The 144,179-nt window shown below is 44.4% G+C and overlaps 2 protein-coding genes across 2 annotated transcripts; one reads left to right on the top strand and one right to left on the bottom strand.

The window, feature by feature from the left end:
• The first annotated feature begins 798 nt into the window (after positions 1-798).
• On the top strand, positions 799-1,647 carry LOC133088646 (serine palmitoyltransferase 1-like). The gene has a single exon (XM_061186661.1). It carries the CDS (start codon positions 832-834, stop codon positions 1,645-1,647), a length of 816 nt encoding a protein of 271 aa, XP_061042644.1. The 5' UTR covers positions 799-831.
• A 23,828-nt stretch (positions 1,648-25,475) lies between these two features.
• On the bottom strand, positions 25,476-114,949 carry TNR (tenascin R). The gene is made up of 21 exons (XM_061183081.1): positions 114,451-114,949; positions 112,083-112,559; positions 103,989-104,252; positions 100,565-100,680; positions 98,205-98,355; positions 92,739-93,008; positions 87,102-87,287; positions 75,143-75,232; positions 73,783-74,046; positions 72,905-73,174; positions 71,596-71,715; positions 70,537-70,683; positions 67,856-67,975; positions 65,048-65,191; positions 64,247-64,377; positions 63,218-63,350; positions 37,956-38,107; positions 36,431-36,527; positions 31,314-31,475; positions 26,545-26,708; positions 25,476-25,595 (listed from the first exon to the last, which is right to left on the bottom strand). The coding sequence occupies exons 1-21, from the start codon at positions 114,947-114,949 to the stop codon at positions 25,476-25,478; spliced, it is 4,077 nt and encodes a 1,358-aa protein (XP_061039064.1).
• Between the last annotated feature and the right edge of the window lie 29,230 nt (positions 114,950-144,179).

Below are 144,179 nucleotides of genomic sequence, written 5' to 3'. Positions count from 1 at the left end.
CTGGCTATTGTAAACAGAGCTGCAATGAATATTTTGGTACATGACTCTTTCTGAATTATGGTTTTCTCAGGGTATATGCCCAGTAGTGGGATTGCTGGGTCGTATGGTAGTTCTATTTTTAGTTTTTTAAGGAACCTCCATACTGGTGAGATGTGACAGGGTGAGAGAGTGTCATGGACATATATACACTACCAAATGTAAAATAGATAGCTAGTGGGAAGCAGCCGCATAGCACAGGGAGATCAGCTTGGTGCTTTGTGACCACCTAGAGGGGTGGGATAGGGAGGGTGGGAGGGAGGGAGATGCAAGAGGGAAGAGATATGGGAACATATGTATATGTATAACTGATTCACTTTGTTATAAAGCAGAAGCTAACACACCATTGTAAAGCAATTATACTTCAATAAAGATGTTTAAAAAAAAAAAAAAAAAGACCATCCTGCTCTCAACTACAACATCGTTTCAGGCCCACCAAGCCATAACATTGTGGTGAATGGAAAAGAATGTATAAACTTTGCCTCATTCAATTTTCTTGGATTGTTGGATAACCCTAGGCTCAAGAGGCAGCAGCTTTGGCATCTCTAAAGAAGTATGGTGTGGGAACCTGTGGACCTAGAGGATTTTATGGCACATTTGAGTTCCTCGTTTCTCCCGTGAAGCTCCAAGGCTGGAGGGGCCTGGCTACAGAAACTCAGTACTGCAGAGTGATGGCAGGTGCCGCAACTAAGTGCTGATACAAACTGTTAGAGGAGTGACCACCACAACTGAAAAAGTTCCTGTCTCTTGATGCAGAATGTGCACTTGGATTTGGAAGACCGCCTGGCAAAATTTATGAACACAGAAGAAGCCATTATATACTCATATGGATTTGCCACCATAGCCAGTGCTATTCCTGCTTACTCTAAGAGAGGGGACATTGTGTTTGTAGATAAAGCTGCCTGCTTTGCTATTCAGAAGGGATTACAGGCATCACGTAGTGACATTAAGCTATTTAACCATAATGATATGGATGACCTTGAGCGACTATTGAAAGAACAAGAGATTGAAGATCAAAAGAATCCTCGCAAGGCTCGTGTAACTCGACGTTTCATTGTAGTCGAGGGGTTATATATGAATACTGGAACTATTTGCCCTCTTCCAGAATTGGTTAAGTTAAAATACAGATATAAAGCAAGGATCTTTCTGGAGGAAAGCCTTTCGTTTGGAGTCCTGGGGGAGCATGGCCGAGGAGTCACTGAACATTTTGGAATCGATATTGATGATATTGACCTTATCAGTGCCAACATGGAGAATTCACTTGCTTCTATTGGGGGTTTCTGCTGTGGCAGGTCTTTCGTAATTGACCATCAGCGACTTTCCGGCCAGGGATACTGCTTTTCAGCTTCATTACCTCCCCTCTTAGCTGCTGCTGCAATTGAGGCCCTCAACATCATGGAAGAAAATCCAGGTATTTTTGCAGTGTTGAAGGAAAAGTGCAAACGAATTCATAAAGCTTTACAAGGGCAGCTGTCCTGGTTAGGATCTGGCCACACATTCCAGCCTGCCCTCCATGCATGGTCCATGGCTCCTATGGCTGTCCAGTTTTCAAAGCTTTTGCAGTACTATTCAGCTCTGCCTCACTTTTGCACCACTCAGTGGCCAGTCTGAGTCCTGGATGGTAGCCTCTTCAGTTCTCAACTTTGGTCTATAATTAGGACCAGATCCAGGCACGTGTAGCTCTGAGGTGAACCCAGGACTTCATAGACAACTTGTGGCATCTCTCTCTTGAACTCTTCCCTCTCTGTGCTCTTCCAGATACTTTCCAGTTCCCTGCAGCTCCCTTTTCAATCATACAACCAGAAAACTAAGGCTCTATTCAGCCTGCTTTATTGTGCTTTCCTATTCACTCCTGCACCTGTACATATGTCCATTGCCTAGTGATGGGTGAACCGAGAAAGAAAACAAAAGTAACATGAGTCTGCCACTGTCATAGAGTCAGGGCTCCCCCGTCCAGAGCAGAAGATGCCTTTCCTCGGAATTCTGGCTCTTGTGTGTTTCTGAGGCAGCTTCTACCACTATTGCCATGGGGCTGCCTGGGAACTGGAAACTCAGAAAACAGAGAGAAGGGGAGAAATGAGACTACTGTGCTCTCTCACAGTTAGGAGTTCCCTGTCCCCTCCTCCAACCAGGACTAGAGGACTTCTCCTGGGACTCTCTCCATCTGGGACCCAGCGGCTGAGAGATACTGGAGGAAAAAATAAATGGTGAATTTTGAAAAAAAATTAAAAATAAAAAAAAAATAAAATTATGTGTACCTTAATAACAAAACTTCTAAATATTCAAGCAAGTAATAATAACCATAAGGAGAAATAGACAAATCCACAATCATAGTGGGTCATTTTAATTCCCCTTTCTCAGTAATTGATTGAACAAGCAGATAAAAACATCAGTAGGAATATAGAATATTTGAACAACGTGATGAAAAAAATTTGATTTAATGGACACATATAATTGACTTGCCTGGGATATGCATTTTTTCAAAATATACAGAATATTTACCAAAAAATTGGCTGTATGCTGAGCCATAAAGCAAACCCTAACAAATTTAAAAAGGCTGAATAACGTAGATTGGGTCTTCTCAGTTCAATCCAATTAAGAAGGAATCAATGATAAAATGGTAATTTTAAAAGTATGTTTGGAATTGGAAAACACACTGCTAAATAATTGGTTCAAAGAAGAAATGTTTATAGAAATTAGAGAATATTTTATACTGAATGGTAATAAAAAGTACTGCCAATCAAAATGTGTGAGGTGAAGCTAAAGCAGTACTCGGAGAGTTTATACTTCAAATGCCAACATAAGCAAAAAGAAAGGCTAATCAAATTTAACAGTGTATAAAAATGATAATATATAAAGACAAAGTTGAGTTTATCTCAATAAAGCAAGGTTTTAACATTAGAAAATTAAATTTGTTATAACATTACTAGATGAGTGGAGGGAAATCATGCAATAATTTTAATAGATGCAGAAAATTGTTATCCATTTATTATAAATGCTCAGCAGCCTGGAAATAGAAAGGAATTACTTAATTTAATAAAGGATATTGGCAGAAATAGGGGAAGAGGACTAGAGAGAGCATCACTTATAATGGTAAAACATTAAAAGCTTTGTCTTTGAGATAAAGAATGAGATAAGAGTACCATCATCACTTCTCTCAACATCACTCTAGTTTAGCCAGTGAAACATTTTAGCCAGTGAAATACAGCAGGAAAAAAGAAAAGAATAAAAGATACAAAGTTTGAATCAAAAGAAAACATTTCATTATTCAAACGTACTATGATTTTATTTGTAAAAATCCTTTAGAATCCAAGGATAAGTTATTAGAATTAATGAGTTTAGTAAGACTGTTAGATAGTAAATTAATGTGCAAAATTCAATTATATTTCTATCAGCCACAGATGAAAAATGAAATTTTTACAAGGTTATGGGAAATACTGTTGTGAGATCCTCCTCCAGGAGTCTTTCATACTCCTGCATGTTTTGTTGGATATGTCAAGAATGCATTGTCCTAACAACTCTTACATGAGCCTGATCTTAAGGTTGTTTTTGCATCGAGAGTTTTTGAGGGATGAAATAATGTCTTCCTTTGGGACAAAGAGCAAGCTTGCTTATTGCTTACAATAAAATAATGGGTTTCTCAAACTCAGTGATCCTTAACCATAAGGCAAACCCACTGCATGGATGGACTGTATGGGCTCCTTCATGGGACTTGGATTAAGGAAAACCAATTCACATGCTTCTTGTTGGGAGTAATAGAAGTTTTCATTTCTACAGGAGTCTCCTGTCTTCTACCAGCATTCATGAAACAATAATAGGCCAACATTAGCTTGTAAGTACAGTGAAATGAAACCTCAGAGCCAAAAAGTACCTGGCAGTAAATCCAATGAAAGATGTGTAAAACCTCTTCAGAAGAAAATTATAATCCTTTACTGACAGACATTAAAGAAGATATAATAAGTTGAGAGATATTCTGTGTCCACTGGCTAGAGAACTCAACCTGTGAAGAGGCCCATTCTTCCAAATTAATGTGTAGAGTCAATGTAATTCCAAGAAAAATATCGGTTTTTTGGTGGAAGTTGACAAACTGATCCTAAAGTTTACTTGGAAGTGCAAAAAGTCAAGAATAACCAAAGTCTGTTGAAGAAAAGGAACAAGGTGAGAGGTCTTACCCTACAGATATCAAGTTATTTTAAAGCCATAATAATTGAGATGATGTGGTATTGGGTCTGGGATAGACAAAAAGTCCTATATTAGAAAGGTGGCATTGCAGATCAGTGGGCAAGGATAGACTTTTAAATACATAGTACTGGGAAAATTTTTATTCATATGGAAAAAAATGAAAATATACCCCTGCCTCATATCATATATTGTGTTGAGCCATAGAGAACTATTATTTTGTAGGTGAAAAACAGTCAAACATAGTCAATTTCATATAATTCTACCTAATAAAAAATTCCAGGTAGATTGAAAACCTAAATGTAAAAGATAAAACCACAGATAACACAGGAGAATATATTCATGTCTCAGAAAACAAGACCAACAACCATTAACTATTAAGGGAAAGTGATAAATCCGATTACATTGAAATCAGAAACTCTCTTTATCAAAGGCACCATAAATGAGTGGAAAAACAAGCAATGGAGTGCAAGAAGACGTTTGAAATGCACGTAACTGACAAATGCTTACTATCTAGAATACATAAAAATAACTTCTAAGATCAATAGGAAAATAACATAATAGAAAACATAAATATAATAGAAAAACCATTCAATGAGTTATGGAGATATTTCAAATTTGACATATTTTATTATACAAAATCAAACAATCACATTTTTAAACATCACTGCTGAGCTCATCTGCAATGTTCTTAGGTATTGGGAAGCTGTCAAGCTCAGCATGGTGGATACAGGTTTTTCAAAATTCTAATTTTCTCTTGAGAGCTCAATTTTTATCACTAGCTACAAATACTGTCAATTGTTTTCCTCAAAATGACAGGCTCCCTTGGCTCATTTTTAAGTAAAGTTCTGCCAAAGTCTGAAATTCTGTAGTTGGTCTGTCAGATGTTCTTTCAAGTAAAAATGGCATTCCGTGAAAAAAACAACTAGTTCAGCTGGTGACTCAAACAATTGCACAAGTTCTTTTCTTTGAGGCAGTTATTGTACTTGGGTGTGCTGCAGAAGTGCTTTAAGAATTCTTCCCATTTAGTCACACAGAATTAAAAAGACATGCACTGAGGATCAAGGTGCAATAAAATTAATAATTTTTATTTTTTCGTCAAGGACAATCTTAAGTGAAAGTGACTTTTCTTTTTTTTACTGTGAGGGAAAAATACAGCTATGAGTATAGTTTGTTGCCATTGCCTTGATTTGTGCTAAGGCACCTGCAGTTTTACCACCATTAGTGCAAATGTCAGTGCAATGAAAAAGGTAAATATTATCTTATTTTCTTATAAAAAGAGTTTGGAGTTTTAGGGTCCCCTGAAAAGGTCTCATGGACACTTGAGGATCTGTGGACTACAGTTTTTGACAACAGTTGCCCTGGATGGGTGATTTCCCCAATGTCAACAGCAAGGCAATAGTATAAACATCTAGAATTTAAGTGTCCAGTTGTCTTTCTTTTCTGCTATATGGGGGTCTCTCAGGACCATCTGGATGAGCTGGGAATCCAGGACACTTTGATGGAGGCTATCTGATGGAACTCTTTTGACATTATCCATTTGAGTATACAACTGACATGACTTTGGGGATGGAGGTAGTTGAGGTCAAAGATGGAAAGAGGCAATTTCAACTTTTCTTAATTTTTTTTCAAAACTAGAAGTGATTGTAGGTATTTTTTAGACTGAGTCAAAAATTTGCTGGGGGCTTCCCTGGTGGCACAGTGGTTAAGAATCCACCTGCCAATGCACAGTACACAGTTCGAGCCCTGGTCTGGGAAGATCCCACATGCCGCAGAGCAACTAAGCCCGTGCGCCACAACTACTGAACCCGTGTGCCACAACTGCTGAAGCCCGCGCACCTAGAGCCCATGCTCCGCAACAAGAGAAGCCACTGCAATGAGAAGCCTGCGCACCTCAATGAAGGGTGGCCCCCACTCACCGCAACTAGAGAAAGCCCGTGCACAGCAACGAAGACCCAACGCAGCCAAAAATCAATAAGTTAAAAAAAAATTTGCTGGGGCCTAAATGTCATGAACCTACTTACCATATTTTATAGGTTAAGATTCTTTTAGTATCAAATAACAGAAAACCCAAGTGAAACTGAAAAAAAAAAGAGGATGTATTCACAAATCCAGGTCAGACTGGATTCTGAAACTTAACTGTGTCATCAGAACCCAGTTTCTTTCAGTGTCTGTTTAGCCTCATGTGGTGTTAGGTTCATTCTGAGCCTGACTTTTTTCATGGAGAGAAAAAGGATGCACTGGTCCCAAGAATTTCATCCATATACCCCATAATTCAGAGGGAGTGAGAGTTTTATTCCAGGAAGCTGCCAAAAAATGTTTGTCCCAATTTTCTGGAACTGAATTGGGACTGTGTTCACCATGAACCACTAACTGTGGGCCGGGATAGGGTTGTGCTGCTTGGCTTAGGCCTGAACCACTGTGCCCTGTCCTTAGAGCAGTGATTTTCAAGGGGCAGGGGATGATTTTGCCCCCAGGGGACAGTTTTGGTTGTCAAAACTGGGGTGTGTGCGTGTGTGTATGTGCACAACTGGTATCTAGTGGGTAGAGGCCAGGGCTGGTGCTAAATATCCCAAAATGCTGCAATGCACAGGACAGCCTGCCCCCTCTCCCCGCCCTAACAAGTACTGGTGGTTAGGGCTTCAACATATGAATTTTGGGGGAATATAATTCAGCCCATAACACAGGTTAAGTATGCCGGATGGAAATTTAGCATCCAAACTGAGATGTGCTATAAGTGTAAAATATGTACCAGAGTTTGGAGATAAGAGTAGAAAAAGGAATCGAACATCTTTTTAATAAATTCTTTTAGCTTACGTGTTGAAAAATAGTATTTTGGATATATTGGTTTAAGTAATATATTGTTAAATCTATTTTACCTTTCTAGGCCACTAGAAAGTTGAAAACTATATATGTGGCTCTCATCCTATTTCTCTTGGCCAGGGCTGTTCTCTAAATGGCCTCCCACTGCTGAGCTGATCTCATTTCCTGCTACTCTCCATCAGCCTCACTGGTGCATCTAGAACGTGAGCAAAGACCTCAGGGTCTTTGTACTTGCCACTCTTTCCGCTTGGAACACTTTATTTCCAGATATCCTCATGGCTTGCTCCCTCACCTTCTTCATGGGACGTTATTCAAATGTCATTTTCTCATTGAGGCTTTCCCCAGCCTTATATATTTATTTTTTAGTGGAAAATAAATTTCTGTTATTTAAGCCACCCAGCCTGTGATATTTTGCTATGGCAGTGTGAGAAGACTAATACATCCCCCTTATTTATTTCTTTATCTTCAGAGGCTTATTACCATTTCACATGCTATGTATTATACTAATTTATCTTATTTGCTGATTTTCTCCATCTACCATGCTATAAGGTCCAGGAGGGCAGACATTTTTTGTCTCTTTTGTTCTCTGCTGTATCCCCAGTGCACAGGACAATACCTGGAACACACTGAGTTCTCAATACATATTTGTGCAATGAACAAATGAATCCATGTCTGCAGCTTCAATTACTCTCAGTATCCTTCTTGATATCATGATACATGTTCAGGACCAACTCTACAATTTGTTGGACTTTATGCAAAATAAAAATGTGGATCCCCTTGTTCAAAATTTCAAGATGATGACAGCAGAGCATTAGACCAAGAGTGGAGCTCTTCTAAGTGTAGGGCCTTGTGTGACTGCATAGGTCACATGTGCATGAAGCTGGCCCCGAATATGTGATCCCCAAATATCTCTAAATCAGGCGTCTCCTTGAACTGTGGGCCTATACATGCTGCTGCCCTCTTGCTTGGATATCTCAGAGCGCCTCTATCTGACATGCAAAATGGAGTTCCTGCCTTTGGCTCTCACCTGGTGCCTTCTCCCTTCCTGCGTGGCCACTGCCCATCCAGTCATGCCATCCAGAATCTTATAGGCCATCTTTGTGACCTCAGTGTCCCTCATCCACATGTTTGAGTTCTGTCCATTTACGCCCTAAACATCTCTTGAATATGTCTATCTCCCCAACTCTGCTAAAGCCACATGAGCCCAAGCTATCCTAATTTCTCATCTGAACCACTCCTGACTTCCCCCCCCCCCAGATCTTGTGCATCCCCTGTCATTTATATGACAGCCACAGCCAACTCTTTTATGTATTTTTTTGTCTTGAGCTGATTTATTAAGTAGAGAAACAGGCTTCTGAATCAAACAACTTGGTCAAGACACTTTTCTACCTTAAAAGACTTAGGAATTGGCACAATAAAATAGAAAAGGAAGATAAATGATTGGCAAAACAACCAAGTTCAGAAGAAAGCTGAAAGCTGTTTTGCAGGAATGGCTTATAGAATAGACTTGACCATCATTCGGGGACCAGTTAGGTTGTATTTTGGTGGTCACCTATACCCAGCGCATAATGAAGGCTCTCTTTTTCTGAAGAACTAGAGCACTTATAGGCTGAACCATTCATTTATTTTATTTTTTTAAATAAATTTATTTATTTGTTTTTAACTGCGTTGGGTCTTTGTTGCTGCACGTGGGCTTTCTCTAGTTACGGCAAGCGGGGGCTACTCTTCGTTGCAGTGTGCAGGCTTCTCATTGCAGTGGCTTCTCTTGTTGCTGAGCACGGCCTCTAAGTGCGCGGGCTTCGGTAATTGTGGCTCACAGGCTCTAGAACGCAGGCTCAGTAGATGCACGGGCTTAGTTGCTCCGCAGCATGTGAGATCTTCACGGACCAGGGATCGAAAGCGTGTCCCCTGCATTGGCAGGCGGATTCTTAACCACTGTGCCACCAGGGAAGTCCCCCATTCATTTATTTATTCAACAAATATCTATTGAGAGCCTTCATTGGGTCAGGTAGTGTTTTTCTTTGCTGTTCAGCACAGCCTCCGACCTCAGAGGATTGTGAAGGAGACTGCGATGAGTTCCATACGAGGAAAGAAAAGCTGTTGACAGGAAAAGCTTCTGACGGGCAAGGGGCTTTTTCAAGTGTTCTCAAAGGAGACAGTTGCTTCAAGCAGGCTGAGGCAGGGATGCCAGGGCTCTGAGAGAGAAGGGGCAGGCTGGCCCGGCTGGAGTGTCTCGGCTCCATCCCTGCCTGGCCCCCGAGCTCTGGGAACTGGGTGGGGGAAAAGTGAGAGTTGGGAAGCCCACAGCCAACTCTTTTAAATGCATGTATGATCATCTCACTCTCCTGTTTAGAATTCCGCCCCCCCCCGTGGCTTCCCACTACTCATAAAATAATAAAATAGATCATAATTCCTGTGTGTCTTGCAAGGCTCTGTCTGGTGAGGTCCTGCCCTCCTTCACAGCTGCATCTGTGTTACCCACTCACCACCCATCTGAGCTCCAGCGGCCCTGGCTTTCCACCAGTTCCTTGCACAGTGAGGGCAGACAGGGGGTGTTCAGTGACTCTTTGTTGAATGAGTGAATGAATGAATACACAAACAAGTGAAAGAACGAGGAATGAATGCTCTAGGTGAGGCATGCTTGGGAGGGCTCAGATGAGAAACTGCACTGAAGGACACGGTCTTCCTCTCTGCCCTGTGGGGTCTCTTGGGCAGCGGGCTCTCTGCCTGGGGAGACGTGCTCTTCCTATCAGCATGCAGTCCCGTGCCTTGACGGGGGAACACGGCAGCCGAGAGGCTCCAGTGCCTCAGCATATCTGTCACAGTCCATGTGACACCACCAGAGTGAAGACAACTGGCTTGATGAACTACAGATTTGTCTGTGCCCCTGGGTGTAAGCAGAAACTGAGGACTCAGCGTGACCGTGGTAATTTCTGTTCCTCTTCTTTTTTTAAGTCAGGACCTGGGACAGATGAGTGGCTCTGAAGGTGGCTCTGAGCCCTTTGCCCCCTATAGCAGGGGTCCCCAACCCCCGGGGCCACGGACCGGTACTGGTCCTTGGCCTGTTAGGAACCGGGCTGCACAGCAGTAGGTGAGCAGCGGGCAAGCGAGCGAAGCTTCATCTGCGGCTCCCCATCGTTTGTGGAAAAATTGTCTTCCATGAAACCGGTCCCTGGTGCCAAAAAGGTTGGGGACCGCTGCCCTATAGCACCAGGCAGAATCAGAGCTGGGTTGTGACAAGCCGTGGTCCCCATTCCATAGCTGGAGGGGGAAGTGGGGGAGAGATGAGTGCCCAGCTCCTGGGGTGGGTGGGAACAGGGGTCAGGCAAGGGCCTGCTCTGAGAGACCAAGCTTCTGTCAGTGGGAAGTTTGGGGTCCATTCTGAGGAGCAGAAACAGATACTTTTTCCTATGTGGGGTTTCTTTCTTTTCTTTTTTTTTTTGTGCTGCGCCGTGCGGCATGTGGAACTTCCCCGACCAGGGATTGAACCTATGCCCCCTGCATTGGAAGCGCGGAGTCTTAACCACTGGACCACCAGGGAAGTCCTATGTGAGGTTTCTTAGCAAAGTTTGAGGGCAAGGCTGGGTTGAGACGTGGGCATCCAGAATAATGGCCTTTTCAAGTGAATATTCTTCAAACATGTGTTTCATGTTTATGTAGGAGCAGGGCTAAGGGTCTGACCCGTGTGTCGGGGGAACGTAGTGGGGCTGACGGCAGTGCTCAGCCTCTCCGTCCCTTGAGTATTTCAGCTCTAGCCCCAGACTCCTCACTCAATGAAACTGAAGTCCACAGCTCCTCAGAAGCCAGACAGGAGCCCCCCTCCCTAGAAGTCATCATCTGTGCTAGTGAAGCATGCCCTTTGGGGGGCTAATGCTGGAGCCCAGCAGGTTTCAACCACAGCCAGGTGTGGTCTCCTGGGAGGAGTTTTGATAAATACAGGGTCTCAGTGAGGAGCCCTCACCCACACATCCAAAAGAGTGCTATTAAGCATCTCTGGTGACTGCTGAGTGCCTGCTAGGGTCTCCCTGGTCCTGATTCTATGTCCCAGGGTAGCGTCTGGTGGGGGAATGAGATGGAACCAGACTGTCCTTAGGCAGTAGCTCTGGAACATACTGGGTTGGCTTTCAACGTAGCCTGGTCCTCTTCACCTCTCTCCACCCGAAGAGTCAGCAGTGGGGCTGACCTCAGCTGTGGCTGCTTTGTTCCACTCTTGTGTCCTCTGTTCCTTGTTCTCTGGCTTTTCATCTTTTTGCCCCCTCCTGTTCTCAGGTGGCCATCGGCTCGCCCATGATAGCAAGCTGATGCTCTTATTTTTCCCAGGGCATTTTTTTAAGGCAATAAGTTGCTTTAGGGAACTAGGTTAGTGAAAGTTTAGATCATAACGCTGCTGGGAAGATATTTGAGGTTTAAGCATGATTTTCAACATTGTTATACCTTCACCAAGTTATCGCATTTCCAGTAGTGAGGATACCTACTTGAAAGCATTTTCTGCACATTTTAAAGTTTGCCTCTCACAGTAGTCTGTTGAAGTAGGAAGGACAGCTATTCTTGTTCCCATTTTAGAGATAAGGACACTAAGCTTCAGAGAGGCAAAGGGACTTACCCTAGGGCATGTTACCAGTAAGTGGCAGAAATGGTTCGATCACATAGGCCTCTGACCTAATATCCAGCATTCTTTCCTCTGTTCCTCAAATAGCCTCAAAGTATGCTATTTTAGGGATCTATCCTGAATTTTAACATAATTAAAGCTGTTAATTGAGTCTCTTTTATAGACATAAGATAGGATTGATTCGATTCTGTTTACGTCAATTCTATGTTGAGTCCATACAGAGGGCTGGGCTAAATTCTGGGAATAGAAATGGAAAACCCAGGCTCTTCCCTCAAGGAGCTCACAGATGAGGGGGATACTCTTCTCACTGGTACTTTCCCAATCCCTTCCCAATCCCCTCCAAGCCTTTGGAAAGAAAATACGCTTTCTACTTCACCAAACTGGAGGGCTGACTCTTCAGAGTGGCTTGGTCTTGGAAGAGAAACAAATGGTCTGGCAATCTGATAAAGCCAGACCCTAGTGGGAGAAGCACTTTTTGAGCTGCTTCAGTGGCTCTTGATCTGGAAGAAAACTCTGTGGTGGAAAAGACCATGATGGAGAGCAGCACATCTCCTTTGGTACCAAGATGTGAACCCCACATTTTCCTCCCTTGCTGCAAGCTCTGTGGCTGTGCCCATCCCTGTAGGAAAGGGACCTCATCAGAATCTCTTGAGAGACTGAACAAGACCTGTCCCATTTGACCAAAAGAGCTGTTAGTCACACTTGCATGTTGATACTCTCCTGAGCCCAGATGACCTTTACAAGTAACATAACATTACAGAGATCTACCATGGTGGCTGCTTTTTCTAAGCACAAAACTAGGCCAAGTGTCTCTACGGGCATGGCTGGGACACTAGGAAAGAAAAATCAACACAGTGACTCCTCTGAAAAATCTGGAAGTAAAAATGACATCCCTCCTTGCATCCACCTTCCTGTTCTGGAGGAGCTTGTTTGGGAGGGTGAGCTGGGGAAAGGGTTTAATGGTAGGTGTGCTTCTCTGCCACGTGCTACAGTAGATTTCTTTCATGGACAGCTATCTATTTTTCCCTTTTGCTCCATTTCTATTCTTGTGACACAATTAAAGTTCTCCCTTGCTGGGGGTCTCAGCCTTTTGCTTTCCCTAACAAACATCACAGAGCACCCTCTTAGGCAAGTGATTTTGATATACACATTCTTCTGGGGAACATAGGCAGTGATACTGTCCTTCCTTGCTTATTTGACCAGAATCCTACACCTAAGTAGAATTTGGGGACAAAGCCTTCCCTCCTGCTGTCTTTGCTGCCCAACTCTCCTTTGATTTCTTTTTTCTTAAGAAACCTTCAGGACATATGAGATTGAGAAGTATCTGGGGATCTTAGACAATCAATACCATTTATTATTGTCCTTCATGTGGAGCAACAGAGCCATAGGTCTAATTTCCTAGTGACCCTAGATTTGAAACTTAATTGAGCCCTGGAGAGCCATGACAGATTGAACCATTTGTAAGTCATACTATCATTTTCAGCAAGCACCATCTTATAAATTCTACTTGCTGCCTTGGAATCTAATCTTATACCACAAAAATTCCCAGAGTAATTACAACAAAATGAAACTAAAACACAGATATATGCTTTTCAAACATTTATAAATTATATAAAAAGAAATTCAATAGACATCTACAGCAGTGTTCAATTTGGGTGACTCTTTTGTCTTTTGGACTGAAATGGACTGGCTGAAGCTTCTGAAAATGTTGCTTCAACGAAGCTGGGATTGAAGTCATCTTCTTTTGTGATAAATCTCCCTAGACAGTGGCTGTCAACTGAAGGTGATGTTTTGCTCCTGAGGGGGCATTTGGCAATGTCTGGAGATATTTTTGGAGGGGGTGGTGGTCCTACTGGAGTTTGGTGAGTGGAGACCACGGATACTGCTAAATATTCTACAATGCACAAGACAGTTCCCTGCAACAAAGAATTATCTGACCAAAATGTCAGTCGCACTGCTGTATTGAAACCCTGCCCTATAGCAAGCATGGGCATTTCAAACTGAGTTAAAATTCAGGTCATTTCTTTGGGGGAAAAAAAAGGGTCAAAGGTAGATTTATATAAATGTCTCTCAGAGTCTCTAAATGGTACATGATGGGGCTGGGGGAGGGCAGGTGGTTCCACCTTGACCTCTTCAGTGATCCCTTGCTCATCTAAGTCTGTAAGTCAGCTGAGTTGCCTTTAATAGCAATCCATGTTGTCATTGCTGCTCATTGTTTCAGTGTAGCTTTGGTTGTAAATACAAGTTTTTGTTATTACTCTGTGGGTTTTATTTATGTGGGGGAAAAAGTCGTAAAAAGTGAGTGTGGGTCACAAATCACACCAGGTATTGCCTACACACAGACATAATTTACACATTCCCTCAGAGTTCTCTCTGTTTTCCTTGGATCTTTAAATTTCCTGTACAGCTAGCATATTGAATTTTCATAATTGCCACTGCATTTCTTGTGATTTATACTCATTTCCCAGAAACCTCTAAAGGGCTTATTGTTTGTCAGGAAGAACAGACCCAAAGCTTTTACACAAGCTATGAATGAGTGCTTAGTAGTCATCTCTGAGCATAGCAATTCTTACTTAAGGCATTAAAGGGCATCCACATCCGAAAGTACCAGAACATTTTCTGATGCCCTTTTCCCCCTTCCCCCTCCCAAGGAAGATTCTATAGTAATCAGTCCTTTGAGAAGGTTCTGTTAGCTTTTTGGATTCAAGAAGTTTCCTTAATTGCCACATTTCTTAGTGTTTGAAATGTGTCTGAGTTAAAAAAAAAATTGTCAGTTTTGAAATGACAACCCTCATCCTAATTGACTGAATTCTATTACTGTATATCTCTTTCCAATTCCTCATGAACACATAAACATAAATTTGGAAAACTTACTGTATTTTATTTTAAAACCTTTGAATCGAGGGTCTTCACTCACATATGTGTGGAACATTGATTGGGGAGTAGGGAGTTTGGTACCAGTGGACAGAAGCAGAAAGAGGCAAAAAGAGGCGAAACCTCTTCAAGGCAGAGGCGGCCCTTTCATCTCTGCACATGCAGGGCCAGCGTTGGGTCTGGTCCATAGCAGGTGCCCATTGAACGCAGATGGTGAGATGAGGGAAGAGGAATAAGAGATGAAGTTATGTGTAGATTTACGAGTCCAATGCATGTTCCTTGAAAGCCTGGGCAATGGAGACTATTGTACATATCACATGAGAGGAGAGATACAGGCCCCATGGGCTCTTACTCTGCGATGATGTCTTACTGCTAACTGGCAAAGAAGCCACTGCTGGGAGTGAAGAGAAGGGAGAGAAGACGCTACTGTGTTTAGGTCGGGTTCTTGGTAATCGCACTGATTGTTAATGCTGTTAACATTTCACTTGCTTAATAATCCACTTTTAATTTTACCCGTGGCAGTTCTTCGTTCCCACAACACAGCAATGATTAAATCTGTGTTCAGATGGTTGTAAATGCACCCAAAGGTCTTAAGCAATGGGTGAATTATACTCATTTAAGTTAGAACATAACATTAGCATTCAGGCACCTCAGGAATAAATACTAATTCCTGAAATACCTTTGAGTTCCATTATATCCCTTTAGTTTCCTTTTCCCAGATACACGCAGGACGAGATTCAGGGGATGGGTTTTATCTGAATATTATAAAGGTCACTCCTCTGGTAACATAATCCTGACATATGGGTTTCCAGGGTGGCTTATTTAAAATGGGACCAGGAAATGTGATTTTTTAAAAAAAGGGCCTCTCTTGTCTGATATTACAGAAATCTGCTTTTTAGGAAAAGAGGCACAGGGAAAGGCTAAGAAAAGTGTTCTGCCCCCTTTCGAGTAGGGTGCCTTCTGTGGAGATTGTCACGTGATTGGAAGCTGGGATTTTTGTCCGTGTTTCTCACACAGCCACAGGATTGAGGAGAGGCCTGCTGGTGCTTAGAAAAGGTTTATTCCTAAGAGGAATAAACCTTTAAAAAATTTATTTCCAAGGCTGGGAATCTGTCCCTTTTTAAAAGTACGCTCTATGTCTCCCTTTTAATATGGGGATGTGGAGAAAAGTCTGTCCCTGTTGGCTTCGGATTTCACAGTGCTCAGTCTGTCCCTGTGAGCGGCTCTGTCGTCAAACTCCCGTTCAGGGCCCCAGGGAGCCAGGCCAACATGAATACTCACCACTCCTGGCCCTGCTGTTTCATGCCCTCTGACTCTCATTCATGCCCTCTGACTCTCATTCATGCCCTCTGACTCTCATTCATGCTGTTCCCTCATCTTTCCCTCGGCTAATGCCTATTGTCGTGAGACCCAGCCAGGTTGACCTCCTCAGGTAGTCTCCCCCATGTCCCTGCCCCAGCCAGCTGGGGAAGAGCCTTTCTGGGTTTATGGCGCCTACTGTGTTCTGTCACAGTCATCTCTGTACTTCCTGGCTCTGCATGCCTGTAGAACTGAACTGCATGGAAGTTTCCCTCATGACCCCCCTCTTGGGGCTGTTACCTTGCTGGGTCTCACCTAATGTTACCTGGAGGTTAGAGTTGATCTGACAGTGTGTGCTGGGACTAGTTTCAAGGGAGAGAAAGAGACAGTGTTATCCCAGGTAACCAAGTCTGAGAGGCAGGTGGTCACAAGGAGCTGGAGACTGACTGAGCCAATGGGAGGCAGGCTCAGCGAGTTGGGCCTGTTAGATGTTCTCCACCAGTGCCCATAGATGGCACTAGAGCCTTGGCGATCTGGCTACCACTGGGCACTGCAGGCTTGAGGGAGCTGGATAATGAGTCAGTCTTTGTGGCTGATCAAGGGCTCAAAATCATAGACAGGACCAGTCGGGGTGATGCTGGGGCATCCAGCAGAGGCTGCCACCCAGCAGTGACATTTCCTGATGATAAATGCAAAGGGTGAGATGGAGAATTCAAAGTGAGTGGGAGATAGCGAAGGAAGAAAGAGAGAGAGACGAAGAAAGGATAGAGGAGGAGGAGGAGGTGGGGAGAAGGAGGTAGAGATAACGAGGCTATAATGAGAGAATAGGAACAGGGGAGGCAAGAAACACAGATGGAGTAGCAAGACATTGGGAATGAGATCAGCCTACCTGTGTTATTGTGATTTATAGTAAATACATAGTTGTCTTCATCCACCGTTCCTGGCTCACAGCTCCCAAAACCCTTGGGATTTCCTAAAAGTTGAGAAGTGATAAAGCTGTCTTTCGTTATGTGAATGAGGTGACTTTTGGAAGCACCTAAGGATGGGGGCTGGTTGCCAAGAGAACCAACCACACGATTAGAGTGTTGGAAATTTCAGTCCCACCCCCTGACCTCCAGGGAGGGGAGAGAGAGAGGCTGGAGGTTGGAACAGTTACCAATGACCAATGATTTAATCAATCATACCTATGTAATAAAAAGCTAAAAGGACAGGGTTCGGAGAGCTTCCAGTTGGTGAACAGGTGGAGATTTGGGGAGAGCGGTGTGCCTGGGGAGGGCATGAAAACTCCGTGCCCCTTTCCCCATGACTTGTCCTATGCATCTCTTCCATCTGGCTGTTTCTGAGTTATATCCTATTATAATAAACCAGTGATCTAGTAAGGAAAATGTTTCTCTGAGTTCTGTGAGCCGCTCTGGCAAATTAGTCAAACCCAAGGAGAAGGTCTTGGAACCTCCAATTTGTAGCTGCCAACCAGAGGCACAGATCACAACCTGGTCTTGAGACTGGTGTCTGAAGCGGAGGGCGGTCTCCCGGGACTGAGCCCTTTACCTGATTCTATTCCAGGTCGATAGTGTTTGAGAATCATTTTTTGGTGTGCGGAAGACTCCACATACACGATGGGATTGGGTCCAGGACCCCCTTCACTACCCAAGAGGGTGATGCAAAGAAGATACTTTGGCGGAAGTGATGGATGAACACTGAGGGGCGGGGGAGGGGCCGGAGCAGAGGAGAAGGCTGGCCTGTCGGGAAGAAAGGTGCACCTCCGAGATTCCCCACAGGACTCAGCAGAAGCACGTCATTCCTTCAGGATCTTTTATTAACGTATAGAAAATGTGTTTAAAAAAGGAACTATACAGAGGCTAAAAGCAACCAGGACTAAAAATACTAGTTAACAATGGTTAACAAGTGGAGATTCCAGTCTTTGAGCTACAGTGCCACGGAAAGATGGGGGAAATGGGTTAGTCCTCTCCCTTCCTCTGTCTGTTTTTAACGTTATTTTAGTTCATTTACGTGTGCATTGCCTGGGGAGTGTGTACTCCATTTCTTCTTGTTGTTTTCTTCCTTCCAGTCTTTCTTTTAAGGAAATGCTTTTCCAGGCACATTGTAGCTACAAAGTGAGTAAACCGGTCTTTGTTATTTTTACCTGAAAAGGCTTGTTAAAAGTTAAAACGACAAACTCAAATTTGGAGGGACTGGAGGATTTGGTGTTTATGATTTCTCAGAACAACAGTCTAGAGACCACCAGGGTGGGTTCCAGCTGCCGAGCCCCAGGTAACAGCTCCCTCAAAGTCACGGTGACTTGCTTCTGGTACCTGGGAATTCCTGTGGGCCTGGAGTGTCTTTGAGGTTGGAATGATGGGATGGATGTGTGGAATGAGAGGAAGGGGGAGTCTGTGTGTTAGCAATAGCTTGTGAACCTTGGTCTATGGGGCCGTGGTGCGAGTCTAGGCGTCAGGGAGGTCATGAGTGGGGACGGAGAGTTGGCAGGGGAGCACTTTCTTGACTGACATGTTTTTGGAACCTGTGGTGTCTGCTGCATCTAACACAGAGGTCGCTGCTGCCCAAGCAGCCCATACATGGGAGAGGACCATAAAATGCAGAGATCTCCCCCAGGACACGTATTCCTTTACATATAAATGTTGTTCAAATAAGAGACAGGGGCTGGTTTCTGGAGTTTGGGCCAGGCAGTGAAAAAATACAAGTTACCAAGTACCAAGTGCCTTCTAAGTTCCCCAAAGTAGCAAAGAGAGCTGAGATTATAGTTCCTGTCCTCTGAGCCCCCTGCCCCCTGGGAGGTGGGAGCAGGAAGGGAGAAGGGTAAAGAAACCAGGGAATGAACAAGATTAATTTGTCTCCTGCCTTCTTCTAGCCTCATTCCTCAAAAGTTTCCGCTGACATGTCCCTGCAAAGAACCATGAAGGTCCTAGTACCCCTGAGAGTCTAGAAGGAGGGAGCCCAAGTCAGTCTATAACTTACAGGTTTTAGCCTAAAAATTCTTGGCATTTCTGCATTTGATGCCATATGCATTGCTTTGAATACATGAATAATATAATCCTTTTCCTCCCAAATTCAAGAGTAAAACTGACACTCCAGGAACACGTGCCATGCTTATTCTGGGGGCATCCCCCTCCTCAATCCTGGCCACGTCTTCTGCCTCAGTTTGAGAAGAATGACTCTGGAATTTCCCACTCTTCTAATGTTGGATGAGACAGAGGCTGCATATTCTCCAAGAAGTGGGGTGGGGGAAATAGTGTTTGTGTTCTGGTCTTTACCTTCCTCTCCCAACCCACTGTGACCCTCTTCTTCACCTCCCAAATTAAAAAAAAAGGAAAAGGAAAAAGTTGCCAGGATGTTTCTTACTTCTGATGGTGAGGTTGAAGGTCCCCTGGAGTATGTGGCAAAGACTATGCAAGAACTCCCTTAAAAGACAGAGAGGAGAGAGGAAGTGGCGTTAGAAGCCCCTTTGTGAGAATATTAGTAAATCCAAGATGGTGGCCACTTGGCTAAATAAATTTAAAGGGCTGCAGCCTCATGAAGCAGCAAAAGCATGGACTTTAGTTAGAGAGCTTCCAATTATGGCTCTACTTAGCAGCTGTGTGACTTTGGGCATGTTACTTAACCTTCCCGTTCTTCTATTCTCTCATCTGTAAAATGATTAAACTTGAGCCAGGGTGTGGTGAAGATTTAACAGTGTGGTGAAGATTTAACAAAGTAATAGATGTCAAGCTCCTAGCACAGTATCTGGAAAATAGTAGGTATGCAATAAATACCATTTCTCTTAGTCTTCATTTGGGGAGAGAAAAATGAAAAAGCCTATGCCAGATCTGATCTCAGCTCTGTTACTAGTTAGCTGGGTGAACTTGGGCAAGTTGCCTAACCTTTCTGGGCCTCAGTTACCTGGAGAATGAAATGAGGGGGATGGGTTAGATGATTTTCAGAGTCCCTTCCAGCTCTGAAGGTTTCCATATTTGCCTTTTGGAGGCTGTGTTGAGCTTATTAGTGTCAAGGACAAGATGTTAATAAAGAACGCAGGGTCTTCCTGGGGGCTGCCAAACCAGTGATGGGAAGAAAACAATAGTTTTCATCCATGCATTTGCCTCCTGGCCATGCACCTGGGCCCACACCCTCTCTCGTGGCTTCAGTGTTCCAGGCCTCCTGAGATGTTTGCACTGCCTCCCATGATCCCCTGATGCCAATGAGCCAGTGCCAGTACCTGGGAGAGCTGAGCCCGTGAGACCAGAAGGCTTAAACGAACTGGAAATTTAGCATCAGCCCAGCTTCACAGTCGACAATGAGTAGCTGTTTTATGAAGTTAACAGTGGACAGGGGTTTTCTGAGGAACAAGAGCTGTGTTATTTGGATGCTCTGCAATAGCCTTATTAAGCTTGGGGAAGGAGGGAGGATTTCCGGTGGGGAGAAAATGCAACACTGTCCAAACACTGCAAGGTTTGCCGAGGACATTTGGACAATGAAGTGCTGCAGGTGCAGTGAAGTCATGCTTCAGGCAAGGGGTGATCTTGAAAAAGGAATCAGAAATGCTGGAGATGGCAAATCGGGCTTGTGGCTGCTGTGAAGAAAAAGCGAGGTCCGGGCAGATTGGTGGAGCAAGCAAAGAAAGCCCTTCTGCTTCTCATTTCTGTGCTGTGAAGGCCTCTGGTGCCTTCGTTTGGTGAAGTGGGTGAACTGACAGGAGGTCTGTGGGGAGGTTGGGGGCTAGAACTCAAGGAACTAATGCTGGTCCCTTTACCAGGGCTCCTCACGCCTGGTCTCTGTATTTTTTTTTTTTTTTTTTTTACTGTGGGACCATCTGTAGAAAGCTTGCTTTTTGTCTCCAATGACCGATCAGCTTCTTTTTTATGTTATTTTGTATTTTACATTTAATTTTTTTCTTCCCAGCTGTTTCTCAAAGCTTGAAGAGCCCAGAATGGACATAAGTAAATCCAGTGTGGATACCATTAGGATGAACCAGACCCATTCTTTCAAATTGGACCTGAATCTACACCAACACATTCTTTATCCTAGAGTTTTTCCCTTACTTGTTTTTAGAGGTTTCTATTTGGCCTGTGAGTACTCCTTTGGCCTGGTAGTGCCAGAATGTTCCAGTTTTGCTGAGGGAAACCTTATCCCATCTGTGTGGGGTTGGGTTATGGAAGAAACAAAGGTTTAGGGAAGCATTTAGTCAAAGATCTTCAGGGTCTTGGCCAAGGGACCCTAAGGTAGAGCCAGAGAGAGGCTATAGGTACAGTGCAGAAGCCAGCCCCGTGACTCACCTTTCCTCAGAGCAAAGAACCTCTCTGTTATTGTTGCTGGGAGGAAAACAGACCACCCAGGGAGGCTAAGCAGAACTGAGTCAGCAGCTCTTGGTATCTGGAGCTTTGTGCAAGAGGCAGACTCCTAAACTTCACAGATTCACTCCAGCCCTCTGAGGTCCCAAGGCCCTTCTTGCAGCCATGGCAAGTTTGAGGCAAGTGAAAACAGATTACCCCACCCTCTTGGGATTATTGAAACTGAAGTGCGAATCTTTCTGAGGTTCCTTATCAAAGTTTTAAGAATGGACAGTGAGATGCAAGTATAGGGCCCCCTTTGGAGGGAAAGAAGTGGAAGTAAGGGATTAGATTGAGTAGGAGTCTGGTGATAAGAAAGCAAGTGTAGAAAATCACATATCTTGAGTTAAGTGGCTCCACCTTTCCTGAAATTCTGGGTGGAGGTTAAAGAAGAAAAAGAAAAATGTTTTCATGCCCAAGGGGTATTTGCAAATCCAGGCCACCAGCTAGTCTATTTCAACCCCCTCAGCTTGGTGCACCCACTGTTCTCACAGGTTCCATTTATCTTCTAGAGGAGAGGACAAAGGGGAACTCATAAACCCTCTCTCAACTGATGCTTTTAAAAGGGCTCTTTGAAAAAATTCCATAATGACCTTTTGTCCCTTAACCTACAGCTCAGTTCTAGGACTGGATTTTGAAGGTGTAAATGTGATTAAGGATTGTTTGATTTGGCATTGAGCTCATTGGCAACCTTGGTTCTTCAGGTTTGTCTTTGAAATAACAGCTTCACTGTGCAGAGAGCTGGTTGCTTCCCAGGTGGGAGGGCACAGGTGTTGGGTGTCTTGCTACTCCATGAGTAGTGGAGTGGGAGCTGGTAGGTGAAGGGTAGGGTGGATTTAACTATTTCTGGAAGTTTGCTTTGCATTTCCTTGCTGCCATTTTTGTTGTTGTTTCTTTTACAAATCTGTTGGCCAGTTTTCCTGGGTCCTGGTTTGGTATGAGTTCTCCTGAAAACCTGGAGGCACTGGGTATCCTCAACCCCACTGTCAGTAGGTGACTGGGGGTTGTAAATGCCCCAGTGGTCACACTTAGCAAGTCTCCCTCCTCCAGTTAAATCTGTCTAAAGGCCAGCAGGAATTTTCCACAGATTTGTCATCTCCCCCCTACCCCCGCCCCTTCACCTTCCAGATATAATCCTGGAGAATGTGAGTTTACTGGGTTGGAAATTATCTGATGGGGAAATGCAAAAAGAAGAAACTGTCTGGATCTTAGGTCTAGGCAGTGAGTGTATTGCAGTCATTGGTGGTAGGGTTGTTTTTTTTTTTTCTAAATACGCATCCTGATGTGTCTGCAGTTTAACTGCCTCTGACCAGGGTCCACTTCTATTCCCTCTGAGTCCCTTGAGGGAAACTTTGGTGTGTGAGGGTGAGTGCTTTGTGAGTATTGCTTACTGGATCCACCCTTGGGAAGAGCACGGGTACTTGGAGGAACAGGATAAGCAGGAATGCATGAGTCTAGTTATGAAGCTTTGAGTCAAGTTGACCATGGGCCTTGGGGAGGTAATGGGGCACAGTGTCTTTTAAAAATGGTGAAAATTTGTGAGAAAATCACTCTACTTAATAAAAGGAATCTATAAATCCTTTTATAGAATGTTGGGTGAGCTAATCTTTGAAGTTCCTTTCTAGCCTTAAAAGTCTTTAACATGAATCTAGGCAATGCTGCTGATACTATTTATAAAAATGTTCCATAGGGTAAAATGATTCCAATAAAAGACAGATTTTGGTTTCCACTGATGTTTCTTGGCTTTCACCTGAATTGACAACATGGAGACTCATAATCTTTTTCCGTTTCAGTTCCCTTGATGAGGTGGGCTGTACTGGCACTAGGTCCCTGGGTTCTGCTTTTATGGACAAAATGAGTTCAGCCACTTATTTGGCACAGTCTTTTCTGCAATGTTTTCTTGTGTGTGTGTGTGTGTGTGTGTGCGCGTGTGCCGTACACTTGTGTGTATATTTGACTGATGACTTCTGATTCTTTCTTTCTTTCTTTTTCTTTCTTTCTTTCTTTCCTTCTTTCTTTCCTTCTTTCTTCCTTCCTTCCTCCTTCCTCCTTCCTTCCTTCCTTCCTTTTTCTTTCTTTCTCTCTTTCTTTCTTTCTTTCCTTCCTTCCTTCCTTCCTTCTCTCTGTCTGTCTCTCTCTTCCTGTCTTTCATAAAGCAGGGCTTCTGGTGAATTTTCATTACTTGATTGTGCTCTCTCACCAATGCAAATTTCCATTTTCAGATCAAAGACTAGCCTTTCTGACTGTCAAAACTGAAAGGGAAACCATTCTAGTCTAAACTTTCTTTCAACAGGTGAGGAAACTGAGGCCCTGAGAGGTGAAACAACTGTCCTGATGTCATAGTGCCAACAAAGTGGCAGAGCTGGGCCTATTCCTGAGACGCCAGGTTCCTCCTTCAACATGCTTCCTACTGTTCATTGGTGTCCCACTCCCTATCTAAATCTTATTTAATTAACGGGTTTCTTGAAAGGATTGTTTCTGTCTCTTCTTCCTTCCCCTAGTTTTTTGAAGCCCATGGTGAACTGAGAAATGGAACCTCCGTTTCCAACACTGGTCCGGCAGTCACATCCACACCATGGCAGTGAACAAGGCCTTGAGGGTCTGCTAAAGGGAGAGTGCAAGTGGCAGCTGACTCCATCCTCATAACCTCAGAAGTGTGGTTGTCAGTCTGAGGGACTCTCCTTTCCTGGTTAAGAGAGCTTGGTTAGATTGTGGATGTTTCCATTAGAAAATTTCCAACTCTCAGGCTCATCCCGTGATTGGTTGGGAAAGGCCCAGGATGCCCCAGTTTGACTAAATGTGGGCATTACGAAAAACAGAACTGGGGCCTTAAGGAAAAGGAGAGGAAAGGGAAAAGGCAGCTGGGGAGACCGGGCATGGATTTTAGCAGATGCTGCAGGGATGCCTGCAGCTGGCATTTGATTGGAGAAGTTGAAGGGTCATGGCTTTTAGAGCCTCCAGCTCTCTTGGGTTTAAAAATCAAATCATGCCAGTGAAGAGAGCACATCTCATAAAATGGGAGGTAGGCCCGCACTCCTCCCCTCTTCACCTTTGGATTTCTAGATGTTATTTCCGCTGGCACTTTTCATTTTTCCTCTCAAAGGCAGAATAATAAAAGAAGATGGAGAAAGGCTTCTCATGAGCTCACCTCATTAAGGAGGTCATTCCTGTTTCTCACAGGACCAAAAAAGAGGAGAAAACTGAAACCAAAACCCTAAAATTCCACCTCTTCCCAAGGATTGTCAGTCAGGGGAATGGCTGGCTGGTCATATAACTTCTTCTGACTCTTATTAAGCACCCCCCCCCGCCCCCCAAGGAGAGCCTGGCTGAAGACAGGAATGAGGCCTTACGTTTGCAATTCAGGAAAAAAAAAATCCATGACAAATAGGACCAGAAATAGAGGAAATGGAGCTAAGTGCGATCTGTGTTCCCCGTGGAACTGGTCATCTCAGTGGCGGGGGCCCTGATTTCTATTTCTTCTGTCCTTTCCTCCATGCCTGACCCCAAAGTGCTACAAACCACAACTGTCTCCCCCTCCCATCTTCAAAGAAAGTTGCTGTCTGTGACCCGAGGGAGGGGCAGGGACTTATGACCCCTAGGTACACAACTGCTATGCAGCCCAGGCCAGGGGCAGGCAACACCTTGGGAGCTAGAATCCAAAACAGTGGTTGCGCTTGTGGGGCCATAGGGGGTCTAAGGGTTAGGATGGAAGTGGGCAAAGGATAGGTTGGCTGGAAAAGAGGCCACTACTCTTGAAAGGTGACAGAGGACACTTGGCTGGTAAGAGTAAGAGTGTCAGATGATAATCTTTGGCCGGTTAGAAAGGCCTTGGGTTATTGGGACAGGGTGAGGTTAATCTGTTTCCTTTTAAGGGGACTTGTTGGCAAAGCTTTCTTGCTGAGGCCTCTTCTCTGGGCTGAGGTGAGAACCTGGCCATCCAAGGCAGTGACCAGAGCACAATACCTGGAAGTGAAGGGCATCTCAGAAGGAGGGCAGCAAAGAAGGCACATGCCTGTCACCGTCACAGAGTCTGACTCCAGGATTTGCCTTTGAATTGGTCTTTTAAGAAAACGTCTCACTTTTCCTCCTTGGTGGGAAAAGAGAGGCAGGTTAAGGATGACTGGGTAGGAGGGAGCATGGAGACAGAGGTCAGGCCCAGGGGCAGCAGAAACCATGAGCTGCTGATTCTCAGCTGATTCCTGCTACATCCTGCTTCCTTCAAACGCTCTTAATATGTTGCAAAGCATTACTATGTCCCCCACCCCTTGTTTCATATTATAAAATACAAACAAATGACAGAAAAGGTCAGTTGGCTTGCAGCCGCCCACTGCTTAGAACTGCGAGGACCGCCGTTTCCTCCCCGCCATGAGACGGTGGCTGTAGGGGCGCATCTTCATTTCCACGAAGGGGATGGAGAACTCGTGGCCTTTCCAATGGTACCAGTTGATCCCCTGGGAAGGAGAAAGATAAGCATGTCAGATCACCCCTACCCCCTCAACGGAACTGCCAGCTTGAAAAGATAGGGGATGATGAGAGTGGAGAATCCAAGATGTGCATTTAGTCATTTTCCATTAACATGAAGCTTGTGGCTGAGTTCCCAAAAAGGGCAAAAGAGCAGAGATTTTTTTCTAGCTTTTCTCTTTAGACATTGCCAGTGGCCTGGGTCTATAGTGGGAATGTGTTGCAGGTCATTCCTTATTGCTGGCTTTCTGGTTTTGGCTTTCAGGATTTGCACGCACCAGTAACTAGTGTTGAATTTCAAATTCCCAACAGTATAGAAGCATTTCGAAGAGCATAACTGTGTTTGACTGCTCACTCCTGATGGGAGAGTCAGGTGGTTTCCACCTATCAGGTGACCAACCATCTGGGTTTGCCCAGGACTAAGGGGTGCCCTGGCTGCTAGCCTTTCAGTGCTAAAATTGGAGAGGTCCCAGTTGGCCCAGTTGGTCACCCTATCACCCAACCCAGCCTATGGACTTGTGGTCTCTAATGGGGAAAGACAGTCCCGTTTACACTGCTATTTCTGATCTCTCCCTTCCTAGGACACTTCTTTGGATGAAGCTGAGCCTCTGAAGCTGTCCCTGAACTTGATGAGCTTTTCATGGGATATGCTAGATGAGAAAATGAAATGGGACTTGACTGGTTGTCAAGGGCATCTCTGGGGTGAGTTCCAGCTCCTGAGTCCAGGTGCCTCCCTTTTCGTCCTCTGGCTTCGACTCTGTCCTGCTCTTATCCCAGTGTCTGCATTACTTTCCTCTTTATGAGAGTCCTTTCTCAACACTCTGAGTGTATCTTTTTAAAAGGGAAATATAAGACCCACCTGTGTACTTAGAACATAAAGCCAAGGGACGTGGGCTGCACGGCTCTGGGTCATTCATGCAGCGGCAGAGCTTCACCCACCTGGCTGTGCCTGGACTCCCCGTATTTCCCATTGAGGTTGGTCCGGTGGCAGTTCTTATACCACCAAGCCCCCTTGTATGACATGGCACAGTTGGTAACTGCAACATCATTGTCTCTGTCCTCTGTGGAGAAAGGGCGGCCCTGATGATAGCTGAGGGAGTCCCCTGGAAAAAAGACACATTCATGAGGCCGTCCAACCTGTTGTTCTTTTGTCAGGATGTTCTGGACATTTGACCCATGTCCAACAAACCTGGCGTCTGCTTAAGAGACCTTCCACTCACCTCTCTGTTCCTCTCTGGCTCCTCAGCCTGGCTGCACTGAGCTCTTACTCCACCTACCCCTTGGGTCCACTACTTCCGGGCTGCTCTCCCCAGCTCATTACAGTAAGTCCTCTACATATGAACCTTCAAGTTGCAGACTTTCAAAGATGCGAACGTGTGTTTGCACGTCCAGTCACATAAGTTAGTTCACATGTCTGGCGTACATTGTCACGTGCGTGCATCCTCTCCAAGTAGTTGTGCTTTTGTGTACTTTACTGCACAGTACTGTATAGAGTACAGTAGCATAGTATCTTTATTTCTTGCCTGTTCACTCGATGCCAGCCCCTGTATGCCAGCTGTTGTACTGTACTACTGTACTTGTCAAGGTACTGTACTATAAAATTAAAAATGTTTATTTTTGTGTGTGTTTGTTTTTTATGTATTATTTGTGTGAAAAGTATTATAAACCTGTTATAGTACAGTACTATGTAGCCGACTGTGTTAGTTGGGTACCTAGGCTAACTTTGTTGGACTTAACGAACAAATGGGAGTTACGAATGCGCTCTCGGAATGGAACTCGTTTGTATGTAGCGGACTTACTGTGCCTCATTCCCCTGGCCTTCTGCTCAGAACTCTGTCCACTCAGCTCCACCCCACCATCCCCGTCTGTTTCTTTCATGCCAGCACTGGGACACAGACATTCACGGCTCCTTTTGTCTCAGAGGAGACAGAGATGAACCATGGCGACCTGGGCCAGTCCGGGTCACCACCGTACAGCCTGGCTTTCTCCATGGCTCATCAGGCCCAGTCAGCTCACACCCAATATCCCCCTGTTCAGAACTTGGGGCCACATGTGAAGAGGGGCATTAGCTAACTAGAGTTCCTGTCCATAGGAAACAGGATGATAAGAAAATCCTAACCATGTCGGAGGAGAAGTGGTTGGGGAAACCAGGGCTGTATCTTGGGGAAGAGCAGGCTTGAAGGGGGAGACAGTGTCCATTATCACTGACTCCAAATATTTGATGGACTATTGAGTAAACAAACAAACAATCCCCCCCAAAACAAAAACTCTTTGGGAAAGTATGAGGATCAGTAGGCAGAGACTGCAAGGTGGCATATTTGGGCTAAATATATGAGGAGAAATTAGCTAAATATTAGAGCTGTTTATAAATGGTATATACTATTTGGAGATATGGAGAGATCTCTGTTTTTAGAGGCTGGGTGTTCTCTTGTTGGGATTTTATGCAGGGGACTCATATGAATTGAGTATTTGAGGTGAGTGAGGTATCAAACTGTAATTAATTTATACCTACTGGCCAAACTTTTGGCAGGATTTGTGGTTAGAAATGTTGTGAAGGGGCTCACGCTACTGAATGAGTGTTGTCTTAGATGCTTCTGAGGTCACTTTAAGCCAGGATAGGTCATAGTTGTGATCCTGTGGCTTCCGAGTCCACACTCACAGTGGCCACTCAATGCCTCCAAGTGCTTCTGGCCACAACTTAACTCTTAGGAAGATGATCTTTGTTTTATGGGGAAGCCTGATTCCTTCAGGCCAGTTGGGTCCCTAAGTCCATATGTCATGATTTCTATCCCATCTTTTTCATTTCCCCCTCCTAGTCTCTAAAAACCCAGGCTTTGTGTCCACCCAGAGCTAATCCCACTACCTGCAACTCATGCTTTCCCATGTCTTCCAGGTCCTGGAGAAGGCAGAAAAGATTTCTTATTTTTTCCTTTTTTCATATATATATATATATATATATACACACATACATACATACATATATATATATATATATATATATATATATATTAGGGTTTTCATCTCCTCTCACCCTAACTCATAATCATATCCTTTGCCTTAAAAAATCTTGAATTAATCCTACTCTCTAAAGACCCTTTCTTTACCATCAATTCCCTATGTTGTCTCTACCCACGTTCCTACCTTCTCATCTCCTGCTTGTCTCCCTGTAATCTAGAAGCTGCCCTCATTACTCCCTTGGAACAGTTCTCTCCCACTTCCACTCTGTTGTGCTTTCTGCACATCAGTACATTATCTAAGTCTTGGTTTTTCTCTCTCAAACTGCTATTCAGATTTGTACTTTTCTCTTAATTTCTAACATCAGTCAAGTCTCCTATGATCTCCTACCAGGATTAATGCAGCAGCTCCAGCTGTTCTCTGTCCTTCACTCAGATTTACTTTATCCTATTTATGGCTGTCACTTTGATCTTTCTAAAACCCCACATCCATTGTGTCACTCAGGACCCACCGTGGCTCTCCACTGCCCACCATATTAAGACAGAACTCCTCTGCCCCCTCGGTTTTAAGGCTCTCCAGGGCCTGGCTCCACCCACTTTCTTTTTTATTCTTTCTGAACTCACACCCTGTCCTGGACAGCCAGGCCCTTTGCACTTTCCCTCCCTCCACAGTAACTGCTCCTTTTGTGATTTTTCTCCCAGGATTTTCCTTCCCTGGAATGTTTCCTTTACCATCAGGATCCCAGTCAAACGCCACTGCCTTCACGAAGCCTTTTTCAACCACCCAGAGCCCCCTTCTCTGAATGCCCAGTAAACTGGGAGTGAGTACCATTCATTTTGTGATGAGTTGCTTCTTAATGGTCTGTTTTTGTAAATGGATGTTTAGTTCTTGCAGAGGTCATGTCTTATGCTTCTTCTGAGTCCTCACAATTCACACAATGAACTTTTAGGGGTTGCTCAACAACCTTTTATTGATAACTTGACTTGGAATTTTCAGTTCTAATCCAATTAGAATCCTGGTTAGAGACTTGGATTTTTGTAGCCTTGAGAACAACGGAGATGGGAGAAGGGGCTGAACTTGGAATTGGAGGCCATGGGTATGGATTGTTGCCAGAAGGGCCAGTAAAAATGAGCAACATATAAGATAAAGGCCAGGGAACTTGGGCAATAGTAAATGCCAGAGAGAGGATGGGCTTTTCCTCCCTGGAGACCTTCCAATCTGGAAAGAACAACCTTTGTGTGAAGTTGCCCAGAGAAGGGGGCAGCCTACATAAGCCTAGTTTCTCATCTTTTGAAGAAGATGAACTGAATATATGACATAAGAGGTCAGACTGCAATTACTTTATGATGATTGGCCAAATTGTTGGTGGGACTTGCCTCTGAGACATGACAGTAGAACGCAGTCCAACAGTTATGACCTCCATGGGGCCCGGTAGCGAGATAGAGCTGCAACAGAGGCTGCAGCAGCTGGGCCCAAGTTAGACAGGTAAGAGCATAGGCCTGGAGCAGGTGAGGTGGAGGGAGGGAGGGAGGCCATGTAAGGAAGTGGGAGGGCTTGCTTCTCTTTCTGTGGGAGAACTAAGAACTGCTTTTCTGCAGGCACGATTCTAATCTTAGGGAGTGGTTGGTATCAGGTTATTTTTGCAATGATTTAGTCTGATATTTTGTTTAATACACTCCATTTCAATGGCTATTTTATGCCCAAAGTGTGGTAAATTGGATCTTTTGTTGGGGCACTTCGGGCAGGTCTGATTGCCATTGGGAATGATCTCCCATATGAAAAAGAACAAGGGAAAGTGTGTCTTCTCTTTGGAGTAACAGTACCTGGCTGAGCAGAGAAATAACTGAGCAGATGCAGTCGTTGGAGAGGCAACACTTGGATGATCTTCTGAATTCCAAGAGTTATAAAAATGTTGCTAAATTTATATCCTAGCATTTAGCCCTATAATTGGAGTTAATGAAAGGACCAATAACTCCATGTACCAGATAGTGGAATATTTGGCAAAACAGGTTTTAGGAAATGTGCTATAAGAGAACCCTGAAAATGGACTGGCAAAGCCTAAGAAGCAGACTGGATGTTATGTTCTGATAAAACTATTAATGCAACAGAGCTTATAGAGATGGTTTTGGTCTACTTAGTGGAAGTGCCATAAAAATCTGTACAGAAAACATGACCATGTATGGGGTTCTCGTGGAGGAATGAAAAGGAATGTGGCCCATGGGGAACATTTAGAGCTGCTGTGTGCTCCTTGATGGAGGTGTTATGGTGACTGCTGATGGAGGGGAGTAGAGCTCAGAATGGGGGGATCTGTCTTATTTTTATTAGTTCAAAGATGGTTTTCCTAGATGTCATTACAGGGGAGATTTCTACCAGACAATAGATGATTATGCTGTCACTGGATACGAGCCTATATTGATTAATCTAGACGAGAAAAATAATCCTTCACCCTCACATTGTACTTTTTTTTGTTAACTTTAAAAGCACTTTCGCTCTATTTATCACATTTTTTCCTGACTGCTCTGTGAACTAGGACAGGCATCATTATTAAGATTTTCCAGATGAGGAAACTGAAGTCCTGAGAAATTGATTTCAGGTCACCTGAGTGGTGAGGGGCAGTGTGGACCAGAGGCAGTGCGCCAGCCCTCCGCCCTCCTCCTTGGCTAGCGGGGAATTCTGAAGCTCAGGCCTAGAACATGGGGGCCCGGTCCTGCTGCAGGCCCACTGCCCTCGGGGGCTGCTCGGGGCCAAGGTACCTGCGGTGCCATTGTAGCCTCCTATGCGGAGTTTGTACAGGCTTCTGCTGCCCTCGACCGAGAACTTGTCATAGTAGGCGAAGGCGGCGTCCTGGCCGTCACGCATGTCCACGCGCAGCTCATAGCGGCCCTGGGACGTGATCCCGTGTATGTTGTCCAGCCCTGTGGAGAAGCGCAGAGAACGCAGTCAGCCTGGCCTCAGTGGCTTTGGAAATGGGAGGCAAAATGCGACTGTGGCCTCAAAACAGATGTTCTGGGAAAGAGGAGGGGTACTGGGATTGCTTTTGCCTTCAGTCCTTCCCAGGTTGTTATCAAACAGACCCTACCAGACTGAATTTCCTCCTGCAAAAAGACCAGACCAGTTCTGCTGATGAGTTCCCACCGCAGGTCAGCTCAGGGGTCCTACCATCTAGTCATGACCCAGTACCGGACAAGCCCCGAGCCTCAGGATTCCGGGCCCTGTCCCCCGCCACCTCCCACTGCAAACCATGGTGTTAGTTGAAGATGACAAGAGGCATCACATGGCTGTGAATTCTTTGGTGTGAGTGATAGGAAGCAAGAGGTAGAAAGACTGATCAGAGTAATTCACAGTAGGCCCTCGGGGTCCAGGATATCCTACCATCTCCTAGTAGCCTGGGAGGGGGTTCCGTCCACGTTTAATTACACTGCCCCTTGTTCTCTCAGCCTCCAGCCCTCCTGAGGCTCCCATAACTGGGTCAGAGAATATTGTCACCTGTCTCCTAACTCCAGTTCTTTTCTCTCTAGTCTACTTGCTATATCTTGCACTGCTACGTCTTCACTCGTCTTTCTGGGCAGTTACCCTCCCTCACCCACTCTCTCCTTGGCCTCTAAGCTTCCCAGGCCTTGGTCTAATAGATTCTTGTAAGGTGCAGACCCCGTGAGTCCAGAGTTAGGCAGAGCCCAGATCTTCCTTGGTGATATTTTCTCATATGTATTTTCTTGTCTCTTTGCCCTGGATGGCTGTGCTCTGGGACTTTCTGATTTTGACTACCTGCCCAGACTTTGAACCACACGCCTCGCATTGCTGGTGATCTTTGAGTCCTCCTAATTTCTACCTGCTTACTGAACTGGGGTCCTCTTGCTTTACTGTGACACTTGATATCTATCAGAGTATACCATGACTTAGAATAAAAAAATTTGCAGAGATGGAAGGGAATCTAGAGATTACTTAGGCTAGTCTCTTTGTGTTGTGGAAAAGGAGGCTGAAGTCCAGAGAAGTGAAATGACTGGCTGAGGGTCTCCTCAATCTTTCTGTTTCCCTGTCCTGTTTGAGAGTTCAAGCTTTATGTTAAGTTATATGTTGAAAGCTGTTTGCTATTTGCTATGTGCCAGGTTGTTGTTACCCTAGACTTGTGCTTGTGTGGATATGGTGGATCCTGGTGGTGCCCTGCCCGGATGCCCTTTATTTTTTTATTTTGTACTGTTTTTATTTTGAAGAAGGGAGATGTTACAGCATGTTTTCTAGTATAAGATGCATAGGGGAAAATTCAATGAAGAAGTAGAGAGAAGAGAGAATTGTAAGAGGGGGAAAAATGGTCCTTCGAAGGCAAGTGGAAATAGGAGCCAACACACATCTGGAGAGTTTGGTTAGATCACAGACAGTCCAGATGCCCTTTAATTGGACAGTGGACATAGCCCCCAGCTGCTAACAACTCACAGCTGCCTCCTTCTTGGATCATTGCCCTTGACCAGACAGGAGTTGCTCTACTCTGGAAGTTACCTGCTCCCTCCCCCATGCCTTGGGGCAAACCTCCATCAATACCTGATGTGGAGGTACCAAATCCCAGCCCCCTTGCCCCATTGGGGACCAACTCTGAGGAGCAATTCATGATCCAGAGCTTCCCTGAGGATCATACTGAAGCTAGTCTCCCACCAAGATCACACTGTTGAACATTTCCCCCTGCTCTATGCTACTTCCCTCATTCCCCGTCTGAGAGCACTCCTCTGATAAATCACTTGAACAAGAATCCCTGTCTCAGGCTTTGCTTCTAGGGAACCCAACTTACAACATAAACCATGGGTCAGAGTGTTACCCCTAACCTGAGTATTGTCACCGAACTACACATCACCAGGCCGTGCTTCTATTTAAGAGCCCTCCCCGGCTCCCTATTACATATGGCGTTGAGTCAAACCTTCTCTTCCCCACTTTAGGTACCACAACGTGCCTTTGTTCAACCCATCTTACCTCATTTTCTTCTTTCCCTGAGCTGCATCTTTGCTCTGGTTGGATGGATTTTCCATTGTCCCGTTTGCACATGTCAAAAGGATCCCTGCCTTCCCTCTTTTCTTGTGTGCTTCCCTCCTGCATTCTTCTTACTCATCCCTCAATGCCTTCTCCAGGAAGCTGACTCTTCCTTCTCTGAGTATCTGCAGCCTTCTTGTCAGTAGCTCATAGATTAGTACAGTGTTTCCCAATGTGGGAGGGCATCTCTGATGATATGAGAAGTAGTTGGGGAATAAGGACTAAATAACTTTGAACATGTAGGGAGAAAGATATTTCCAAATTCTCTCTTTTTCTTAATAGATTAAGGGGAAACTTTAACCCTGATCCTAACGGTAACTCTCAGTCTCAGTTTGGATCTTGTACTTTGTGGTTTACACCCAACACTTTCTAATCTCCATTTTTAGTACCACCAACACAGCAACAACTGGCATTTAATAATATATATACTGTTTTCTTTTCATTGAGTTTATTTTTGAGACTCCCTTTTATTTATGGCACATGATGACTAGCTTTCCATTTTTGGCACTGCTGTAAAGTTTCTTTCACAAAACAGTAGATTTCTTTAAAAAAACAAGCGAGATATAGAAAATTCAAGTGCGTGGTAGTTCAGATATTTCCCAGATATGGTAAAAATTGTGAACGTGGTGTACCGTAGCTGAGGTTTGGGAAACATGAGCACTGTCTGCTATCGGTGCATTGATTCCTGTGCTTTATACTTATCTCCCAAGCTGTTTGTAAACTCTTAGAAGGTAAGGATATTTTCTGATTTACTTGATTTCTCTTTCAATGTTTTTTTTTTTTTTTTTTTTTTTAAAGGGAACGCTATTTATTTATTTATTTATTCTGGCTGTGTTGGGTCTTCGTTTCTGTGCGAGGGCTTTCTCTAGTTGCGGCGAGCGGGGGCCACTCCTCATCGCGGTGCGCGGGCCTCTCACCGCCGCGGCCTCTCTTGTTGCGGAGCACAAGCTCCAGACGCGCAGGCTCAGTAGTTGTGGCTCACGGGCCCAGCTGCTCCGCGGCACGTGGGATCCTCCCAGACCAGGGCTCGAACCCATGTCCTCTGCATTGGCAGGCAGATTCTCAACCACTGCACCACCAGGGAAGCCCTCTTTCAATGTTTTTATGTGATTTTTACCTTATATTTTTTATTATGTTCAACAGCAAATACAGATCTGGGCATCTAATAGGCACTCAATAAATTCTTATCAAGTGATTGATTGATTGATTGTTATCTACTCTTTAGGTACCTACTATCCCCAGCCACTGTGATAAGTAATGAGGTTAGAAATGAATATGGTTTGGTCCCAGCCCTGAAAGAAGTTTACATAGTATAGTCAAGAGAGACAGAAAGGAAAATGGACGCTGATTTGGACCACAAAAGAGAAAGTAGCTAATTCTCCCACAGGCAAAGGGTGAGAAAAATGGGTAGGATAGGTCCTATGGAGGAAGAAGAGGTTAGCTGGGACTTTGAATATGCACAGAGCACAGCAAGGTGTATGGGGGAGGGGGAGAGTTGGATGGCAGAGCGTTCCTTGCAGAGGAAACATTAGTGATTCTAAGGGTTTGGAGTTTGGGGTGGGGAGGGATAAATTGGGAATTTGGGATTAACAGATACACACTACTATATATAAATAGATAAACAACAGGACCTACTTATAGCACAGGGAACTATATTCAATATCTTGTAATAACCTATAATGGAAAAGAATCTTAAAAAGTATGTGTGTGTGTGTGTGTGTGTGTGTATATATATATATATATATATATATATATATATATATATATATATATATATATATATATAACTGAGTCACTTTGCTCTACACCTGAAACATTGTAAATCAACTATACTTCCATAAAAAAAGCGTTTGGAGTTTGGTGTTGGTTGGGAGGTGTAGGGAAGAGGAGCAGGGCTCTTGGTGGTGGGGAGCAGGCCCAAGAGGAGGGCCTTGTACCATAGCTAAGGTGTTTAGTCTTCACGTGCTGGTGATGGGGAGTGGTTTAAAAGTTCTACAAATGGGGTTAGCCGTTGCTCAGATTTTGGCGTGAGGGAGATGATTCTCCTGGCCATGTGGACAATGGGTGGTCCAGGAGGCAGGAAGGCCAGTTAGGGGTTGTTATATGAGCGTCCAGGAGAAAGACGTTGAGGCTAAGTGGGATAGTGACAGGGGAGAGAGAGAGGAGACCACGAATACAGAACACAATTATCCGCCTTTCCCCTGCCTCCCTTTATAATCACTGTGAAAATCCAACCAAGAGGGAGATGCAGGGAAAAATAAATTTACTACTTTCTGGGATTGGCTCCACTGCCATCTGCCTGGGTCAGGTGCGTGTTTATCTTCTCACACCAGTTCAGTTCTCAATCTACACCTCCTGCTTGTGTCAGACCTCTAGGAAATTGCTGGTCACCTCTAATGTCATTTTCATTTTTTCCCTTCCCGTCCCAAGTCAGTAATAACATTCTTCCAAGGAACTAGAGCTGAGTGACTGCCTCATTTCTCTTCTGACCTGCAGGCTGCCTGGCTGGTGCCTGGCTTCTGAGAGATGACCAGCCATCCTGTTGCCCCCTCTGCCCCCTTCCCTCACCAGGCAGCTCTCCCCGTTTGTAAAAGTTGCCTCATGTCAAGACCCATCAGCATAAGAGACTATTAATGAGGATGGGAAGAGACAGAGCAAAGAGGAAAACACCACACCATGATAGAAACAGATCAATAGTGGAGCCTAACAGAGCAAGAGGTACTGAAAGCAATTCACGAGCTGTCAGCTTCTCAACGGACACAGGGTTTCTGATAATCCCAGGTGGACACAGAAAGGAGAGAGATGGACAAAGAGCCCGAGCTGCATTCCAAGGGAATCAAAAAAGAGGCGTTACCCAGCCAAAACTCATCCTCCAGGTTCCCGAAGCCAACGCGGTACTCAGCCCATTTCCGGAAAAAATCAGTTTGGCCATTCTGCCGCCTCTGGAATACCTGTGAAGAGAAAGAGGGGGAATGAAGAAAATGCTAAGGAAAGTAAACTCTAACGAGTAAAACTGCTATAACTGGGTTTTATATCTGCAGTGACAAAGATTCTCAGATAAGCGCCACTGCAGTACGGAGCTCGGTATTTGCACAGCAGTCGTAGGAGATGCTCAGAGCCCTTCTGTGAAGCGCAGGGGCGCTTGATGAATAGGCCAGGGTGTAATGTTGACACTTATTTGCACCCCTGCAATGTAGAAAGGATATGAAGCCCCCAACTAGTCAAGGGAAATAGGCTTGGCTCTCAAATTAATCTTTTTGCACCACAGAATGCACTAGAAAGCATTTCTCACCAAAAGAATGGGACCAACTTCAGATCAGCTAGGAACTGTCATCATCCTATTTCAGGCAAAGCAATTGCATATCATTCACTTTCCGAGCTGTTTAAGTGCTAATTTCATTTACCCTCCAATACATCAGCCTCGACTTCAATCTCCAATTATGCTTTAAGAAGAAGGCACAAATATGTCAGAAACATAAAAGAAAATGCTTCCCAAGAGTGGCTGTTATGAGCACAGCCACCATTTAACTCCATTCAACAGCTATCCATTTTGCACTGTGAAAAATCCAGCGCTGTGTGTTGGTGCTAGAGGAGGGATCTGCAGGAGGAGGGTGGGTGGAGGGGCTGGGTTTCCATCTGCACTGCCTGAGCTAATGCTGCTCTGCTTGCAGGCCAGGCTGCCGGAACTCGCCCATCTGCGTAGTGGCCTGTACTGATGTGTGAGGCCATTCGCCAGGCTGCCCTTCCGCTTCTTTCTGTACTGCCCTATCAGACATGGGAGGAGGGTGGTGACAGGAAATGGTGTCTCTCTTTTCCCCACCGCTTCTCCTCCCTGAAGGCTATGACAGCTCTGGGGAGAACCAGAGAGGCCAGGGAAGGATGGGGACAGGGGTGGCCTTTGTAACTAGAGGGGGCTATCCGGGTTCTGCCCCTCATCTGCTCCGCCATATGCAATTCTCCAATAGAAAGATCCTAATCATCTCCCCATGGAGACTCACCTCCTCCTGCAGGGGACTCATCTCCTCTATTTCTTTATTATTTCCGCAGTCTTCATCAGGCAAGACCCCTGGGCCTCTCTGAGCCACTACTCCCTTTCCCTCCTGCATGAACTATCCCCACAGAAGGAGCCGTTTTCCTGGGGCTTCCTCACTGGGCTAGGCCACTGCAGCCTCGATATTCTTATTCCTTCCTGTGCTTCACCAAACCTATGGGCTGCTGAGCAAGGCCCTGAGGACAATGCAAAGCCCCAGGTTGGGCATGAGGGGAGTGGGTGAAAGGATGGCCAGAGGATGGTGAAGTGTGGATGGATGGGTGCTGAGCCAGGTGGACTGAAGCATCAATGATGCTGGTGGGCATGGAGAACAGCCGCAGGTACTTACAATCCAGCCACCCCCGTCGGTCGTCATGTCGCAGTACACCTGTAACTTCCGGCTTAGCTCTCCATTGAGGAAGATGGTGTAAACCCCGCTCAGAGTGTCTCCGTTCATCAAATGCTGGGCACAGTCTTGAGGATGAGGGAAGACCCGGCCCCCTGCACAAGAAAAGAAGCAATTTCCAGAAAGGGTCCTTCCTCCCACTATGCATAAGGGCCCCTTGGATCAGAGAACAGTTTAGAAGGTCTCACGGTACTTCATCAAGAGCTGTAAGGAATCCTCACTGAATCTGTGTATGAATCCTGCATCATCTTGCATTCCCTCTTTTCATCTGATGTTGGGTTTATCAGACAGTACACAGTTTTACGGGATCTGAGGACCAAAGAGCTGGGTTCGCTGTGTGGCTCCCCCATATTCACCTACTTGTTTAGCTTCGGCAAATAGCCTGACTTCCTGGCATCATCTTTTTATCAGAAAGATGGGGATAATAAAAATATTCCTCCACCAAGGGTGAAGGTATGTTAATGTACCTAGTAATTGGTTACTTAGGCGATGATTACAGAAGCATGGAGAACAATAAAACACCGCGGAGTCCACCTTTCAAAAGAACAAGAGGGATTAAGCACAGCTGTCCGCCGTCTTCACAGCAGCCAGTAAGGAATGCCTGAACAAGCTTAGCGTTAGCAAGAAGATGGATATCTGTTCCTCCTGCAGAATAATCTCCTGATTGCACTAAACAATCAAATGGCCATGTTTTACAGTTCAGTTTAAGTTTAAGGAGAGGGCAGAGGAAATAAATTGCTGCTCATCTTTCAGAGAGAACAGCCCTATTTGTAGAACAATATCTAATTACCTGAAAGAAAAGCTTAAATCATGTGTCTTGAAGAGCTTAGCCTCAGGGCAGATTTTAATGTTTAACAGGCAAGCCAGAAAGCAGAGGTCCCATGGGAGGAGCTGTACTGTACTGCAGGAGCTGATGGAGCAAGTTAAAGGCAGAGCTTGGCACCGGAGGAAAAGTGGTTTGGGTGCTCTATAAATATATGATCTCTGGGTCACTGGAAAGTGTGGTGCCGTTGATGTGGTTCTGCATCCTTGAAGGGTAGCTAGGAAGAGAGGTGGGGTAGGGACTTCATGGGACCTACAGTGCCCCCTAGTGGCGGAACTCGTGCACTGCAGGTGTGACAGAGGGCCCCTTGGAGAGTCAGCCGGAGGGCCAGAGCAAGTGGCAGCATAATGCCACACAAGGGAGGTAACGTAGCAACCTCACTGAAGCATCCTGTGTTAGGGAGAGGTTGTAGGGGTTCGGTAGACTTTATGCAAGGCCCCTCTTGGAGATGTGTTAACTCCTCTTGCACAAGGACTGTCCAGCTTGCTTCCACACCACGGTCAAGGGTCGCTCGCATTTAAGGTAGTTTAGAACAAGGCACCGCCTGCTTCAGGCATACACCAGGGAATAACAGTATATTCCTATAGAACTAGTATTTTACCAAGTGTGCTTTTATTTCCATTTAATTCTTGCAAGAAACACAAGAGGAAGGCAGAATTGTTATAGATTGAAGTCTTATTTTACAAGGAAGGAAACTGTACTCAGAAAGATCGCATGACTTCCTGCATTCACTTGAACTCAAGTTTTCAGACCCCGAGTCAAGTGCTCCTTGAACTCTACTAAAACAGGGGATATAACATATGATACAGTTTACTGGATCTATATCTGTCCAGATAGCAAATGATTAACTAAAATCTATATTTATCTTATAAGCATATGAAGCCCCAGAAGTTAAAGTTACCTCAAAAAGTTCTATGTTCACATTAAATATCTTAACCCTCTCAAAACGTATTTCCTTAATAGCTGCAGAAAAGCTCTCAACTTTCATCTCCAGCCTGTCCTAGAGCTCAGTAGAGTTCCTGATCCCACCTATTCCTAGAGGGTCCAATTACGTTTCAGGGGTAGGTGTGGGTGAGTGCCTTCTCTCTCCCTGTTGCTTTGGGAGCACAGTTATTATTTCATGGCTTCCAGGCCATTCTCTAGCGGATCTTTGGAGCAACTATCCTGTCTGCCTTCCTTTCTCCCCTCTTTTCTCACTGCCTGAGTTTCTCATTTTAGATCAATACAAAACATGCTTGGTCTTCAGCTCACTCCTACCTTATGTGCTAATAGCCCTTTCTCCTGAATCAACTCAGTGCCTTAAAGGGGCCAGAACCCCAAATTTCTTCCCAATATCCAACATATCCCCCACAGAACATCTTCTCCCAAACCTCAAAACGACAGCCTCATCCAAATACACATATAAAACCAAACGAAACTTTAGAACAGACAAATAAATAATCTTATACAGGCTTCTTCACATTGATAAGATCAATTATTTAATTTTTCTATTACAGATACTTTCAAAAGGCTCAAACGTATTAGTTGCTTTAAAGGTAGAACTACCAAAAACAAATATAGGAAAATGAGATGATTTGCTGTGGAGGAGAGAAGTTTTCAAATATCTGAAGGGTGGTCATATGCCATGTGTAAAATAGGTAGCCAGTGGGAACCTGCTGTATAGCACAGGGAGCTCAGCTCTGTGCTCTGTGGTGACCGAGATGGGTGGGATGGCTGGGGAGGGAGGTCCAAGAGGGAGGGACACATATAGCTGATTCACTTCACTCTACAGCAGAAACTAACACAACATTGTAAAGCAACTGTATCTCAATAAAAAAAAATTTTTTTTAAAAGGATCCATTTTTATAAAGTCAGAAAACGGGAGAACTAGCTGCTGGACAATCATCGACAGGAAGACGCTGGAACTCACCAAAAGAGATACCCCACATCCAAAGACAAAGGAGAAGCCACAATGAGACGGTAGGAGGGGCGCAATCACAGTAAAATCAAATCCCATAACTAGTGGGTGGGTGACTCACAGACTGGCGAACACTTATACCACAGAAGTCCACCCACTGAAGTGAAGGTTCTGAGCCTCGCGTCAGGCTTCCCAACCTGGGGGTCCGGCAACGGGAGGAGGAATTCATAGAGAATCAGACTTTGAAGCCTAGTGGGAATTGATTGCAGGACTTCGACAGGACTGGGGGAAACAGAGACCCCACTCTTGGAGGGCGCACACAAAATAGTGTGCGCACCAGGACCCAGGGGAAGGAGCAGTGACGCCGGGGGAGACTGAACCAGACCTACCTGCTAGTGTTGGAAGGTCTCTTGCAGAGGCAGGGGGTGGCTCTGTTTCACCGTGGGGACAAGGACTGGCAGCAGAAGTTCTGGGAAGTACTCCTTGGCTTGAGCCCTCCCAGAGTCTGTCATTAGCCCCACCAAAGAGCCCAGGTAGGCTCCAGTGTTGGGTTGCCTCAGGCAAAACAACCAACAGGGAAGGAACCCAGCCCCACGCATCAACAGTCAAGTGGATTAAAGTTTTACTGAGCTCTGACCACCACAGCAACAGTCAGTTCTACCCACCACCAGAGCCTCCCATCAAGCCTCTTAGATAGCCTCAACCACCAGAGGGCAGACAGCAGAAGCAAGAAAAACTACAATCCTGCAGCCTGTGGAACAAAAACCACATTCACAGAAAGATAGACAAGATGAAAAGGCAGAGGGCTATATACCAGATGAAGGAACAAGATAAAACCCCAGAAAAACAACTAAATGAAGTGGAGATAGGCAACCTTCCAGAAAAAGAATTCAGAATAATGATAGTGAAGATGATCCAGAACCTTGGAATAAGAATGGAGGCAAAGATTGAGAAGATGCAAGAAATGTTTAACAAATATCTAGAAGAATTAAAGAACAAACAAACAGAGATGAACAATACAATAACTGAAAAAAACTACACTAGAAGGAATCAATAGCAGAATAACTGAGGCAGAAGAACGGATAAGTGACCTGGAAGACAGAATGGTGGAATTCACTGCTGCAGAACAGACTAAAGAAAAAAGAATGAAAAGAAATGAAGACAGCCTAAGAGACCTCTGGGACAACATTAAATGCAACAACATTTGTATTATAGGGGTCCCAGAAGGAGAAGAGACAGAGAAAGGACCAGAGAAAATATTTGAAGAGATTATAGTTGAAAACTTCCCTAACATTGGAAAGGAAATAGCCACCCAAGTCCAGGAAGCGCAGAGAGTCCCATACTGGATAAACCCAAAGAGAAACACGCCGAGACACATAGTAATCAAATTGGCAAAAATTAAAGACAAAGAAAAATTATTGAAAGCAACAAGGGAAAAACGACAAATAACATACAAGGGAACTCCCATAACGTTGACAGCTGATTTCTCAGCAGAAGCTCTACAAGCCAGAAGGGAGTGGCATGATATACTTAAAGTGATGAAAGGGAAGAACCTACAACCAAGATTACTCTACCCGGCAAGGATCTCATTTAGATTTGACGGAGAAATCAAAAGCTTTACAGACAAGCAAAAGCTAAGAGAATTCAGCACCACCAAACCAGCTCTACAACAAATGCTAAAGGAACTTCTCTAAGTGGGAAACACAAGAGAAGAAAAGGACCTACAAAAACAAACCCAAAACAATTAAGAAAATGGTAATAGGAACATACATATTGATAATTACCTTAAATGTGAATGGATTAAATGCTCCAACCAAAAGACACAGGCTTGCTGAATGGATACAAAAACAAGATCCATATATATGCTGTCTACAAGAGACCCACTTCAGACCTAGGGACACATACAGACTGAAAGTGAGGGGATGGAAAAAGATATTCCATGCAAATGGAAATCAAAAGAAAGCTGGAGCAGCAATACTCATATCAGACAAAATAGACTTTAAAATAAAGAATGTTACAAAAGACAAGGAAGGACACTACGTAATGTTCAAGGGATCAATCCAAGAAGAAGATATAACAATTACAAATATATATGCACCCAACATAGGAGCACCTCAATACCTAAGGCAACTGCTAACAGCTATAAAAGAGGAAATCGACAGTAACACAACAATAGTGGGGTACTTTAACACCTCACTTACACCAATGGACAGATCGTCCAAAATGAAAATAAATAAGGAAACAGAAGCTTTAAATGACACAATAGACCAGATAGATTTAATTGATATTTATAGGACATTCCATCCAAAAACAGCAGATTACACTTTCTTCTCAAGTACGCACGGAATATTCTCCAGGATAGATCACATCTTGGGTCACAAATCAAGCCTCAGTAAATTTAAGAAAATTGAAATCATATCAAGGATCTTTTCTGACCACAATGCTATGTGATTAGAAATGAACTAAAGGGAAAAAAACGTAAAAAACACAAACACATGGAAGCTAAACAATACGTTACTAAATAACCAAGAGATCACTGAAGAAATCAAAGAGGAAATCAAAAAATACCTAGAGACAAATGACAATGAAAACACGACGATCCAAAACCTATGGGATGCAGCAAAAGCAGTTCTAAGAGGGAAGTTTATAGCTATACAAGCCTACCTAAAGAAACAAGAAAAATCTCAAGTGAACAGTCTAACCTTACACCTAAAGGAACTAGAGAAAGAAGAACAAACAAAACCCAAAGTTAGCAGAAGGAAAGAAATCATAAAGATCAGAGTGGAAATAAATGAAATAGAAACAATAGCAAAGATCAATAAAACTAAAAGCTGGTTCTTTGAGAAGATAAACAAAATTGATAAGCCATTAGCCAGACTCATCAAGAAAAAGAGGGAGAGGACTCAAATCAATAAAATTAGAAATGAAAAAGGAGAAGTTACAACGGACACCTCCGAAATACAAAGCATCCTAAGAGACTACTACAAGCAACTCTATGCCAATAAAATGGACAACATGGAAGAAATGGAAAAATTCTTAGAAAGGTATAACCTTCCAAGACTGAACCAGGAAGAAACAGAAAATTTGAACAGACCAATCACAAGTAATGAAATTGAAACTGTGATTAAAAATCTTCCAACAAACAAAAGTCCAGGACCAGATGGCTTCACAGGTGAATTCTATCAAACATTTAGAGAAGAGCTAACACCCATCCTTCTCAAACTCTTCCAAAAAATTGCAGAGGAAGGAACACTCCCAAACTCATTCTATGAGGCCACCATCACCCTGATACCAAAACCAGACAAAGACACTACAAAAAAAGAAAATTACAGACCAATATCAGTGATGAATATAGATGCAAAAATCCTCAACAAAATACTAGCAAACAGAATCCAACAACACATTAAAAGGATCATACACCACGATCAAGTGGGATTTATCCCAGGGATGCAAGGATTCTTCAATATACGCAAATCAATCAATGTGATACACCATATTAACAAATTGAAGAATAAAAACCATATGATCATCTCAATAGATGCAGAAAAAGCTTTTGACAAAATTCAACACCCATTTATGATAAAAAGTCTCCAGAAAGTGGACACAGAGGGAATCTACCTCAACATAATGAAGGCCATATGTGACAAACCCACAGCAAATATCATTCTCAACAGTGAAAAACTGAAAGCATTTCCTCTAAGATAGGAATGAGACAAGGATGTCCACTCTCACCACTATTATTCAACATAGTTTTGGAAGCCCTAGCCACGGCAATCAGAGAAGAAAAAGAAATACAAATTGGAAAAGAAGAAGTAAAACTGTCACTGTTTGCAGATGACGTGATACTATACATAGAGAATCCTAAAAATGCCACCAGAAAACGACTAGAGCTAATCAATGAATTTGGTAAAGTTGCAGGATACAAAATTAATGCACAGAAATCTCTTGCATTCCTATACACTAATGATGAAAAATCTGAAAGTGAAATTAAGGAAACACTCCCATTTACCATTGCAACAAAAAGAATAAAATACCTAGGAATAAATTTACCTAAGGAGACAAATGACCTGTATGTAGACAACTATAAGACACTGATGAAAGAAATTAAAGATGATACCAAGAGATGGAGAGATATACCATGTTCTTGGATTGGAAGAATCAACATTGTGAAAATGACTATACTACCCAAAGCAACCTACAGATTCAATGCAATCCCTATCAAATTACCAATGGCATTTTTTACGGAACTAGAACAAATCATCTTAAAATTTGTGTGGAGACACAAAAGACCCCAAATAGCCAAAGCAGTCTTGAGGGAAAAAAACGGAGCTGGAGGAATCAGACTCCCTGACTTCAGACTATACTACAAAGCTACAGTAATCAAGACAATATGGTACTGGCATAAAAACAGAAACATAGATCAATGGAACAAGATAGAAAGCCCAGAGATAAACCCATGCACCTATGGTCAACTAATCTATGACAAAGGAGGCAAAGATATACAATGGAGAAAAGACAGTCTCTTCAATAAGTGGTGCTGGAAAAACTGGACAGCTACATGTAAAAGAATGAAATTAGAACACTCCCTAACACCATACACAAAAATAAACTCAAAATGGATTCGAGCCCTAAATGTAAGACTGGACACTGTAAAACTCTTAGAGGAAAATATAGGAAGAACACTCTTTGACATAAATCACAGCAAGATCTTTTTTGACCCACCTCCTAGAGTAATGGAAATAAAAACAAAAATAAACAAATGGGACTTAATGAAACAAAAGCTTTTGCACAGCAAAGGAAACTATAAACAAGACGAAAAGACAACTCTCAGAATGGGAGAAAATATTTGCAAACAAATCAACAAAGGATTAATCTCCAAAATATACAAGCAGCTCATGCAGCTCAATATTAAAAAAACAAACAACCCAATCAAAAAATGGGCAGAAGACCTAAATAGACATTTCTCTAAGGAAGACATACAGATGGCCAAGAGGTACAAGAAAAGCTGCTCAACATCACCAATTATTAGAGAAATGCAGATCAAAACTACAATGAGGTATCACCTCACACCAGTTAGAATGGGCATCATCAGAAAATCTACAAACAACAAATGCTGGAGAGGGTGTGGAGAAAAGGGAACCCTCCTGCACTGTTGGTGGGAATGTAAATTGATACAGCCACTGTGGAGAACAGTATGGAGGTTCCTTAAAAAACTAAAAATAGAATTACCATATGACCCAGCAATCCCACTACTGGGCATATACCCAGAGAAAACCATAATTCCAAAAGACACATGCACCCCAAGGTTCATTGCAGCACTATTTACCATAGCCAGGTCATGGAAGCAACCTAAATGCCCATCGACAGATGAATGGATAAAGACGAAGTGGTACATATATACAATGGAATATTACTCAGCCATAAAAAGGAACGAAATTGAGTCATTTGTTGAGACGTGGATGGATCTAGAGACTGTCATACAGAGTGAAGTAAGTCAGAAAGAGGAAAACAAATATCGTATATTAACGCATGTATGTGGAACCTAGAAAAATGGTACAGATGAACCGGTTTTCAGGGCAGAAGTTGAGACACAGTTGTAGAGAACAAACATATGGACACCAAGAGGGGAAAACCGTGGTGGGGTGGGGATGGTGGTGTGCTGAATTGGGCGATTGGGATTGACATGTATACACTGATGTGTATAAAATTGATGACTGATAAGAACCTGCAGTACAAACAAACAAACAAAACAACTAATACTAAAAAAAAAAAAAAAAAAGGAATGAAATACTGACACACACTATAGCATGGCTGAACCTTGAAAGCATGGTCTCACTGAAAGAAGCGAGACACGACAGGCCACATATTGAATGACTCCATTTCTATGCAATGACCCAAAGAGGTAAATCCATGGAGACAGAAAGCAGAGCAGTGGTGACCAGGGACTGGGGTGACAGGAGTGAGGAATGACTGCTTATGGGGGGGGTGGGATTATCCCTTGTGTTGATGAAAATGTTCTAAAATTGGTTCTGGTGTTGGTTGCACAAGTCTGTGAATATACTAAAAACCATTGAATTGTGTACTTTAAATGGGAGAATTGTGTGATATATTATCTCAATAAAGTGGTTTATTAAAAAAAAAAAAAGAAAACGGGAATAAAATCAACTTAAGAAAAAAGTGTGACCTAAGGAGTGTCAAAAGTTCTGATCGGATGAAGGTCTCAGACTGCACCTTGGGAGAGGAGGGGTCGTGTTTTCTTCCTTCTGGGCCTTCACGTTGGACTGGTCGGTGGAGGCACTCACCAGATATATGTGGGACTGATGCATAGTTGCTGGGTGTGCTTGCCTTACCTTTGACAAATGGCAAGGCCACCTGGTGGTTTAGAGATTCCACTTATCATAATTTAGTCTGTGGCATTAATGGAAAGATAATCAAAAGCATTTTTCTTATGCAGAATATCTGCAGCGGCAATATTCACATCTTGGGAACAACATTTACCGTGAAACCACTCTTCTCCACCCGCCTCCGACCCTCAAGACTGTAAAAGTTTTACCTCATACCACCAGTCCATGATCAAATTATTATTCCTTTTCACCTGATGAGAGGAAGTAGGCTCACTAATTGTTCCCAAGCCAGGGACTATTAAAATTCAGGTTCCTGGGTTCTGCAGCAGATCTGCTGAATCAGAATGCTGGGGGGTAAGTGTCAGGAATCAGTGTTTCACCAGAGCTCTTCAGATGAGCCTGAAGACCAGCTGGACTTGAACTCCACTCTTTCTCCAGTATGTTTCCCTCTCCTCAGAGAGTGCAGAGGTGGAACTGGTTAGCTAGACTGTGCCCCAAGGGGTGTGATGGTCTGCTTTCTCTGCTGAGATCCATATGGCAGGGTGGATAAATAGACCGAGTGTCTGTCTGTCTGTCTCTCACCCTCCTTCCCCTCTTTCCTTATTTTCTTTCCCTTTCTCCCTTTCCTTCTCTCTCCCTTTCCTTCCCTCTCTCTTTCCCAGTAAGCATGTCTTGAGTGGGCTGGTCCCAAGATGTAAATTGAGTGAGAAGGGATACGAGACTCTATCCTTGAGTTTAAGCCTTGTGTTCCAGTTTTTAACATTAGGTTGTCCTCTGGGGTGGACTCAGGCTTAGCTAATAATAAAGAATACACTGATTCCCAATCTGCTTTGTTCATTGTGTATATACTGTGGCTTCACACATTTTTAAGAGATAGGGCAGTTTTCAGGCATCCCTAGCTCTCTGGATGTTATACCATCTAATATCATCAAAAACTCACCTTTAATCCTAACAAAGATCATCCCAGTAATTTTTCCCAAGGCAGAAATTTTAGGATGAAGAGAAAAACTGGAAGGCTTTTCTTCCCTTCCCCTTTGATACAATTACTAGGGTCTGGCCTGACAAAGAGGCTTCTTTCCCCCCGCCCCCCGCTTTTTTTTTTTTTAATGCAGGCTGTGGTGATTACCAAGTTAACAGGAAAGCAATGCCAAGTGATCGGTACACTGAAATGTCTCATGGTTAAGCATCTCTAGATATAATTGGGAGTGCAACAGGGCCGGGGCACTCACTGGAAGAATTGCTCAGAAATTGGTTTGGGTTGGGCATCCGGAGGCTGAATGCTGAGTAGAGGGAAGTGAGCTATATGACACACAGTGCAAATGGAGAGCCCCCAGCCAGCTGGGAGTGAAGGGAGAGACTCTTTCTGTCCCTTACTTGCTTTGTGTTCTTGAATGTGGTCTTTAAAGTGGTCAGAGTTAATGGCTTTGGAAAGTGTCTGCCCACTGCCCACTCTTAATGGCCTTAGCATCAGGACCAAAACCATGATATCAGTGTTTCTCTCTGAGAACAACCTCAGCAAGTCTCTCTGCAACTGCAGAGAAAAGGGTGCTGCTCCATACTAGCACAGGTGAGACCACCTCTGGCCACCCACACTTACATTTTTTTCACAGAAGTGAGTTTGTGGGTAGCAGGGTTTTGGGAGTCAGTCTGAGGCTGTGGACAGGGAAAAGTTATCTGTTTAGTCCACATGGGCTGTCAAACCTACCACCTTAGCCTCCTTCACAGCATCTTCCAATTCATTTACCTGTTCATTCTTTTGTGTATTTATTCAACAAACATATAAGAAGTGTCTGTTGGGGGTCTAAATACTGGGCTAACAGATTGGAATACAAGGAAGAAAAAGACACAGTTCCATCTTTCAGGTTGCTCACACTCTGGTGGAAGAAATAGAACAATATAATCCCAAGTTCTAAGTACTCTGGAAAAGAGATAAACATAGGGAGCTATCAAAACATGGAAGTGGGCATGCAATGAATTCTGGGGCTGGTGAGGGTAGGGTGAGTGGTGGAGCCTGGTATGGGGCAGAGATGAGCAAATACTAATCAGAAAGTGCTTCTTAATTTAGGAACTGATGTAGAAGTTAACCACAAATTGGTGGAAGAGAGGTGTTCTAGGTCTGTGCAAAAAATGGCCTATGTAGGAAACTGCAGGTTTAGCCAGAAAACAAGAGGAAGAGCTGGGTTGGATGGATAAGGGAGAGTTTTGGGGAGATAAGAGGGACTGGATCATGCCATTTAAGGAGGTGGACCTTCTCCTGAAGGAAACAGGATGAAGAGTCCTGATGGACTTTAAGCTCAAGTTTTTAGAAAGATCATTCTCACTGTAGTGTAGAGAACGAATTAGATGAGGGTGAGAGTGGAGGTAAGACCCCATTCAGGAGGTAGCAGTGGGAATCAAGGTAGAGAGGTAACAACAGTCTTTAAGGAGTCAATGGAAACATAGAATTAACTGAGCAGTAGACAGCTTGAGTGTCTCTATCTTAAGCAGAGTTGCTGAGGAAGGTCTTAAGCACGGCAGACCACCTGCCTTCTACCCACAAAGGACAAATGCAACAGGCTTCCAAATCTTTCCTTCGAATTTACTTGACTATTCCTTGGATTTACTTATATCAGGAGACCCAAATGCATGGCAGATTAATTGATCACAGACTGGTAGCTTCCAGCCTGGCCCCTCTCTGTGGCTCTTGATTTAATATGGCAAGGAGAGGGTTGGGTTATGGTAAAGCCTCTTACTTGGTCTCTTCTTGCTATTCTGGCTCCACTTGCATCTATTCTCCATATTTTAACCAGAGTAATCTTTTAATAATGTACATGTGATACTATCTCATCCTTTTTCTCACTTGATGGAAACCCTCCAATAGCTTCTCCAGTGCAACAGCTCTGATTGCAATGGCCTCCTGCAATTAGAATAAAAACTAAAGTCCTGAACACATCCTATAACTTCCTGCATGCTCTGACTCTGCCTTGCACTCGTCCCACTTTCTCATTGGCTTTCTTTTATTTCTTAAATTTATTTTTTATTTTTTATTTTTTTGGGTAATTTTGCCAATATTTTTTTAAATTTTATTTTTTTTATATGGCAGGTTCTTATTAGTTATCTATTTTATACATATTAGTGTATATATGTCAGTCTCAATCTCCCACTTCATCCCACCACCACCACCACCACCCCCTGCCCTGCTTTCCCCCCATGGTGTCCGTACGTTTGTTCTCTACAACTGTGTCTCTATTTCTGCCTTGCAAACCGGTTCATCTGTACCATTTTTCTAGATTCCACATATATGCGTTAATATACGAAATTTGTTTTTCTCTTTCTGACTTACTTCACTCTGTATGACAGTCTCTAGGTCCATCCACCTCACTACAAATGACCCAATTTTGTTCCTTTATATGGCTGAGTAGTATTCCATTCTATATATGTACCACATCTTCTTTATCCATTTGACTGTCTGTCGATGGGCATTTAGGCTGCTTCCATGACCTGGCTATTGTAAATAGTGCTGCAACGAACCTTGGGGTGCATGTGTCTTTTGGAATTATGGTTTTCTCTGGGTATATGCCCAGTAGTGGGATTGCTGGGTCATATGGTAATTCTATTTTTAGTTTTTTAAGGAACCTCCATACTGTTCTCCATAGTGGCTGTATCAATTTACATTCCCACCAACAGTGCAGGAGGGTTCCCTTTTCTCCACACCCTCTCCAGCATTTGTTGTTTGTAGATTTTCTGATGATGCCCATTCTAACTGGTGTGAGGTGATACCTCACTGTAGTTTTGATCTGCATTTCTCTAATAATTGGTGATGTTGAGCAGTTTTCTTGTACCTCTTGGCCATCTGTATGTCTTCTTTAGAGAAATGTCTATTTAGGTCTTCTGCCCATTTTTTGATTGGGTTGTTTGTTTTCTTAATATTGAGCTGCATGAGCTGCTTGTATATTTTGGAGATTAATCCTTTGTTGATTTGTTTGCAAATATTTTCTCCCATTCTGAGAGTTGTCTTGTTTATAGTTTCCTTTGCTGTGCAAAAGCTTTTGTTTCATTAAGTCCCATTTGTTTATTTTTGTTTTTATTTCCATTACTCTAGGAGGTGGGTCAAAAAAGATCTTGCTGTGATTTATGTCAAAGAGTGTTCTTCCTATGTTTTCCTCTAAGAGTTTTATAATGTCTGGGCTTACATTTAGGTCTTTAATCCATTTTGAGTTTATATTTGTGTATGGTGTTAGGGAGTGTTCTAATTTCATCCTTTTACATGTAGCTGTCCAGTTTTCCCAGCACCACTTATGGAAGAGACTGTCTTTTCTCCATTGTATATCCTTCCCTCCTTTGTCATAGATTAGTTGACCATAGGTGTGTGGGTTTATCTCTGAGCTTTCTATCCTGTACAATTGATCCATATTTCTGTTTTTGTGCCAGTACCATATTGTCTTGATTACTGTAGCTTTGTAGTATAGTTTGAAGCCAGGGAGTCTGATTCCTCCAGCTCTGTTTTTTTCCCTCAAGACTGCTTTGGCTATTCGGGGTCTTTTGTGTCTCCATACAAATTTTAAGATTTTTTGTTCTAGTTCTGTAAAAAATGCCATTGGTAATTTGATAGGGATTGCATTGAATCTGTAGATTGCTTTGGGTAGTATAGTCATTTTCCCAATATTGATTCTTCCAGTCCAAGAACAAGGTATATCTCTCCATTTGTTTGTGTCATCTTTGATTTCTTTCATCAGTGTCTTACAGTTTTCTGAGTACAGGTCTCTTACCTCCTTAGGTAGGTTTATTCCTAGGTATTTTATTCTTTTTGTTACAATGGTGAGTGGGATTGTTTCCTTAGTTTCTCTTTCTGATCTTTCATTGTTAGTGTATAGGAATGCAAGAGATTTCTGTGCATTAATTTTGTATCCTGCAACTTTACCAAATTCCTTGATTAGCTCTAGTAGTTTTCTGGTGGCATCTTTAGGGTTATCTATGTATCTGCAAACAGTGATAGTTTGACTTCTTCTTTTCCAATTTGTATTATTTTTATTTCTTTTTCTTCTCTGATTGCTGTGGCTAGGACTTCCAGAACTATGTTGAATAATAATGGCTAGACTGGATATCCTTGTCTTGTTCCTGATCTTAGAGGAAATGCTTTCAGTTTTTCACCTTTGAGAATGATGTTTGCTGTGGGTTTGTCATATATGGCCTTTATTATGTTGAGGTAGCTTCCCTCTATGCCCACTTTCTGGAGAGTTTTTATCATAAATGAGTGTTGAATTTTGTCAAAAGTTTTTTCTGCATTTATGGAGATGATCATATGGTTTTTTTTCTTCAATTTGTTAATATGGTGTATCACATTGATTGATTTGTGTATATTGAAGAAGGCTTGCATCCCTGGGATAAATCCCACTTGATCATGGTGTATGATCCTTTTAATGTGTTGTTGGATTTGGTTTGCTAGTATTTTGTTGAGGATTTTTGCATCTATATTCATCAGTGATATTGGTCTGTAATTTTTTTTTTTGTAGTATCTCTGTCTGGTTTTGGTATCAGGGTGATGGTGGCCTCGTAGAATGAGTTTAGGAGTATTCCTTCCTCTGCATTTTTTTGGAAGAGTTTGAGAAGGATGGGTGTGTTAGCTCTTCTCTAAATGTTTGATAGAATTCACCTGTGAAGCCATCTGGTCCTAGACTTTTCTTTGTTGGAAGATTTTTTTTTAAATTTATTCATTTTTATTTGTTTTTGGCTGCATTGGGTCTTTGTTGCTGTGTGCGGGCTTCTCATTGCTGTGGCTTCTCTTGTGGCAGAGCACGGGCTCTAGGCGCACGGGCTCAGTAGTTGTGCCTCACAGGCTCTAGAGCGCAGGCTCAGTAGTTGTGGTGCACGGGCTTAGTTGCTCCGTGGCATGTGGGATCTTCCCAGACCAGGGCTCAAACCCGTGTCCCCTGCATTGGCAGGCAGATTCTTAACCACTGCGCCACCAGGGAAGCCCATGTTAGAAGATTTTTAATCACAGTTTCAATTTCATTACTTGTGTTTGGTCTGTTCATATTTTCTATTTCTTCCTGGTTCAGTCTTGGAAGGTTATACCTTTCTAAGAATTTGTCCATTTCTTCCAGGTGTCCATTTTATTGGCATGGAGTTGTTTGTAGTAGTCTCTTATGATGCTTTGTATTTCTGTGGTGTCCGTTGTAACTTCTCCTTTTTCATTTCTAATTTTATTGATTTGAGTCCTCTCCTTCTTTTTCTTGATGAGTCTGGCTAAAGGTTTATCAATTTTGTTTATCTTCTCAAAGAACCAGCTTTTAGTTATATTGATCTTTACTATTGTTTTCTTTGTTTCTATTTCATTTATTTCTGCTCTGATCTTTATGATTTCTTTCCTTCTACTAACTTTGGGTTTTGTTTGTTCTTCTTTCCCTAGTTTCTTAGGTGTAAGGTTAGATTGTTTATTTGAGATGTTTCTTGTTTCTTGAGGTAGGATTGTATTGCTATAAACTTCCCCTTTGAACTGCTTTTGCTGCATCCCATAGGTTTTTGGATCATTGTGTTTTCATTGTCATTTGTCTCTAGGTATGTTTTGATTTCCTCTTTGATTTCTTCAGTGATCTCTTGGTTATTTAGTAATGTATTGTTTAGCCTCCATGTGTTTGTGTTTTTTACGTTTTTATCCCTGTAATTTATTTCTAATGTCATAGCATTGTGGTTGGAAAAGATCCTTGATATGATGTCAAGTTTCTTAATTTTACCAAGGCTTGATTTGTGACCCAAGATGTGATCTATCCTGGAGAATGCTACGTGTGCACTTGAGAAGAAAGTGTAATCTGCTGTGTTTGGATGGAATGTCCTATAAATATCAATTAAATCTATCTGGTCTATTGTGTCATTTAAAGCTTGTGTTTCCTTATTAATTTTCTGTCTGGATGATCTGTCCATTGGTGTAAGTGAGGTGTTAAAGTACCCCACTATTGTTGTGTTACTGTCGATTTCCTCTTTTATAGCTGTTAGCAGTTGCCTTAGGTATTGAGGTGCTCCTAATTTGGGTGTATATATATATATATTTATAATTATTATATCTTCTTGGATTGATCCCTTGATCATTATGTAGTATCCTTCCTTGTCTCTTGTAACAGTATTTTAAAGTCTATTTTATCTGATATGAGTATTGCTGCTCCAGCTTTCTTTTGATTTCCATTTGCATGGAATATCTTTTTCCATCCCCTCACTTTCAGTCTGTATGTGTCCCTAGGTCTGAAGTGGGTCTCTTGTAGACAGCATATATATGGGTCTTGTTTTTGTATCCATTCAGCAAGCCTGTGTCTTTTGGTTGGAGCATTTAATCCATTCACATTTAAGGTAATTATCAATATGTATGTTCCTATTACCATTTTCTTAATTGTTTTGGGTTTGTTTTTGTAGGTCCTTTTCTTCTCTTGTGTTTCCCACTTAGAGAAGTTCCTTTACCATTTGTCGTAGAGCTGGTTTGGTGGTGCTGAATTCTCTTAGCTTTTGCTTGTCTGTAAAGCTTTTGATTTCTCTGTCAAATCTGAATGAGATCCTTGCCAGGTAGAGTAATTTTGGTTGTAGCTTCTTCCCTTTCATCACTTTAAATGTATCATGCCATTCCCTTCTGTCTTGGAGAGTTTCTGCTGAGAAATCAGCTGTCATCATTATGGGAGTTCCCTTGTATGTTATTTGTTGTTTTTCCCTTGTTGCTTTTAATAATTTTTCTTTGTCTTTAATTTTGTTCAATTTGATTACTGTGTGTCTCGGCATGTTTCTCCTTGGGTTTTCCCGCCTGGGACTCTCTGTGCTTCCTGGACTTGGGTGGCTATTTCCTTTCCCATGTTAGGGAAGTTTTCAACTATAATCTCTTCAGATATTTTCTTGGGTCCTTTCTCTCTTTTCCTTCTGGGATACCTATAATGCGAATGTTGGTGCGTTTAATGTTGTCCCAGAGGTCTCTTATGCTGTCTTCACTTCTTTTCATTCTGTTTTCTTTATTTTGTTCTGCTGCAGTGAATTTCGCCATTCTGTCTTCCAGGTCACTTACCTGTTCTTCTGCCTCAGTTATTCTGCTATTGATTCCTTCTAGTGTATTTTTCATTTCATTTATTGTATTGTTCATCTCTGTTTGTTTGTTGTTTAATTCTTCTAGGTGTTTCTTCTTTAATTCTTCTAGGTCTTTGTTAAACATTTCTTGCATCTTCTCAATCTTTGCGTCCATTCTTTTTCCGAGGTCCTGGATCATCTTCACTATCATTATTCTGAATTCGTTTTCTGGAAGGCTGCCTACCTCCACTTCATTTAGTTCTTTTTTTCTGGGGTTTTACCTTGTTCCTTCATCTAGTACATAGTCCTCTGCCTTTTCATTTTGTCTATATTTCTGTGAATGTGGTTTTCATTCCACAGACTGCAGGATTGTAGTTCTTCTTGCTTCTGCTGTCTGCCCTCTGGTGGATGAGGCTATTTAAGAGGCTTATGCAAGCTTCCTGATGGGAGGTACTGGTGGTGGGTAGAGCTGGGTGTTGCTCTGGTAGACAGAGCTCAGTAAAACTTTAATCTGCTTGTCTGCTGATGGGTGGGGCTGAGTTCCCTCCCTGTTGGTTGTTTGGCCTGAGGCGACCCAGCACTGGAGGCTACAGGCTGTTTGGTGGGACTAATGGTGGAGTACAGGAGGGCTCATGCCAAGGAGTACTTCCCAGAGCTTCTGCTGCCAGTGTCCTTGTCCCTGTGGTGAGCCACAGCCAACCCCTGCTTCTGCAGGAGACCCTCCAACACAAGCTGGTAGATCTGGTTCAGTCTCCTATGGGGTCACTGCTCCTTCCCCCTTGGTCCTGATGTGCACACTACTTTGAGTGTGCCCTCCAAGAGGGGAGTCTCTGTTTCCCCAAGTCCTGCAAGCAAATCCCACTAGCCTTCAAAGTCTGATTCTCTGGGAATTCCTCCTCCCATTGCCAGAACCCGAGATTGGGAAGCCTGACGTGGGGCTCAGAACCTTCAATCCAGTGGGTGGGCTTCTGTGGTAAAATTGTTCTCCAGTTTGTGAGTCACCCACCCAGCAGTTATGGGATTTGATTTTATTGTGATTGCGCCCCTCCTACCATCTCATTGCGGCTTCTCCTTTGTGTTTGGATGTGGGGTATCTTTTGTGGTGAGTTCCAGTGTCTTCCTGTAGATGATTGTTCAGCAGTTAGTTGTGATTCCGCTGCTCTCAAGAGGGACTGAGAGCACGTCCTTCTACTCCGCCATCTTGAACCAATTTCCTGGCTTTCTTTTAATCTGTTGAACATGGCAAAGTTATTCCTCCCTCGAGTTGTAGTAATTACTCTTCCCTAGGCTTGGAATGCTTTTCTTGTGTGATTCACTCTCATCTTGCAACTCCTGGCTGAAATGTCTCAGCTCAAAGAGAGGCCTTTCCTGACCACCCTAGTTGAGGCCAGGGTCTGGGATGGGGGGAGATAGTGGCAAGTGAGTCCCAGTGCAGAGGCAGGAATTTGAATGAAGCCTGGATCAGACCCACTTGCTTATCTTGGAGAGCCTCCCAAAGAGGCAGGAGGCAACTGGGATGCCCACTGGGGACATAGATGTTGGTGGCAGGCATTTTGGGGAGCTTGTCCTACAACAAGGACACTGGTGCTGGCAAGTGCCATTTTGGAATCCTCCTTGTAGCCTTAGCACCAGGGGCTTACCCACCCACCAGTGGTCTGGCACTAGCCTCGGATCCCCTGGACTACACAGCTAGCCTCGCCAGAACCTGGCCCTGCCCACCATGGGCCAGCAACCGCCACATGGGTCAGGGCCAGGCAGCCAACCAGGCCAGAGGCCAGTCCCACCTACAGGCATACCCACAATAGTCAGCCCTGCCACAACAGAAGGGCCCACACAGCCCACGTAGGGAGAGCTTCTAGAGTGTATAGCTCTGGTGACCAGAGAGCAGTGTGCTGCTGGGCCCCATAGGACGTCTCCTACATAAGGCTACCAATCCGAGATGAGGAAACATAACTGACCTACTTAATATGTAGAAATAAAAATAGAGAATGAGGCAAAATGAGAAGACATAGGAATATGTTCCAATGAAAGAACAAGACAAAAACCTCAAAAGAACTAAACAAAGTGGAGATAAGCAATCTACCCAATAGAGTTCAAGGTAACAATCAAAAAGATGGTTGATGAACTCAGGAGAAGAATGAATGAATACAGTGAAGAGTTTGACAAAGAGTTAGAAAATATAAAGAAGACCCAAACAGAGCTAAAGAATACAATAACTGAATTAAAAAAAAAAATACACTAAAAGAAATCAACAGTGGATTAGATGATACAGAGGAACAGATCAGAGAACTGGAAGACAGAGTAGTGGAAATTACCCAAGCTGAACAGAAAAAAGAAAAATAACTTAAGAAAATGAGGATAGTTTAAGAGACCTCTGGAATGACATTAAGTGTACTAACATTCACGTTATTGGGGTCCCAGAAGGAAAAGAGAGGGAAAAGGGGGCAAAGAACTTATTTGAAGAAATAATAGCTGAAAACTTCCCTAACCTGGGAAAGGAAAGAGACATGCAAGTTCAGGAAGGACAGGGTCCCAAACAAGATGAGCCCAAAGGTCCACACCAAGACACTTTATAATTAAAATGGCAAAAATTAAAGAGAAAGAATTTTAAAAGCAGTAAGTGAAAAGCAACTAGTTTCATACAAGGGGACTCCCATGAGACTTTCAGCTGAGTTTTCAGTAGAAGCTTTGCAGGCCAGAGGGTATATTCAAAGTGATAAAAGGAAACCATAGTCTACCCAGCAGGCCTATCCTACTGATTTGAAGGAGAGATAAAGAATTTTATGGGCAAACAAAAGCTAAAAGAGTTCAGCACCACTAAACTGGCATTACAGGACATGTTAAGAGACTTCTTTAAGTGGAAAGGAAAAGACCATTATTAGAAACATGAAAATTATGAAAGTAAAAATCTCACTGGTAAAGGCAAACATACAGTAAAGGTAGTAGATCAACCACTTATAAAGCTAGTAGGAAGTTTAAAAGACAAAAGTAGTAAAATCACCTATATTCACAATAAGTAGTTAAGGGATACACAAAACAAAAAGATGTAGAATATGATGTCAAAAACATTAAACGTTGGGGGAGGTTAAAAAAAGCACAATGTAGTGTTGGCAAAAGAACAGATAAATAGAGCATGGAATAGAATAGGAGTTCAGAGTTCAGAGACAGAGCCATGTATATATGGGAATTTAATATACAATACAGCACTACAAATCAATGGAGAATAGATGGACTATTCAGTAAAAGATGCTGGGGAAATTGGCTCACTGTATCCCTCCTTAATACTGTATACAAAATAGACTAGATATAAAAATAAATCCAGTAAGTTAATAGAAGGATGTATAGAAAAATATGTTTGTGTCCTACAGGCAAGGGAAAGATTTTTTTAAGAAAGACTTCAAAAGTTCAAATAATAATAGCTAATCCTTATCTAGCACAGGAACCCTGATGGACAAAGGAGAAGGTGGGCCTCTCCTTTTAGGGGTTTGCTTGTCTCAGTGAAGTTTACTCAGAGCTGTTTACTCAGCTCTACTCAGAGCTGTTTCTAAGTAGTGGAGCGGAGAGAAGCCCCTTCAGTTCCCTACTCTGGTGCGGGGAAGTGTGGCATATATAGGAGTAGATTGCAATGAATAGTCGTCATCAGGCTTTCCTTGCCCATTGATAACTATGTGGGCTTGCATGATCCACCATCTATTGTTCCAGAACCTAGGGTTTGCCCATTTTCTTTAATTTTCACAACCTCAAAAACTGAAGCTTGTGTTAGAGTACACTCTCGGAGTTTTCCTGAAAAGCCCCAGAGAGCAGCTCAGCCTGGCTTTGGAAGAGCAGGGACGGAAGCAAAGGCAATAAAGAAAATTTCTCATTACCCATCTCTGGGTGCTTCCGAAAATGATTGTCTTCACTTAACCTCAAGGTCAAGACAACCAGTTTTATTGTGTTCACTGTCTCGGAGGACAAGCTTTAGTGAGCACCTTGTTTGCTTCTTATAGTATTAAAATAGACAATGAAATTGGCTTCTCAGAAGATCATTTCACAAAGTCCTTGTTGCTCTGTGGGGAATATTTGTTTCCTCATTTATATTCATGTCTCTAAAAGACAAGTAGACCTTGAATGAAATTTCAGGCGACAGTAAATTATAAATAATGTGTCCATATTTTTTTTTCTCTTCCATACTACTTGTATTTAATTCCCCCCCGAGTCTTGTGCAAACACCAGAGACAAGAGGACAGGAAGCTATTAACATGATGGAAAGAATGAAATGGGCTTATGTTATATGGCAGGAATGCAACAAGGGGAGACATCTTGATCAAAGGAGTTTTTTGAGGTTTTGTGGGAGCCAGTTCTTCCCTTTTTTCTCTCTCTTTTTTATTTGTATTTTATTTTTTTTAACATCTCAACTTTTTGCTAGACCCTTAAGTAGGCATCTGCTTGAAATGAATCTCTTTACTTGGCCCACCCAGGACAAGATGAGGGCTTGTCAATGGATGGAGGCCACTATGGGGTCCAGCTTTAAGCTCTTTTGTTCCCTAAGACACAATGTAGAAAACACTTAGAAAGATCAGCTGAGATCAGCCTGTCCTAAGAATAGGATGCTGCTAAGTGGAAAGCTCAGGTACTGTCAGTGAAGTCAGAAAGGATGCCAGTTATTAGAATGAAATTAGCCTCTAAATCCATCAGCCCTGGTTTGCCATAACATAGGATGCTCTGGTGTTCCTCAGCCCTCTTGCCCAGCAGGAGTGATTCATGGGGTTCAGGCCAGCAGGTCTCCAATCTTTCGAGTAAGTGAAGATACTCTGTTCTTTGTTTTTGTTTCTTTCTCTTTCTCTCCCTCTCTCTCTCTCTCTCTCTCTTTTAAGCAAGTGACAGGATCCTGCAGATGGAGCTTGCAGGGTACACCACGTGGCTGCGGGGGTATGAGGGGAATAAGCGCTGGTCCTGATGGAGGGGCAGGAAGAGGATGGTTTGGGATGTGCTGAGTGTCGGGGGTGCTCAGAGAAGAGCAGAATCAGACCTGAGGTGCTGCTGCCCCTACCACTCTTCCCAGAGGAAGCCCGCTCTCAGGGCATCTCAGGAGATATACGGGCAGACAGGGGAGTTCTGGGATGAGAAACGCCTGGGTGCCCAGGTGCCGGAGTCCTCTCTTTTCCCAGACTCCTTGTAAAGGAGTCTAGCTCATGCCACCTATCAAGGAAACCCCAATCCTTCTCTTCTTGAGAACATCTCCACCCCCATACTTAGGAAGCTGGTACCCTTGTACTCTCTTCTTCTTTAATAAAATTTGCTTTTTTGGTGGGGGAATTGGAGGATGGGGGTAGAAAAGGGGGAGGGCGTGGCACAGGCAATGAGGACTCATTAATATTGACATGCAAATGACTCTGTAGGCTTTGTGTAATTTATTCAGGGAAATTTGCATGTGGGGTGGCAGAAAGAGCCTGCAATCAGAGGGACGTTGGGCATCATACTCTGCAGGCAGTACCTTTTTGCCTGTGTCTTCCCTTTGAAGGATACTGAGAATCCTCTCCTCCTAGAGCTTTCTTTAACCAGAAACCCCTCTTCTGTGCTCTGCAGCTGGGATTTAACTATTCCACTCAGCCACCATTTATTATGTCTGCTATGTGCCAGGCTTTGTGCAAGGTGATGTCACATGCATTACTTCTGTCCCTGAACTTTTCATTCTGTAACTGGTCATTTCAGGGGGTTCTGATAAATCTCCAAGACAAAGCCAGCAGGGTTTGGTATGCATCAGTGATTGAGATTTGAATTTGGGCTTTCCAGTAAAACTCTGTGAAAACTTCTAAACGTGGACCCATCTTTGCCATGTACCACTGTAGTTGTAGTAGCAAGTCCTTCTCTGATTCCCCAAACTGCTTGGAGCAACTCGGGCAGTAACTTACACTGATGGTACGGGCAAGTGGGCTCTTCAGTGTTCTCCTTTCCGAGGGGTATTGGTCATGCTGCACTCGCCCAGTGTCAGTTGAAGTCTCATACAAACAAACAAAGAAATACCTAAATACAGCCTGATGGTCCCCCTGTGCTGTCCTCTGAACAAAACCACTACCCTGGGCTCTTCCCCAGATTTCCATGAATTGTCAACCCTCTGTTTATTCGATCTTGCTGGGCCCCCAGCTGGATTTGGGATTCCAACTATTGCACACCTGCTGGGGGCAGCTTCATCTAAGAGAGGCCAGCGGTGGGCACAGAAGCTGGCATACTTTTACAGCCCAGGCAGACCTGGAGCAAGGCACAGCTGCAAGATACTGCAGAAACCTCAGGCATATTGTCATCCTGCTCACAACCACTAGCTGTGGCGTTACCAGGATGGGAATTGAAAGCTCATACTACGCTGAGCAAGCCTTGAAACCCATGCATTTTTGGAATGAAATGATTAGTTTAGACCTAATAAATATGCAGATCAGGGGCTCTGTTTATGTTTCTGTCATCTGTGTTCTTTTTAGGGGAAGGAAAATTTTAATTCAGTGAAGAAGCTCCAATCCATGGGTCTTAGAGTGGTGGCTTGGGAAAGGAAACCCTAGAGGACCCTTTAATTAACCTGTGAATGTGCAGGGAAGAGCTTGACCAAGAAGAGGGTGACGCCTTGGTTCTGAGATAAGATACCCCTAGAAAGGTCATGGAGGTCATGAGTGTAACTGACTTCAGCCCATAAAAGAGATCAAGTGTCCTCCAAATTCCACTTGTCAAGGACCCATCTTGGATTCATGTCTTGGTTGTGTGACCAAGGTTTATTTTTATTTTTTAATTAAAAATTGTTTTTCTGATTAATGTGCTCATTGTCGACACTTTGCAAGATATTGAAAAGTATAAAACAGAAGGAAAAAGGGGACTCATTCATAATCTCACTACCCTAGAGAATCACTAGCGACGTTTTAATGTATTTGATCCAGTGTCCTGCTTTGTTATTCAGAACAAGCCTAGTGGGGGAGGCACCTGGGTAGGGATGGGGGAATTTCTCTCACCTCTCTCTGGTGATGGGAGGATGGGCTCTGGGGTGTGGACAGCAATCCAATCATCCTGGTGCTCTAAGATGGCAGGCAGAAGTGTGTCTAGGGATAAGGAACATGCCTACACTTGCCCCACACTGTGTAGAGCCAACCCCTTCCGAATATGGGAGGGGGAGAGAATTCAAAGTCTGGACTGGGCAGTCCCACATTACAGACTGTAGAGAGGTACCGTGGGAAGAATTAGAAAGGGTTGTTAACAGCACAGACCCCAGAGGCAGAACAACTGGGGGTCAATCCCAGCTCTCCTACTTGAGAAATATGGGATCTTGGGTGAGTTACCTCACCTCTCTGTGGCCCAATTTCCTCATTTGTAAATAAGGATACTAGAACATACCTCATAGGCTGTCATGAGAATTAAATAGTACACGTAATGCAGTTAGAACAGCAGTGCCTGTCAGATAGCCCTCAAAGGTCAGGTGTTAGTTTATTTCCTGTTAGACACATTAGGACACCCTTATCCCTTAAGAGCATTTCCAGTATCTTCTGCTGATACTTAAATGAGGGAAGGCAGGAAGAATGCTGGATTTAGAAGAAGAAGACCTTGATTCAAGTTCTGACCCAGCCACTTACTACCATGTAAGTTATTTGATCTCCATGCACCTGAGTTTCATCATCTGAGATGAAATGGGGATAATAAGGCCCTTCTCACCAGTTGTTACAAGGATGAGTTGAGACCATAGAAATGCAAAAGTGCTTTGTGTGTGGAGAAGAACCACAGTTTTAATATTGGGGCTTTACTCCTGTGACTTTTACTAGGTGAATCTGATTACAGGCAGCAGAGGAAGGAAGGAGGGAAGGACAAACTGTGCTGGAAGGACCCTTGCAGAAAATCTAAACAGGAGCCTGCTCTCTTACTTGGTGCATTTGGTTGGTGCAGGTGGACCAGGACTTTGTACTGCCAGTTCCTGTGGTTGCCCTGGTAGTGAGAGGTTCCTGGCAGGGCCTTGGAGGGCAGGAGTGGAGGGAATAATTATTTTCCTTTGCAGGAAGAGGCAGTTGAGTTTCTCTGATGGGCTCCTCCCTGGCCAAGTCTCAGCAGAGGCAGCCGAGGAGCCAGACGCCACGCAGGGGAGGAGAAGGTATCAGAGCGGCAGGAAATCTCTCACCTGTGGTGAAGGCGGTGGAGGTGATGCTGCTCCTCTCAGTGTCCTGGGCCGCCTGCAGGAGCACCGTGTAGTCTGTGCTCTCGGACAGGCCCTCCAGTCGGATCCACGTGTCCTCCGCATCCACAATCAGCTCCTGCGGGATGAGCGGAGGAGGGAGGTGGAAGGGGCTGAGCAGAGGGGTCACCATGGAGGGCAGTGGGGAAGGGGAGTTCAGACCCCAAGGTCAGTATTGCAGTGGCCTTTTTTATCCTCTCCATCCCACATTATGTAAGAAGGAAACCGTTCCAATAAGCAGAGAAAACAGCTCCTATGTGAGACTGAGGCCAGCTCCTATCTCACGGATGCACATTGGGAGAAACTTACGCTTATTATTGAACCCAGTGGTTTTTGGATTGCACAGGGCCTCCTGGAGCCCTGAGGATGCAGGAACCTAGGCTTCCCTCTTCCACATCCAACAGACTAGCTCTACTTAAATCTATTCTGTGTATTTGGCTTCTGAATATGATTTCACTTTAAAAAAGGATTACACTGTTAACAAAAATTTGACAACCAGTGCTCTAGGTGAACTGTTTCATCTGATCACCTAAAACCGAAATTCGTCATCTCTACTGTGGGCTATATAGATGTAGCCTTTATAATGCTTATCTAGAGGCATATGAGACTGTCCAACTTGGTATCCAGCTCATGTTTGCTTGGCCCTGTTAGTGAAAAACCGTTCCAATACTGTGTACTTATATTGGCTTGGAAGCTGGTGCGTCATCGTATTGGTCGCATCAGCACAACTAAGTGAAGTTGCAGGGCAGATGCCCCCATTACCTAGAGAAGACACTGAGGCTCAGAGAGGTTGAGTGCTTTGCCTCAACTTGTATGGAGAGTAATAGTGGAGGCAAGACTAGCACCCAAATCGCTGGCTTGCAGATGAGGGCTCTTTCCTCCACAGCACGCTAGGTATCCATAGTGGCAAACCTAGCTTGTTCCCTGTGGATTGCTTGACAGCAACGGTCTTTCCCCTTTCCAGAAAAATCTCACCTTGCGGCTTCCGTCAGTGGATTTGTAGGTCAAGACGTAATTCTCAGTCTCTGCTCTGGGAGGCTGCCAGGAGATCAGGGCACTTTGTCTGGTGACTTCACTTGCTGTCAGATTTGCAGGAGCGTCCAGGACTGCAGAGAGGAGAAAATGCCAGGAGTGCCTGTCCCTCTATCTCCTTCCTCTTTGATTCCAGGCATGTAGATCAGTCTGTCTATCTATGTGGTCTCTGGGCTGCTCACATGCTAACCCCAGTTCTAGCTTGGACAGGGGCATAAAGGGCACTCCTGGGTCAGAAGATAATCATCATGTCATGAACATTCCTGCAGCTATTCCCCCTTCCCTCACGTGACCCTCTGGGCCTAGATGTGACATCTTCCGATCTGACCCTCTAGGTCTGAAATCATGACCTTGTTAAACCTGCATGTCTGTGAGTTCACTCTTGAACATATAACATTCCCACATCTATACCTTTGTCTACTGTTCTCCTGGCCATGACCATACCCAGCAACTCCCTCCCCAATATTAAGCCCTTTAATATCCATCAGATTTTTCCGGGCCAGATGCATTCTCAGTACTGGCCTCTGTTGGCCTGGTTCTACTGCTGTCAGCCAGACCCAGGAAGAGAGCTGCAACTCACTTTCACTGGCATTTGGGCTGCAGTTAACTAAAATAAGAATAGCTCATAGCTGCGTTGTCCAAAACCTAGAGACTATAATCTAGTCCAGCACATGGAAACTGATCATTTTCAGGAACAGTAAAAGCCTCCCAGGCTACTAGATATGTAGCTGACCATGTACTCACGGGTAGAGAAGTTGGTGCTGATGGTGCCACTGGTGAGAGGCCCACTGGCGGCATACATAGTGACGGTATAGTGGGTCCTAGGAAGCAGGTCAACAAGCTGGAATTCCTCACTGTCTCCATCAACCAGGATGGTCTCTCCAGCAACTGAAATCAGATGGTTATGGATGAGGAATGAATAAGGCTCTTCAACTTAGGAAAGACCTATCATATCCAAAGGCATTTCATAAAGATGCAATATTAGAGAATTTTGGGAAAAATCTTTTACAAGTTATTGAGCTTAGCATTTTATTCTATATAAAGCTCCCCTCTCATCTTGTTTTGCATCTTAATTGAGAAATTATTTGGAGGCCAAATTGTCTTTTGTATAACTTCTACTCGGGTCTCTGGAGTTACAAGAATAAACCAAATCCTTTGTCCACCTGACCTCTTCCTGCCCCCCACCCTTCCTAGTCAAGTCTTTTCTCTTCTAGACTGAGAAAATTCAGCCCCCAATCCCCATTATATGTATGTGATGATTCTAAAACTGTCACAATCCTGGCTACCTTTCTCTAAACGAGTAACAGTCTATCAGTGTCCCTGCTGAAATACAAAACTCAGAAGAGAATTGAAAACGATCATTGAGATTGTTTCATTACAATACATTGTAATGTCAGTACATTGTCAGTTTTCATTGTACTGATAATGAAAGAAACAGGGTCAGTCTCTGCTTCTATTTGTGCCAATTATGTATATTAATCCATAGGTTTTGAGACAGTCATGGGATATTGTTATCACATGCTGAGATTATTATTCATCAAAGATCTTGTTTATAACCCACTACCCAGCCTTACCTTGTGTAGTTGATTTTAGTCGATTTTTTGCACCCATGGGAAGAGCTTTGCATTCATTTCTACTGCATTTTACCTTGTTGACTGAGTTTTGGGCCACTGTTTCAGTTTATTAAGATATATGTGAATTTGGATTCTATTGATCACAGTTTTGTCTTTTGGAAGAGCTCACATAAGGGCTCTATTTCTTTAATATCTTCCTTTGCATATGCTGCCAACAGTCAGCTTCCCAGCCACATCAACTACAGCAGTTCCTCAAACTCCCCACTCTCTCTCTCTCCATACAGGGTACTATTTTTCTTGGAACGCCCCTTCTTCTCCTATTCTCTTTGTCTTTAACTTTATCTAAGATCTGCCTTCTTCCTTCCCCTCAACACCTTCACCCCAAATCACAGTGGCCCATCAGAGGTGGCACACTGGTGTTTTGTGCTTGCCCAAATCATGACACTGCCCACGTTGGGTTGTAACTCTTTACTTGTCTGCATCATCACCAGAAGTGAGTTCTGCAAAGACAAGAACTCATGTTTGGTCTCTGAATCATTATAGCCTTAGAGAGTGCATGGCACATGGGAGGGCAGCAAAAGTAGTTGTTGAATGAATGGAAGTTAATGGCTGTGATGGAGCTCTGTGCTTCGTATCTGTGAGCAGGTGCATCTGACTGCCTTAGGGGAATAATGGAGATAGTGTTGAAACTAAGGTTTAAAGGATGGGTTTACTAGGCAGATAAGTAGGGAGAGAGTTTCCTGGTAGAGGAAAGAGCATGTGCACGGTGGTTTGAGAAGGCAGGTGAGAATTAAGAAATGCAGGGTCGTAATGTGCAAGGAGGAGTGGTAGGGGTTGAAGTGGCTTTTGCATGCACACAGGGAGGTTAGGATGTATTCATAGTAATGATATTCATTCTCTGAAGAGGGTCAATCATTCAATCAGCTATGTAACTCCAAATGCGGTCCACCATGTATTTTTCCATCTAAGTGGTAAGTGGGTCTTTTTAATGCCTTGCTGAGATACTAATGTGCTCTCAGACTTGCCAATTAAATAAAAGGACATAAAGTGGTTTTGGTAAAACTCATACTTAGTGAACCTGTGCTGGTATGTAGTAATCACTGATTCCCTTCCAGCTTATTTAATAGTCTGTTTTGGTTTTTACTTTCCCAAGCTTTGACAGTCAGTTTACTTTTCAGCTTACAGAATTGACTTAATCTGTCATTTTTGAAAATTAAGACATCTGCCTGCCTTCTCTCTTCTGGTATCTTTGTTCTCTGGATTCCTGCCTATAACCCACAATATTCTGTGAGCGCATGTATAATTTAGGCAGGGAAATAATTTTCCTTGGCTTAGGAACTCGAATTACTCAACACTATTTTGCTTTGGGCTTCTCTGTTCAACTTCAAATAGCGTTAAGGTGAACAAGTATGGTGAAGAAGACGTTGCAACTCAAGATTTCATGTTGGCTCAACCTTTTGGGATGGATATGAGTAGAGAAGATCAAAGCAACAGAAGAGCTTAGTAGTTCTGAATCCTTTGTCACCTGTTACCATGGATGGTCCTTTAGTGCTTTGTTCACTCTGTAAATATTTAGAAAAGTCAGCTTTCTTGCCTGCAGCATTTTGGGGCAAGTTCTGAGTTTTGTCTTCCAAGTGCTATTTCTGTTTTTGTTTTCCTCTTGGTTACATACCCTTCTTTTTTTTTTTTTTTTTTTTAAATATCTTTATTGAAGTATAATTGCTTTACAATGGTGTGTTACTTTCTGCTTACATACCCTTCTTATACCTTTTAGATTCAGCTTTCTCAGTTCTCATAGTTGATACAGTTCACAGAGTTTGGGGGCTATCTTGAGGGCTTTATGGTGAAATTAAAGCAGGAAAATTTACAATTTTCTCTCAGATGGATAAAATGTTTTGTTTTTTTTTTTACTTTCATACTAGTCTTCAGCCCCAATCCCCACCGTTCCCCCCTGATGCATAGAACCGCAGACACCCACCTGCAAAGTGTGTGAGAACAATGACGTAGTTCTCCACTTCACTCACTGGTGCCTTCCACTGCAGCAGAGCTTCTGTTGGAGTGATGTTGGTAGCAGTCAGATCCACAGGATTGTCCATGGCTGAAACAGTACAGGAAAATATCAGGTAAAGGTAAGAGGAACTGCAGGATGGAAGAGCAGAGAACTGTCTCCTGTAGTTTCACCCAGGATGCATGTCTGCTACTGCACTATACAAAATAATGAAGTGAGTGAGGACCTGTTTCCTTTCTTCCCTTCTGATTCCATCAGCCCCTTCCCCTTCTCCCATTCCTCCTTCCTCTCAAACACCCTGTGCTCCCCTAATTGCCCTCAGATCTTCCTTTTTCATTCATTCATTAACTTCTTATGTGCAGAGCGCTGTCAGGTGTTACAGGGGTGTCCAAGGTATGGATGTTGTGTTTTAGATATTTAAACCTAGATGGAGAAACTAAGAACATGCTATAGAAACTATTATATTTCTAGTTAATGAGCTAATATGCTTCCCAGGCTCTTTGTTCTTTGATAAATACAAGGGGCATGCCTTGTAGAACAATCTCTGTTGGTGAACGTCAGGAAGTGTGGTGGGAGTTCCATGAAGTCAGGGAGTAACCCCAGCACCTGGAGCTTAGAAGTTACTCAGTAAATACTTGTGGAATGAAGAATGGGACTCAGGTTGCCTTTAAAGTCAGATCTGATTACTGAATTCTTGCTTTGCTACTTACGAGGCTGACTCTGTACTGAGCCCTGGGGATCCTTTTTGTGGCATAGAGAGTCAAGGGACTTCGTCCAGGCTTAAAGCCAGGAGTGCCTGTTGAGGAACAGAGGTTGCTCATCATAGCACCATGTTCTTATTCTCACTTGCCTATGCTCCATGCGTTTGTTTCCTTACTGTGCCTCCCTTCCATAAAGTTGGGATTTATCTTAGAAATGCAGGTTATTACAGTAGTTTAGGCATTAGCTCACCCTACGTGTCATGTAATTTACTTTTGGGGACCAAGATATGCTGTTGATCTGGTCCTGTTCTCTAACTGAAGGTTCTTATCGCCTGTCTATGTCTTTTATTTCAAAGAAACAACCATAAAATATGTTTACAGTTTTAACATCTGAATTGTATCCATAATCTGTGCCTTGAACAAGGTCTTCGAATGCAACCTTATTGAAAAGAAACAAAGAAGAAAAGTCTTATGAGACTACAGTTAGCTTGACCTTTCTGAGATTGACCATGAGACTCCGAGGAGTACTCATTGCCAAAAGTTATAAAATCATAGACATCATATTAAAACAACAAAATAAAACATCTCTGTGAGTAATATGGTTATTGGGAGTTGCCAAAATAGCTCTGCCTGAACTTGAAGGAGGGCAGTTTGGGTTGGTGCACTACTGAATACCTGCTTTAGAGAGACTTGCTTATGACCAAGAACCCAAGGAATGAGTTTTTGACCTGAATTGTTGTTCTCCTTTACTTCCAGGGTAGGAGGCTCTTGAAGTCCATTTTATTGTCCTCACTGAGAAAAACCCTGATTTCTTTAACATGATTTCTAAGACTTTGAGGAAAGTATGGGGGGTGGGGGAGAGCTTCTTTTTACTCATTGGACATCACTTCAGGTCAATATCTGTTGATACTTTAATGGTCATAGATAACTTGATAGAAAGGGTAAGATTGAACCAAAAACATGGCTGCGTTATCTGTAGTCATAGGCATGGAAGGAGATTAGGGAAGATTAGAACATCCTGTGGTGTCTTTAGATGAATAATTTTTTGATTTTCTTAAGGAATGTTTCTTTGGCCATGGCCATAGGGATGTTCTTTCTGGGCTAGTGAGTTTATCTACAAAAGCAGTGAGGAATTCCAAGTTGCCCTCGTTCAGAAAATACGATTCTCTGAGGGAAGTAAGCAGCCTCAGGAAATCCAGGCGTTCTCCTCATGAGGCAAGCTGGATGTTTTCCTGTGCGCTACAGGAACGATAGCCTCATGGAGAGTTAGGTCTGGGGTTGCAACAGGAAACTTTGGCTGTTCCCTCTTGTGTCTTCTACGGCAAATCTTTCCTAGTTTTGCATGATGGGCTGGCTGAGGGGTCAGAGAAGGAGAGCAGGGGAGCTGCTGCCAGAGCCCTGTCCTCAGGCCCATCATTTTTCCAGAGAAAAGCACCTCCTTCCTCCTCCCTGGAGCATAAAGCAAGAACAGATGCAGCTACTTGGTGGTTTCTGGTCACATAGGATGAGGAGTTTCATGACCCCAAGGGTCATTACTGGAATAACAGCCCCCTTTTGTTTTTTCTCTAAGGTAAAGTTTCCTTGTCTGAGTCTTTTTAACAATTAGACAGGATGAATCAGATGTCTGTTCTGGAATTCACTTCTGTCATGAGTCTTTGGAAGGTTACTTTTCATACTGGAAGTTCCATGAAAATGTCTGACCTAAACCAGTAAGACTCTTAGAAGGTGTCTCTCTAAACTCCTAGTGTTACAGAGGAGGTCAAAGGGGAGAACATTGCAAATTGCTTTGCATAACAATGTGAGTCAGAGGAGCACCCAGGAGAGGAGCCTGGGATCCCAGGATCAGTGTCCTCTGCATTAGCCAGGACAACTTCACTCTTTCCCTCTTTTGTTGGTCGCAGGTCCACAGCCAGGGTCCCAACTTGGCCCATGATAAGGAGACATGCCCACCTGTGTGCACAAGAGTGCAGATCCGCTCACTCTCTTCCCTGCCCCGCACGCTGTTGAGGCTGATTTCATATTCGGTAGCTGGGTACAGCTTGGTGATGGTGAATTCTGTCACTGTGTTGGGCACCACTGAGCTGTCCAGTCGTCCCACTAAGGAAGAACAGAAGCCACAGGTCAAGTTCAGTGGATCCCGTATATACACAGCTCATAATACAGGAGCTCCTGGTGGCACTCTTTTTTTCATGAAGCCAATATGGGTGCAAGGCTCAGCACCCAGTTGGGGGACGGGGAGGCTGGGAATGTTGGAACTTGAAGAGACCTTGCATGCTGATCCCACCCCCTCATTATATAGGATCCCAGGAGCAAAGGAAAAAAAAACTATTTATTAGGTGGTTTTTTAACAAACTAGTCTTAAAGCAGTATAGAGGGAATGGCGGAAAAGAGTGGTCCATGCAGCCCAGAGACAGGGTAGTCTGGAAAATTATCCCACCCCCTCACTGGAAGTGATTGTACCCTCTACTTCATTAACAATTCCACATGCACCAGCAAGAACTGTTAGGATGCAGGTGAGGTCTGGGCCAACTTCTTCTGACTCATAACTTGGCTGGAGTGGCCGTGATAGGACCACCGTCACTGTGGTTCCCTCCAAGGCTCCATCTGGCTCTGTGGTGTCTTTAGGCATCCCCTGGGGTGTTTAGCCTTGGACTTTAATTCTCTCAGAAAAGTGCATGTGACCCTGGCTCTTGGTAGATCCTTTTAGAGTTCTTTGTTTCTCACTACACTGTCTGGATAATGGTGACCGATTACCATGGTTCACTCTACTGGTGAAGGGCCTGCTTTTTGAGTGAATGTAATCAAGCCTTTTGTGAGAGGAGTTGGTGAGTTCTGGATTCCTTGGCTGCTCCTCATCAACCCACTCTCATTCTGATGCAGCATGCTGCAGAGAGGAAGGAAATTGCAGGCAGGAGGGTGATATCCCCTGGGATACGCTAGTTCTCCCATAACAATCTTCATCCAGCTCCAAATCCCATTCATCTTTGAGAAACCAAGAAACTTTATTACCTTGTGTTGGCCGATATGATACTCGGTAGTAATCAAAAGATGCAACAGGAGGGCTCCAGGAGACCATAACTGAGTCCTTGGTCACATTGCTTATTGTGATGTCTTTGGGGGGATCAATTCCTACAAGGACCCAGGTGGTTATGGGAAAAAGACAGGAAGCACAGTGTGAAAAACAAATTCCTATTTTTGGTTTTATGTGGACCAAGAGCTAATGGTGTCCCAGAGGCAGACAAGACCTTACTTTATACTAGGGCAACCTTAAAACCATGATCAGGCTGAAGTCTCACTTGAAACCTCATAGGAATGGCCAGTGTCATGCTCCTGGAGAATATTTTAACAACATGAAGTCAAGCTGTCAAGGTCTGTGCCTGTGCAGCAACTATTACCTATCTGTAGGGCAATTGGGAAATTTCCTTTAAGTTTGTATGTTTTATTTTGAACTGGGAGTAATGGTCATTCTCTCTGGGGCAGCCTCTCTTGGACAAACCCAACTCTCTCTCTATCTCTGTTAAGCACCCACCTTTTGTTCAATTTGGAAAAATTGCTATTGACTGTAGAGGGATTTCAGAGCACGAGTCCAGAACAAATCCACTTCCCTAAACTGTATTTTATTTATACTATATACTTTGTTTTTTTGACTACTGGAAGATTGCAGGGTCAAAACCAGCTGAGTGTTTAATCCACTTGTTCAGTTTATGAGTTCTTGTAAGTATGTAAGAAACCACCCAAACACACATGTCCTCACCCACATGCACACTCATATTTGTGATTATATGTGAGAAGGATGAGATACAAGTGATCCAATTCATCTGAGAGTGCCTGTGTTTCCCAAACAACATGCTGATCACCCCATTCTCAGAGTACCAGGTCCCTGTATGGTTACATGCTAGTCCCATATGATCCTGAGGAAGCATCATTCACATCAGTGAACTTACTGGGCAGTCAAGAAATAGCACTCCAGAATAGGAACAGATGTCTCCTCACTGTAGAAGGGTTTCCTCTTGGAGACTAGCTCTCTCCAGGGCTTCTTCCTAAGTTGGTAGTGGGAAGACCTCTGGACCAATGCATTAAAGGCCTGGCCTCCTCAAGACATTGAGTCCATCCTACCTTCTAAATGGAGGTTTCCCATCTTATACATTTTGTGCGGCCCTGGAAGAGGTGGCTGTTTCAGAACAACTCATAGACCCTCTCTTGATAAATGAGGTGGTCCCCTACTCCTTGGGTGTTTCTCCTTGTAAATTTCATTGACTTGTTGAAGGCTACTGTGGGAACCCCCCTGACCACCTGCTGTCAAGTCCTCCAGCCTCACCTGTGGTGATGGAGCCCATGATGGGCTCAGAGGTCACTGTGCCATGGACTGCCACCAAGTTCACGATGTACTCGGTGGCTGGCTGCAGGCCCATCAGGACAGCATGCCTCTTGGTGGCATCCAGAGAGACCTCCATCGTCTCTTCCTCTTCATCCCGGGGGCTGTAGTTCAGAATGAGTCTGTCTGCTGGAGGGGATGGGTCACTCCAGGTGATGTTCACACTGGAGGAGGTCACGTGAGAAAAGTGCAAATGGGAGATGGGGCGGAAGCCTGCAAAGCAGAGGACATGGATGGTTCTGAAATCCACATGAGGTGGTGGGGCCACTGGGATAGAAGAGGCATCTGACTGAAGAGATCTCCTTTCCTCGCAGATAAGGACTACACCTTCACCTGTTGACCCAGAGCTTCCACATCCTCACTCTCCTGTCCTGTCTACTCTCCTTTCTCCAAGCCATACACTGAAAAATGAATGCCCTCAGCAGTATAAAACCAGCATCACCTCTGAGTTATTCATAATACTGATCTAGGATTTAAAACCTCTATCCTGGAAGGAATTTAACATGATCCCATGGATCCTCAGAATGCCCACTGATTTCGTGCAGGCAGGGAATTATGAACAGAATCAACCACTATGTGCAGCCTATAGGAAACCAGATACAAAATTTCAGGCGTGCAGGTAGCCTTGTTCGTCACCCCCTTTACCTCCAACCATTCCCTCTTGAGGTATTTATTAGTTTCTCCTCTATCTCTTTCTCCACCTGCATTCTTCCTTTCTCTAAAGGATATGGGGCACTGGAAGAGTGGGTTGCCTAGATGACCTTCTCACACTAAGATCCGTTGATCCCTGAACCCAGCCGAGATTTCTGCTGTCCTGGTACCTGTGAAGGCATCCACCGTGGACTCCAAGCTCTGCTGCCGACCCCTCTCAGCTGTGATTGAAATGATGTACTCTGCCCCGGGCTCTAGATCTGTCAGTGTGTACGAGGTCCTGTCCTTGGGCACAGTGACTTCGGAGGCGATCCCAGAGGATGGGGTGAATGTAATTCGGTAGTGGTCAATGGGGCCACTGGCCTTGGTCCAGATGAGGGAGATGGAGGTTTCTGAGGAGGCTGTCACCATGAGGTCTCGAGGACTGTCAAGTTCTGTGGATCAACATAAGTGGCCTATTTTACATAAGTTCCACACGAGGGCCAGTATTTATTGGAATTGGACCCCCTGTGGATTTCTAAGCTATCAGCGGGTCTGCTGACCATGAAAACTGGCTTGTCATTGCTGACACTTATCTCACACTTTGTTAAGCACCTTTCCTTTGAAAGATGGCCAGGAGCTTGGCATATAGATGAACAATCTGCAGGAAGGCATTAGTAACTCTGACACCACTGGAATACACCCATCTCTGGGACAAAGCTGGCTGCTGATTTTTAAGCTCTCCGTAATCATTTTCTCCCAGCCTTTCTCAGTAAGCCAACCAGGGCAAAACAGGTACCACCATCAAGTATGGATATGCGATTCCTGGCAACCGTAGCTACCTCTGTTCCTGGTGCCATTTTGACTGACCTGGCCATGGGTGTGCAGGCAACAAGATCTGAGGACTCCTGGGGACCCATGTCCATGTGGTTCTCTAGAGAGGTGGTCTGTGCTGGACAACCTTGGGACAGGGATTGGTTCAAAATTCCCAGCCCAGCCCAGGCTGCTTGTACTTAAGTTACTAAAGTGACTTTGGAATTTGCCCAGGATTTGGAAGCAAAACTGCTGGATCCAGAATAACAAGGGTCTCAGTGGACTTCTCCATTGCCCTTAGATTGAATGGGTTGTTTCCATGTCTGGACCTTCAGCCTGTGGCTTTTCTGAGGGCTTCTGTCCTACGCGGTGAGGAGTACCACATTCTGCCTGCTGTGGGGTGATCTAGAAGGGAATATGACTTGCTACAACACCCACTTATTTGGGGTTTTCCACCTCTGCTCTCCACAGCTGTGGGCAGCCCTTCAGACTGTGGGGGACCATGCGCAGATCTGTGGGGAGACGGTGGGAGTCCATCCTGCACGTCAGATGTCAGAGGGTAGGCACAGGGAATCAAAAACTGCCGGTAGATAGTCTTCTTTGGCTGATAATCGTCACCCAGGGACCTGTTCACTAGGGGGCATTGCCTTCTGACCAGTCCTTGCTGGGCTAAGCTTCCGTGGCCCCTCAGGCTTGCAGACTGTCCCGGTCTCCTTCCACAGCAATCTTCCTACTCACCAGTCCTGGCATTCATGGTGGCTGGTACGCTTTGCTGTGAGTTCATGATGGCGGATATTCCAATTCCATACTCAGTGCCAGGCACTAGATCTGTTGGTAGATGCAGAAACAAACATTATTCCGTGTGTGTCAGGGATGGGGAAGGCTGGACGGAGGGAAGCAAATGACCTTAGGTTCTTGTTCAGATCTTGTGTTTAATCCTTCCCGAATCCACTCCTATTTTTACCTATTAGGAAATCCCAATTTCACCACTTAGGAAATCCATACCAAGTCAACAGGACGAACTGATCAGTGCAGAGCTTCCTTCTTGCTGCTGGTCTCCTCGGGAGGGCAGTGAGGCTGCCCTTGTCAGTGACCTTCAGAACTGTGCTCTGCTGTGGAAGGTCTCCCTGAGGTACTTAGAGTCTCAGGTTGGCTACAACTGGTGAAGGGATTTCTTGCTTACATTGTGAATCGGGGGAGTGCGTAATCGAGAAGGACTGTGGACCTAAGCCTTTAAAGCATTTCTTGAACATTGTGGATGAAGACCAAGCTGTACCTTTTATAGACAGGGACTGAGGCCATGTGGGGACGTTTGCATCCTTTCTGGGGAGCACCTGTGGATGGACTGTCTCGCTGAGCATGGGGCTGTCAGGCCTTTAATGTAAGGGCATGCAGAAGCCCTGTTGCTGTGGGCTCCCTACCAAGGGCACTCAAAGCTGTGGATTCAATGTTAGGATGACTTCTGGGGGACCCGAGGAAGCTGGAGAAAATGAAAAAACTGTCCTATAGGGGGAAATTCTTTAGGGTTCAATATAAAGGATCTAGAATTATTTGGGGTGTCTCCCTACCCTCTCCCACATTCATTTTCAGATTAACTGGTTTGACTGGTATATTAATTTCCTATTTCTGTTGCAACAAATTACCACAACCCAGTGGCTCAAAAAAACACACATCTATTATTTTATAGTTCAGGAGGTCTGAAGTCTGAAATGGTTCAGCAGGGCTGTGTTCCTTCTGGAGGCTCTAGGAAAGAATTTGTTTCTTTGCCTTTTGTAGCTTCTAGAGGTTGCCTGCATCCCTTGGCTTGTGTCCCCATAACCCATCTTCAAAGTCAGCGGTGTAACATTTTCAAATCTGTTTTTCTCTCTGAGCTCTGCTTCCATGGTCCCATCTTCTCCTCCATCTTATAAGGACCCTGGTGATTACATTGGCCCCACCTGGATAGGACAAGGCTGTTCTCCCCATCTTAAGATCCTTAACCTAATTACATCTGTACTTTCCTTTTTGCCACATAAGATGACATAGTCACACGTTCCAGGGAGTAGAATGTGGGCATCTTTGGGGGCCTTTATTCTTGTACCAAACCTGCATCAAACTCACCCTCATTTATTAGGACTGGAGCTGCAGGAATATGCAACAAGATGAGATTATCACCTGTAGGGCCCCTCATTGTCTGCCTGAGTCCCTCTGGGAGGCTCTTTTTGGGGCCCTTTGTGGGCTTGACAGAACCAAGGCCGATGGTCATGCTGTTCTGCATTTATATAACATTTGTTCTTTTCAAAATACCTGACTGTGTTTTGACTGTCGTTTTCCTCACAACCTTGTGAGGAAAGTGGGTTGGGGAGTCTTTTCACCATCTGCATTAATTTCCTGTGGCTGCCATGACAAAGGACGACAAGCTACGTGGCTTAAAACAACAGAAATGTATTCTGTCACAGTTCTGGTGTCTGGAGGGCCAAAATCAAGGTGTTGGTAAGCCCATGCTCCTTCCAAAGACTTTATGGGGGGAATCTTTCCTTGCCTCTTCCTAGCTTCTGGTAGTTGCTGGCAGTCCTTGGTATTTCTTAGCTTACAGCTGCGTCACTCCAGTCTCTGCCTCTCCTCTGTTGGTACGTGGTGTCTTAGTCTGTTTGGGCTGCTATAGGCCAGGCAACTTAAACAATAAATATTTGTTTCCCACAGTTCTGGAGGCTGAGAAGTTCAAGATCAAGGCACCAGCAGATTTGATGTCTGTTGAGCCCCAGCTTCCTGGTTCATAGACCATCTTCTCACTGTGTTCTCATACAGCGAAAGAGCAAGAAAACTCTCTGAGGTCTCTTTTATAAGGTCACTAGTCCCATTTATGAGGGCTCCACCCTCATGACCTAGTCACCTCCCATAGGCCCCCATTTCACATTGGGAATGAGGATTACAATATACGAATTTGTGGGGAGGGACACAAACATTTAGTCCATAACACATGGCATTCTCCCTGTGTGTCTGTGTCTTCTAATCTTTTGAAGACACTGGTCACATTGTATTGAGGTCCCACCCTCATCTTAACTTGATTTCATCTGTAAAGATCCTCTTTCCGAATAAGGTCACATTCACAGGTTTCAGGTGGAAATGGATATTTGTTTTGGGGGGGGGTTGGGGGTAGGGGGGACACTATTCAAATCAATAGTTATTTCTTTATGAAAAGAAACTGCGGCAGAGAGTAAGTCTGTGACCAGCTGGAGATGATCCTTAGGCTTCTGGCCTCAGGGTTCAGGGCTTTTAGGACTGAATGCCTTACCCTTCCCTTCATTTCATCCCCTCCCCGGAGCAGCTGTGACTTCCCCAGGAGCCCTGAGGTAATAGGAACGATTTTGACAGGAAATGCATTGAGCAACCTTTCCTTAACAGCGGCTTGGATTAAGGAAGGTGAATGCTGCCTGGGACCCAGAGAGTTCTGCACTCCCTCCTCTTTGTGGCTTTCAGTACAGCCTGTGCAGCGAATCCCTCGTGCTCCAGTATGGCAGAACCTACCAGGCCTTACTGACCAGGCTCTCTGGACGGAATGTGTTAGAATCAGCCCTCTTTTTCCCTTCTCAAACCAGCTCCATTCATTTCCTAACCTTTAGTTCTTTCTTTCTCTAAAGTGTCGACACTGGTGGAGGTAAACTTTGACTTTGAGGTCTGCCGTACTTACATTGATATTCAGGCTCTGCTACTTTCTACACGTGTAACTGATTACTTCACATCTTTGAGCTTCAGTTTCTGTAGAATGGGACGAATAATAGTATCTATCTCAGAGGGTCATTGTGAGGATTAAATGAACCAACGTGTGTGAAGAACAGTGCCTGGCCCATTGTGATAGTAGCCCATAGTATTATTACCTTGCTCAGAGAACTATTCCAGGATTTTGAGTTGTTTTTTGGTGAGCCCCAGGAAGGTACAGGTTGGTCCTCCGCACACCTCTTGTCAGTTTGCTGAAGCTTAGCCTGTTGGCTCTGATGAAACCAGTGATTTAGGGAGTCCCGGTGTCAGCGAGGAGCTGGCCCCTGGCTGGGCCGAGTACCTGCCACTAGAATGAGTTGGGTGATTGCAACGCCCCAGAGGCATTCAAAGCACACATTTATCTCCGTCAGTATGTTCGGCAAGTCCCAGGTACATCCTTGGTTGGAGAAATTAGATTACCTTTGGGACATAAACTGCTTTTCTCAGACAACTGATTGAGACCTTCAATTGCCTATAATGAAGTAGAAATTCTCCGACGTAGATGAAGGGTGACAGATCGAGGGAGGAAGACAGAAATTACATGTTGCCAAACGGATCTACCATGTAACGTTTTCCTCTGAGTTTCTTATTTATGAAGCTTAAATGAAATGTTCAATAATTTACAATGGAATCATCTTCTCCCAGAAAAGTGCAGAGCAGAATTTAAATTACTCTCTTCCCAGGCTTTCTGTCTAGGTGATTTGGAAGTGAGACTTGCTTATAGGTTCCTGCCTGCCGCTTCCTTTGATTTTCAGCAGCTTTCTTCCTGTGCTACAAGTGAATTGTTGCTGTTTGCCAGCAGGTAAAGTACACCTCTGCTGGAAAAGAAAATGCGTATCTGAGGCATACCCAGTACACTTATATATCAGCACTTGGAGGACTCCTAGGGATTCCTCTCTTTTTAAAGACCCCTTGCTCTCTACCAATGCTCTCTTATCTTTCCATCCAGCTCCTGCAAGTAGTAGCATATGAATGGCTCTGTTCCCTTTCTTAACAATAGCTCAGAAAATTCATCTCATAGGAAACCACCACTCTGCATCCCTTATAGAACTTCCTTTGTTCAGCTTAGAGGGTGATGCTTTCCTCAACTCTTTCACTGCATATCCATTCTTCTTTGAATTCCCAAAGCACACAGTTCATTCACTCAACATGACTGAGGGCGTCCTTTGTGGCAGGCACAGGGTTGTATACTGGGGATACCAGGGTGAGCTGAATGGAATCACCCTTGTCCTTAATGAGATAAAAAGAAATCTACTGAAGAAGGAAATTAATTACTTACTGAGCACCCATAATATGCCAAGCAATGAGCTGCATGCAGTAATCTAGAAGAATAATGAAGAAAAAAGAGAGGGAAGAAAGGAAGGATAAAAATCAAAAGAGAATTTTAAGTGTCTGGTGGCCAGGAGGTCTATTATTAACTATAGTTTCTTAGCGATTCATACCTGTTACCTTGTTTTCCCCTGCAGCTCTGCCAGGAGGGCATTACTCATGGGTAAACAGAGGATCAGAGAAGTCCATTTCTTGACCAAGGTCACAAAGATAATATACAATAAAACTGGGTTTAGAACCCAGGTTCATTGTTCTTTGTGACACATCATAGCATGGTCCCTATCCCTAAGAGTCTTACAGGCTAGGAGAGGGGAGTGGAGTAAGCACCTTGGAATTTGAAGGTGATTTGGCACTACACCATGGGCTGCTAACTAAGAAAACCAGTTCAGAGTGGGGATGAGATCAGCATGGGCTGGAGTAGCCAGAGAAGGCTTTCTAGAGAAGGGACTTGAACCTTGAAAGCTAGCCAAGATTAGGAAAGGTTGAGGGACGACGGAGACATGGAATTTTCTAATCGGCAGGATGGGATAGTGAGCAGGAACAGATTAATTAGAGCTGGAGAGCAAGAGGAACTAGCAGATTCTCACCTACACTGCAAGGACTGTGGGTGGGTGATAAAGACAGGATGACTCACTTCCCTCTGTTAGGAAACCTGTTCTTCATGCTTCCTGCTGCTAGCAGGAAAACAGTGGGAGAAGGAGGCCCAGGAAACTGAGATTGCTCTGTCTTGCCGGCAGAAACATGAATAAGACACCTGGGGTCTGCGGGCTTGATTAGGTTCAGATGGCCATGCAGAAATATATGGACCCTTTCCGTCTCTGAATCCCTGGACTCATCTCCAGAATATCTGTGAAGTTCAAGTCCACCAAACTGGGGTTGGGGATTTGGTTGTCTCTAGTGCAGGGGTCCCCAACCCCTGGGCTGCAGACCCCTACTCGTCCGCGGCCTGTTAGGAACCGGGCCCCATAGCAGGAGGTGAGCGGCGGGCGAGCCAGCGAAGCTTCATCTGCGGCTCCCCGTGCTCACATTACATCCTGAACCATCGCCAACCGCCCCCCCGCCCCCGCCCCGTCCTTGGAAAAACTGCCTTCCACGAAACTGGTCCCTGGTGCCAAAAAGGTTGGGGACCGCTGCTCTAATGCATTTGAAGGACATCTTCCTTCAAAGGGAGGGGCAAACTGATGACCCTGTCCCCAAGGAGCTTGCAGTCAGTCTCTCAGTTTTTATCACAATCATGCTATTATGTTGTTATTGTTAGTTTTCTTGCTGGTCTCCTCAGTAGACTCTTAGGTCTTTGGGTCAAGGGATTTGATTTTTTTAATATTTTAATTCAGTATGTAGTATAGTGAAAAAAATATATGATGCACAGAAGCAGCATGGCGGGGGCAATGGTGGTGTTGGGAAGACTTCTATGAGAGAATATCTCAGCTGGATTTTGAAGGATCAGGGGACATTTGGTTGGGGAAAGGGCAGGCTGAGGGAATAACATATGCAAAGGTATATCTGGTAAAAGAACTTATGAAAACCAGGGACCTAATGTAGGGCCCCTCATAGGGAAATTTCCAGCAGGGAATTTGGGTGCCAGAGGTTTCATAGATGGGGAGATATTTGGAGACAGAGGATCTTCTGGGAACCCCTGAAATCATACCAGATAGGCAACAATCTACTTTTCAGTGTACTGAGATCTAAGCTCCCAGGCTCCCCATTCTGATATTCTTGGGGAATGGCAGATGCTTCTCCAGGGTTCCCCGAATGAGTCAGGCTTTGGAGGACATCCATTTGGGTGTGGATGATGTTCAAGCATCAAGAGAAGACTCTCTGCTGACTTTAAGGAAGGGACTGGTCCTACAAACTTATATTTAAAAAGAAAATCATAACACCAAGGACTGTTCTCAGATGCAACTTTCTTGTTGCCAGTGGGATTAATGAGGAACGTGGGTCTTCACCCCCTGTCCTACAGGAACATCCCATGTCTGGGTCTTTACTGTAAACAAGCATTCACTGCTGAAGAAGTCAAAGCAGAAACGGAAAAATTCCCACCTGGCTTTACTCTTGGTTCCCTTGCACCAGCCCTTTAATGCAAATAAGGGGACAGATGCCCTTACATGCCAGCTGTGAGGAGGAGGATGGTGTGGAAGCCTCTGCCCTTTATCTCCTCTCTTTTGCTTGGGTCTCTGCAGCCCCTGGAAGGTGGCGCTGTGCTCAGAGGGTGCCTTACCAAAGTGACCACTTGGGGTCACTGTGACTTCGCCCAAAGCAGGATGAGCACCATCTGGCCCAGGCCCCGGGCCCACTGCCCGACTCCTCCTCCTTAGAGGAGCCTGCAGGGCATTGAAGTTCTGGCACTCGGTCTGGGGCTTGTGCCCTGGCACGTCAGGGAGTGCAGACAGGGTGAAGTGAACGTCAAGTGCCTCGGTCGGCGCTGATTTGCCAGCTGGACTCCTCTGGGGGTCTCGGATTTCTTCATGGAAAATCTTCCTGTGGACAAGCACCTCGCGGAGCCCACCTTCTCACCACGAGATCTCCATTTGAGCCCCAAGGAGACAATGAGGGATTTGGTAGAGGCCTCGGTTTCCTGTCCCCAGCAACCAGAGGCCTGGAAGGCGGCAATTCACAGGGGCTGACTGGGGCGTGCTTGCACACATCAGCCTTGTGCAAGTGTGTGTGTGTGAGTGTGTGTGGGGGGTGTCATGTGTGGCTGGCTGCAGGTCTTTGTTTTCTTGCGATCCAATGTTGCACCATGAAGTCTGTAGGAATCTTCAAGCCTCTGGGCTTCCTAAGCCCTGTTGATGATTTTTCTGATCAGCACCTTGTTGACTGGAGATCCGGGGAGTCTCAGTGCAGAGAGGCAGCTGGTTGGGAAGCATCATCAAGAGGTGTGTAGGGGGCACCCCATCGAGTGGGTGAGGGACGTCATGACCGGGCCCCGGAGCGGGGTTAGAGCCCAATGCTCACGTGGCCACACGGGCCAGTTCCTTTTGCTCTTCTCCTGACCACAGGGGTCCTCAAGTGCGGGCTCCTGTTCCTGAGGGAGGACCAGGCAAGAGACTGTAGATGACTAAAGACGAACCCCTTTCCCCTGTTCGCAAAACACCAAAGCCACAGGCTTTTCTGATGACGGCTTAGTGGAGTCCCCTCCGACAGAGACCAGAGCAGTGTTTATAATTTGCATTGGGCACAGGCAGGGTTTTGGGTTTTTGTTTGCGTTTTTTAAATCAAATTCCAGTCAAAGAATGAAAATTTCCTTCCTTTCCTCCTCCCTCCCTCCCTCCCTTCCTCCCTCCCTCCCTTCCTCCCTCCCTCCCTTCCTCCCTTCCTCCCTTCCTCCCTCTCTCCCTCCACTAGGAGTTTTCTGCATGGTTTATGGTTTTTCACTGCTACTCAGAAAACAGTGATGGTGACAGTCCCTGGTACATGCTTCTGGTTCTAACCTAGAGGGACCTTGGTGAGCCTGTAAGGTACATAACACTCGGGGACCCCTTTGGGACTCCAGGTATGGTTCACAGGCCAAGCAGACATGGTCCAGGATGAGAGGCTGAGCCTAAAAAAAGACTTATCATTAAGGACGCAGAAGCCACCAGAGCAGAGAAAACAATCATTGCAGACACCGAGTCTGTTGTTGAGAAACAGATTCACACTCCAGAGGGAATTTGCTGGGCATTGCCTAGAGAGAATAATGGAAAAGAAATGTTTGGTATTCTGTGCCCCAGCCTGGTCTCTGTGTTGCAAAGGGGGAGGTATATGATGGAGGATGCAGGGGGGTGCTGTGAGCCTGCCATGTGACTCTGAGCCCCATAGTCAGGAAGGGCTTGCATTCCACAGCGAAGGGGTAAGTGGTGGCTGCAGAGACAAGGGCTTCTGCAAGGAGTATCCAGTACAGATGCCGTAGGACTTGAAGGACTTGGAGTCAGCTGGCTGTGAGAATAAAGGGTATGTGAACTTCTGCCTGGGAGAGGCCAGGTTGCCAGAGATCCAGGCTGAGTTTTGTAGGGATTAAAAACAATAAAAGGTCAAATGGCTATTGAAGGTTTTCTATGTACCAGTGCTCAGATATATAAATATATATGAGTTCATTGAATCCTCCCAACAACCTATGAGGTAGACATGATGTCCTTCAGACCAGGAAGCGGAAGCACAGAAATTGAGGAAATTTGCCCAAAGATGCACATCAGTGAAGTTGGTCTCAAGCCTGAGTGGGTGACTTCAGAAACCATGCTCTAAGTGAGTGCTTCTTGACCATTAATGTGCACACAAATCCCCCGAGGGCTTGTAAAATGCAGGCTCTGATTCCACAGATCTAGAGGGGAGAGGGCTCTGACATCTCCTGGGGTGATGCCCTTGCCGCTGGTCCTCCCACCCCACTTTGAGAAGCAGGGTCTCCACTCTGTGCCACACTTATTACACGGGATCGTCCCAAACCATCCATTAGCTCACAGACCTCCTCCTCTGCCTCCTTATTCCTCCTCCTCTCCCCCTCCTCCTCCCCCTCCTCCTCTTCCGCCTCCTCCTTGCCGCCCCATCATCATCACCATCATCCATGTATTGAGTACTTTGCTATGTTAGAAGAATGGTCTTAAACTCCTTCAGTACATGATCTCATTAAAGCCCCATCAAACACTATGAGGTAAGTGGCATTATTCCCCTTTTACCAATGATGAAACAGAGGCTTAGAAAGGTCGAGTCAGTGGCTCCAAATCACACAGTGAGTAACTGGGCCTAGATACAGAGTCTAGAGTCCCAGCTATTAACATGTCCCACAGAACCAAGCATTCAAATAAAACTGAGGCAAGAGAGAATGGTACCTTCTGCTAGGGTTGCAATTATTTCTGACTGGGGATAAGGAGGGTGGGGACAGCTGAAGTTTCTAGTCCTTCATACTCTTTCTGGCCAGGGAGGAATTGCTTCAGATGAGCCTGGAATGCCCTTCCCACTGAGTCCAGGGTCTTGTTTTATATATACAAGCAAATAACTTGTTTGGAACTAAAAACAAACAAACAAACAAAACCCCCCAAAACAAAAACAAGTCTCGGAAGCTGAAAAAACTCTCCTCTTTAGCATCCAAGTTGGAGAGTGAGGGAGAAAACACAACTATTTAGCTGGGATTAAACTTCTCGCTCTTTTTGCCTTCCTTCCTTCCAGGTCCTTCCTTCTTTTTCCCCAGCTACCACAGCAAGAGTGCCAGCAATCCTTGTAATCTGCATCTCAGCAAGTACAGATATACTTGATTTCCTTACATTCCTATAATCCCTTTTTAAATCACATAAGGCTATTTGCCTTTATAAATCTTCCCAGCAGTGAGCTCCCTGGGATAATTATGTGTAATATATATTTATAGTTTTATTTCATAAGCCCAATTCAAATAAAAAAAAATCAACCTATCTGAGCTCACTCCTCACTAATAACCTTTCCATTCCTTGTAAGTCTGCAAGATTTGCCTGTTCCTTCCATATTACTTCTTTAGTAGGAGCAGCCATGAAAAGGGATGGGGACTTTTGACTAGGATTCAGAACTGCCTTTGAGTCACGGCCCCCTTGCTAGCTTTGTGAACTCGGGCAAGTTTCCAAAATCCCTGAGTCTCAATTTCCTCATCCGTAAAATGGAGATGCTGACTGGGGCGCCTATAATGTGATGGCTGATGGCTGTGACATCCTTTGTTTACTGATATGGCAGGCAATATTTTAGTTCTCCTGTCCCACATGAGTTGTTGTTGTGAAGATTAAATAAGCTAAAACTATGTGAAGGTGCCTGGAATAACAGAGATGATCAAATGGATGTAGAATCTTCTTTTTGTTTCCCCCTCTGGTAATGGGAAATAATAGGATGATTATTATTAGGATGTGACTGAGTTCTTCTCTATATCTCATGATTTTAAAGTGTGTCCTCCATCCAAACAACTAGCCATCATCTTTGTAAAATTGCTAATTGCCAAAGCAGCCTGCGGCTCTGGGCAGAGATGGGCTGCGCCTAGAACCAGTTCCCTCCTGTATCATTGCAGGTTTTTTTGTTTAGCTGAATTTTTGTGAATGTCTCCAGCTCTCTGTAAAGGCTCTATGCCAGCTGGTCTGTTCCTGTTATGTTTAATTCACCCCCATTAACCTGCTTGGTCAGCATATCTTTCCATCTCCTTGCTGTGTTTCAGGAGTGCGTCTGTTTGGAAAAAACATTTATTATATTTACTTTAACTGGCCTCATTTGGCAAGGTGGTCTGGGATTTCAGTTCAGGAGGAAAACAGATTTGATTATACTGCCCTTGTTTACTGTACGCACTCTCTTGTGTGGATCCCTTGTCTACTAATGCTTTTGCAAGAAGCCAAGACACAGGATAAACAAAGTCTCTGTGAGCACACTGGTGGCCCCTGGTCCATGGCTGCTTTGCATAGTCTCCGTCTGAAAACTGTGCCCCACATTTCCAGCCATCTACCTTTCAGCAAAGTCCAGCAGGTAGGTTTTCCTGGCGGGTGTGTCTAAGGCCCCAGGAGGAGCACTGGTTGGGCGCCACATCCTCATGGGGACAGGGAGTGCTCCCCAGCCAAGCGTCATGGTGACCTGGGTCATCGTCTTAGTTCATACCACCATTATCTCTCTCTTTGACTCCGTGCAGCCTCCTGACCTCTCCCTGCCTTTGGCCTTGTCCTGCTCCCGTCTGTTCTCCACACTGCAGCTGCCCAAATCTGGTCATTGCATCATCTTATTTAAGACCTTTCAACAACCCTCCACTCACACTCTTTATAGGGTACATAAGGCATAACCAGGCTCTTGTAGCCTATGCCCCAGTCATGGTGAGCATGTGCAGTTTCTCTCATCATTCATGCATGCGTTTATTCATTCGTTCATCACTTATCCAGGACCTGTAAGTGCTAGATGCTGTGCTGAACGCTGGGGAGTCGTGATGAGCGAAACCAAATATGGTCCCCCTTTCACAGAGTTTAGTCTAAGATGGAGACTGACAATCCAATAATCACACCCACAAGTGTACAGTGATAACTTGAGGAGTGCTGTGAGTGGTAACCAGTAAGATGAGGCTGCCAGACAGGATGACCTGACCTCGCCTGGGAACCAGGCAGGGTTCCAGAGGAGTGACAGGTGAACTGAGAGCTGGAAGGGAAGCAGACGTCACGAGGTAAAGAGGGTGGTGGGAGAGCCTGGCAGGCAGAGGGAACGGCATGCGCCAAGCCCTGTGGCAGGAGGGAGAAGGCGTTTGAGGAACTGAAAAAAGTAGACCTGTGCGCCGGGAGCACAGGGAGGACCAGGGGAGGAGGGGGGGAGAGGAGACTGGGGAAGATGGTAAGGAGACCAAGGCCGTGCAAGGGTTTGGAGTTATCCCAAGAGCAATCGGAGTCCCTGAAATGGCTGCAAAATGGGATGGCATGATCAGAAATGTACTTTGAAAAGATAACTGATGCAGTGAAGAGGAGAGCAGAGGGGAGAGAAAGTGGGGAGGTTATCGCAGTGGCGAAGACAAGACGTGGTAGTAGCTTAGACCAGGTGATGGCAGTGCAATGGCGAACAGCAGACATATGTGATAGGTACTTGAGGGGTTAAGTCAATGGGATTTGGTGATGGTTGGACCAGGGAGAGAGCTGGGAGGGTGTGGACTCAGGAACTGCCATGCCCCCAGGAGCTTACTTACCTGTGAGCGTGGCTCTGGTGGTTGGACCGATGCCCTTGGGGACCAACAGCTCATGGTACTGCTCGCCCGCCAAGGTGCTGTACACAATCTTGTACTCCTGAACCTCTGCTTCACTGTTGTCCCACTCAAGGTCAAGGCTGGTTGCTGTGCGGGAACCACGCCGCAGGTTCTTGGGGGCGTCAATCTCTAAAAAAATCCAGACATCACCAACATCACACAGGATAATGTGCATTTGTCATGCATCTTGAACTTGAACAGGCTTTGGGATGAGAGCCCATGACCCTCTGCCTCACATTTGAGTGAACCCAGGGGCTGCCCCTCAGCTTTTGGTCTGCCAGGTTGGCCATGACAGATTACGTGGGCAGGTTGGAGAGTTTTATTCGGGAGTTAGATATCAACACACTTTACACGTCCCCCATTCCCATTCAGGAGTTCTAGTGGCGTTCTAGAAATTGAAGAATGAGCCAGTTAGTATCATAAGGTTGAGACTAAGCAAGAGAAACCCTAGAAAGTGGAAATCAGAGATGGCATCCAAGTGATGAAGATGAAATAGAGTAATTTCAAATTTGATCACTGAGCAAAAAGCAGAGGATTGACTGCAAGATTTTGAAGTATAAGATGTCTTCCCCTGGATTTATTTGCATAGACACTGCTGAAAGTTTTGCATATAGAGAGGGGATGTGATGTATTGGAAATCAGTCAGCTTTGGAGTCAGGTCTCAGTTTGAGCCCCACCTCCGACTCTTATTGTAATGGGACCGTGGGCAAGTCTTCATCTCACTGGGCCTTGATGGCCACATCTGTAAAATGGGCTAATAATACTGCCTTTTCAGGGAGTTGTACAAATTAGACAATGCATGTAGAAGTGAGTAGCATGGTGCCTGGTACAAAATTAGGTGCCCAAGCCCTGGGCTGGCTTCCTGGTGGCTCCAAAGCTCTCCCTGAGTTCCAACAATCTGGCGCCCCCAATGCTTGCTCCTTGGGGTTCCAAGAATTCCACAACAATGAAAAGACCATTGGCATTGGGGTCTTTTCTGCAGTTGTGGGGGGCTGGTTCTCTCTTCCAGGACTGGTCATCTCTTCAGGCTTATTTGGGCAGAAACAACATAAACAACTTACAGGATAAGAAGGTGCTGTCTTGACAAACTGCCACTTAAAAAGTTCCAAATAGGTCTTGACTTTGAGACTTGAATTTAACTTTGGAGTGGACCAGCCATTTGTTCTGGGAAAACCTCAAGTGGACTGTTTTAATTTGCAAATGCCAGGCAAGTCTCCACCGATTGTTCTTTCAGAAGATGGGACTGTTGTGAATCAATCTGAGTGCAGCTGCTGCAGAGTGAGAAGTGTTCTGTTTAGTGATGTAAATTGGGTGAATCTTTTAGCAGATTTATGCCTCTGCAGCTTATTTTTCTGAGAAACGTTTCCTTACTCAGTGTGGGTTTAGCATGCTGGAAACTGTGCATTATCCACGTGCTGTGTGTGGGATTTCTCGAGCAGTTGGATGGAAAGAGGAGCTTGAGTAGAGGGGCATGTAGGAGGAATGCTCTGGGCTGCAGATCCCTAAATCTCACATCCCTAAATCTCACGTGGGAGGAGAGGCTGGCAAAGGACTGGGCGGGGCTTGGGGGTGTGTGGCCTGAATGGAACTGGAGCAAAAAGAGATTCACTTAAGGTTCAGGTTGAGTCTTGTATTTACCTACTGCTCTTCACAACTAAAAACCCCAGACCTGGGAAATATTTGTTAGACTATGAATTTGTTTTTTGCTTTTTTGGCCTTAGGACCTGTGCCCTGTGGATAGGCGGCTGTGTTTCCTCTGAAGGGACTGGACATTTCCAATGTCAGTGATCCCCAAAGAGGTCAATCCTGAGAATGAGGGCTGGAGAAGGCAGGTGTCTTAGGACTGGGGTGGAGTGAAATGGTCTGCTCCCCCTAGGTCTTGAAGCCTGACCTCTAGGAGGGGCAGCTGAAGGGCACCCTGGCAAGTGGGAGCTGTGCTGGTCTCTGCAACACACCAGCAAGCTAGGGGCAAGGTAAAGCCAGGCGTCCAGTGGGGGCCCTGTGGAGAGGCTGTGGCTGTAGACTCTCACCTCTAAAACATAAATTAAATCAAGCAGTTCTCCTGCTGAAAACTTTCCGCTGCTTCCTGTTACGAACTCTTAATTGTGGCCTGCAGGGCTCTACGTGATCTGGCCCTGCCTGCTTCTCAGGTGGCACCTTGGAACATTCTACCCTTACTCACCGTGCTCCAGCTGCACTGCCTTTTTCCTGCTCCTGAATCACAGCAAGCTTATTCTCACCCCAGGGCTTTTGCACTGGCTGCTACTTTTGCCTGAAACGCTCTTCCCCAGACCCTCACATGACTGAGGTCACTTAGGTCTTGGTTAAAACTTTAGCTCCTCAGAGAGGCCTTTCTGACTACTCCCTCTATATCATCCATTTCATTTTTTTAGCATAATCCTCGTGATTGAAATGATCCCATATGTTTCTTTTCTTCTTCCTTATCTCGTTTCCCCCCCTGGAATGTAACTCATGTGAACTGGGATCTTGTCTATCTTGTTTATTCTGCATTCTCACTGCCTAGGACAGTGCTTGGCACATACTAGGTGTTCATTAAGCACATGTGAAGTGGCTGAATGAATACTGTCAGTTCTCTGTCTTGTCTGCTCCCTCCAAGCCTTTGGAAAAGTCTTGTTAAATATTCCAGCTGGGGATTTTGAGGATGCTTGGGGCCAGGTGGTACAGGGAAAAGAACAGCTTTGACTGAGGGCAGCTGGTCTTGGCTGGCTGACAAGGGCCATCCAGGTTGAACTTGTGGAGGCATCTCCTGGAGAATCTCAGAGTACAGTCCCTGCCCAGCAGGTGGGAGCTCCAGCTGTTCAGACTTGGACCTTTGTATGCGTTTCCTGGGGCTGCCGCCACCAAGGGCCACGCACTGGGTGGCTTCAACGATAGAAATGTATTGTCTCACAAACTGCAAGTCTGAGACCAGCGTGTTGGCTCCCTTCCAAGGGCTGTGAGGGAGAATCTGTTCCGTGCTTCTCTCCAGTGGTTTGCGGAAGGATCCACCAAAAGAGTCCCGGGAATGCCCCCATGAGGGCAACTGCAACCAGAGCTACGAAGGGCAGGGAGGTTCGGGAGACTGGTCTCCGGGTTTCCCTGGGCTGCCTTCTCTCTAACCATTGGCCTTAGTGGGCTTCCATCGGTGCTTTCCTTTTAACGAGTGGCTCTAAGACCCAGACAAATAGCCTGCTCACCACGCAGGAAGCAAATCCCCGTTTTAATTGCCTGTGCAATTAGTGCGCTCCTAGTGTCGAAGCCATCACCTGGAAAAGCACTTTGGCTAATTTGAATTTAAGCAGAGTTCTGAAATGACTGAGGGCCCTGCCGTGAGGGTGCAGGCCTCTTCTCCTCATTCAACCAGCACCTGCCAACCCCAGGCCTCGAGAGCTGGGCTGCAAAGCTGTCCGCGGCAACCCACCCCGCCCCTGTTGCCCCCTCACCCGCTTCGGGCAGAGGGGGGCAGCTTGGAGGTACAGGCTGCTGCTGCCTGCAGAAGGTAGCCACCTAACAGCTGCCCATCCTCCAGGCAACCAGAAACAGAGAATCACGCAACGAACGGAAACTCGGGGAGTTTCTAGGAGGCAGAATGTAATTGTCTTGATTGGAATTTTCCTGGGCCACCAGCCAGTCCTGCTTCCATCTCGTTGACGTAAACATCAAGAATTATGCTTTCCGTCCTGCCGCTGGAGAGCTCTAGTCTCCTTTTCTGCCTCTTCAAACTCCTTATCTGAGTAAAGCACAAAGAAACCACTTTTCACACAAAAACTGTGTTGAAATTAAAAAAGAATGCAGGACTCATGGCCCTCAGGAGGTCCCAGCACCGGAGCAGACCGTGTCCTGGGGGTGCAAAGGCTCCGGGGTGGGCAGGGCTGACCTTGAATTCACCAAGAAGGGAGCTTGTGTGTGAGGCCCTGAGCAGTTTTGGTTCAGTGAGGGAAAAGAAGGCAAGAGACATGGGCAGAATGTAGTCCCTTTATTTTAAAGACATATGCACAGTCACTGGAGATCCCAACATGTGTTCAGTAAAACATCTGACCAGCGACCCCTGGCTGGGGTGGAGTCTGGCATAGGGGCTGGAGAGCATACCTGAGAGGGCCTCTTTCAGAGTCAAGCTGCCTTCTCCGTTTCATCAGTGTCCATGCTTGCTCCCTTGTAACAGGGAATTTTTCTCCCCCTCCCAATGTTTCCTTTGGGGTGGAGGGAAACCCATTATGAGATTCCCGGCCTCCCTCTTTCTTCTGCTGGGGAAGATGGACTTGCTTCAATGGTGAGTTTTGTAGCAGGCCCGGGCACGGCCCTCCTGCTCCCCTCTCTCATGGGAGCCGTCTGCACATGGGGATCGGCCTCTGCTTGTTCCTCTGTGCTGTAAGCCCTAACCTGAGTAGCCCCACAACTTCCGCCAGATGGGGGTCTTGCCCAGGTCCACAGGGTCCATCCGTTGGCAAGCCCATCCAACACTAAGCTAGGGGATATTTTGGCTAGGGGATATATCTGTCTTACTCTTTGCCTTATTTATCAGCTGATTTTAAACACAGGTGGAGGATAATGGTGCTGTTTATTGAACCTCCCTGAAGTCCCTTGGCTGGCTTACCCCATCCCGTAACAGACTCTTAGGCCACCACTCAATGTAGGATGCCTGAATTAGTGATTCTCCTACTTTACCCCATCAGGAGATGCCGGTTCTTAGATCTTACAGAAGCCGGCAGTTTCCTTTGATCTCTGCAACAACTGGGGAGTTGGCAGAGACATTCCTTGATGTGTGACCACCCCCCTGCCGCCCCCCAACAGGGCAGAGAGGCCAAGACTGGGTATCTGGGTTAGATGGAGACTCACTGTCGGGTCACAGCCCCCGATCACCCAGTGAGAGTGCCAGGGAGCCTGTCTTTGGATGGTGCCTGACCTACTTGTCCGCTAGCCGGTCGGCCTGATGGGCTCCTGGAGAGCCAGGGAGCAGGTCGTGAGGTCTGGCCTTGCCCGACTATTGGAGCCGGGTCTACATTAGCCTTCTTGCCGGTGCTCACAAACGGCAGGATGAGTCACAGACTCTCAGGTGGAAGGCCTGCTTCCAGGCATGCAGGCCGGGCTTTGCACAACTCCAAGAGGCACCATCGTGCTGGTGTAGTCACTGTTATGGAATCATTACAGCCATTTCCGGCAAACTGCAATCAAGTGACTCCAGGAAGGGGTACTGAACCCTCACAAAATTGCCCTTTGGGCTAGCGATGGGAATGTCAAGTGACTTCAGGACAGACTTTTCATTTTATAAAGGAGAAACCTGAAACCCGAGGGGAAGAGACTTCTGTCAAGTCACAGATCTGGCTGGTAGCAGAGGCAGGACAGGAACCCAGCTCTCCCGTCCACTGGTGCTGTGCGCTCCTCTGCCCTGAGATGTGACCTCACCGGGATGCCCTGAAACCTCTCGCTTCCTTCTTGCAGTGTCTGTGATACGTGGATGCCCAAGCACATGTCATCTCTCTCCCTGGATGCCCCTCTTGCCATGAGGATACCAGCTGGCTCAGCACCCTCTCCCCTCCTCAGGCTCTGCTCCCCCCCGCCCCACCCCACCTACAGCCTCACCTGTTGCGAACTGGGTGGTGGTGGACTCACTCTCGTTGGTTCCACGGACTGCGCTGACCCACACCTCGTATTGGGAGCCGGGCCGCAGGGCCTGTACCGAGTACTGGCTCAGGGGAGGCTGCAGTCGGAAGGTGGTCTTCCCGCCTTCCCCGCCCACCAAGCCGTACTTCAAGAGAATGAAATCGACTTTGGCTCGAGGTGGGGTCCACTCCACGAAGGCTACAGTGTCGGAGACATCTCGAACCAGGATGTGCGTGGGCCCATCAATGACTGAATGAGAAGGATCCAATAGAAAAAAAAAGTTTGAGAAGTGAGCCTCTGACTTAAGCTCTTTCCTTTCCTTTCCTCCTTACATTAGCCTGGTCGGTCAGAGAGAGAATGGGTATTATTATCCCATTTTACAGATGGGGAAATTGAGACACAGTGAGATAAAATCTCTTTCTTGAGGACCCATGGTTTTTCAATGGGGGAACAGACACTGGATCTTAGGTCCCCTGAATCTTGCTGTCACGGGGCTGTGGTTTTTAGGATTGGCACTTCCCAGTTTAGGCAAGGGAAGGGCACTTACTGGCTTGAGAGGGCCAGCACTGTTCTGTCAGGAGGTTATGAGACAACAGAGAACTGTGTTTCTCGTGTGTGCCCAGCTCTCACATTCTGTGAGCCCCAAGGAAAGATCTATGAAATTAGCATCCCTATCTAAACATCTGAGACTTCCAACTTGGTTGCCAATGAGGGCATCACGAGTATCCAGAAGATGTCCCTGCTCAGCTGTACTGACAACTCAGTCAACCAGCTGCTAAGACAGTCAAAAACCCAACAGACATTTGTATTTGTGGATATGAAATATGCCTTCTGGGGAAACTTGCTCTTCTGTAAAAACAAGGATCTCAGTTTTGGAACAGCCTCTTGTGGGCCATTTTTTCCCCACCGGTCCTTGCGTATTCCTGAGCCAGGAGGGCACTGCAGTCACACACAGTCCCTCCAGGTTATTCAGCATGTGTCCCTCATGAGTCCTGGCCTCTGGCGCTGAGCACCTGAAGGGAACACCACTGTGGGATGGTGTTACCTAGGAAAAGCTGGTTGGTTTCCTAGGGGTCCTACCACCCTGGTTCCAGCACCCACCTGGGGTCCTGTTCATATTGAAGTAGATGATGGTGGCGGTGGGGCAAGGTGAGAGAATGTAGAAGGGAAATAGAAAGGGCTTAGTGAGTAGAATAGAAAATGGTGTTCTCAACTCCTCATGGTGTGTCTGGATGGCTGACGTGCCCTCCTTTGAATTACTCATTATCTTCTAAAAAGAGCTGGCCCGGCTTCCATGTTTGCATTTATTATGGACTACACCCCTCTAGCTGGGGCTGATTAACGTTAATATTAATATTCTTCAAGGATTTGGAACTGGAACCACAGACTCTGGCTCTCTGGTTAGCTGGTTTTGGACCATGTAGAGCCAGGGCTGGTCTGGCCATTCTCTACCGTATTCACAAATAAATAGAAAACATCTGATCTGGGGAGAGAGCGAGAGAGCGAGAGAGCGAGAGACAGCGAGAGAGAGAGAGAGAAAGAGAAGAGGAGAAAGGGGAAAAGGTGATTTTTAATAAATACATATTTGGTCTTCCCTTCTTAGCGCAGAGCTCCTAAAACCCTGGGAATTTTCTAAGTGTTGAGAGTGAGCAAGTTGTCGTTTGTTATGTTAATGAAGCGAGGGAGAAAGCTGGTTGCCAAGGGACCCAACCAGGTGATTAGAGGGTTGGAACTTTCAGTCCCACCTCTGACATCTGGTCAGTCCATCAGTCATGCCTATGTAATGAAGCCTCCATTAAAACCCAAAAGGACTGGGTTTGGAGAGCTTCCAAGCTGGGGAACCAGAATGCTTCCATGTGCCACTGTGATGGGCCCCAAATTCCACAGGAGCAGAAGCTCCTTTGTTCAGGACCTCACCTATATATCTCTTCATCTGGCTGTTGATTTGTATCCTTTAATATCCTTTGTAATAAACCAGTAATTCAGTGAGAAAATGAGTTTCCTCATGAGTTATATGAGCTGCTCTGGCAAATTAATCAAACCCAAGGAGGGGTCGTAGGAACCTCCAATCTGTAGCTGGTCAGTCAGAAGCACGGGTGACAACCTGGACTCGTGATTGGCATCTGAAGTGGAGGGTAGTCTTGTGGGACTCCAACCTGTGGAATCCGATGCTCTCTCCGGGTAGATGTGTTGGAATTCAGTTGAATGGTAGGACACCCAGCTGGTGTTGCAGAGAATTGCTTGGTGTGGGGAACCCCTCCCCCAGTCACACACATACTGGAACTGGGTGCAGATTTTTAGGAGCAAATACACAGAGAGAAGCAGAAATGAGTGACCATGTGGCGCTTCTAGAAAGGTATAGAGAATAACTCGGTTCTTGACTTTCCATTTTTTGGTTCAAGTCTTTTGTGAGACTCAGATGCATTTCTGGCCCTGGGGTTTCATAAGACACTCTGTGTCCTTCCAGTAAATTATCTTTTTTGCTACAGCTAGTTTAAGAAAGCTTTTTCCCCTTGTTACCAGAGAGTCTTGCCGAAGACTGTTTTCTGTGTTTTCTAACCAGTCTGCACTGGACCACCTCCTCGTCTGTCTCCAGAATGGAGTGTCTCCCTCAGGACTGTCTCAGCCTGACTTGGAGCCTCTCAATCTTTCCGAGTTGGGCCTTTCGCTGGGTACCCCACCCTCTTTCTGGGTCTAGCCCAGTCCTGTTCTCTATTAAGCAGCTTAGGATTTTTGGTCTGGCACCAGCCAAAATGAAAATCACCAGACCATTTTGGTTCTGATGCCACCTGATTTGGAGTGAAAGTGAAGTTCTGTTTTTCATATTTGGAGTAATAATGAGATTTAACAGAATATATCCAGATGTTTTCTTTTCTGCACGCTGTATTTAGTGGTTTTAGGTAACTTGGGCCTTTTTAATTTCATTTAATTTAATAATGAGATGGAGGAAATGATCTCCTAACTGCTGAATAAGCATAGTGCTTGAAACATAGTAGACACTCAGTAAATGGGTGTTGAGTAAATGAAATAAATAGATGACTCTCTATATGCATAAGAAAGAAAGTGAAGCATTTCAATGAATTGGAGCTTCTTGAAAAAAAAAAAAAAAAGATGTCACCAAAACTCAAATGACCATGTAAGGCTTTTGTCCATCAGCTCTTTAAGTCCCCAAATCCTAATCATAATGATTGATCATATTAAAATGTGACAGTGTAGCACCAAGGGCTCTGGCTGCAGGAGGTCTTGTAATTTGAATTCCCAAAATGGCCTGCCTGGAAGAAGCCAGCCTGCGTGCCTGATGAGGACTCAGAGCTTCGCAGGAGGGGGTTGGTGTGGGTCAGACGTTAGCAGAAGGAAATAATTAAACAATTGTTTCTTAAAAACAGCAGACAGAGCTGGGAGCCAACCATCTTTTCTGCAGCCGTCCTTGGATTTGGCCCTTCAGTTGGCCATTGGGTAGCCATGTCCCATTCCAGTCAAGGAGGTATCAGCTTACTTTCAACTTAGGCCCTAATTTTTAAACAAACACACATCCTACTCAAAAAGTAAACTGGAATAAATATTTTTCTTTCCATTTCTTCGTAATTCTGTACACAATCCCAAAATGTGAACTAGGACTTTTTTTTCTTAATTGAAAAAAATTCTGCCTGGCTTTACCACAGATGACTAGATCTGGAACTTTTAATTTTAATCTTAAGGAAATTCCAAACCAAAAAATACTGCAAATTTTGTCAAAATGTGGTTTAAGTAGAAGACTAAAGCAGAGTTGGACTATCTTCTCTAAATGCTGTCAGTACTTTGGAAGAAAAGCATCCTACATCTGTAATGTTCTTCTCTGCCCTCTTATGAACCATCTCCTTCTAGCTTTTTTTTTTTTTTTTTACCTACTAATACTTTCTTAATATCAAATCACAGAAGTGATCTGGGGACCCTGAAACATTCCGCATCAGAAGAGGAGAATCTACACGTGTTACCAAATCAACTCTTCAGGGTCCAGCATAACCTTGGGAAGCAGAACTGGGGAAAAACTCCGGCCACTGGTGTCTGGAGAGATTCCTCCAGAGTACTTTTAGACTTTATGGCTCTAGAGTTTCTTCTAAAACATATTTGGATTAGCATAGTGGTTTTAAAGCCTTTTGGGGAGGAGGGGGCTAATATTCTTTTTTAAAAGAACAAAATCTTAAATGACTGTACAAAATATAAAACAGATAAAAGTGGAGCTGCCTCAGTTGGAGGGTGTGAGGGGCATGGGAGTGGGAGTAATTAGAGACCTGCATCTCCACTTCCTCCTTGCCTTGAGGCATGGCCATGGAAAACTGGTGCTCTAATGGAGCATAATCTAATGCCACAATACTTTTAAACCAGTGTTTTCTAGACTGAGCATAAGCCTCAGCACCTGATGCTGTTTAGTTTGGATCCAATTAACAAAGTATGAATCACTAATCCATAAACATGGGCTCATTATATAGTGTTGTGATTCCCTTTTCTGGCCAACTTGGCCTTTGTCCTGCACTCATGACTGGTTTGCTTAGGTGTCAGTTTCTGTTTATGAAAAATAAAGCTGTACCAATATTCGCCTACCTCAGTCTCTGTTACTAACAGGGAACATTGCTTAACCTTCGAGTTTCAACTCTCCCATCAATAAAATGAGAACCAAAAATGATACCAGAAGCTATTTATAACTTTTGAGAAATTCTTGGTGAGGGCACACACACATGCATCATAATTGTTAATTTACAGCATCCTTTGTTAGCTAAGGAAACAATAAAGCAAAATGCGATACAGTTAATGAATCAAACCTAGAAATATAATGGTCTTGTCTGAGAGGAACTGTGGGGATGAAATAATAATCAACTTAAGTCATCACCTTGAACAGTGACCCAACCCACAATTACTGGTTTTGAACGATGTTTCCCGCTCTCACTTCTAAAAGCGTTCTCTGAGTGTATGTATACACACAAGGTATTGAGCACTCACTGTCATTGACACAGTGTTAATCAGTTTGTGTGCTTTATCTGATTTAATCCTCATGTCATTTCTATGAAGTTCATCATTGTCAAATGAATCGAGGTTTGGGAAGGTCAAATGACTTTCTGCAAATCTCACAATAAATAAGAGTGAATTAGCTCTTGCTGGTTCCAAAGCTCAAGATACTAGGGTCTGACAAACAAGGCCTCTTAATGAGTAAGATCAGAAGACATACACTGGAGATCCTAACAAAGAATTTCCCCATAGAATACTCTTCCAGATTTTTGTGCTTGCAAGGATAAGGAAGATGTTCAGCTAAGCATCTGGTCGAGTAGCTCCATCTCCAGGTACCCAAATTAATCTCAGCTGTGGGAGAAATCCTAGCACCCCTTTGTCTCTCTACTTCCTGGGTGAGTCTGCAGTTTTTCCTGAGTGACCTAATGGGTAGCCATAGGGTGAAAGGTTGGAGGCACTCACCAGTGGAGACGCTGGCCGAGGTAGGGGGGCTCCGGGCTTGCTCTTTCAGAGCCACCACATTGACAGTATATTCCTCCCCAGGCTTTAATCCCGTCTGGTTGAAGGATGTAACGTCACTGGGGAGCTGGGCAATCACCCCTCCTTCATTGTTCTGGAGGGTGGTGGGGGGGAGGGAGAAGCAGAGAAAGCAAAAGAGGAAATCAGTGGGAGGGAAATGTGTGGGACACTGTGAATTAAAGATGGGGACCACTTCTCTGGCCTCCAGGCTGACAGCTGAGGGTCTGGGGCCAGGAATGACTCCCAGCAGCATCAAGAAGAATGCCACCACTCTATGAGGATTTGGCAAACGGAGAACCAATTTTCAAGAACATTTCTTTGGCCTCTCCTGAGTCTACTGAGTTTGCCAATAAAAATTAGTCATGAGGTGATGTAGATTGGCTCTTGCCAAAAATGAAATGTCTGATGCTTACCATCTATCAGATTTTTTGGCATTTATCATGGTGAGCATGCCCTTGGCTATTTAGAAGAGTCTAGTTGTGTATGTATGTGTGTAAACATCTTTATGTACATGACAACATGTTTCAAACTAAGACATTCCCAGTTTTTTAATGAGCCGGAGCTATTATTTTGCTGTATCTGGAGTTTCTCATGGTGTTACACTGGCTGCAAATCTGTCAACGTCTTATTACCCAGATGAGTTAGGAATCCATGACATAACCAACTGTGAAGTACAAAGACGAGAAAAGGGGTAGAACAAAGAATAATACAAAGGAGAGAAGAAAGAGACAAGTTGGTAGAAGAGGAAATGAAGAAGATCAACTTGATGATGTTGGGTCCAGGATTTTGTATCTTTCTACCCGCCTATCTGTCTGTCTGTTTGCCTATTATTATACATTTTCTCTGTGTGCCTCTGGAAATGGAAGTGACAAGAGGGCTCTTTTTTGTGGCACTGCCCTTCTCCACTATTCTTTGGTCTCTGTTCATGTCACCTGGAGTGCCCTATTATGTAATTTATAGCCACACTTTTATAAATCAACGTGACCTCCCACTGACCTCAACCTACAGATCATACAGTTATTCTCTGTGGCTGTATATTTGACCTTGGCATGCCCTGGCTAGTCCCACTCTTAGAGTTTTACATATTGGATGTAAAACAGGCCAACCTGGCATTGTTCTTTTCCTGCCTGAGCGGCAGAGTGACATGATTCTCTCTGCCCTGTTTTAAATCCAATTGCCCACCATACTTTACTGGCCATTTTAATGCAGATAAGACATATAAGAACGTATGTGTATAGAATGTCTGCTTCGATGTATTTAGCTTGCCATGACATGACTATATCCACATAAGAGAAGTGGACAGAGCCCTGGAGTAGGAAGTGGAGACCCAATTCTTCTTTTAAGCCTGCCACCAACTAGCTGTCTGATATCATTTAAGTTCACTGAGTCTTAATCTCTATAAACTAAACAAACTAGATATAAAATGAAGGGTCATCAGTTCGAACAGTCCATGCCTCTAAGAATTTTGAAGTAAAACAATGGTGAAATCATAGTCTCATTGGCCAAAAATGTGTCATCTGTCATTAAGTCTGATGAATGACTGAAAAAATCCTGTTTGATATTGAAAGATGAAGACAGAGGAAAGGAGTATGATTAAACATTATACCCTTATGAGTGGTATAGTTAGGGAAGACATCAGTGGCATTAATAAATCTTGGAAAACTAGAACTAGTCAGGCGCCTCTGGCAACTTAAAAAAGTAGTTTTAGGGTTAATAAAATAAAATACTCTTTGATGAATGGAAAGGAATCTTAGGATAATTTTTAACTCAAAGACTAATAATATAATTTGTTTAAGGAAAAATTTTCTCAATGAATAGGTTATGAAAGGTGTTTTTGTGTTACATCTCTGACCTTTAGAGACTGAAGCCATGCAAGCTGACTTTTGGGGCATCTGTCTGCACAGAAGGAAGCTGTGGGTTGATTATGAGACCGACTCAGTTTGGCTTTTCTTATGTCCTAAAGAGATGCCCCAACTTTTTGAAGGTCTCAGTTTTCAGACTTGCTAAAATTACAGCTTGCTAAACCCTAGAGCTTTCTGAGCAGAGAGCTGGGGCTGGTGGCTGCTTCTGCTTTCTCCTGTCATCCAAGGCCCAGGTGCCAGGCTCAGGGCCATTACTCAGTCCTTACCATGCCTTTGTGAAAGAAATGTTCTGTAGCCCATATACCCACAAAATGCCCCTTTGTGTCCTAATGGCACGGAGAGAGAGATTGCGGGGGGTGCCTTTTTTGCTGCCCCGATTCCAAGTTGAGGGTATGAATACCCCAAATAAGGCTGTTCGGCAGTCTGACAGGTGGGGGTTACCTTTGGAATGAAGCTGATCTCCCACCCATCGAAGGAGAATGAGAAGGGCTCCCACTGCACCTCCACGGTGGTCTCTGTGATCGTCTTGAATTGTAGCCCTTGAGGAGTGGAGAGATCTGGAACACAGCAATGTGGGTGACCATGTCATGGCTTTCCCTGGCAGGGGCAGAGAGCATCATTACCTGGCACTCCCTCCACGCCATGGGTGCGGTGGCGTGTGATGGGCAGGCTATCCCAATCTCATTACACAGGTGGTGGGTTCCAGGTAAGGGATCAGCTCATGCCACTGTGGTCTTGGCACTCAGTGTGGCCGAATATATGAATAAAGTTAACAAACATAACCTAATAAATACTTTTTTATGCTTTCTTTTACATAATAGGTTACCATTAAAATAAAAAACCACACTTTCCTTTCCTTACTAAGGTGGTGAATCTTGGCATTTAACATAATGCCTTTTTCAGAGAAACTGAGCACTGTCTTCAGAGGCTTCAAGGGTTCCCGAGAGACAATATAAAGGCTAACATCACTGTTTCCATTTCACACCCAGGAAACTGGGGCACAGAGAGAGTAATGAAATACGTGGAGGAAGCCAACTTCAGAATATAGTCTGGAATGCTTTTCTCGATCACGTGATGTGCCCTAAGAATATCTTGTTTAGCTCAAATCGCCACGTCTAGGATGGTCTGAAATTTCCATTTCATGTATACAAGCAAAGCAAGGGCATACTCAAGGGACAGTAGCAGATACTGGGGTTTTCACTCTCACTCCACTAGCTCCTTCTTTTCTCCAGCTGTTCCTTCATTCTCTCTCCCTTCTCTCCTTCACTCACCTTTGCCTCATGTATCTCGTTTTTAGTTCCTCTGCTTATCTCCTTCTTTTTCCATTCCCTACACCCTCCTCCCCACCCCCTCCCCAACACACACACACACACACACACACACACACACACACACACACACACAGAGGCACAGGTGGAAGTATGCTTGTCCTAATGGAGTTCCAATTACCAGCCCTGAAATACGACAGCACGACTTTTCTCAGTTCTCCAGTGAGCCTGCTCCCATTTAAGTTGTGCCTCTCCTGGGATATTCCCATTGGAAAATTGACAGATTCTCATCCTTCCTGTTTGGAAGCTTCCTCATGCTTCTTGGTGAAAGGCAGGGCTGATTCTGAACCCACTTGAAGGCGTGTCAGGGGAGTTTACATGATTCTGTCCTTGTCACCTGGGAGCTTGCCTGAGGGGATGCCCTGAATTGGTGTAATAAAGGCCATGGGAGATGGAAACCTCATCATGGCATGTGCACGTGGATCAGAGAAGAGACGCCTGGGAGTCAGGCCAGGCTCTTGCTGAGGTGACCCATCCTGGAGCAAGGTGGGAAAAGCGGCAGATGGTGACCTGCCTCTCTACACAATCACTGCAGATATTTTAAACTAGTTCTCAGGCACGAGAGGAATTGAAGAAAAAGGTCAAATATAAACAGAGATAATTACAGGCATATTAAAAAAAAGGCAGCATTCATAGGGGGAGTCCAATATTATAACAGGATCTTTGTCACCTGAAAAGCAAGGGGACAAAATGACTTCTTAAATCCTTTTCCCTCTGCTTGCCCCTATGCTTACATCCTTCAAAGCACAACTCAAGTCCTTGGGCCTCCATGAAGACTTCAAAGCCAACTCTTCCTACTTCAACCTCTTCTTATTCTGAACTTTCATGACATTTGTTACCCAGATACCATCTTGTCCTTTAAGAGCTACATAAAATGGGCTCAGATCTCTCATCCCATATTTGGTGATAAGTCCCATTTACCAACCCAGGGGTTTATGTTTCATGGTCACGTCTTGTTCCCGTTTCCTGCTACTGCTAAATTCTCTGCATTATGTAATAAAAAATAAGTATTTGGTCTTTGTCCTGGCACACAGCTCCCAAAACCCTAGGAATTCCAAGAGTGATAAAAGTATCTTCTGTATGATTATGAGATAACTGGTAGCTGGGACCTCCTAAATAGCTGGTCTGCAGAAAAACCCAGGCATGATTTAGAGAGAGGGTTGGAACTTTCAGCCCCACCTCCCAACCTCCAGGGAGGGGAAAGGGGCTGACTTGAGTTAATCACCAATGGCTAGTGGTTTCGTCAATCATGCCTGTGTAATGAAACCTCCATAAGAAAACCCTAAACGACGGGGTTCAGAGGGCTTCTGGGTTGGTGAACACATGGAGGTACTGAGAAGGGTGCTTGTCCAGAAAGAACATGGAAACTCCACACCCCATACTTCACCCTATGCATGTCTTCCATTTGGTTGTTCCTGAGCTGTATCCTTTATAAGAAGCTGGTAATAGAGAGTAAAGCTCTGTGAGTTCTAAGGAATTACCAAAAGTAAGCAGGGGTTGTGGGAACTCCTTAAGTTTATAGCTGGTCAGTCAGAAGTCCTGGTGACAACCTGGGACTTGTGACTGACGACTGACGTGGAGGCCCTGTGAGACTTAAGCCTTAGCTTTTGGGATCTGATGCTAACTCCAGGTGGATAGATATTGAACTGAATTGAACTGGATTGTTGGACCCCCAGCTGGCATTTGAGAGCTGGACAAGTGGTGTTGGAAAGATAATTGAAGACTTCGGAGGTGTATAAAGAAAACTAAATAACAGCCCCTTCCCATCTCTTTCTTATTCTGCTCTTTGATGTAGTCAATGTTAATAGTTGGCATGCAATTTTTAAAAAATTTTCTGTGCTTAAATAAACATACAAAATATAGATACATACCTATAGCAGTTTCTCTGTTATAAATAGAACACTTCCATTTCTCATGGAGAAGAGTTTAGCTTGCTCTCTGTGTCTGTCTGTCTCTCTTTTGCCCCGTTGTCTTTCTAAACGATGCTTTAGAGCCTCAACGTTTATAATCAAAATGGACTATCAGGATATTTTACTAAATAAACGATCACGAAGAAATAATGCTATGAGGAGAGGTGAGTGTTTTAATTTGTGGTTTTAAATAAGATTTTTTTTTCCACTCTGTTATACACTTACCATCTGTAACATACCATTTAGCACTTGCTTATTATACATCCTATTTCATATCTCCTGGTTTCTAGTCTCTAACTAGATTTGAAGTCTATATAAGTCTCATACTTTCCTTGACTTCTAATCAGAGTAGCTTATAACAAGTCAGAACTCAATAATTAAAGTACTTTTTGTCCTTTTGGTTCTATAATTGATAGGGGTTGCCTGGATTTGGAAACTCTTTCTTGGAAGTGCCTTTTTAATGATGTACCCTTTCCTAAGTGGGTCACGTTGGAAGCCCTTCCCCTCAAGAGCAATGATTATTGCAGGCATCCCTGAAGAATTAAGAAAAGACACTACTATCGTGAATGCCCATGATCTCATGTAGGAGAAAAGAAGAATGAAACAGGATGGGGAAATGGTACGTACGGGTGGCCACCTTGGCCGTGATGGGAAGGCTGAGGATGTTGCTAATGACAGCGTAGACGCTGATGTTGTAGGTGAGACCTGGCTCCAGCTCCGAGATGGTGACACCACTCCAATCTCCAGGCACCCGCTGCTGGAGCTGGAGGCCCCCCAGGGCCATCGGCTGGTAAGAGATCACATATTCCGTCACTGCCATCGGCCCGTCCCATTCCAGCTCAATGGACCTGTCGCTGATACCAGCCACTCGCAAGTCCTCTGGAGGGGCAACTACCAGGAGGCAATACACAGATAGCATGAGCTCAGAGGACTGCCTTCCCCATCCTGGACCCAACTTCCTTCCTCACATCCCACCCCACATGCCCTGTCTGTATATTCTGCTCAGCTCATTGCCTTTGAGTGATTGGTAATTCCCTTTGCAGGCAGGTTCTTATCTTTTCTGTGCTCAGTACTCCCATCCCTATAGGGCCATGAGTTAGTGGTGTGCTGGAGCCGGCTTCTACTGGCTCAGGAAAGTTGATTGTAGAATTTTGCAAGACAGTTTTAAATAGTCATTATTGAAGATTAAATTGTATTCAATATTAACTTACAATTAAGTAAATTATCTTTAAAACAAAATTATGAATACTCCAAACTCATCACTGGCAAATTTCTTCACTACATTTTACTATTAGCTATGCCCTTGAGTCAATTTACATGTATTGTATCTCTCTGGTAGAAATACTATGTAATTGTGTGCTAATGCACAGCTGTTTCCAACTCTACATTTAGTGACTTCATGTTGGTAGTTTGAAATTGGCCACGGAGGGAGTATTTACACCATGGAAGTTGGCAAATGCTACAAAGCGGGGCTTTTTATTTTTTCCCTCAGAGAGCTAGTTGTTAGATATTTAACAGCATACATTGGCTAATATTTTTGGTAGTTTAATAAATTATTGTTACCAGATTACCCTGGGAGCCAGTATTTGATTTGGCAAGTGGAAATATAGGCTTATTCCCGGTTATCTTGCAAAATACAAGAAGCCAAAACAGTAAATCCTAGATACCATGGACTGATGAAGACATTCAATCACACTTTATTTTCCCTGTTAAAAGGAGACTGTTTAAGTTTTGAAAGAAATGTAACTCGTGTTAAACAAATTTTTATTAGCCTTGATTTTGGGGATGATGAGAAAGGAGCATTCTTGAGGGCTTTGCTTTTCTCTCTTGTTCTACTTTTCAAATGCTATTCAGAGAATCACCAAAAATTAAACCTCATTGAAATAGCCTTTCATGTATGGTTCCCTTGGGAAGTGAAGATTCACCAGTAGTGGGGGTATTAAATGACTGAAACTTTAAGATCAATTAGGAAGTTAATGCCAGTATACCTGTAATTGGACCTGCCCATAGATTAAATCAAAGATCAGGCCAGTATTTAAATAGTCATAATTAACTTATAAATTTATATGCAGTGGAGGCTTTGGTTAGTTTAAAAGTTGTCATTGGTGTTGAATTTCTCCTCTGAGAATTCTCACTCTTTCACCTTTACAAGAGCAGAGGACTGAGACAGCTGCTAGTCACAGGGCCGTGTGAAAAGAAGGTGCCTGCACTCCCTGTGGTGCTCAGCCTCAAATCCTTGGCAGAGGTGTAAATGAGGACTCATAACATGGAAATTAGGAACATATATTTACAATGTTGGGCATTTGCTTTGATTGTTTTTGCCCCAAACTGTGAATGGTATAAAACAGTCTAGATAGCAGAGCTTCCTCTGATTAAAGATGGCAAATGTTGACCAAAACAAAAACAATTTTTAATTTATTTCTTTTAAATTTATAAAACTAGATGAATGTAAATGAAATTTAAATAATCAAACTTTCAAATGATAGTTTATAAGCATATATCATTTCTAACTCTGGCATGATGAAAGGTTTGAATTGCACTAAGATCTTTGGGGTAGCCTGTATAATGCATACCAAATGACTCCTGGACCAGGGAAAGAAGAGTTGGTATATAGAACCTATCAGTATTTTGCATGGTTATATAGAGCATTTATTATGCACCAAGGACAATGCTAAACATTCTGACATAGATTTTCTTATTTCATCCTCTCACCAACACTATGGAATTGGTATTATTTTTACCCCTGTTTTATAGAGAAGAAAACTGAGTCACAGAGTCAGCAAACACAGAAGGTAGGATTTGAACCCAGGCGCAATGATTCTAGAATCTCTAAGCCAGTGTACAATACCACTTTACATTTGCATAGCATTTCAGTCTATAAAACATGTTTAGATAAACCATCTAACTAGATTTAAAAAAAAAAATCCTTTAATAGCAGCTCTATGAGGTAGATTGGGTAGATATGATTATCCCAACTTTACAAATGGAGAAACTGAGACCCAGGCTAAAGGACTTGCCAAAAGTAAGGGAGTTGGGTCATAGCTGAACTGATTATCAAACCAAGATCTATCCTTGGTGTGTTCTTTTCCCTACAATTTGTAGGATGGGTTACTGATTGTACCAGATGCTTTCCTTCATTTATACACTGCCCTCAAAAATAAACTACATCAGTGAATAATTCAGACTATCGTTTAGGATGCGAATTCCAGACTGGTGCTTATCCTAGAGGTAAGAAACTTCTTTTAAGAAGGATTCTCTAAAATTTCACAATTTGTATGGAAACACAAAAGACCCCGAATAGCCAAAGCAATCTTGGGAAAGAAAAACGGAGCTGGAGGAATCAGACTCCCTGACTTCAGACTACACTACAAACCTACAGTAATCAAGACAGTATGGTACTGGCACAAAAACAGAAATATAGATCAATGGAACAGGATAGAAAGCCCAGAGATAAACCCACACACATACGGTCACCTTATCTCTGATAAAGGATGCAAGAATATACAATGGAGAAAAGACAGCCTTTTCAATAAGTGGTGCTGGGAAGACTGGACAGCTACATGTAAAAGAATGAAATTAGAACACTTCCTAACACCATACACAAAAATAAACTCAAAATGGATTAAAGACCTAAATGTAAGGGCAAACACTCTAAAACTCTTAGAGGAAAACATAGGCAGAACACTCTATGACATAAATCACAGCAAGATCCTTTTTGATCCACCTCCTAGAGAAATGGAAATAAAAACAAAAATAAACAAATGGGACCTAATGAAACTTAAAAGCTTTTGCACAGCAAAGGAAACCATAAACAAGATGAAAAGACAACCCTCAGAATGGGAGAAAATATTTGCAAATGAAGCAACTGACAAAGGATTAATCTCCAAAAAATACAAGCAGCTCATGCAGCTCAATATCAAAAAAACAAACAACCCAATCCAAAAATGGGCAGAAGACCTAAATAGACATATTTCCAAAGAAGATATACAGATTGCCAACAAACACATGAAAGGATGCTCAACATCACTAATCATTAGAGAAATGCAAATCAAAACTACAATGAGGTATCACCTCACAGTGGTCAGTATGGCCATCATCAAAAAATCTACAAACAATAAATGCCGGAGAGGGTGTGGAGAAAAGGGAACCCTCTTGCACTGTTGGTGGGAATGTAAATTGATACAGCCACTGTGGAGAACAGTATGGAGGTTCCTTAAAAAACTAAAAATAGAACTGTCATATGACCCAGCAATCCCACTACTGGGCATATACCCTGAGAAAACCATAATTCAAAAAGTCATGTACCACAATGTTCATTGCAGCACTATTTACAATAGCCAGGACATGGAAGCAACCTAAGTGTCCATCAACAGATGAACGGATAAAGATGTGGCACATGTATACAATGGAATATTACTCAGCCATAAAAAGAAACAAAATTGAGTTATTTGTAGTGAGGTGGATGGACCTAGAGTCTGTCATACAGAGTGAAGTAAGTCAGAAAGAGAAAAACAAATACCGTTTGCTAACACATATACATGGAATCTAAAAAAAAAAAAAAAGGTTCTGAAGAACCTAGGGGCAGGACAGGAATAAAGACGCAGACACAGAGAATGGACTTGAGGACACGGGGAGGGGGAAGGGTAAGCCGGGACGAAGTGAGAGAGTGGCATGGACATATATACCCTACCAAATGTAAAATAGATGGCTAGTGGGAAGCAGCTGCATAGCACAGGGAGATCAGCTTGGTGCATGTGACCACCTAGAGGGGTGGGATAGGGAGGGTGAGAGGGAGATGCGAGGTGGGGGGGACATGGGAATACATGTATACGTATGGCTGATTCAGTTTGTTATACAGCAGCAACTAACACAACAATGTAAAGCAATTATACTCTAATAAAGATGTTAAAAAATAAAAAATAAATAAAACAAAAGCACAACAACAAGAAGAAAAAAAAAAAAAAGAAAGAAAGATTCTCTAGGGCCTGTCTTTTGTTATTCAACACGCTGATTCCAAGTTTCCTGTGTGGGACTCCTCCTGTCATGGTGACAGAAACGGCCATTCCAAATTTCAAGTCACCAACAATTCTTAGGGCATTTGGGACAAGTCAATGTATTCATTTTTAGTCCCTTTCTCCAGAAAATAAAGCTAATCACGACAAAGGAGAATGATCCAAGCAGAGCATTTGGGAATTTTAAAGTAAAAAACAGGTGCAGAAGGATTTTTTCATCTTGACAACTTAACTTGGCAAGTTTTTTATCTTGAGACCTGAGCCTGGTGGTGGTAATGATGAGAAAGAAGCAATGGTGTCGATTGTGAAAGAAGCATTCTTGAGAGCGGTGGCTCCAAGGAGGAGACCGTCACCTTTCACCCTATAACTTAGCAGCAGCTGTGTACATTGGGTGTCAGTAATTCTTATAAAATGAAATGGTATTGAACTAGAAAGCAAACTGTAAAAGAGCCGTATGCCTTGATTCAAGGAATTTAGTGTGTGTGGGGGGCTGTGAATTATTCTTAGTCTTACTTTCTTTGGGGCTCCAACTTGGGAACTTGGGGAAGAGCAGGCAGTTAAAAAGGAGTAAACTGCAGCTTGAGGAATTGGAGTTGCTTATCTGCAAAGATGCCATGCTGTTTACTTTTTAGATCTCACATCAATTTTGCACATATGTGGTGAGAGCAGTTGGAATTAGTTCCATGACGTGTCTCGCTCGGAGGAGCGAGTGATTTCAGGTGCCAAAGGTTGGGCTGGCTGCAGTGCTGGCAGATGCAGAGGCTGATGGTGATGAATCTCTGCAGGTCTGACTGAAGTCCAGGGAACGGCTTTCTGGATTGTTTCAAGCCCCTGCTCTGGTTGTTCTTTTATCCTGTTGCTTTGCAGGGAGTTGTGGCCAGCTCACCAGCCAGCTCCCGCACTAACCTCCTTCCCTGGGGGCAGGTGTGGACAAATGGTTGAACGTGCTTCCTTACCCCATCTCCAACACCTAATATTTTTTTATCATTTGACAGAGCTCAGCTTTCATATCAAAAGACTATTTCTTTGTGTATGTGGCTTTCAAAATTTTTATTTTCCGATTCCACTCTACTTAGAATCCCAGGGAGGATTAAAGAGTGCTAGAAGTTGGTAGGAGACCACGGTTCTTATTCTTGCTCTGCCATTAATTAGCTGTCTGGCTGTAGAAAAATCTTCCTGTCTCTCAGGGCTGCTGCTTTTTCAATTTGTAAAATGAGAAGCCCAGAGTAGCTTCTTTCAAAGCCTGTTTTAAGTGCTCATATTCATGAATTTTTTTGTTCCATTATCTTTACCCGGCCAGAGAACAGAGGCAGAAAGGTTGAGATCTGGTCCCACTGGTCCCACGGCCCACTATGAGAAAGATCAAGGCTGGGAGTCAAATAGAGTGGCCTTGTCAACTCTATTCAATTGCATTCAAGCTCTAGTGGCCTAAGGAGCCTCAGAATGAAGTCCACACAATGGGCAGCCATTTTCCATGCCCTTGCCAGAGAGAAAAGAATGACCTGTGGAGAAGTGCATTTTGTGGCTCTCCACGTTTTCACCTTCCCCATTCTCTTCTTTCCTCTCCTCACTGCTGTTGGCGAGGGGAGCAGTAATGCTGGAGTGTGCGCATCTGGCCAGAAAAGTCAAACAGTGGATAAGCAGCCCCTCTCCTAGAGCCTTCTCACAAAGAGCAAGTGAAGTAGCACTTTAGATAATGACCTAGTTACTTCTCTGGAAAAGACCCATGGCATTTGGTTTAAAAGACAAGAAAGCCTTGAGAGCAGCACCTGCTGCAATGAGTGGGGGCTCCATGGTTGCTATAGAAACAGATGGAGATTATGCAACTGTCCCTCCTCACATGCTTTGGGAACCTGTAAAGTAATTTATCTGGGCGTCCAGAAGTCTTCCTCAAACAGCACAGAGGTAACGTGTTATAGGTAACATGTGCTCATAGTTTGGGCTCAACCCAGTTGTAGCTATGCTAGCAGCTGCTGAGTCTTCCCTGAGTGACCAGAAGGGCTTATCTCCAGTTCAGTTTGGACCCTGGATCAGATTAAGATTCTGTATAATGAACCTGTCCCCGTGGAAAAGGAGGGTCAAGAACATGAGAAGTATGTACAACCCAACAGAGATCAATTTTATTAAGAAGGATGTGAACTATAGAATAGCCGTACATAGAAAAGGGCCCAAATGGACCCTTAGCATTCTCTGATGGGGCCTCATGGAGCCTCGTCCTGTGGGTGGGAACTAGGATCATGCTTCCGCCTCCTCTTCCCAGCAATTACCTAGTGACTTTGGATTCAGAAATGATGAAGCTTAACTTCTGCTTGACTTTTCCTTCTGAACAATTGGTATAACAGCTATTCATATTTTCAGTAAGATATTCAGTAAACAAAATTAGGAGGCTAAATGAAATCATCGACTATGGAAAAAAATGGAAGAACGTGAAAATATTTTTTTTCCTAAGCAGTAGGTTGTTGTTTATCTTTTAGTTGTTGCCATCGATCTTTTAAAAAATTTTAAGTTGAAGTTGCAGGTGCAGGAGACTTGTCTGACTGGTCTGGTACCTAGGTGGGAATCATTGATGATGCTCAAGAATAAAAGGCTGGTGAAGCTGGCCTCCCAGGATTTCCCCCTTAAACCAAGGTCAGAAGGCTGATCAGAAAATTCCTAGAATCAACCCATCAGAAAGCTTAAAAGTGTTCGTTTGTTGTTATTTTTTATTTTAAATTTTCCCAATGAGCACTCTGAGCCCACTGTTACAGATTGAACTATGAATGGAAAAGATCAAGATCAATCACTCAATCTGTACTGTTTAAAACACAAATTTAACAGTGAGAGTCACTGATTTATTCAGAAGATGAGCAGTAACAGTGAGATAATGACAATAATCTGATTTTAGGCAAAAGAAAATGATCTCCAGTGAGATATTGGTATTTTCCCACTGATAGATTTAGGTCCTCCTTTTGGGACATCACCTTTGTATTGGTTTCCATGGTGCAGACACATATGGGGTTGGTTCCAATTTGGTATGTCATCTGGAACAAAGCGACTCGTAACCTTGTAATATTCTGTACTAATAGTTGGAATATGAGTTGTTGCTCGATGCCTTTAGTAGTTTATTCCTATTTACAAGTAATTCCTTGCCTATAAATACTTTTATCCATGTGGACACTAGATCATTTCAAAAATTAATAACACTTTGCAATATGCAAGCTCCAAAATAACCAGAGTGCCAGAGTGCCCTGCTAGTCTGGTTATCACAGACTAACCGCCATCGCATGCCCTAACACTGTGAAAGGACGTGTCCCCAGAATATGGCAACGGGCAAGGGGGATATTTTGGAGCAGGTGGAACTCTGGGAAGCCCGCTGAGTTAGAGTGGTCCCTTGCCTAAGGTGGTACCATGGTCTGACTCTCTGCTTTCTTCCATCTCAAGGACAGTGAAATGCTGTCACCATTATTACCATTGACTTTGTTCCAGTCTTGGGGTAAGATTCAGCTTTCATCCTGAACTTGACCTTTTCTGGTTTCCACCCTTCCCCACTTAAATCTTCCTCATCAATTGTGATTGACTCAAGAAATCAGCTGTCTTGGAAAGCAAGTGTACATGACCCAGTTGGGAATTCTTCGGCCTAAAATTCACCTTCCCTCCCATCTCTCTTCCCACCTCCAGCCAGTTTGCCGCACCACCCTTGACAAAGGCCCCGCCGAGCTCCCCTCCCTACCTGCCGAGCAGTCAGGGCCCTGGTAGCCCTCTTCACAGAAGCAGAGCCCCTCCTGGCAGTGTCCTCGCCCACTGCAGGCGTTCAGACACCGCTGCTGGCCGCAGTCCTCACCAGCGTAGCCCTCCTGGCACAGGCAGGTACCGTTGGTACATCTCCCCTTCCCCGAACAGTCCCCAGGGCACCTCAGCTCGCTGCAGTCCTCGCCAGTGTAGGCCTCTTCGCAGATACACTCCCCGTCCACGCACAGCCCCCGGGAGCTGCAGTCTGTCGGGCACCGGAGCTCAGAGCAGTCGTCGCCGCTGTACTCACTGTCACAGATGCACTGGCCATCCACACACACGCCCCGACTGGAGCAGCCTAGGGGGCAGTAGGGCTCCGAGCAGTTCTTGCCAAACCAGCCTTGATCGCAGATGCAGCCACAGGACTCGAGGCTAAAGTTGCCGTGGCCACTGCAGTGAGGGATATAATCCAGTTGTCCTGGAATGGCCAAGGAGAAGGTCAAAGGGCAGCAGTGGAACCTCCTGTAAACGGGGTATGGGAGGGGTGGGCAGAGACCTCTCCTCACTCTCTGATCAGATTTGTGTTGCTGAGAATTAAGCTCAAGCTAGTTTGGTACATCATCGACTTCATGAATGTTTTCATCTAATAGCGGTTGTGCCTGGCACAGCGCTGGGAGCGAGGATGAGTGAGATCGGGTCCCTCGTCCTTCAGGGGCTCACCTTCAGTGTGTCTTGGCTTGGGTTCCCTAGAAGCAGACTTTAGATGAGAATTCAGATGAGAGTGACTTACTGGGAAGTGCTCCCGGGAAAAACTGGTCAGGGAGAAGGGGAGACTCAGGAGGTTGGAGCCCAAGCCAGACACATTATCAGGCAAAGTCCTGGGGGGGTCACTTCGGTTCAGTCCTGCAGGGTCTTCTGGACACAGTGTAAGCCACACCTCAGCTGGGATGAAAGGCTGTCCTTGGAGGGTGTAAATGTCCATTGTCTCCCTGGGGCAGGCCAAAGAGGTTCTTACAGCCCAAGGACAGCCCCTGACCAAGACGCCCAGGTGCTGGCTATGGGGACGGAAGGGGATCTGAGGGCTTGTATGCTGAGTTCCAGGCCTGTGATGCAGGACAAGGTCACATGTGCTGCAGCCACATCCCACTCCCTCTCCTTCCCGCCATCTAACTAACTCTGCTCATTCATCACAACTTAGCACTAGGGTCACTTCAAAGGCTTCCCAGAACTTGTCTCATTTGGTGACTGTTTGCTGTGATCTTTTTAGGATTCTATGCATATCTCCTGCCCTGGCCCTTACCATGCTATAACTATAGTGGTTAATTTAAACCACTATAAAAGGTAAAAGCTTGAACCCAAGATAGTAAGGAAGACACAGTCCTCTTGTTAAGGAATGAATTTCATGGGTTGAAAGTACCTTTTGGGTGAGAGGAGCTGGGCACAGAAAGGGACACACTTTCTGCTCATTGGGGGTCAGCTGATAACAGCTATTGCACGTGAGGTCCCTACTAGAAGCCAGGCTTTCATCTGAATGGAGGCTTTTATATTTAATAACTCCTTGTTGTTCTAGTCTGTCACCATTTGTCAGTGGAGAAAGGAAGTCATGGGTTATGTAACTTGCTTAAGTCACAAGCTAGTAAGTAGCAGAGCTAGGATTTGAAGGCGGGAAGTCTGGCTCTGACTTCTCCCAGAGAGGTCAAGATAGTCATTGCTAAGTGTTACTAGTCAGGGGGTGGGTGAGACTAGGGGTGCAAGTCCTGGATACTCAGCCTTTGGAGGGGAGGGGGTTGTAATAAGCTCTGTGAGTGGGTGTGTGCGTGCACGTGCATGCACACCCACGTGCGTTCGTGGAGGGGGCAGGGGCTGAAACTTCCATCTTGCTGGAGAAAATGGGGCCAGGTCCTCTGAGACTATAATGACTATCATTTACTCAGATGGGAGAAAGACTGAGATGGAGTGAACAGAGCGCCTGAATTCTCTAGTCCCTCAGGTTAACACGGATAGATATCAATTCAACAGCCTGTGAAAACCAAAGATGAATGAAGACAGACGTCAAATTCCCTGCTCACCACAGAAGTTGCTGTGCTGAACCGATGTATCATTACCTGACTCATCCCCCCAAAATCAGGTTAATGTATTTCAAACTGACTAAGCGCTGTAGAGAATCCCTACGCCAAATCCCCCGGGAAGGACCACATTTAGATCTTAGAGACGTCTGAACAGAGAGCTACAGACTAGGGCACTTCTTTCCCTCTGTGTGAAGAGGTGCCAGATTTCGAGGGGAGTGGTGGCTCACCCTCCTTCACTCTCCCTCTCTGCTCAGCGCCCTCCCTCCCTCCTGAGACCGGCTGCAAACTCCCAGACTCTACCTGTGGCCGCACTTTCCTGGCAGCAGTTGCTGGTGCACTGGTCCCGAAGCACCGACACCTCCCTCTCCAGCATCTCGATTCGGCTCAGCAGCTCCTGCAGCACCTGGGCAGAGCTGGCGCATGCGCAGGCCTTTTTGGGGAGGTTGATCCTGTGGGTGAAGGTGACCTGGCTCTCGTGGTCCGAGGTCTGGCCCGTGTACTCTGTCAGCACCTCGTCTTCGGCACTCACCTCCTGCTCGGCCGAGGCCTCCAGCCGCGAGGAGCAGAGGCTGTCCAGGGGCACGTTAATGTTGTACACGTGGTTGAAGACCACCGGCTGCTCTTTGCCGGATGTATTGTAGCTGGCAGTGCCTCCTTCCTCCTCCACCGCCTGTCTCTGGACCCTTTCCGTGGTGACCTCCAGCTGACACTCTGAGGGCTTGAGCATGGAGCCCAGAAGGATCAGGTTGACGCCAATGAGCATGTTCTTCAAGACCACTGTTTCCCCGTCTGCCCCCATCCTCTCGGCAGAGCGCTGGGTTCAAGACCGGCCTGCAGCAGAAAGCATGGAGTTGTGGAAATTTGCAAGAGAAACCAAGGAACGAACGAGATGGCCTCTGAGACCTGCACTTGGGCACCACGCTATGCACAGTCCTACAGAGCTAAAGGATAGCAGTGAGGATTTCAAGGGGAAGGTTGGGAAGTGACTACCAGGGTCATGAAAGCCCGGAGCTTTTTGTTCCCTAGAGGAATGAACCCCTGAAAATGGACACTGCTTCTGCAGAAGGGCATTTTGATCTCCCAAAAGGCTTATCTAGAACACATGAGTGTGGCACCCACAGTGGGCAAGTGGTTCCAACAAAGAGGACATGTGAGGACTCGGGGCAGGGGCACTGTGGCTAGGCTAGTCCTCCAAGGAGAACTCAGAGCATCCTTTCACTTCTGAGTGAGAATTAGGATGAACGGTACCATGGAGCCTTAGGCATACCCTCATATTTTGCCAGATATTTATGATGAAGGGGCCCCGCCAGCCACTTCAAAATAACTTATTAACTCCTCTAAGCTCATCTGTTCAAATACAAGTTGACTTTAGAATGACCAACCAGGCAGATAATATAGTTCCAGGTAACTGTGGTTGTTAATAATCCTTAGGTACATTTGTGATTATCTGGGACTGTGTGAGCCGAACTCTCTTTTAATCTTCTCATTAGTATAGTCCCAGTGCTTTGTGATCACAGGGTGCCTTTCTTCCGAGGTCCTGTTTAAATTGCTAAAATAATGTATTAGCTCCTCTACTGGCTACCTAGTCACCAAGAACAATGGAGAACGATAAATTTCCCGTAATGCAAATCAGTTTTACAGAAATTATATCTCTTCTATATTCCCTGTGTAAAAGAGAAAAAGAGGCTTACAAATTTTGGTTCTAAAGGTAATGTTAGAGCTAAGAAGATTAAGGACAAAGGAACAGAGTGAGAGTAAATGTGAATTTGGGAAGAAGGCAATAAGCAACAGCTAACATCAACTGAATGTGTACTGTGTACAGACTGCGCTGTGCACCTCACCTGGGATCTTACTTGACCCTTAGAACAAACCTATGATGGGATGTTACGATTATCCCCATCTTGTAATGGAGTGAATTCTGCCTAGAAAGCTTAAAATTTGAATGCAGGTCTGACTCCAAAACCTGTGTTCTTAACTGCTATGCTCCAGTGCTTGTCTTGATAAGCATGTTCAATGTTCTGTTGTCTCTGATGGAAATTGTGTTAGTTATAGGATCTTCCCAGGAATACTGAGATTAGAAAATTTTGCTAGGGCCAGATCCAATGTTCCTTCCTCCACGAAGCATTCTGCTCTCATCTTTTTCTTCCTGTTCCCTCAGGAGGCTAAGGAGCATCCCCAGCACAGGCTAAGTTTATCCCTCACTCCTTATAAACCCCCTCTGACAGCATTTGCCACACTAGACTGTGGGTTTCCTTTGTCTGCTCCTGCCCCCCACCAGCTTCGTCCCCTGCCTCCCCCCACGGGCCCCGAACTGCTAAGTCAATTTAGGTCAGACCACATCTTATCCACAGTATTTGATGTGTGTCTAGGACAGCAAAAGTGTTCTGTACTGTGGTTGTTGAATGAATAAGTGAGTAGATACATGGAAGGATGGATAAACAGATGAATTAATGAGTAAATGCCCTGTGAGCAAAAGGTTGAATCATTCTCCAACTCATTTAATCTCTTTCCATTATCCTCAAGTTATTCACTATTTTCTTCAATTTCAGTTCAACTGGACAATTTCTGAGGGATTATTTTATTAGGAGTAATCTGTATTAGTGACTATTTTGAAAACCATGTCCTATTACTCAGTCTTTATATTATATATTGGACTAAAATCCTTGTTTCCAATATGAAGGAGAAGCAGAACAGAGTAGAGCTATTAAGATTCTGGACTCTGGAGCCAGACTGCCTGGTTTTCCCCTATCCCAGGACTACCCTGAAATCACTGGAACATGTGAGAAATCTCTTCCATCATTTGACAGCCGGAAAGCCCAACCTTAGCATACCCTTGTTCAAAGAAGGGTGAGAGGTTCTTGGAGTGATGGGAGAGGTAGTGATCCACTGGTTACATCAGATGAGGTAAATCAACCTTGGGGACAGATGGAGTGACATGTCTGAACCAAATTTCTCTCATGACTGTAAGCTCTTTCCAAGCCCCTCTATCTGAGGTATTACTTGCTTTCCCATTTTCAGCTGCTCTAGGCGTTTCATCCTTGGAGTGGCACTCTGCCCTTATATCATTGAAAGTTTCCCAGGAATGGCTCTGATATAAATCATTTACACTTACATTTACATTGGAGGCTAAGGAGCCTTAGCCATCTCACTTGCTAAACTAAAGTTGGTTTGTCTGATCCATGTTGACATTGCTGAATAGTTTTTTTTTTTTTTTCTGGGAATCATAAAATTATCATGTAGCAGCCATAGCACTTAACAGAACTTTTTGCACAGAGCAGACACTCAATAAATAAGTGAAAGAATAAATGACATTATAAATGAAAGGGAAGACAAGTGACAGGAAAATTAAAAGGGACAAATGTTAGGTTCCACACCAGTCCAAAGCAACAACTATAAAATTATATGTGGAGAGAAAAGTATAGCTTTATGTGTGAAAAACACAAGATTTTAGTCAATAAGCAAACTGACTATGAATTAGTCAACAGTGTGATTTTTGTAACCTCCAAAACCTTATTTAGACTCAGGATTTATTGACTGATTGACTGATTGATTGATGGATTGAAGTATAGTTGATTTACAGACTCAGGCTTTATTAATTGAAATTATAGACTAGGGTGAGCAGGGGACTGTTTTGCTCTGTCCTGCACTTGTCATTGATTCCTTCTGGGTGGAGAGGATGCTGAAGGTACTCAAAATCTTGTTGTAGGAGAGGGAGGAACTTAGCATTTTTGTCCAGAGAAGTGACAACCCCAGAGCTATCGTTCCTTTATCATTCATTCCTTTGACAGATATTTATTGAGTACCTAGTATATGCTGGTTCCTTTACTCACAGAAGTTATATTTAAGTGTGTGTGGGGGGGGGAGAGGGTGGGAGGGGGAGGACATACAATACATAAATACCCACAATAATTCTGTATGTCATATATAATGTATGATATAATGCATATTATATGGTATTTAATATATGACAATGTAACATTCATTTGTGTATGTTGTGTCAGCAAGTGGTAACTGCTGTGGAGGAAAAGAAAAGAAGGGAGCCGAGGAGGTACCAGGACAGGGAAGTCACATGGATATTTTGTAGAGCCCAGCCAGGGAAAGCTTGTCTAATGAGGTGACCACTGAGCAGAGACCTGAAGGAAGTGAAGAGTGAGCTTAGCAGATGGCTGAGGAAGTGCATTCCAGGCACAGGGAACAGCAAGGGTGAGGGCTCTGAGGCAGGAGCCGGCCTGGTGGGTTTGAGTGACAGTGAGACTGGAGGCGAGTGAATGAGGGAGCAGATGTGGGGAGATGAGGTCAGAGAAGGAGTGGGGGCCAGGTCAGAGAAGGCCTGTGAACCACTATAAGGACTTGGGCTCTTACTGTGGCTATATAGTCATTGCTCTCAAAGGCATCCACATACTAAATGTTTATGATGATCTAGTTCTTGTCATTGAGAAACTCTCAGCCTCGTGAAAGAGATGGAAACACAGTAAATATAATGACAATGCAATGTGATCATTATCAGGACCAAAAAACACACAAAATGCCCCTAGAGGGCTGGCGGTGACACAGCAACTTTGCCTGGGGCAGCAGGGGAAGCTACGCAGAGGATGTGGGGTAATCGTCAGTGCTGTTTGCCAAGTATTTCTGGCCTGGCTTTCCAGACATGTGGTAGGACTACATTTTCCAGGGTTGTGTTTTCCGGCCCCCTGTTGGTTAGGTGAGGCCATGTCACTAGTACTGGCTGATGGTTGTGAGAGGAAGTGATGTGGGTCACTTCTGGGAGGGGGCATTCATTGCTGACGGGAGACGCCCCAGAGCTTTCTCTTTCCCATCAATAGTGACTGGCAATGTTCAAGATGGTGGCTGCTTTCTCAGTCTGGGTCCCTGAGTGACCACGATAAAGGGTGCCCTGGCTGCATACAGTAGGTGTGTAGTGCATGAGAGAGAAATAAACTTTTGGTTTTGAAGCACAGATGTTGGTATTGCTTTTTCCTACAGCATAACCTAGTCTATCAGAAGATAATACTGAACTGGGTTTTAATAGATGACTCTTTAAGTAGAGAAGACAGAAGTTCATTATAGACAAAAGAAATTGCATTTGCTAAAACTCTGACATGTGCACGAATATGGCTTATTCAAGGAATTCAAGTATTTGTAGGGCTGTTAAATGCTATGGGATTGGACTTTTATACAACAAAAGGTCCAAGGGAGGGAATTTCCCCCAAATGGGGGAATCTACAGGGAAACAGATTTTGGCTCCATGTAAAGAACAGCTTTTATAATAGAGCTATTGGGTTGTCATGATAGTGAGTTCCTGGTCACTGGAGGTGTTCAAGCACAAGCCACAAGACTACTTAGTGAGAATGTTGAAGATGGGCTTTCAAGCATCACATCAGAGAGTGGACTAAAATGAACATTAAGGTTTTCTCTTTCCTGTTACTTTATGAATTCAGGGTCTTATGTGTCCTTTGAGGAGGCTACCCACTATAATATTGTGTTAGTTTCCTAGGGCTGCCATAACTGGGCAGTTACAAAGTTACCACAAACTGGGTAGTTTAAAACTCTAGAACTCTATTCTCTCACAGTTCTGGAGACTGGAATAGAAGGCCAAAACCAAGATGTCATCAGGGTTAAGCACTTCTGAGGCTCTGAAGGAAAATCTATTTCATGCCTCTCTCCTAGCTTCTGGTGATGGCGGGCAATGCTTGGCATTCCTTGGCTAGTAGATGCATCACTCCAGTCTCTGCCTCCATCCTCACATTGCACTCTGCCTGTGTCTCTGTGTCTTCACGGGGCCATCTTCCTTCAAGGACATCAGTCATCTTGGATTAGGGGCCCATCACACCAATATGACCTCGTCTTAACTAATTACATCTACGATGACCCTATTTCCAAATAAGGTCACATTCTGAGGTACTTGGGGTTAGAACTTCAACATTATCTTCTTTGTGGGACACAATTCAATCCACAATACATACCAATAGCAAACTGAGTATTTACCAGGTACCAAGCTAAGCATTTTCCTTATAGTACTTCATTCATTCCTGACAACAACCCTATAAGCTAGGAGGAGTGATATTTAGGAGTCAAGATGTTTAGCAACTGGTATGGCTCAGGCAACAACCAATCAGAAGGGGGCATCCATCAATCAGACCTGCTGTAAACAACCAGCAGGGCTCTGTGGTGATTTCACCATGATGGTAGGTCCTCTTTCAAGTTCCATTATTGGAGACAAGGAAAATGAGCTTCAGGAAAGGCCAAGGAATGTGACCAAGATTGCACAGCTAATGAGCGCAGTAGCCAGGACCGAACCCAGATCTTGCTGACCGTAGTCTGTCCCCTTAACTGCTGTTTTTCAGCCAGCTTTAATTAGCAGCCACATAGCACTCTCATGAAAAGACTTAGAGCTCTTACAAATCAACACTCTTCTCCCCCTGGATCAGATTTAGGACTTCCTGACAGCGATGACTTTTTGCTTAATGTTTTCTCCACCGATCCCGGCTACTATCCCAGATATTGCTTTAGCCTCTTACCCTGGAGGGAAGGCTTGTCTGCTGGCTTTTTATTTAAAAGTGCCCAGCCTCCACTGCGTCCCAGAGAGTCAAGAACAACGCTAAGCAAGTAAACCTTGATCCTAGAGGGGTCAGGAGACATTTTTTACACTTGTCCTTTCCTAGGACAGTTCCCCTCCAGCCAGCAGTTACGGAAAACCAGGGCTTGCCCTGGCCCCTTCATTCACTTCTCTGAGCTCCCTTTGGCTTGTCCCCAGCAAGCTCAGTCACAAGCCATTGTTAACCACACCGCTGACCTCTCTGCTTCTCTCCATTTGCATATGGCTGAGGATGCTTTCTGAGGGCAGGCAGTGAGAGGGGGTGGGATGGATGGCATGGGAAGCTTCATTTTTCTCATTTCATCTGAAGCCTGCTGGAGGGGGGAGGGGAATGAAATTCATGCTTATTTAATGCCTACTTAATAAATGTGCTCTTAGTTTTGCTAAGCTCATGTCACTTAAAAATTATTTCAAAGTGGCTTTTCTTTCTTGTGTCCCTGAAAGCTTCCCTTTCGGGCTTCATTCTCTACCTCCACCACCTGTTCCTCTGGATCACAAGGAATACCGACTGTTCTGCAGGCGGTCCCTTTCCGTGGCACTCTTCAGCGATGCTGCTGGGCAGATTTTTGCAACTTCCTATGAGGAAGGCCTGTTCTAATCCTGTGGCCTATCCAAGAACGCTACTTTGATGTGTTTGTCGCCTTTAGAGGGGTCTTGCTCTGAGACCCGTGATCTGGCTTTGGTGTGAAGTGGTGCCTGCACCTCTAAGCTAGATGCAAAATCTCTGTCACCAAAAGCAACGCTGGAGGCTGGAGGGGACCAGCAGAGCCCCTCTCCTCCCTCACTCTCTTCCTGTTTCTCAGATGAGTCATCCGACTAGAGCTGTAAGACTCCAGGATAGAAGCAAAACAGGCCAGTCAGAGGATGAAGTGGTGGTGAGAGAGGGGAAGAGGAGGAGAAAGCGGAGAAGATGGAGAAGAAAAATATGGCAGAGCGCCAGGCTGGCGAGAGCAACAGACAGAGTTCTACAGGTAGAGGGAGAAAACATAAACCTGAGGGACAGATAGTACACTCAGGGTTCGATGATACACTAACAGTTGTAAGCAAGACAGGTAGCTAATGACCCTCCAAATGAGAGTGCAAGCAAGTTGCAGCAATTCGATAGATCGATACTCAGGAAATCTGTGCAGTGCCATTGATTCATTTCCTCCACTCCAGCCTCCTTATCAATATAATTATCATGGCGGGCACCACAGGGGTCTCCGGGTCTTGTGTAAGAGGCGAGTGGACAGCTGGATGGGCCTCCAGGCCCAGGTGGTGCCATGCTGCTGGGGTCTGCGCTCCCCACCGCCGGGCGGCCTGCGGGGAGAGTGCAGGTCACCCAGGCTCGGCCAAGTCTTGCCCCAGCTAAAGTTGTCCTTCAGTGGCTTTTCTTTCCCTTGCCCTCCTCCACATGCCTTCTCCTGGCTTTGTTTCTTCACGTTGAAGGGCTTTGCTACTGTTACAGAAAAATGTTCTGGGAGCCATCACCTTTACACAGGCTGGGAGGAGGGGAGAAGTGGTCTCAGGAAGGTGGGATGTGGGGTGGGAGGGAGGAGGGGGAGGGGATGACGAGGAACAGAAAGAGCCACAAGTCACTCACGTTGAAGCTCTGCCTTTGTGTTTTCTCCTATTTATTTTCTCTTAGAGCCAGAGAGGGAGTGAAAGAGACAAACACAGGAAGAGGAGCTTCAGAAAAAAAAAAGAAAAAAAATGAGTGTATAGGTTGTCGGGCGGGCAAGGAGAGGTGAGCTGCCAGTGCTTTGTTTAGATTTTCTAGCTTCTGCCGACCTTACACCCCACGCTGTCCCTGGGGGTGATTTATAAACCAGAACCATATCTGTGAAAAAAAATGACACTCTTTTTTTTGTGCTTTTTTTTTTTTTTTTTTTTAGTTAGAATTAGTTTAAAAATAGTTCCCCGCCTGCCGTTGGGATGCTCTGTCACTTGGAGAAAGAGGGTAATTATGAAAGACGAGGGTGTAATGTGATTACCGCCGGCCCCATTGTGTCAGCGGAGGCAGCGTCAGGGCTGCTGGGAGGGCTCGGGGCCCACTTGTCTCCATCAGCTCCAGGCCTTTATTGGGCATGTCAGGTTTCTGAAAAGAACCCGAGGGCAGAAAACTCCCTGCAGACAGGACTCGGTGGCTGGCCCAGAGCTGTCAAGAAGGACGCGCGGAGTAGTGTCGGAGGAGATGCAAGGCCAGGCTGGGGAGTCGCCTCCCCCAGGACTGGCCGCCTCAGCCCCGCTCCGGGACCACATCCCTTGATGTGCCTCCAGGTGGGATCTGCAGGAAGGGTCTTTGGTTCAGAATGTGATGGAGCCACACTCATGTTTTGGCACAAGTGGGTCAGCCCAGTATATTTGTGTGTGTGTCCCTGCGGGATAGAGAAACCGCATTGGCTGGGTGGAGGAATCTGGCTTCTGGTCTTGTCCTCTGGCTCCGTCTTGTGCTGTCTGCGAGAATTCTAACTGACCTGGCCTCTCAGAGCCGTTCCTTCTTCATCTGAAAAGTGGGGTCTTCAAGATCCATCAAGGGAATAACACCAAAGGAGTAATAGAATCTCCCGATTGGAAGTGAGTGTGAGGCCATCCGGGTTTGAATTCCTGCTTTACAGTCTAAGGGGAGAGGCTGGGCAAGTGTTACTGCTGGGGGCCTCTGCTTCCTTTTGCGGCAGCTAAGGTTGACAGTCTACCTCCAGGTTTCCCCATGATTTTTGGTAAATAGAGATCCCATTTAGGTGAGAATTTATCCAATGTCTATAGATCCCAGAGAATTCTTAACATCTGTAGAGCATTTGACTATATACATACATATATATATACAGATATATATATAACCACGTATATATATATATAGTTATATACGTGTGTGTGTGTGTGTGTATATATATATATATATATATATATATATAGAGAGAGAGAGAGAGAGAGAGAGAGAGAGAGAGAGAGAGGGAGTCATATATACAGAGCCCTATTTAATCCTCATAATGGGCAATGGGATTATTTCAATTTTATAGACAAGGCTCAAAGTATGGGAGTGATTTGCCCAGTTACACACAGTGAGTTAGAGCCAAACTAAATCCTGAGTCATATTTCCAGACTCTCAGTTCATTCGTAGTTGCCACAACCTCCCTCCATCAGCCACCTTTGTCCTTTGGAAGTAGGTAGGATATAAAAAATGAATTCCTAATTAATCTCCACCATTTGGGTTCAAAAATTCTTCTAAGAGCCTGACCTTTTGCTATCATTAATATCTATTTTTCATCTGTGTTTCTCAAGCTGGGAGAACAGCATGTCACCGTTTGCTGTTCAGTTACTCTTCTTGAACAGTCATCATCCTGCTTTTCATCTTTCTTTTCTTTACATTTAATAAAACTGCAAAGCAAAGTCTCTTCTAAGAAAGATGACCACTTAGACTGCGGCCCAAATCGATGCTTTTTTTTTTTTTTCCTTGCCCAAGATACTCATTAGAACAGACGGAGAAATTGGTTTAGAATATAAAAAGTGGTCTCTGCCCTCATGGGGCTTATAATCTGGTTGAGAAGACTAGACTCATACGCGTGAAACTGAACGACAAGGCAAGGCTGTCCATTTGTATTATTGGTCACTTACTTTAAGTTTAATAGATGCTCCTCACAGTGTGGGACAGGCGACCAGAAGAGGCTTCCTGAAGAGGTGGTGTCCCAGTCCACATGGAGGGGTGGTGTTGGAAAGGTGGGTACGAGTTGTGGGGAGTGGGTGAGGAGGGGGGTAAAGGGCACAGCATAAGCAGAGTTGATTGAAGCATCAAGGCCAAATGCAAGGAAGTTCTGCCTCTGAAGGGACTATCTTCAGTCTTCACGAAGGTTTAAAATCAATTAAAACTATGTTACGAAAATGTATGAAAATAATCCCTACATGCCCTGTGTGTGCCTGAGATAAGGCAGCTGGTCATGTGTTAGTAGTTCTTCCAGGGCTTTATGTCCAGGAGGCCAACTCGGGGCCAGGCCAATTTATAAACATGGGCTCAGAACTTCTAATTAATTACAACTCTAAATGTAGGAATTGTTTGCTTGATTACTTGGACATTGAAACCCTTTAGAAACAAACAAATCTTGGGAGTAGTTACCTGTAGAAATTATACTCACCCACATCCAGAAGACCAGATAATTCATCTGCTCTAAAAATACCTAATGACAGATTCAAATATCAGATTCATGCTGTTTCCAATTATATGACATAACTACATTGGATTTGGTCCTTCTATCAGGAACTGAATAATTGCTTTAATATTGGATATCCATTAACTTCTCCAGATAACATGTATGTTGGAGGTGGCAACTTATGAACATTTAGCTCTAGAGGTCTAGAGGAGTTATTTTCTTTATTGTGCAAATTATCAATATGTGTTTTCGAGCATGAAAGAGCACCACTCTGACCCAAATACTACACACAGATGAATTCTGTTTTCTAGTGCATGAAATAACATTTTGAAATTCGAGGAAGCTCCAAGGGTACTGGTCTATGGAGCACAACCTGCTTAATTAAATGCAGATGCACACTGATTGCACGCCAGGAACTGGGCTAGGTTCCTTTCGAGATGTCAGGGGTGAGCTAGAGAAATCTCAGGTAACTCCCTGTATAACTAGGAGGAAGGTATTTACATAACAAGAATAAATAGCAGGGGCTTCCCTGGTGGCGCAGTGGTTGAGAATCTGCCTGCCAATGCAGGGGACACGGGTTCGAGCCCTGGTCTGGGAAGATCCCACGTGCCGCGGAGCAGCTGGGCCCGTGAGCCACGATTACTGAGCCTGCGCGTCTGGAGCCTGTGCTCCGCAACAAGAGAGGCCATGATAGTGAGAGGCCCGCGCACCGCAATGAAGAGTGGCCCTTGCACCGCAAAGAAGAGTGGCCCCCGCTTGCCACAATTAGAGAAAGCCCTCGCACAGAAACGAAGACCCAACACAGCCATAAATAAATAAATAAACAAATACTTAAAAAAAAAAAAAAAAAGAATAAATAGCAAACCATGATAAGTAGCATATCCCAGGTATGGAGAAATTCTTCTGGGAGCCCAGCAGAAGGAATCATTTCAACTGCAAGACTCTCTAGAGAAATCTCGATGTTCTCCATTGATGTAGCCTTTGAGCTGGGTCTTGAAGAATTAGAAAGATTTTGAAAGGAGGAGACAGGGGAAAGGGCAGTAAAGTGAGTGAGGAAGAAGGGCAAAGTTCATGGGGTGTTTGTGTGTGTTCAGGGTTGAGGGGACTAAGAAGACGTCAGAGAGCCTTGATTGGCATCTTTAGAAATTTCCTCTGTATTCTGTGGGCTGGTGGAGCCTCAGTGTTTTTTAAGCAGGGCGTGACATGGTTAAAGAAATCCTTTAATATCTGCAGTTGCAGTTGGCCCCAGAGATGAATTCTAATCTGAAAAACTCAAAAGATTTTTTTTTTGCTTGTCGTTTATCTTATTTTGTAGTTATTCAGTCGGTAAGGCCTGGATTAGCCTTGCTCATTACTTTAGAGAGTGGTTTTTCAGGGTACATAATTTCTTAAATTCCTTTTCTCTCACTCTCTGTCTTGACAAAATGCATTTTGCTCTCCATTAAGTTATACTGCGTCATCTTTGTTCATTGTTGTTAAAAGGGGGCTCCAGTAGAATTCAAATGTTGTTTTATTAACTGCTAAATCCAGGATATGTATTGTACAATTTTGGGCTTTTTAAATGTTTTCAATCTGAATAAAGATAAGAATTGACCATTTAACTCCAAGCAGCTGCCTTTCTGACAAATTGAGAATGCAGACAGCACTGAGTTGGCTCTGAATGTAGCCAGGTTTTGGTGAGCAAAGCACGGTGTTGAGGGTTCCCAAGTCCACGTATGATCCATTTAGGGTACAAAACAGCCCAAAAGAGGATGCAGAATGTCCCCGGTGGGCTGGGGTTGATGCCTGAAATAACTTGTGCATGGTGCCCTCTTCTCTTTGATGGGAGTTCTCCTTCCCCAGAGCAACTCTCCTCCCTCCCCAGCCTCTGTGCGCACTGCCTGGGCCTGCCTTCCTCTCCTGCACACACAGTTGGCGTTCTCCCTTTGCCCCTCCAGACCCTCTCTCCACCCTGATCTCTCTTCCTAGAGAGCTTCCCATTCAGCTAAAGGAGATCCCCAGTAGGGGAGCTGCAGCTCCAGCCAGAGGAGAGTGGGGTCCTGACTTCCCTCCTGGGAGGTCACCCGCTGGTTGTGTCCCTCAGCTGAAGGGCGTAGTTTCTCTCAAGGTGACCTTCTCGATAGAAGTGACTCCCTTTCCAGGTTCTGGTAATAACCTCTCTGCCAACTCCCTTCACCTCCTTTGGGGCTTAAGGATGGCGACAACTCAGCTTCTACTAACCCCAGATGGTCTGGGTGCAGTGTCCTCACTGACTGACCCGTGGCTGTCTAGTGCTCATCCCTGCAGGTCTCCGCAGGGGCCTGCCTTCCTGGCAAGGGCTGTTTACCCCAGACATTTCCTCCTGGCCCCAACTCTGCTTAAAACGTACCGGTCCTCTGTGCCTCATTCCCTCAGTAGTCAAATGCCAAAGTAATACAAGATACAGTGCTGGCAATAAATTAACACCTTCTGAAAACCTATTTGGAAACAGGTAGGCCTTAAACCATAAATAACAGTCACATTTTCATTTTAACAACAGCCTTCAACTAACCTAACAGTGGACATGGTTCAGTGTGGTTTCATGCTGTAGCAGAGAATAAGATTCATTGCCTGTAAAAGGTTTCAACATTTTTTTCTCACATTGATCTTTCTACCTTTCCCCTGTTGAAAAGCACTAAAATGAGTCAGAGGAACAGAACACCTGGCATCTGCAGAGCTCATTATAGTTTTCAAGACGTTTTCATAAACATAATCTCGATTGATCGTTCTATGAATTTTGTAAAGTATGTAAGGTGGGTATACTGCCCCACATTACAGATGAGTAAACTGAGGCTTATTCCTATGAATAACATGCCATAAAGCTGGTATTAAAGAAATCAGATTTTCTGAGGAAAACTTAAGAAATTTATCTCTGAGAACTTTACAGTGTTAAAAGGAATTTGACTCACATCTTCTTGAGTTTGTTTTTCTGATGGGGCAACTGGAAAAGTACAGTGACATTAAAAAATAATAATGATAAAGGCACGGGTTTATTTATTCCTCAGCAAGAATGTGTTTCTCTGAGTTAAAAAACAGTTCCAGCCTTATACTTTTGCAACTCTTTGGCCATGTATAGGGGCTTTAATGAGCACTTGGCTGGGGTAGGGGTTTGGGGGTGCAGCCATTGACTCTTGGCCACAGGGCTGGGGGTGGGATGGGGTCTGGCAGCTGAGGGTGAGAGGAGAGAGAGGGAGGAACCCAAGGTGGTCAGGGCACAGGGAACCTTTCTGTTTCTCTCTGGATTTACTCAACAACTCTCCTGCTTGAGGGTTGGAGGACTATACCCCAAGGGGCTCTCAGATTCCCCAGTAACAACTCAAGAGTGAATCCTTTCTCTGGAGTTTGTAATGGGAAAACCTATCCCTTTGATCCTAGTTTGCATTATCAAACAGGATTCCTGCCGGGAAATCACTATGAAAGAGTTCCCCCTGCTGAGCAAGACACCAGCCTGATTCACTGAATGAGAAGCCCAACACAGGTGACCTGTTTCCCAAGCCAGCTCTGAGAATTTTCCATGCTTTATCCTGTATTTGAAGATAATTTTGAAGTAGGCAGTGACGTGTCTTCCTACTGTTCTGGAATATTATACCTGCATTAGTCTAGAGCCTAATGTCTAGAATGAAACAAACTTTTGATCGACAAGACGAATCCACATTTTTTTTTTTAACTTTAAAAGTTTCTTTTATTATTTTATTTTTTTATACAGCAGGTTCTTATTAGTTATCTATTTTATACATATTAGTGTATAAATGTCAATCCCAATCTCCCAATTCATCCCACCACCACCCCCGCCCCGCTTTCCCCCCTTGATGTCCATACGTTTGTTCTCTACATCTGTGTCTCTATTTCTGCCTTGCAAACCGGTTCATCTGTACCATTTTTCTAGATTCCACATAGATGCATTAATATACGGTATTTGTTTTTCTCTTTCTGACTTACTTCACTCTGTATGACAGCCTCTAGGTCCATCCACATCTCTACAAATGACCCAATTTTGTTCCTTTTTATGGCTGAGCAATATTCCATTGTATATATGTACCACGTCTTCTTTATCCATTCGTCTGTCGATGGGCATTTAGGTTGCTTCCATGTCCTGGCTATTGTAAATAGAGCTGCAATGAACATTTCGGTACATGACTCTTTTTGAATTATGGTTTTCTCTGGGTATATGCCCAGTAGTGGGATTGCTGGGTCATATGGTAATTCTATTTTTAGTTTTTTAAGGAACCTCCATACTGTTCTCCACAGTGGCTGTATCAATTTACATTCCCACCAACAGTGCAAGAGGGTTCCCTTTTCTCCACACCCTCTCCAGCATTTGTTGTTTGTAGATTTTCTGATGATGCCTATTCTAACTGGTGTGAGGTGATACCTCATTGTAGTTTTGATCTGCATTTCTCTAATAATTAGTGATGTTGAGCAGCTTTTCATGTGCCTCTTGGCCATCTGTATGTCTTCTTTGGAGAAATGTCTATTTAGGTCTTCTGCCCATTTTTGGATTGGGTTGTTTGTTTTTATAATATTGAGCTGCATGAGCTGTTTATATATTTTGGAGATTAATCCTTTGTCCATTGATTCGTTTACAAATATTTTCTCCCATTCTGAATATTGTCTTTTTGTAAATCAACAATGATTATGTATTGCCTTTCTCCAAAATAGCAAGATTGCTGGGCTTTTCTTTGAAGACTGAGCATGTGGGACTGGTGGCTGGGTTTGTCCAAACCAGCTGCTTTTGATTAGGAAGGTAAAATCCCCACCACCTTCACCTTCACACATAACTGCATGACCCAGGATTTGTGCAGTTGACCACATTGCAATGTATGTGCAGGATTGTTCTATGAAGGAAAGGAATGGCTTTTTCTGACTGATACCTACATATCCCAGGCACACTCCAGGCACTCATCCAAGGGCATTACATATTAACTCAACCCCCACAGAAACCATACAAACTACTATGATTGTCCCCATTTTACAGATGAGGAAACTGAGTCACAGAGAGTTTAAGTGACTTGTCTAAAATCACGAAGCATTTAAGCAAGGGCACCAAGATTCAATTTTTTTTGTCAAGGGATGCATCCAGTGTGTCTGGAAGCCTCCATATGAGAAAGAATTTGTGACAATAATCTCCCTCTCTGAGCTCCAGCAGAACTTGTTATTACACTTATCACAATAGTTACCTGCAAAGTTGTCCCCCCCCCCACCCCCACCAACAGAGAGTCCCTAGAGGGCAGGTGTATAATCTACTTGTCTTTGGTCCCAGCATATAGCACAGATCCTGGAGTCTAGTAGATTCTCTCTCTCTCCAAATACATACATACACAAACATGTGATGTATTTCCAGCCATCCTTACCTACTCAGGTGTCTGCATATCCCCACAAACTGGTTTTTCCTGCTGCCAAAGTTTCTGAAACGTTCCTCTATGCAGTGTTAGCCAAGAGAACTGCTGCTGGGAGTGTGTGAGGTGACCCCGATGGGACTGAGGACGCATTGTGCTGCTGGCCATCAGCACAGTTTATTGTTAGGGTAATAAATGTCCTGCCCACCCCCTTCCAGGCTTCCTTGCTGATAGCTTCAGGATTGCAGTCTTCCCCGCACACTTATTTTGATTACTGCTGCCTGTCATGTTGTTTCTTATTATTGACCTTGGTACCTGTCAGACCGTTCACACCCCCTAATTGTCTTTACCTGCTACCCGTCCATCTTCACTGAAAGGCTGGTTTCTCTGATTACTCAGTCCCTGTCAGTTTCTCATGGATTTACTTGATTCTTCTCAGAAGTGAAGGAGTGCTTTGTGGCCTTCTTTGCCCTTGGATTGATGAAGGTTTTTGGCTGTGAGCCAGGTCACAGACGGTTCTCTCCAGTGGGCCACCTCAGGGAGGTTTTAGAGAGGGGTCATTGCCTAGGGGGCAGGGCCCTGCCTTGAAGACAGCATCTCTCTGGGTCTCCTGGCATTTTCATTTATTCATTTATTTCATTTATTCAATTTTATTTATTCAAGCTTTCTGAGCTTGAGCAAGTCATGAGACTGCTCTGACTACCTGTGAAGTGGGAATTATTTATAGTGAGAATCAAGTCTATGTGAAAATACTGCTCTCTCCAAATGAATCTTCTCCTAGGTACTGCTCTCAACCTTTTAGACCCTCAGTGTCAGGAGGAGGTTTAAGAATTGTGTCCTGCATAGAGAACAGACTTGTGGTTGCCAAGGGGGAGGGAGGGTTTGGGAATTTGGGGTTAGCAGATGCAAACTATTATATATAGAATGGATAAACAACGAGGTCCTACTGTATAGCACAGGGAACTATATTCAATATCCTGTGGTAAACCATCATGGAAAAGAATATGAAAAAGAATGTATATATATATACTTTGCTGCACAGCAGAAATTAACACAACATTGTAAGTCAACTATACTTCAATTAAAAAAAAAAAAAAAGAATTATGTCCGGTGGGGGCGGAATATTGTATCATCTATGAAGTGGCACATAATCAGTGGGAAGGTCTCAACATCGCTAACGTATGACAAATAAAGAAGCACATGGTCTCCATTTCTGCATGGATCAGAGTTTCGTTATTTGACATCCAGCCACAGAATTGTATTTCCTTCTCAGTCTTCCCTCAGCCCCAGCATTTAGAGGGGGCACGAGCAGGATGGTGAGTCCTCACTTGTTGCTAAGTTGGTAATTGTTGGATTGAGTAGAACTGAGGATGCTCAGGTGGTGAAGAGTGATAAATCCCACGGTGGCATTTGTGGTGCGTCTTCTTGACCCACAAGTATAGAGAAGGACCATCACTTCATGAAGATGATCAACAACCCCCAGGGAATTGTCTGCTTTCCAGAGTGGGGTTGATTAGAATGTAAAAAGGGAACTCAATCCTCTAAGAATCACAAGGATTTCTGAATTATTCTATGGCTGTTCCTAGGCTGAGTTTGCACCCTGAAACTGGACTCTAAGAAACCAGAGGGACACCAGGGGTCAAAAGCTATTCACCTGATTACAGCAACCAGACATGAGGCCTGGGAGGCCACCTTTGGGGTCCAAGGCCAAGGTGGGGCTGTACTGAGCTGGACAAGACGAGGGTGGATAATGTGGTGTATCCAGGGCACAGCCAGGGTCGACTGAAAGTCACAGAGCTGGATCAAAGCCACCAGAGTCAGAAACTAAAGAAGAGGAGACACAGCAACAGAACCAGGATGCAAATCCCATGTGTCACAGGGGTAAAGCTGGGTGTGTGCCGGCCAACACCATAAGCCTTGGGAGTTACAATACCCACACCACTGGCCTAAAGCAAACCAACAAGTCTCTATTAAAAAAATTTTAATTTCCTGGTGGCGCAGTGGTTAGGAATCTGCCTGCCAATGCAGGGGACACGGGTTCGAGCCCTGGTACTTGAGGATCCCACGTGCTGCGGAGCAGCTAAGCCCGTGCGCCACAACTACTGAGCCTGTGCTCTAGAGAGCCCATGAGCCACAACTACTGAGCCCGCGTGCCACAGCTACTGAAGCCGCGACGCCTAGAGCCCGTGCTTCACAACAAGAGAAGCCACCACAGTGAGAAGCCCGCGCACCCCAAAGAAGAGCAGCCCCAGCTCGCCGCAACTAGAGAAAGCCCGCGCGCAGCAACGAAGACCCAACGCAGCCAAAAATAAATAAATAAATAAAGTGTTTCTCTAAAGAAAAAGAGAGAAAAAAAAGAAAGCGATCGGCAGTCCTGGGTTCTCCAACTAGCAGCGAGACCTGTGCCAAATCTCCTTAAGAAATCAATAAATAAATTTTTTCTCAGATTGGAAGTAAAACACATATTCATTATAAACTAATCAGAACATACAGGTTGAATTTTTAATAACTTGACCCAGTGAAAGCCACTAGTGTTTTGGTATATTTTTCCCCAATTTTTTCTCTGTGTTTATTCATATAATTGGGATGGAATACTATTTGAATTGACACTTTAAACAAGTAAATTTCTTGGGTAAGCACCACCCAGTGACAGTTCAGGCAGGCTCAGAAGGCAGGTCTCAGGCCAACTCGGGTCCATATCAGCTGCCAGGCTGCAGGGTTGTGCAGGTAAGGCAGGGGCCAGGCCTGGCCAGGGAGTAGGGGGGCGGCTAGGCAGATCTTACTCAGGGAGCAGCTTTTGTATTTTTCCCTCCTCCCCTGGCAACAAGCACATTTGTCTGTTCGTTGGGAGCCTGGGTGAGTGTTGACAGGGTGACTAGCTTCCTCTGCACAGTCCTCCTCATTAAGACGCGTGCAGAATCGTGTCTGAACGCACGGCTCTTGTGGGGAACATTCCGTTTCGGTCCAGATCGGAATAAAGAACGAGGTCTGTTAGGGAGTCCTGAGGGAGAGCAGGGTGACTCCCGACTCTGTGGTTTCTGACCGATCTGAACAGCAGGGCCCTCAGGCAGGTGGACCTGAAGCTCTGGAGAAGAGAAGTTTCAGCAGGGTGGGCGTGCCCGGAGCACAGAGCAGGCACGATGGGTGTGGGTGAAGTCCCTCGGTTCCCACGCACCACCCTGCACCGCTAGGTTCCATCAGAGCGAGTGAGGAAGGGCCAGCGGCCAAGTTTGCATGCAAGACAGAAGCGGCTGGCCAAGATGGAATTGCGCTCAGAAAGAGCTTCAGGAACTTTGAAACCTGTGATGTCAGTTCCTGAAGTAGTGTCCTCCTTAGCTATGAAAATGGCCTTTGGTGACAACCACTGGGCAGGATAAAGGGCAGCTGGCAGCAATGGGATGTGTTTGCATCCTTTCTCCTTACACATTGCCTACGGCCACTGAATTTGCAAAGACAAGCCTTTGGTCAGCACCCCTATGGACTGGGGCCTGGGAACACAGGAGCCCTCTGACCCTTCTTCCCACTGCTGAGACTCCTGGGGCAGAGTTGGGGTTGAGCAGCTGTTACAGTGCAGGGAGCTGCAACTTCCATGGCTTCTCTGAACTTGCATCACTGGGGTGAGGTCAGGACCAGCCCCGGGGTGGACCTCAGCCTCTGCCACCAGTGAGGTTGTTCAAAACACAGTTCATCACCTTGCCGCTGTGGGGTCTTAAATCAACCTGGAGCTGGCCTTTGACTTCCAGGGAGTGCTGCCTTGGGAGCCTGCTGAGATCACTGAGGCTCAGTGCGGGGTCGGTTGCATTTTTCTAATTTAATTGCCTGGAGGGAAGAGGTCTTTGAGTTTTGGATTCCCTGACTAGTCTGGAGAGGAAACTTCTCCGGTCAAGCTGGGATAAGCTGAAGGGAAGAGCAGACCTCGATGGATAAACTAGTAACACAAGGTCTAATTTGCCTTTGAGTGGGCATTACTTCCTGCTCCTCGGGGCACTTGGATGCTGTGTGCCCCCTGCCTTCATGTGCCAGGGCCCCAGGAGCCCTCAGGGAGTCGCAGGGCAGTGCTCAGCTGCTTTCTCCTCAGGCCTCTGTACTTGTATGACTCACAGAGGTGGATTAATGGGCAGTGCAGGTGCCCTTCTTTCCCGCTTTACTGCATCAGGAGAGGCTGCGAGGTTTCCATAAGCAAGAACTTAAAAATTGTAACATCGACCTGACTCATTGCTGAATCTCCCTAGTCAGATACCAGTCGTATAGCCTTTGTTTTTATGCCAGAACATTCTGATCTAAGGAAGTATTGTCTCATCCTAGATAACTTAGAAAAGGGGTGTTGAAACACTTTTTTTTACTCTATTGGCAGTGAAAAATATTTCTTACCTTGTAACTCAATACATCATGCATAAATTCTATATACATATAAAATTGAAACCAAATTTCACAAAGCAATACTCACTAGTTTGACTATGTTTCAATCCAATCTATTACAGAATATATGTTCTATTCTCCTTCATTAAGGAAGAATAGGTTGTAACCCACTAAACTGGTTTCATGCTCCACTAATACACAGCCCACAATTTAGGAATCATTGCTTTAGAGCAGCACTGTCCAATAAAAGTATAAGGCAAGTCACTAATGCGAGTCACGTATGTAATTTAAAATTTTCTAGTTAGCCACACTAAAAAGGCAAAGATAAGCAGGTGAAATTAATTTTAGTAATATGTTTTCTATAGCTAAAATATTATGATTTCAACATGTAATCAGTATTAAACATTGTTAACAAGCTATTTTCCTTTTTTTAATACTGTTTTTGAAATCCAGTATGTACTCGATGCTCATAGCACATCTCAATTTGGACTAGCCACATTTCAGCAAGTGCTCAACAGTCACATGGGGCTGGCGACTCCCCTTTTGGCCAAGTTTAGAGGATACTTCAGGAAGAAGAATCAAGTGTTCATCCTGGTGTTTACAGGTGTGTGAGGTCCTGGCAACATACATATATTTTTTTTTTTTTTTCGGAAGCTGCATTTTCTAGGCACCTCTGCTCCAGCACCAAGAAATACATTACAACAGAATGGACTTGGGCTTGGTATCTGGATTTATTATTAGAAATCCTATCTTTTGTGTAGTCTGGGGAGACATTCAAGGAGGATGTTAAGGGGGACACCATTCTATCTCCTAAGTAAACCTTAAGGTGTAAAGTTAGCTGAAGTCAACAAACCATTATTGAACAGTTACTGTGTATCAAGTGTAAACCAATGTCTCAGCATCTAAGTGTTTTTTGGGGGGCTCTTTTACTCAGAGCCAGAGGGTGATTTGCATTGTCCCTGCTTTGTCCCTAGTGGGCTTTCTTTTAACTCTTTCTGTACCAGGGGCTTTCTTCTCCCTGCAAGCCTGCCACTACCCAGCGTCCCCTACTCAGGGTGTGACTCAGGTGGAGACCTGGCTGAGAGAGCTGATGTAAACTGGGACGGCTGTGCTTCAGATGCAACTAAGTTTATTATTGTTGATGATGACAGCGCTTGCAGCTGACATTTACATCAGCCTTTAAAATTAACACTCATAAATACATCATCTGATTGAATTTTCACAGCAACCCTGGAAGTTGAAATCCCTATTATCTTCTCCATTTTATACATGAGCAAACAAAGGCTCAGGAAGGTTAAGAAAATTGTTCAAGGTCAAACATTCATTTGAGTCAACATACATTTCTTTTGAGCACCTACCAGACACAATATTATATGTTGAGCTTATAAGAAGGAATAAAGTTTTAGGTATTGGTTGAATTGGGGCTCAAATGAAAATCTCTAGTCCAAATTTCAAGCTTTTTATGCCATCCCGCACTATTCTCATTTTATGTAGGTGGAAATGCTCACCATCTATATTAGTTTGTTCTTGGCTTGACTTGACTCACCTGTTTATCATGGATCATCAATTACTTAAAAATTTCATTGGGAATTCAGGGATGGTGTCCATTCTGTTCTCTACATTTACCAACTCCCTTTAAACTCATTTAGGACCTGAAAAATTGGATAACTCTCATATGGATTTTTGAGTCATTCGGTTATACTAATGTTGGTCTAATATTGTATACTAATATCACTAACAATGGTAAATTAAGCAGAGGGCGAGTCTAGGATTCAAGATTCTCATCCTTCCTTCACAAAACCCTCAAAAGCATATTTTCTTGGTGCTCTAGAACATTCTATAGCATGAGTTGTTAGTAGAAGCTAAGCAAAGACGGGAAAAAAGTGTCTGTCGGGGGCTTCTTGTGTCAAATTAATTTAGAAATCACTTAAACAGAGTTAAATAGATTTCTTTATGGAAGGAATTTTAAGAGCCTTTAACATGCTAATGTGATTTGTGAGTCATGAAGATAGATATAGATGTAGAGGTAAATGTAGATTTATAGTATATATGTAGATAAAGGTACACAGTATAAAGATAGATAAATATAGAAATGGGAGGCAACATGATGTAATGGTTAAAAGAATGGATTCTAGATTTGGATTACCAGATTGAAACTTGATTGCAATATTTGCTAGTTGTGTGACCTCTCTTGCCTTAGTTTCCTCATCTGTAAAATGGACGTTATGATAGGGTTGTTGTGAGAATTAACTAAAACATGCAAAGCACTTAAATCAAAATTTGTGACCTGATGAATGCTCAATAACTCTTAGGTGAAAATGTTAGCTATATTTAGCATGTGGCATTTTCCAAATGTCAGATCAAAAGCCCTTCTTTTAATAGCATCTTCTGGGGTTAATATTACAGAAATACTCTTTGTAAAATGCTTCTCAAAGACTTAGAGCACAGGTTGGAACTGGAGAAAAGGGGTAGGAGCTGGGAGCTCTGTTCTGGACGATGGGCGGAGACTGTTGTATGAGGTCACTGGTTGAGGAAAGATGTTGTCACTGGAGGAATGGGGTCCTCACCATTGTAGTTTCATCTCCATGAAGGCACAGGTTGGTCATCCAAGAGCTTGGGGCCCAGGGACAGCAAATAAGTGGCATGTATGTCATGACTTCTGTCTTCTTCCCTCATGGCAGACATTGCCAACTGATCATGATGCGCTCTCCTGCCAACCTTCTTAACATGGGACTTCATGCAACTCTACAAGAAGGGTGGAATCTGTGTGTGAGAGAAAACCTATTTTCTAGCCCTGGCTCAGTCATCATTTGGTGGGGAAGAAAGTAGCAGTGCTTCAACACAGCTGGTTGCTGAAACCCCAATGCATAGGTCAGATAACTAATTCTACTGAGACACCAACTTTTCAGCTAACTTTGTTTAGAGTTGGCTCTCTATAGAGGCTGAGGAAATTAACTAACAACAAAAGTCATGGTAGTCATAATAGTAGCAAAAGTGAGAAAGAAATTGGTGAGCAGGTAGCTGAATGGCAACTTGGACAGCCTTTAGGAGATAACTTCTGAAGAAGGAATTAAGTCAGGGTTCCTGAAGCAAGAATTAGACAAAAGTCTTAGAATGTTTGTAACCTCCTATCTCAGGCTAAAAGGATCATTCTAGTGGCTGAGATTACATCATGTTCTAGAACAGTTTTCCTTACTTCTCACTCCCATCTCCTTGTACTTCCAATGGGTACAGACTCCAAGTGGCATCAGCAGGGTTTAGAGCTCACTTTAGACCTTTCTGTTTGACAGGAGAAGAAGCAACCCAATTCTCAGTGGTAGATCTGAGATTAGAAAGCAGGTCTCCTGACGCCTGGCTCTATGTTCTTTCCACTGTACAATCTTCCTCCTCGATGCAGCCTCAGAGTTTTCCTTTAAACCCAGCAGAGAACCATGTTTTTCATTGGAATCCTTCAAATTTCTTCTCTACTTCCCTTTCACAGTCTTTAGATAAAAGTTGTTTATATCTACTGTATAGAGAAGAAGACCCAGTGAAACATCACTATTTAAAGGGAAATTATGACTGCAATAATGAGTTCTTTCATATTTTAGAGTGAAAAAAACATCATTTTTGATGAGGAGAAAGAAAATTTTGTTTTAGTGCCACTCTAAGTATTTTGGAGTCTCTCTTGGGCCCAATTTGGGCATCCTTATTTTGCAGGTATAGATATGAACTGGGGGAGACATTTGACCTCATCATCTGCTTTTTCCTCATATGAGTACCTATTCCAGGAACTGAATCGTTCACAGCTCCCCACAGAGCCCAGGGAGCAGCCTGCATTTATGCATAATCATCTGTGTGACATTCAGCCTCGGACATCCTCAAAACTGCCTTTTCATTTGGGGACCTCTACCAAATGGACGTTTAGGGAGGAATGAATCAGTTAGGAGAAAAATCAGAACCTGAACCTTTTCCTAGGAAGTTTTTCATATTAACTTGTTATTTAAAAAAATTTTTAAAGTTTGTGTCTCAGCTATGTGGAGCTGAGAAAATAGACATTTTCTCATATATTTATTTAACAGGTATTATCAACTGTCTACCATGTGAGGAGAGCACTGTGTTGGTATTGAGGGTAATATAAAATGTAAGATCTCAGTCTCTGTTCTACAGAACGTTCTACGTTCTAACTATGGTGATACCAGAGGCGACATCCTCCCTTCTCCTCTTCCCTTCCTTCCATTGGGGGATGAACTGGCCTCCACCCAGTGCTTTAGGTTCTAGGAAGGTCCAGAATAAAAATAATTTAATCAGCATGGGTGCTTTTCCTCTCAGGTGGCCAGGAGGGCTTCTGCTGTGATGTTTCTCTTGTACTGGGGCCCGGCCTCAGGCAGAGCAGTAAAGAATCAATGCCTCTCAGAACAATCATAGAAGGGGGTCAAGGCTGTGATGGTGGTCTTCTATTCCTGAAGGGCAGGGTAAAAAGCTGAGGAAAACCAAAGCTTGCCTCTGTGAAAGGTGATTACTTGATAGGCAACCTAGTAAGGGCATCATTCAGTCTTCAGCCCTCACTGGGCATCCACATCCCCTTGTCTATGGACCATAATCTGTCTCTCCCTCTGCGGGCTACTGATGGAGGTGAGAATACTAATGCCCTCTGCCAAAGCTTAATGCATTGTTGCCTCAACTGGCAAGATGCAAAGAGGAATGTGAGTGAGCCTCCCCCTGTGTGGAGGGCTGGAGAGGGGCTGGGTGGCTGACTGGGATTCTTGACCCAGGGGCTACATGTCCTGGGTGAAGGAGACAATCACAGAGAACACCATGTTGCAGAGGCCAGTCCAGAAGGGGCTGTCTAAGGTAGCAGCAACTTCCACACTGGAGGTGTGCCTGATGCTATAGGAATGAACCCCGAGTATGTACATTGGGTACCGGGGTGCTTGGTTTGGTGAAAGCTTACGGTCAAGGGCAGCCCAGAGATAGAGGAACCTGGCTGGCCCCATTTCCTAGGCATTGCAGGAGAAGGGGCTGGAACATCTATGGTTACAAGCAGAAACAGGGAGCCCTGCTCCTAGGAAGACACAGAAGAAGACCCTAGGCTTGCAAAAGAGGAAGCCAAAACTTACCCAGTAATAAAAATCATTCCTAAAAATGGAAACCGGAAGCACCATGAAACACCTGGGTTACATTTTCCTTTTCCTCCTTTCTTTAACCCTCTTTTGTTTCTACTTTTTTCTGATTCCCAGCTCTCTTTTCTAGTCTCCTTTTTCCCCTTCTTCCTTTCATTTCCATTTCCTTCCCTCCTTGATCATTCTTTCCTTCCTCTCCTCTCAATCCTTCCATTCTTCTTGGACTCATTCCCTTTGCGGAGAATTTGCTGTTATTTTAGGTTCCATGATATCAGGTTAGGGGCTAGGGTCCTCTGCTCCTCATATGATTACAACCCAACTGTAACTGAGACTGCTGGATTCCACCCAGTTTTCATTCTCCTCTTCTCTCTTAGTGGCATACACATAATATTATATGGGGCCATATTGCATCCAACTAAAAGACTATATTTCCCACTCTTTCTTGCTAGGAGTGGCCAGGTAATCAAGGTAGGGCCAGTGAGATGTAAGCAGGGTGTTGTGTGGAAGTCTGGAAAAGTTGCCCATAGGAAGCTGACCCACTGAGAATTGCATCCTTCTTGCCCTTCCACCCTCCTCCTTCCATTGACTGGAGCGTGGACCTGACAGCTGGAGCTCCAGAAGCCATCTTGAACCATGCGATGAACTTGGGGATGGAAACTACACAATAAGAAGTGTAGAGAGAAGATAGAAGGAGTCTAGGTTCATGATGACACTGTGTGTCTGCTATACCAGCCCTGGACTGCATGTCTCTGGACTTTTTATATGTGAGAGAGAAATACATTTTTAAGTTGTTTTAGCCATTGTTATTTCCAGTCTCTGTCCCACAGCTGAACTCAGTCCTAAGTGATCCACTAACCTCACCAAAAACTGTTTCCCGTGCTCCATTATCCCCTCCTAGGTCATGGACCCTTCTCCCTTCACTATCAGGTAGGACACGAGGCTTTAAGGGCCAGTCTGGTCATTCTCATATTAGATGGCTCATCACAAACAATGGAGCATCCCTGACTCTGTTCTCCATCCAACAAACCCTTCACAGGCACAGTGTAGAACTTTGGGGAGTTTGGAATTGTAGCAGCTGAAGGTTTGAGTCCCTTGTACCCACAGCAGAGTGTCCTAGAGAAATGTCCTATGGGGAAGCAAAGGCAATCTGTCTGAGGCTGTCAGCTGTCCAGGAGCCCAGACAGGGCAACAATTGATGAGGCGCCTTCAGACATTGAATGTAAGAGAGGGCTTCATCAAGCAGATTTTGCTGGCTGTGTTGTATGTACATTCACAAAGTAATTTACAGTTCCCTTGGAAACATGAAATAGTTTGGGTCTAAATTTAGAGTGTTCATTCTGAGCTGTTGTAATGAGCTCAAAGAATATTCAGAGTGAAGGAACAGAAGGAAAGGATGTGGGACAAATCATCCATCAGTCTAAGCACCAACCCATCCATTGGGTCACAGAGACGGGAGTTGCTCCTGCAGGAGGTCAGTACCCCTCCCAGTCCTACCAGGCAAGGGGCAGAGGGCAGGTGACCACTTCTTTGCCTGCTCTAGGAACTCTGGTCCTAGCGCTTTGGTTCTGGGTTTACTCCTTTGCTTCCTCTGTTGTGTGAGGCCCCACGACATTTGCCATCTGTTTTCTGTTAAATTTTCTTGCAAAGTGTCTCAGTGTGTGGTCCCGGAGAACCAGCATGTGAAGTTCTCAGGATGCAGCCAGACTGAATTTTCAAGATTCATCTACGTGCTGGTTTCCCAGGAAGGTTCTGGCAGCCTGTGAGGTAACGTACATCCATTTCCAGAGAGCAGGTGTGAGATGAAGCACTGGAAGAGGAGTGGAGATTCCAGATAAGCTCTACCTTTTATGATCACAACATACGGGGTGTCAACTGTTTCTGAGGACCTTGTTCCTTCCCTGGGTTTGATAATTTATCATCTCCTGCCTGAATTGGAATATGAGTCCTCCAGCTGATCTTCCACTCCTTCCTGTGTGTTTCCCTCCCAGCCATCCTCCATGTTGCTAGGGAGGTGATCTGGCTCAGACTGTACGCCATTCCTCCCTACACTGTAGCTGCTCACTGACATCCCTACTGGACCATAACTGTGACCGCACTGCCATTTGCCCAGCAGTTGGCACGTTGCCTATATTAATTCAAAAGAAGTTTATTGAGTTCCTGAGTGAGTAACACCATCATACCTCTGCATATAACCTTGAAATGTCTCACTGTCATCTACATCCCAAGCTCATTAACTTGGCATTGAAGGTGCTCCATGATATGACCCTCTTTCGGTCTCCAACCTCATCTCTTGCCACTCCTGGCCTCTTGGTTTATGCTTAGGAATATGTTTCTACCTTTTCTGGTTCCTACCATGTTCTGGCATGTAGCACAGAGTTTCTGAATTCTCTGGATTTGCTCCCGCTGACCCTCTGCCTAAAAGCTCTTGACAGTTCTTCCCATTCCTTACTCGGTCTCCACCAATGCATCTCACCTAGCTGACTCCTCCTTAATTTTAATACTCTGATTATCACCTCTTCCAGGATGCTTTCTATGATCTTCCCCAATTTGGGGTAGTAATTGTGTCTCTTTTTTGCTTCCAGAGCTTTCTGTCATTGACTTTCTACATTGCCTTGTGAGTGTGTTTTTATATTTCTGTCTGCTCTGCTAGACTATGAGCTCCTTAAGGGCAAGGACTGAGCTTGTAATTCTGTTCACTAATCTGTATTTATTGAGTATCTAGTATGTTTTATGTAATGGGGACATTGCAATGAACAAAGTAGCTCCCAAGGAACTTACACCCAGGGGGGGAAGAGAGAAAAGAGATATTTAAATATAGTATACCAAATATGATAAGTGCTATAAGGAAAGTACAAATAGAGTAAATATGGATAGTAAAGTGGTGCTAGGAGGTCTAAGGGCACCTCTTATGAGAAATATTTAAGCAGAGACTTGAAGGAAGTGGTGGAACAAGCCATGCAGATATGTAGAGGAGAAGCATTCTAGTCAGAGAGACCAGCAAGTGCAAAGATCCTGAGGTGGGATTATATTTGTGATATTCTGAGAATAGTATGAAGGCAAGTGAGAAGGAGAGTGATAGGAGATAAAGTCAGAAGTGTCTGAAAGCAGTGTGCATTATGTAGAGCCTTGGAAGCCATAGTTAGGACTGCAGGTTTTCTCTGGGTAGGATGGGGAACCATTGGAGGGTTATGAGCAGAGGAGTGACATGATGTGATTTATGTAACATTTTGAAGGAGGAACTAATGGAGTTTCCTGATGGATTGAATATGGTAGGTGAGAGAAATAAAGAGTGAAAGATAGCACCAAGATTTTTGCTCTATGCAAATAGAAGGATGGCAATGCAATTAACTAGGATGGAAAAGGCCAGGAAGGACCAGGTTTAGAGCATGGAGGTTCATTTGGGGATGTATAAAGTTAGCGGTAACTATTAGAACTCCAAGAGGTCATATTGAGGAGGAAGTTGGATATAAATGTCTATAATTCAAGGAAGATGTTAGACTAGAGCTATATATTTGAAAGTTATCAGTGAATATTCATGGAAATGGATCGAGTGAATGTACGAGGACAAGAGGATTCCAAGGACGGAAGTGGAGGGTGCACTGACATTTAGAGATGTAATTAATGATGAGGAACCAGCAAGGATGAATGAGAAAGAGCACCTACATAGGCATAAGGAGAACCAAGAGAGAGTGGACTCATCAATACCAAGGGAAGACAGTGTTTCAAGGAGCAGGGAGGATTCAATTGTCTTAAGAGCTGTGAATCTATCCAATAAGATGAGAACTGAGAATTGACCATTGGATTTGGCAATGTGGAAGTCATAAGTGAGCAGAGGAAAATAGATGATGCAGAATAGAGAGGATGTTCAGTGGACTAGTGTCCGTAAGTGGGCAAGAGAGGATGGGAGCCAGTATTCAAACAGAGAGAGCTGGATTTAGATAAGAGCCTAGTCACTGGAGGGAAGGCAGAGTAAAAGCAAGTGGGTTGGTAAATGGGAAAGTGGGAGGGGATAGAACTTCTCTTCTGATTGCTTGCATTTCTCAAAGAAGCAGGTCATTGGCTGAGAATGAAGGTAAAGGCATGGATCTTATTCACGTCTGTGTCCCTAGCAATTAACATGTTGCCTAGCACATGGTTGGTATTACCACATGGTGGATGGATTAAGCTCTATCCAATGACTTGGCATTTTCTGCTTATCTGGGAAATGAAACATCAGTCTAGTCTTGTGCTGTTTGTGTGGTCAGAACACTTGCTGGCATAGTATAAGATGAGAAGATGGGATACCATGGGAGAAACAAAACGCTTTTTGATCAAAAATTTGTGTGCATGTTCATATACTATAGGTAAATATATTTGCTTCTGTATACACATATATATTACATGTATGTTACATATACATACTTAAAAATTAAACCAATTTAGACATTATCAATTACTATATATTAGATAAACACATCTTAGATCATTGTTCTTCCTTGTAATAGCCATGGACAAC

Source organism: Eubalaena glacialis, chromosome 3 (assembly GCF_028564815.1).
Source record: "Eubalaena glacialis isolate mEubGla1 chromosome 3, mEubGla1.1.hap2.+ XY, whole genome shotgun sequence".
NCBI classification, from domain to species: domain Eukaryota; kingdom Metazoa; phylum Chordata; class Mammalia; order Artiodactyla; family Balaenidae; genus Eubalaena; species Eubalaena glacialis.
Note: the sequence above shows the minus strand (reverse complement) of the source record. Positions and strands in the feature narration are given on the sequence as shown.

Excerpts from the sequence above, each read along its gene's own strand:
- LOC133088646 (XM_061186661.1), top strand. The coding sequence starts at position 832 with ATGAACACAGAAGAAGCCATTATATACTCATATGGATTTGCCACCATA.
- TNR (XM_061183081.1), bottom strand. The coding sequence starts at position 114,949 with ATGGGGGCAGACGGGGAAACAGTGGTCTTGAAGAACATGCTCATTGGC. Across the intron at positions 87,288-92,738 it reads CACCACCCAGTTCGCAACAG|AGATTGACGCCCCCAAGAAC; the intron begins GTGAGGCTGTAG and ends GGATTTTTTTAG. Across the intron at positions 25,596-26,544 it reads GGGAGTCCAGGCACAGCCAG|GGGATCAACTGGTACCATTG; the intron begins GTGGGTGAAGCT and ends TCTCCTTCCCAG.